Source organism: Thermobia domestica, chromosome 6 (assembly GCF_964235325.1).
Source record: "Thermobia domestica chromosome 6, izTheDome1.hap1.1, whole genome shotgun sequence".
Classification (NCBI taxonomy): domain Eukaryota; kingdom Metazoa; phylum Arthropoda; class Insecta; order Zygentoma; family Lepismatidae; genus Thermobia; species Thermobia domestica.
The window spans coordinates 297150761-297294939 of NC_137459.1; the positions used below are offsets into that span (position 1 = coordinate 297150761).

A 144179-nucleotide genomic window follows, 5' to 3' on the forward strand; every position below is an offset into this window, starting at 1 on the left:
TTCGGATATCGAAGCCAGCTCACTTTTGTTACTTGCGGACACGTTGAGAAAAGCAATTTAGTAACCCAAGCTTTCTGTCTAAAATCTTAGTTTTTTTTCGCATTGAGAATCAACTTCAACTCGTCACGCTCTCGAGTTTGTGCTCAATTCCAGGTGGAAAAGATTGAAGTTCCGACCACAGCGGCTCAAGAGATCGTGTGAATCTGAACATTTTGCTAGCAGAAGCGGCTTCGGTTTCGCGGACACTAAAACGTCGTGGAATGAATTTTCAGGAATGAAGTCTTTCATTTAGTTGGTCCTGTGATTTGTTGTATGGTGTGGCAGACAAGAAAGCTGTAAAATTTTCGAATTATGAATATTTTAATTGAGCCTTAAACTTACGTATAAGTGTGTAGTGTGCAGAGGAACGTCGAGTAATCATCTCCAGATATGTCAAAAAATATAGTCGCTTTTTTAAAAACTGCCAAGGACCACGTGAGTACACTACTTATCCTATGAACCATGTTTTAAAATCTTATGCCATCTTTTCGTAATTTACGTTGCTGTCTGTAATAGGCTATAAACTTAGATATTTCAACAGGGACAAACGCAGGGGGTGGAGTTTGGAGGTCCGACCCCCAAAATCCTGATTTTTCTGCAAATTTAGTCTAATTCTAAGAGCAAGTTTACAAATTTTAATATAATTTAGCCTCAAATTGAACTTGAACCCCCCCGAATACCTTTGACCCTTCCGAAATAAATAGGGGCGCGGTGTCTCAGTGGTAGAGCGCTCACCTCCGATGCTTGGGGTCCCTGGTTCGATCCCGCTAGCGCCGTGTAGAGTTTGTGATGGACAAACACCGCGCTCGTGGGTTTTCTCGGGATTCTCCCTTTTCCTTCCACTTTCTTCATTCCACCATTTCATTCGTCTCTCATTATCACCGTCTCCTTTAGGCTAACCAGCATAACGGGACGTAAAACTTAAAGATTTCATTTCATTTTTCCTTTCGAAAAAATTCCTGCGTACGTGTTTATATTTGAATTATCTTGTATGAAAATGCTGTTCTACTCAAAAGTGTAGGGTTTGAACTCTGAACATTAGGAGCTAATTGTGCTATATATTGTGTTCATTATTATTATTATTATTATTATTATTATTATTATTATTATTATTATTATTATTATTATTATTATTATTATTATTATTATTATTATTATTATTATTACCCTGAAAGGTATGCAACCAACTTCCAACTTTTTAACCATTGTGAAGGTGAGGTCCAGCGTACCGGCATCTTTATTATTTAAAAAACTATATATATATATATATATATATATATATATATATATATATACGTAGAGAGAGAGAGGGAGAGAGAGAGAAAGATAGATATAGATATATACATGATCGAAAATGGTAATCGAATCCATACTGTCCATCTGAGATGAACAGAAGATGCCGTTTAAATCCACAAATTCAGTCCCATTAGTACTCTTAGGAGGGGACGAGAACAGGTAAAGGTAATTGAAAATTACCTACATTAGTGTCAAATTCATAGTTTTGGGGCTCGATAAGTTCGACAGTTTTGGTGCCCATTATGTCCAAACTGAAACGTATTCTTCCCGTGCAAGCTATTAGGCTATCTGTAATAATAACGAACAGATGTTTCACATATTCAACCCTTTAATATATTTCTCGCTGCTCAAATGTACTCACTTGTGCGGTATATGTGTGTATGTGTAAATAAGATCATATCTCTTTTTGAGTTACTCGAAAAAGATACAAATAATAAAGAGGGAGGATTTGACCAGAAATCCGAAAACTAAAAAAGTAAAATTAAAACCTGTTAAGTATTTTTCCTGTTAGCAAAATACATTGTATAATGCTGCAAACATATTACAGCAAGTAAGATTACTAGCATCAGACGAAGAAATAGTTTTTAAATTATATTTTCCCGTTTTTGCTAATATTTCCCAACAAATTATTTTTTTATTAATGGCTTTAAAATTTTTGGAAATTTTACCGATCTCGATAACATTTTTAACATAGATGAGGTTCGGGATGGTTTTAATTATTTCACTTTGATGGTGCAAATTGACGGAAGGGGAGAAGGGAAAATGACAGATATTAGTGTCGAATCGGGGTCGCTGAGATGAACAGTGACACTTCCGGCTGTTTAAATCCAAATTCAGTCCCATTAGTACTCTAAGGGGGAATGGAGACATGTAAAGAAAATTGAAAATTACCGATATTAATGTCGAATTCATAGTTTTGGGGCTCCATAAGTTCATTGGTGACAGTTTTGGTGCCTTTTATATCCAAAATTAAGCGTATTCTCCCCGTGCGAAAAACGGGTATTCTGCTAGTCTGTAATAATAACGAACGGAAGTTTCACATACTCAACCCTTTAATATATTTCTCGCTGCTCAAATTTACTCACTTGTGCGGTATATGTGTATATATGTAAATAAGATCCTCTCTTTTTTTTTTTTTTTGAATTATTCGAAAAATATACAAAGAATAAAGAGGGATTTTACCAGAAATCAGAAAACTAAAATGTAGTATTAAAACTTGTTGCTTTAAGTATTTTTCCGTTAGCGAAATACATTGTATATACAGTAGGACGTCGATAATCCGAACGTCAAAAACCCGAACGCGTTCCCTAGAAGCTTTTTACATTTTGTCTTAATATAACGCTAGCGATAAACAAACAATAGTGTGTCCGTCGACGTTGTGTGAAACCAGTGTTTTTACAAAAGTTCATTCATACGTAATTGTTTGTCATACATATTTTGATTTTTTTTTATTTTCTCTTAGGCCTATAAGTTTTAAGTGTGACTTACAAGATCAGTGTGATTTAGTGTACGAGCAGGTTCTTCAGAAACATTAAATGTAAGTAGCCTTTCGTACGGTATTATAATTACTGTATGTACTGAATAACCACTGTATCGATAAAAGAACATACCGTATAGTATATTTAAGCCTAAATGACATTTTCTTGGTCATTTTCGAAAATCCGAACTACCTGTGGTTCCAATTAGTTCGGATTTTCGACTTCCTACTGTATATGCTGCAGACATGTTACAGCAAGAAAGATGACTATCATCAGGCCAAAAAATAGCTTTTAAACTATATTTTTCTGTTTTTTATATTATTTCCGGACAAATGATTTTTTCTAATGGATTCAAAATTTCCGGAAATTTTACATAGAACAAGGAAGACATCTCTATAAAATACATGTTTGATTTAACATATGAATTAAAATGATTCGGGCCCCTTTATTTTAACACTTCCCTGCCATCAAGGGGAAACTTCATAAGATTGCTCAAGATAATTTTAATGCGTCTATTCTAATTAAGCTAACTAGGATTATATTTTAGTTTCTTTTGTAGCCATAACTCCGTTCTATCACGGTGCTAACTTTGAAGTGTTTGGATGAGTTGTGAACAAAATTTCCCTATTCTAATACGAGAAACATAACTACTCAATTATCTTAACTCTAAACTAGTAAATACAAAATAGTTTTAATTTTGAAAGCATAATATAAAATATTCGAAAATTTCAATTTTACCCAAATTTTCCGTTTTTTTTTTCAAGTTCGGGAAAAAACACCACGATATCGGCAACTACGACTGAAATGAACACGTGACCATCGCCACTGGACCTTGGCATAGTGGCATAGCGTTGCACTGTCTGATAAATCCCGACAATTTCTTCATCATGACGATGGGAGGGTGCGAATCCGTCGTATTCCAAGGGAACAGCTCCTTGACACCTGTACTGCGGGACGGAGACAAGCTGGCTCCGGCTTAACTATTATCTGGGGAACATTCACATGAGCATCCATGTGTTTAGTGGAGCTCGAGCAAGGCACGATGACGGCCGAGGCGTATCGCACACTACTTGCAGACTACGCACACCGCACACCCCTTCATGACAACTACGTTTCCCAACGGTAATAGCATTTTCGATAAGATAATGCATAATGTCACAAAGGCAGGAGTGTGATGGAGTGGTTCGAGGAGCGAGTTGCAAGTGATGTGCTGGTCCCCCAACTCGCCGGATCTGAACCCAATCGAACACATCTGGGATGTGATTGAACATTACGTCAGAGCGCATTGCCCCCCTCCCCGGAATTTACGGGAATAAGGTGACGTGTTTGTGCATATGTGATGTTAACTCTCTCCAGCGACCTACCAAGGATCATTGCGTGCATGCCAAGACGTGTTGCCGTTGTTATCCGTGCCAAAGATCGACATACTGACAATTAGGTAGGTATTCATAATGGTCTGGCTGATGTGTGCGTATACTTTAACTCGTATATTTTGTCTCGACTCGAATTTCGAGACGTCTCGAGTCGAGTCGAGACAGAAACATATTTTCGAGTCGAGACAACATTTTCTCGAGACGAGTCGAAACAGGCTTTAATCTCGACTCGACTCGACTCGTGCGCATCCCTACCTGGTTGTGGAAGTTTAGTTACACCTTGAACTTCCGTAAGGACAGAATGAACGTGGGACCTTCACAGAGCGTCATAAGGGCGTGTATGATGTACTAGGACAAACTGGGCGAAGCGGAATATGTGCCAGGCCTTTGGAGAAGGTGTCGTGACTATGAAGACAGTGCAGCGGTACTTTAACAAGCATAAGGACGGTGACGAAACACTCGAAGACGCACCATCTACCGGAAGACCAACACGTGTACGAAATGAAGATCTTCAGACAACAATTAAAGCGAACAGTGGCTAGACATGTGAGGGACTGGGACTACAGTTCAATGAGAGTAGAGAGACCATTTGGTAGCACCTCCATCAACATGTGAACCACTACAAGTTGGGTCGATGGGTCCCACATGATTTTACTCCGAGCCTGGAGGCAACTCAAGCAGACACATGTGTTTCTTTGCTTTCTCGTCTCAAGAAGGAGCCATTTCTGGACAGGGTGTTGATATGTAATGAGAAGTGGGTCCTATACGAAATTCCACGGTGCCATCATCATTGTTTAACATTACATGAATCGGTTCTAAAACAGTCGAAACCAGCACTGAACCAGAAGAATGTCCTCCTGTGTGTTTGGTGGACTGCTCCCGGCATCGTGCATCGGGAACTGCCACCAGCTCATCAGAGCATCAATGCAACTGTGTACTGTCAAGCAGTTGAGCCGTGTTGAAGTAAAACTCAAAACTCTGGAGTCATCACTTCTGACTCACAAAGGTATCTTCCTGTTACAGGACAACGCTAAGCCCCACGTGCCTAGGATGAATTGGGACACCATCCTACGCCTTGGATGGCGAACACTATTGCATCCGCCATACTCCGCGGATATTGCACCGTCCGAATATCACCTGTTCCGTTCCTTCCTCAGTCACTTTAGAGAACGCCAGTTTAAATCCCAACACTTGAAATTATATGAACTCAGTAGCTTGAAGCCTTTGATGAACTTCCGCGTACGCTATTGATTGCGTTCCTCTTCTCATTGCTAACCATTTTCTGCTTTGAACAAAATTTGGAAGTACTCATTGAGAAAAAAGAAACGTATGTGGCGTACATAAAAATCGTAGGTTACATGTGTAAATCCTGTAGTTTAGGACTCAACGTACAGCAAACGTTTTATACATACTTCCAGTATACGTGTTCCGAATAAACGTAATTTCCGTACGAAGGAAAAAACTGTGTATCCGCTGTAAGGATCTCATATACAGATGGACGTTTGTAACATATATTGGACATATCTAACGTACGTGTATGTATGTAATATACGAAGACTTTAATGTCATTCATCCTGTAATGGCATGATGTAGCATGTAAGCATGAAAAGTATGTAGCGTATGGATAACGTATACTCCGTACTGATTTCCCTAGTAAACACAAGGATTCCGTATACTTATACAATATACCGCTGTCCGGATAACGGATTTATCTCTGTATAGGCAAGCGTTAAGGTAACCACCAACATTATTATCAACATATCTTTAATAATTTTCGATATTTGTTAAAAAAAACAACAACGAACAAAAAAATGAATGAATTTAGTTATGAATCGAAATTTGAAATTTGAAAGACCAGTGTGAAGTTCACTCACCCAATTTTATTTTGTAAATGACTTATTATTAAAAAAAAAACAATTTTCTCTTAAAATCAGTCTATAAGAAACGAAATACAAATAATTAGCTTGAAATTTGAATAGAAAATTAAAAGCAGAAGAAGCAGTGAAAAGTTGGCCACCAAATATATCCTCGCAATCTCTCTTTTTGTTTTTCCAAACAAGTGATTCCTCTTTCTTGAAAACAGTAAACAACATAGAAACAAATCCGTTCCATTAACATCATTTCGTAAATATATCCTTGTTTTTCGAAACAAACTAATTTTCTTCGAAATAATCAACGACATACCCATATCAAATGATCCAGTTTGGTCTTGAATCAAAATTTGTAAGTAAAAGAATCAGAGTGAATTTGTCCACATTAGACATTTGTTTTGTAAATCCCTCTTTATCTTCTTCGAAACAAACGATTTTCTCTTCAAAACAATCAACAACAAACGCATATCAGCCAGTTAATTTGGATTTACAATCAAAATTTGTAAGTGGAGGGACCATGGTAAATTTTGACATGTCCGAATGTTGTTTTATAACATTTCTTTAAGATAGAAAAAACGAAGACTTTTTATTCCAAAAGGATCAATAAAAACAACAACAACAACAAAAAAACAATCGATTGGTGTCGGTTTCGAATCGAAATCTGAAAGTGGGGGGTGATAGCGTGAAGTTGGCCCTCCAACTATAGTTTGTGAATATGTCCATACGTTTTTCGAAACAAACAATTTTTCTTTAAAACAACCAATAACAAATAAAAAATTAACGATTGGCCTCGGTTTCTAGTCGAAATTTCATACTAGAGAGCCGACCGGGAAATTGCCCAACCCTATTTTTTTTGTGAAAATATCCGTAATATTTCCAAAACAAATTATTTTTTCTTCAAAACAATCAATAACAAACGAAAAACAACGAGTGGCTTCGGTTTCGAGTCGAAATTTCATGAGAGCGCTACGGGAAATTGCCCACCCCAAATTTTATTTAGTGAAAATCTCCGGAACTCCTTCGAAACAAAGGATTTTTTATTCAAAACAATCAATAACAGACGAAAAACAAATGATTGGCTTCGGTTTCGAATCGAAATTTGAAAGTGGGGAGCTAGTGTGAAGTTGGCCCCCAACTTTATTTTTTGAATATTTCTGTACGTTTTTCGAAACAAACGACTATTTCTTCCAAACAATCAATAACAAACGAAAAACAAACGAGTGACTTCTGTTTCGAGTCGAAATTTCATATTTAGAACCCTACGGGAAATTGCCGACTCCCTAATTTTATATAATGAAAATCTCCGCAACTTTTTCGAAACAAACGATATTTTCTTGAAAACAATCAATAAAAAAACGAAAAACAAACGATTGGCGTTGGTTTCGAGTCGAAATTTGGAAGTGGGGAGCAGCGTGAAGTTGGCCCCCAACATTATTTTGCGAATATGTCCGTGCGTTTTTCGAAACAAACGATTTTTTTTCAAAACAATCAATAACAAACAAAAAAAAAACAAACAATTGGCTTCGTTTCGAATCGAAATTTGAAAGTGGGGGGAGGTGTGAAGTTGGCTCCCACAAGTTTATTTTTTTAAAATATTTCTGTACGTTTTTCGAAACAAACGATTTTTTCTTCAAAACAATCAATAACAGACGAAAAACAAATGATTAGCTTCGGTTTCTAGTCGAAATTTCATAGTAGGGGGCCCAACGAGAAATTTCCCTCCCTAATTTTATATAGTGAAAATCTCCAGAACTTTTTCGAAACAAACGATTTTTTCTCCAAAACAATCAATAACGAGAGAAAAACAAACAATTGGCTTCGGTTTCGAATCGAAATTTAAGAGTGGGGGCAGCGTGAAGTTGCCCGTCAACTTTATTTTTTGAATATTTCTGTACGTTTTTCGAAACGAACAATTTTTTCTTCAAAACAATCAATAACAAACGAAAAACAAATGATTGGCTTCGGTTTCGAATCGAAATTTAAAAGTGGGGGGCAGCGTAAAGTTGCACCCCAACGTTATTTTGCAAATATATCCGTACGTTTTTCGAAACAAACGATTTTTACTTGAAAACAATCAATAACAGACGAAAAACAAACGATTGGCTTCGGTTTCGAATCAAAATTTGAAAATGGGGGGCTAGTATGAAGTTGGCCCCGCCAAGTTTACTTTGCGAATATGTCCGAGTAGATAGCGAACCTCACTTCTGGGCCAAAACTCCAAGCTAACACATTTCGTATATATTTTTAGTCAACACAGAAGGACCCAAGAAACTAATACTAAGTTACACAGCCCAAAGTGAGATCGCATAGGCTTTTATGACATTTAAAATCATAAAAACTTACATCTAAAACTACAACTAAATTATTTTACGCATTTACAAATATAATCATATCCATAATCTTCACATCTACTACATCTTCCAAAGCTACAGAAGTCACTTGTACATTCTTTTTTAGTTTGCGTTGCAATTGATTTACATGTTGTGCAATAATATCGAAAGTAGTCTAATTTTATTATGTTTTGTTTAGGCATTTATTATATAAATGAATTGTATATATTTTATCTTTCTTCTATCTTATAATGCCCCCATGGTAGAGTATCTATCCCATTCTTTAAAACACATCTTTTATCATCTACACAACTTAAAGCTAACTTATTCACTTCTATACTGTACAAATCATGTTTATAACTTCTAATTAAATTCATCTTTTTATAATATTTTCTTTGGCTAATCAAACAGTCCTTATATTCGTTAAATGTAAGTTCTTTATACACAACACTCTTTTTAACACCTTTAGCTTTTTTACAACACTTTTCTTTATCGAACTTACCTTTAAAGTCTTTATCTGTTAAATCTATTTGAGGTGCTTTTATACTGTAAATCTTACTTCTTACACCCACAAACTCTTCTATGATTGTACCTTTAATCTCATCTTACCAAGTATTTTCTTATTAACCTGTGGTATCTTATATCTGTTATCTTTAGAGTAATCGCTCGTATCGAAGTAATCAATATAATTTTTCATGTCCTCGTATACATCTTCTGTTTGGATATGGTATATATAACTATCGGTATCTGTATAACATACTTCGATTTTGTCTTGATATTTTGGTTTCATCATATTATAATGCAAATCGTACATTAAATATTTTGACAAATCTAGAATTGACATACCAACATAAATCGGTTTGTTAAATTGCACTTTAATCTTGTTCATGTGAACTGCTACTAAATTTTCCGTAAAAACTGTAGTACTCTTATAATTAGGTTTTGCTACAAGTTTCTCGTATTTTTTCTCATCACTTACAAGTTTAATATTAACTCTCTTTCTAATATTTTCCATAGTCTTCTCAAATACTGAATTATTCATGAGCTTATAAAAGTCTTTTTCAAAATCATTTATTGCTTTCGTTCTCATTTGTGTGTTTAAATCAATATATTTATTTAACCAATCTGATTGATCGAACTCTATTACTCGATGTATCTTGTTAAGTTTTAATCCAAGTGAAATACGTTGTTTTAGGTTTCGATAGTGAATTACATATTTTTCTTTGTGATATAGGGTTGTTAATAGCTTCGATTGTTTTGAACCAGGCGGACATATATTTTGAGGAGCTAATGGGTAGTCTTTGTGATAGTCATGTAATTCTTTAGGATATTCAAGATCAATTTCTAATATATAACCAGTATCAGAATTATCAGTTATACTTGTAAAATCTATTTCTCTTATCTCATCTTCGCTTAACCATCTAAATCCCTTATACGGTAAATATTGACTCATTGCCCACCCATACAAGTTATTGGCATCTAGATACATTAAGTAAGAATCTTCTTTATTCTTATCGTAATCTTCCATATACTTATTGTTTGAATTACATATCTTTTTGAGCATTGACTAATCCCACCTCTCATACCTTTCTCTACCATTAATACCATATCATAATCCCACAACAATTCTAATTTTATATTTGTCATCTTTAACATTGCATCCCAAGCAAAACATGGTGCCGTCATATACCAAGCTGGATCAAGATCATAAGCTTTAAGACATGTTTCTCTAAAATTCTCAAACACATCTGCTAACAATAATACATCTGTTTTCAAATATAAATCATGGTATTGTCCGAGATTCTTAATGTCAAATGTTTCCCATACTTTCTTTGTATGTTCATGATCTTCATCACTTATATGTGTGTTCATAAGCTTGTTGAAGAATGCTTCCTTTAGTGGTAATTTTCTTTCTCTAAACCTATCCCAATTGTTAACATAATCATATGGGTAAACACCTTTTCTTATTACAAGTTGAAACTGTTCTTGATTAGGATAAAAGTGTTGGGTATGTATCATTTGCTCAGGTTTCAAGTTTGATGATAATTTGTCTAAAGTAGAAGCCATAAATCTAAATGAATCTACAAATTTCAATTTAATAGTTCCAACCTTTTTACTGAATGATATGTATCTTTCTTCATTATTGGGTATTAGATCTATTTCTTCTTTATTACATCCAAGCTCTTTTATAAACAAGTGTGAGTCATATCCTGTCAAGTTATGTATGATCACCGGTACAAACTTTGGTACTTTGACTTTTAAATTGCAGTTATTACATAGAGATGCTACAAATTTTCCTGTTATATGATCGTGATGCTTAACTTTATGATTTTCTTTAGTATACTCCTGCTTACAGTAATAACAACATTTAGATTCATTGAACTCTTTTCTCTGACTTTTTGTTAATGGTAATTCATTATTTTGTTTGTATATGTTCGATATGTGTTTAGCTTCTTTTGTTAACAGTCTTATAAATTTCTTAGCAGCGTTTTTACCTCTATGCAAAACAGGATTAGTTTTACTTCCATCGCTCTTTACTACATAATAACAAAATCCAGATGGCTTATGTTGTTGATATTTTTTGTATATGATTCATTATCTGGATAACATTCTTCACAACCCATAACTTCATGTAACAAACATTCAAAATCAGCATAAATCACAAATAGCATTTTCATTGTGTATTGGTAGTTTTTAAATTCAACATATTTACCTTCTTCAGGCATTATTATTTTTACTGGCTCATTTAATGAACAATCTTGCTCATGTTTATTTAAAGCGTTTTGAGAGTAAAAGTATAACAAACATCTGTCACATAAATATTTTCGAGCTCTCCATTTAGTTAACTGTGCACATACTAGTCTGCTTAAATCCTTAATCCAACAATAGTGTGTTTTAACTTGATCTTCATTTTGTTCTTTTATATATAATAAATTGACATGATTTTCTTGCTTGTTTTGTGTGTGATGTAGTATATAGATTGAATAGTCTTTATCATATGCATAAACATTTATAGAAAAATCAAGTAAATTTTCAGCTTTTGGAATATCGCTTAGTTTTACAGGAAAATGAATATTTTTTTAAAAATTTATATTCTAAGTTTAACAAAAGTTCATTATTTTTTGGTACTCGCTCAGGATGTGAATTTGTAGGATATAAGGCTCTGTATAATGAATATAAGAAACATTTTTCATCTTCATTCTTTACATTAATTACTGCCTTTTTGTTTTGAATTTGTTTAGGTAATTCTATGTATGTTGATCCTCTATATGGTGTATATTTGACGATTGCTAGTTGTAAAAAGTTAATGTTTATAAGAGCCCAGCCAGAACCTCTAGCTTGGAACTCATCCATTCTTGTTCTTAATCTTTGTTTCATCTTAGTTATTTCTTCTTTTAAATTACTTGATTGATATATTTCTTGGTTTTCAGTGTTAAAATAGAAGTTTTGAGTTTCTCCACCTTTTTTATATGTTCAACTTATATAAAGATTAGCTTTCAATGAACTATGTTTACTTAAGCTAATTTGTAATCTGTTTAATATGGCTTTAGATGTTGTAGTAATATATTGTTCAAGTGGATCTTGTGACTTATTACTGTTGTAAATCTCCATGTTTCTAATCTTGATTTTAATGCAATGTTCTGACGTTTTACATCGATTGGTATTGATTCAACTTTGATTCTTGTTTCTTCAATTACTTCTTGTTTAAATGGGAATATATGTCTAATCTGTTCATCATCATATTGTTTAAGAAGGTCTATCAGTTCTGCTTTTCTTAATCGGGAATATCTTTTGATTCCCTTTTCTTTACATAAGTTTTTTAATTCAACAACAGTATGTTTCATTAAACTCATAATTACTCTATCGTTTTATATAGAAAATCTTACTATTACTCAATTTTTTTATTTTCGCCGGATTATTTCTAGTCATTTTTGTACTATTTTTACTTCCATATATCCTAATACAACACTTAACATTGTACACTCCTGCCATTGTCTACATATTACGCGTTGTATTAGAACACGACACCTCTATCAAAGTTACATATACATATATTAAAATTAAATCATTTTTGTAAACTTATTCATCATCGTCATAATCATCACTACCATATTTATATTCATCATCACTATCCAAATCAGATGTTTTTTGTTGTATTATTAATAAGTCTTTTTCCTTTAACAGTATTTGCTTCTCTAGTAGTGCTGTTATGAGTTTAAGATCATGATGAATTAGTTTAAGTCTATCATGTAATAAATCAAAATGTGTCTTCATATTTATTATATAGAAAATTAGCAAAAATGATCATTATTTTTTTAAAATTTATATATAAAACGATAGAGTAATTATGAGTTTAATTAAACCTACTGTTCCTGAATTAAAAAAACTTATGTAAAGAAAAGGGAATACGAGGTTATTCAAAGCTTACAAAAGCAGAACTGATAACCTTAATCAACAAGCACAGAACAACTACCACAAGTTCACAACAACTTATAAACTGAACTTATAAAAGACATGGCTCAAAAATTAAATCCTGAAGATATCGTAAACTACTTTGAAAATCCACTTTGTAAAAATATAGTTATAGATGTACTTAATAATCGAAATGTCGAAGAATGGAGACAAATTTCAGAAATAAAGAATTTATCCGATAACTTTCTACATACTTTCAAAAACAAGATAAATTGGTATTCAGTTACATCAACGCATAATCTATCACTTTCTTTTATTGAAAATCACAAAGAACACATTGATTGGGTTAGATTATCAAGAAGAAAAGATCTGACTCAACACGATAGCATTATTAATAAGTATGGCGATATGATTTTCTGGGATAAATTGTATGAGCCAAAGTATGGTTCAAGGTATGGGCGATATTCTCATCTAAAACCAGAATTCGTATTAAAACATAAACAACATACAAGACGACATATAAAATGGTATTACTACACTGATGAATATGCTCGACAAATGACGGAAGATTTTCTTAATGAGTTTAAAGAAGTGATTGATTGGCTTGCATTCACTGAAAAAATAACTGGAGAAAGTATACAGAGAAACAAGCTATTAATTTTTGCACACAATTCAGAGAATACTTATATTGGGGTATAATCTCTTATCTTACAAATTTTCTTACACTTGAATTCCTAAGAACCTTTAAAGATAAACTCTATTGGGATATAGTTTCTATAAAGTGTCATATTGAAAGAAAAGAACAAACAACTTTCTTGAGCGAATTTAATTCTCTTATCGATTGGCGAGCTATTACACCGAAACTAGATGAAACACATGTAAGAAAATACCAAAATAAAGTTTATTGGCCAAATGTTAGCTTAGATGATAAAAGCAAAAAATTTATTCTCGAGTTTGAAAGCAAAGGTTTAAATTTAAGTGGGATAGTATATACTTGCTGGAATAGGTTTTCTGAAAGCTTTCTAATGCGAATCAAAGACAAGATCAATATAGTTGAATTCTTAAGATTTAATAGACATGTTAGCGATAGCCTTAGAAACAAACTAATGTTACTTTCATCAGGTTTACGCTTAATAAAAAACTCAGAAGAATGTCCAATTTGCAAAGAAACAAAAACTCAATTGTGTAATACAGCATGCGAACATGTGTTCTGTGTTGAGTGTATGGTTACCTGGTTAGGAAATAATAACATTTGTCCTTTGTGTAGAACGGTTATACATAATAATAACAATTGAAAACCCGGTTTATTCTAGATATTGATAGCACGTTTTTATGAAGAATTAGGTTAGTGTAGATTAATGTTAAACTTTTATGATCAATAATCATAAAAGTTATATTTACATAACCCTTACCTTTATAAATATCTCATCATCTTCTTCTCCATCCACATGACAATCATACTTTTCTTTTACTTTATTTAGAAGGTTGATTGAGTTTGGGTGCTCCCTTACAACTAAAACAATCAACATTCATCTTAGCTTAAACACAAGTAGAATGATTCGCTATTCATACTAACCTTTTATGTAATAATAACCATAAAAGACATTATATATTTACACTACAATATTACTTTTATCTATCCAACTCTTATGTGATTCATCAAATCCTAACCATTTAACGTATACTTTATCACCTTTCTTTCTCAGCACTTTCTCCACCAAGTATTCACCTTTGTGTTTCGTCTTTAATAGTTCTGGTTCGTAAAATCTACCTTGTACATCCTCTTCTTTTAAATCTTTAATGCTATAGGTAGGTGGATTAGATGGAATAACTTCACTAATAACAAATACTTCTGTTGACCAATTAGGTGTATATCCTTTCTCAAATAACCCTTTCGATTTACTTATACGAACATGATCGCCTAATTTGTATTTGAGCTTAACACGCTATTATTCTTTTTGATACACTTTCTTTAATATTGTTTGTTCATTCTTTTTATTAACTTCTACTGGCTTTAAACCAATTGTTCTATGAATTTGATTATTATACTCTTTAACTAGTGTTGGTAATGTATCTATCCATTTATAATTTCCTTGTGTTGTGAACTTCTTCCACACGTTCTGTTTAAGTGTTCTATTGAATCTTTCAACAACAGAAGCTTTCTTACCACTATAGATTGAGTAATGATTAATCTTATTTACCTCCATCAACTTTTTAAATTCTTTATTGTAAAACTCTTTACCTTGATCTGTTTGTAAGTTATTAGGTTTTCTAATTTTTAATATTGACTCAAACGCTTCTGTAACATTCATACCACTCTTATCTTTAACGGGAACAGCAAATGCATATTTCGAAAATACATCTATAATCATTAACAAATACTTATAGCCTTTATTTAACTTAGATATTCCTTTTAACACACCACTATCCATTTCTACAAGATCAGCTTGCCATAAGTCATTTATACCTTTAACAATAACACTTAACCTGGGATAGTTTTTCCTTGCTGGTTTATGAATTTCTTCTATAATGTCTTCTCTAATACCTTGACCTTCTTCTAGTCAATCGGGCTTTTTAATGAATTGAGATTTATTAGCACCACATACAACACATATACCTTTCTTAATATATCTTCCATTCTTTGTTTGTGCTATTCTAATGTTATCTATTTTTGTATCTGTTGATTTCTTACACTTAACACAATACATCATACTATTTATTATATGGAAAATTATTAACCTCAATCTATAATTCAAACACTATATCAACTAACAACATCATTCTAAAGATCGGCCTAATTCAAACTATAATTCAACTAACAACATCATTCTAAAGATCGGCCTAATTCAAACACTATATCAAGTAACAACACCATTCTAAAGATCGGCCTAATTCAAACTATAATTCAAGCATATGTTTGTTTGATGCTGTTGTCGATATTTGATGATTAATACTATAATTAACGGGTGTCGATATTTTATAATTAATACTATAATTAATGCTGTTGTTGGCATTTGTTGATTAATACTATAATTAATGCCGTTGTTGATTAATACTATAATTAATGCTGTTGTTGATTAATACTATAATTAATGCTGTTGTTGGTATTTGTTGATTAATACTATAATTGATCACGAACTTCAATCTATAATTCAATCTATAATCAATCTATAATCAATCTATACAATAACTTCTACAATTCAAACACTGTTCATTTCTATAATTTAATCAATATAACATTCTATAACTTAGTCTATAATTCAAACAATAATTCAATCTATATAACAATTTATAATTCATCTGTATAATTTAATCTAGAATGTTGTTATATAAATTGAATTAGAATGTTGTTATATAGATTGAATATAGCAAATGGTTTTAAGAACGCTCTCTTTTTATGTACATTATAACAATCAATAATTGCCCTTCTTCCATAGCTGAATTCTTATTTGCTTGAAACGTAATTATATCACCCTTTTTAATGTTTACAGGTGAATTTTTAATCAAAGTATCACCCTTTTTAATGTTTACAGGTAAATTTTCAATCAAAGTATTACCCAAATATACCTCTAGAAAGTATTCATCCAAACTTAATTCCATGTGCATTATTTTTCCATTATAGAGAAATTTGTAACCATTAGAGAGATTAAATATTCTAAAGATTGGATCTGGAACATATCTAGTTCTCAATCGGCATAATAAATTTATAGTTTCTTTTTGCATAATCAATTTAGTAGTATCCATTCTATCCTTTTGAAAATCTTTTTTCTTTATATATGTGTCTTGTAATGTTTTTAATACATCTTCAAATTTGTTTCTATCACCTTCCAATTGACTATTAACATTACTATTTATTGAATCTAGCTGTTGTAAAGTTACTACATCATGTTGGTCAATTGCATCACCTACATTAACAAGTCTTTTGTTTTTGAAATCAACCCATGTTATATTATTTGATGTAAAAACTTCACTTACATGATTCAGGTTTGTAGTCCTCCTTTTAGTATTACCAAAGATATCCATATTTATTTAATACAAAATTTATTTATATCTCTTTAACAGCGAGAAGAAAAGTTATACGTGCTCCACCAAAATCAAATCACCATTCTCATCTCGAATTGAAACTTTTATATTATTAAATTTGGTGTGACGTATTGGGAAAAATATCTTCTCTTTAGGTTCATATATAATTGGTTCTCTAAACTCTGCATTTGTTCTAAACGTTGCTATTAAATTTGTTTCGTTATGTGTTGTTTCATTATGTTTTAAAATCATACCTTCTGCTAAATCACAGTGAATATTTATAGTATCAAATGGAAGAAATTTGGTAGCTTATCTCCAACATGTTCTAAGTTTGTAGCTAACTTCTTCTCACTAAAACCTAATACAGTGTTAATAGTATCTAAGGTAATATCACACAAACTGCTAAGTATTTTAACTCTATTGGTCTTTCTGTCCTCGGTGAATTTAATACTTTTATAAGATACGAATTCGTTTGGGAGAATTGATTTAATATATTCTTCTAATTCCTTTAAACTATATTGACCAGGTTGAATTATCACTTCCTCTGAAAGCACAGGGCTATTACTACAAAATGTTAACTTATTATTTTTTTCTGTGATGTTTGGAGTTAAGTATGTTGTGTAAAACCCTGCAAGAGCTACTTCTAAATCGTTTTCAAATGGGTAATGCAAAGACATGTTTAATACAGATGAATAACCATTTAAATTAAATACCTTCATTTATTATATAATAAATAACTAATATGGATAATTGGGAAATTAAAGTAAGGTTAACAGAACAAACTACAAAGAAGAAGAGGAATGGTGTGTTGTTACCTGATGATATAAGATGTTTAATAGTTGGACCTAGTGGGTGTGGTAAGACAACGCTAATGATTGATAATTTCTTGTTAGCGCCTGATTGGTTAAAATATGCAAATGTTTATATCTATTCTAAAAGTCTAAATCAACCTAAATATCAACAACTAATACAACTTTTTCAAAATATAGAGAAGGATATTAAAGATACAGTAGCAATAGTAAAAGGAAACAATGAAGAGATTATTCCGTTAAATGAATGCCAGAATGATTCTGTGGTAGTATTTGATGACTTCATTTAAGAAGAACAAAACAATGTACGAGAATATTTTACTCGAGGTCGTCACAAAGGTTTAAGCTGTTTCTATCTTGGACAAACCTATTCTAAAGTACCAAAACAATTAATTAGAGATAACCTAAACTTTCTTTGCATCTTTAGACAGGATAATATAAATTTAAAACATATACATGATGAATTTGTTGGAACTGATATGTCGTTTGAAAAATTACAATCGTTATGTAATAAGTGTTGGAGTGAAGTGCATGGTTTCTTAACAATAGATATGACTAGGAAAACGAATAATGGTAAATATAGAAATAAGATTAAAGATTTTCTAAAAGTGTAAGTTAAATACAGATGAAGCGTAAATGAACATAGATGAACATAGATGAACGTTGTGTTCTGTTGTGTACGTTCTGTTGTGTTTTTTTTTTATTTTCTTTTTATGCTAATAAAGCTAAGAAGTATATTAAGTTAAAAGAAGAACTTGTTAAAAGATTTAAGGAAATTAAACAGGCTAATCAAAGGAAGTATGAGAAATTTAAAGAACAAGATCAACCTGTTATTGATGCAATTAAAGATTTAGGGCAAGATATATCAAAAGTAGCAGAAGAAAAAAATCTAATTCGAGAGTTAGTTCCAGTTGTACATAAAAGTGCAAGAGTTGATTCAAGCCTATTACTAACACCACCTATGCATGGCAGTCCTATAAATGAAAGTGATACGCCTATAACAGAAGAAATAAAACTTATGAAAAAGCAAATTAAAGATAAAGCAGAAGGAATAGAATCTTTAACAACAACTCATTTCGGTAAGATTGCCTCAAGATATTATGCAACTAGAGATGATAAATGTTTTGGAATACAACCATATGATGAAGATGGGAAAATCATACAAATGATAGGAGATGCAGAAGTTAAAATTCATGGTGATGATTTAGTTATTAATAATTGATACTATACAGGAACAGAAAGTTTATGGGAATTACTAACAAAACATAATTCAAAAAACTATAATGATGATGATCTAGAAAAATATAAACAAATAGTTATTGATTCTAATGTAGTATTTCACTACAATGATCCAAGTACAAGAAAACAACGATCTAGTAGAAGTGAAAAATATAAAGATATTATTAAACCTATTTGGGATAGATATATAAAACCAACCTTAGCTCCAACACCAACAAAAAAGAAAACACCAAAATCTGGAAAGGGAATAAAGGTTTACAATGAATTATCAAAAGAATATATATGGATGGATGATGTGAGGAAGTTAATTGATCGTTTAATTGTAATCGATGGAAAAGAAAAAGCTGGAAATAAGAATTTTTATAATGAGAAAGTAGGTATTATGGATATGATTAATTCTAAACTCTCACAATTTATTCCTAATGATCCAAAGGGTATAGGTTATTTGATAAAGATATTGAATACGTTACCACCAAAATTTTGGAATAGTGAGAAGTATGGAAAATGATTAATGAATAGGATTTTAAACATGAAAGGAATTCCAGAGTTACATATAGCAGGTTATGAATTTTGCGTACCTTTTACTAAGTTACAAGAAAGATTAGAAAGAGGTGATAAAGGTATAAATGCATTAGACGAAGCTTGTAAAGAATATGATATTTACTATAGAGATAATAAAGATACAGCTTCTAGACATATTGCAGACAAAGAATCAGAAAATAAAGCCTGGGAAAGAGTTTCTGCTAAAGATGCTAATTTAATAACAGAAAAATTACCTGCTCTTGGAATTGCTTTAGTGATGAATACAAAAGTAAGATTTGGTTTAGGTTTATAAGTGTTTTTAGATTTAAGTTTATATGTACATTTTATGAAAATTTTTTCATAAAAAGTTTAATTATAAAATAAATATGCAATTAAAAGGTTTTACATTTACAATTCCTAATGAGGAACTTAAACAATTAAATATAGATCACATTTTAAGCAAGAAACAACTCAAACAAAAGGAAGAAACTCTAAGTAAAGGACGATGTATGTCTCTATCTCTTTCTATACCACAAATTAGGAAGATAAACAAAGAAACGAAGACAAATGATAATAAGATTCATTATGGAGGTTTTATATTTACAATTCCAACCATTTTAGCTTTAATAGGTGCTCTTGGTTCTGTTGCTGGAGGTGTTGCTACTATAGTCAAAACAGTAGATGATGTGAAAAAGAATAAAGAGGAATTAGAAGAACAAAAGAGGCATAACTTGATAATGGAAGAAAAACAAGGTGGTAAGCTTTCAAAAAACGTAAAATCCAAAACAGTAAAGAAAAACAAAAAATTAAACCTTTAAATAATTTGTATCTAATACATCTTGTTAAACAGCTTAAGATAAAAAACTTTAGAGGTGTATTTATGAGTGATGAATTACCTAAAAAGTCAAAGAAGAATGAGTGTGGTATTGTTAATTTTGATACGTCTAAAATATAGGAACATATTGGATTTGTTATTGGAAAGAAGGAAATAGAAAGTATGTTTGATTCATTTGGAGGTAATCCACCAAAAACACTCATAAGATATCTTGATCATAATAATATAGAATACAGTAGTAATCGTATACATTTTAACGATGTAATCTGTGGACATTTATGTATTACAGTGTTAAAAATGTTTACAGATGGATATAGCTTTCCAGAAATTATTAGTCGGATGAATAGGAATAAGGATATATGGAGGAAGTTTATTGTTGTTTTATGAGTTTAATTTATAAAACGTATATGATTTTTTCTTTATAATAAATAATGGATAAGATAGAGTCATATGAATTACAATCCTTTAAACCTAATCAAAAGACAATCGAAAATTTAAATAAACCAAACAGATCTATTGAATTTGATATTAATGTAGGTGATGGTTTTATACATCCTTATTATGCTGATATTTATGCAACTTTTGAAATTAGAGGTAGAGATGCTGATGGAGAATATACTACTGGTCAAAATATTAGACTTATTAATAATTTCTTCTCACATTTGTTTTCTCAAATTCAAGTTAGTAAACATGGACAGATATTGGATATTATAGATTATCCTGGTTTAACTTCAACAGCTGTAAACACATGTACGATTTCAAAACCAGAAGCAAATCATTATGATGAATGTGGATGGGAAGGAATTACGTGGGCAAGAACAGATGAAGAAATAATGTTTTTGCTAAGACTTTTGCCAGGATTTTGTTCAGATTTTAAAGATATTATGTGGAAAGGAGGGTTGAAATATACATTTAAAAGAAGTGGTTCTGATGATAACGCATTTGCTATTTGGAAAACAAAGAAACAAGATGGAACATATGAGGACAATCAACCACATCCAGGTAAAGTTAAGATTACAAATATGGAGTTGAGAATGCCTATTGTTAATTATGAACCTGACTATGCTACCTTATTAAAATCTAACATGTTAAAAGAAGGTAAGATTCCTATTTCATTCAACACATACCAATGTTTGCAGAAGATAGTTGGTGGAAAGTACTTAGAATTCGATTTAACCACACAATTTAACTCAAGTGAATTTGATATGCCTAATTTCGTAATTGCCTTTTTCCAAACAAATAGGAATGATAATCAAGAAAGAAATTCAAGCTATTTTGATCATTGTAAAGTTCAGAATATCCATTTTCGTAATTCTAGAAATGAATCATTCCCATTAGAGTCTTTGAACTTGGATTTTGAAAAACATAAGTATTTGAAAGCTTACGAAATGTACACGATATATAAGCGGGTTACAATTGGAAACACTGAGATGTATTATTACCCGAAGGTGTTTTTAAAAAATAGGCCAATGTTCGTAATTAATACAAGCAAACGCAAATCAGTAATTGTAAATGATAGAACTAATTTGAAATTAACTGTTAATTTTGAAAGCGATGTACCAGATAAAACGATTTGTTATGTTGTTTTGATTGGTAAGAAGAATTTAGAATACGATGTACAGAAAGAAAAAATAATTGAGAAGATATAAATCAATTATATGTTTATTAGATCTGTTTAGTTTGTAAGTGTTTTTATGACAATATTATAAAACTTATTTAATAAATGAATATTCCAGATAACATACCACGTGAGAATTTAATTGTGTTAATTGAAGATACTATATTAAATCTTGAGAAGTTATTAATGAAAAACAAAAGGAAGTTTAAAAGAATAAAATGTGTTTATACTACTCTTATTACGTTATCAATTCTACTATCAGCTTCTACAGGGTTCATCAATATGTTTATTCCTGTTACAGTATATTCAATTATTACAACTGCATTTGCTTCGGCTTCTGCTGTTATCACTGGTCTATCAACACGGTTTAATATAGCTTCGAAGAACGAATATTATAAAAAAATGGTGAATCAAATTGAATTGTTTAAAGATGAGCTTAATGTAATTAAGTTAATGAAAGGTGAATTAACAGATGAAAATGTAAAGGTTATTGTTAATAGAATCAATGATATACTTAATGAAATTCGAGACAATTAAAAACAAAAAAAGAAGCTCGAATACAAAATTAGAACACATGTTGACGAAGAAGATAAAATTATCTATATACAACAAGGGGTCTCGTTTCAAGACCCCTTTCAAACTCACAACCACACACAGTCTTTATTAATGAGTCAGGATTGTATTCTCTTATCGATTTTTCCTATATAATAAAAGATGGCTCAACACATTGATTTTTTAAATAGGCTTGGTAGTCTTGAACAAAAACAGGTTATTGGATTAAGAGAATTAGAATTAAGTACAGAATATAAGATTGTGAAAATGGAAAAGATTAAAACTAAGTTTGGAAAGAGCATTTTAGTTGAATGTGAAGAGTTTAAAGTATTTCTTCCACCTAGATTTTCAAAACACTTCACAGATAAAATGATTGATGGGATCGTTAAAGAAGGAATAAAAATTAAATACACTGGTTTAAAAGATAATTATCCAACTGTTGAGTTCTGTATGTAAAATTCAAATGAGGATCGGTTTTGTGAATCCAAAAAATAATAATAATGACTAGAATATGTCGTCAGAAGTAAAAAAAATGGAGTGGATAGAATGGATCCTCAAAAGAAATTTATACTTACTAATAATTTCAATGTAATTGTGAAAAAGGTGCAAACCGAAGTTGAAATAGTTTTTGATATTAACGGCTGTCTATTCAGCTTGAATTATGATCAGTGGACAGAGTTTAAGAAGTCATTGTTTCCTATTGAGAGCGAGGTTACCAGAAGATTCCATTATCAGTATCCGAACTTGTAATTTTAAGTATGTTTTAAGTGTATAAGTGTTTTTATGATTTCATTATCAATATCCGAACTTGTAATTTTAAGTGTATAAGTGTTTTTATAGTTTCAAGATTATAAAAACTAAGACCTTTGGATATATAGAACATAATATCATTTGAATTTTAAAGATATATGTATAAATAAGGGATTTATTTGAGTTTTTTATAATTATATCCTTAGAGTTATGCAATTTATAAGACATTCAATAGATAGTCAATTTATTTCTCTATTGATTGCGGTTTGAATTTTGAAAATCGGTTAATAAACAACGGATCTATAGTGATTTAAAAGATTCAGGAATTTTTTGCGGGTTTATTTTTTAGTTTTCGGGAAAATGTTATTCTTTAAAAAAGTCTTAGATTTTTGTGGCAATTATGCTAGTATTTTTTATTTTTCAAAAGTAACAATAATTAGTGAAATTGTTAAAAATTATAATCGTATCAAAGGTAGGCAACCAGTTATACATAAAAATAGTACTTTTAAGTTTCTATCGATTGTCGTTTGAATATTGAAAATCGGTTAATATTCGGTGAAGTTACAGCAAATTTTAGCAAAAATTCAAAATTTTCGGGAATATTTTGACGCTTTATTTTTGAGTTTTCGAGAAAATGTTATTCTTTAAAAAAGTCTTAAAATTTTGTGAAGATTATGCTATTTATAGTATTTTTTTTTTATTTTTCAAATATCTGAATTTTTATTTTTTGCAGTGTATGCCAACTCAAATTTTTTTTTCTGAAATTTGCCAATTTTTTTTATTTGATGAGTTAGCACATTATAACTATGGAGGGGTAAAACTACCCTCTTAAAAATATTTTGGGTAAACACTATAATATTTGGTAAGTGGGTTGGCAACACTGACATTTTTTTCTTTTTTGAACATTGATGTTTTAGCTATATTTGCTAGCTAGGTGGGCATTTTAAGAAGTTACTCACTTACTCAGTAGATAGTGCTGCATATCGTGTAGTTTATCAATTTGCTAATAGATGGCCGTACTTGTAGAAGTATTTGTTGATATATAAGGACCGATTTTCACTTGATTTCTTTGAGTACATGTTAGCCGAGTGTGCTCGCTCATGGTCTGGCCAGCTGTGAGTAGTTATCGGCGTGGTCGTCGCAGGTTCGAGTCGCCTCCAAGCCAGAAGAAGGATTTTCACTCTCTCATCTATAAGCCAACTAAATCAAATTGAGTTGACGTGAATGGAGACTAGCGCTAGTCGGGAAAAGAAAACGGAGGCACAAGAGAAGCAGCAACAGAAAGAAAACGGAGGCACAAGAGAAGCAGCAACAGAAAGAGAAACAAACAGAAAAAGGAGCCTGAGAGGCAGCCAAAAGCAAACCAAACAAACAAATAAGAGAAAGGGGTAAGTCCTTTCAGGTCCACCTCTGCACAGGTTTTGCTGCTTTTTACTTTGAAAATTTATTTATGTTATAGAGTTCTTATGATTTTAAATGTCATAAAAGCCTATGCGGCATACTAAACTTTATCTTCTTATAATTCAGCTATTTCTGAACCGATTTGGACCAAACAAAAACTATTTTTCAATCAAAGACAGCGCTATAAGTTATAAGTTTTTAGATGTAAGTTTTTATGATTTTAAATGTCATAAAAGCCTATGCGATCTCACTTTGGGCTATGTAACTTAGTATTAGTTTCTTGGGTCCTTCTGTGTTGACTAAAAATATATACGAAATGTGTTAGCTTGGAGTTTTGGCCCAGAAGTGAGGTTCGCTATCTAATTGTCCGTACGTTTTTCGAAACAAACGATTTTCAAAACAATCAATAACAAACGAAAAACAAACGATTGCTTGGGTTTCGAGTCGAAATTTCATACTAGAGACCCCTACGGGAAATTGCCCACCCCCAAATTTTATTTAGTGAAAATCTCCGCAACTTTTTTGAAACAAACGATGTTTTCTTCAAAACAATCAATAACAAACGAAAAAGAAACGATTGGCGTTGGTTTCGGGTCGAAATTTAAAAGTGGGGAACTAGTGTGAAGTTGGCCCAGCCAAGTTTATTTTGTGAATATGTCGGTACGTTTTTGATACAAACGATTTTTTTTTTCAAAACAATCAATAACAGACGAAAAACAAACGATTGGCTTCGGTTTCGAATCGAAATTTGAAAGTGGGGGGCTAGTGTGATGTTGGCCCAGCCAAGTTTATTTTTTGAATATTTCTGTACATTTTTCGAAACAAACGATTTTTTCTTCAAAACAATCAATAATAGATGAAAAACAAACGATTTGCTTCGTTTTCGAATCGAAATTTGAAAGTGGGGGCTAGTGTGAAGTTGGCCCCCCAACTTTATTGTTTTGAATACTTTTGTACGTTTTTCGAAACAAACGACTATTTCTTCCAAACAATTAATAACAAACGAAAAACAAACGAGTGGCTTCGGTTTAGAGTCGACGGGAAATTGCCGATCCCCTAATTTTATAAAGTGAAAATCTCTGCAACTTTTTCGAAACAAATGATTTTTTTCTTCAAAACAATCAATAACAAACGAAAAACAAACGATTGGAGTTGGTTTCGAGTCGAAATTTGGAAGTGGGGGGCAGCGTGAAGTTGCCCCTCAACTTTATTTTTTTAATATTTCTGTACGTTTTTCGAAACGAACGATTTTTCTTCAAAACAATCAATAACAAACAAAAGACAAACGATTGGCTTCGGTTCCGAATCAAAATTTGAAAGTGGGGTCTAGTGTGAAGTTGGCTCTCCCGAGATTATTTTTTTTTGAATATTTCTGTACGTTTTTCGAAACCAACGATTTTTTCTTCAAACAATCAATAACGAACGAAAAACAAACGATTGGCTTCGGTTTCGATTCGAAATTTGAAAGTGGGGGGACAACTTCACATGTGTGCATTAAGCTTCGAAAGTGATCTCTCAGGTACGACTAACACTGAAAACTGATTGTTCTAGCCACACCTCGAACGAGGCTTAAATTTCATCGAAAAAGAGTTGAAGGTAAAACTCCAAAGCTCAATTCTATTGTGAGAAGGCATTAACCAGTGATGCCAACCTGTGGGAAAAATCCCATATTGTGGGAGTTTTTGACCTTATTTTCTTGGAAAGGGATAGAAAGCAGCATATATTGGATTTTTCGAGAAGATCGAGATTCACAGCTTAATCATTTAGATATTGTAAAAAGTGACTAACACAGAGAAATTTAATTTTTAATAATATAGCATACTTTTAATTAGTATAACTTGGGAAATTAATACGTAAAATGGGATTTTTTGCCTCTCGACATGAGATTTCATAATGTTTCAGGTTGGCATCACTGGCATTAACATCGTAAGCAGCAGTAAGCAGCAACTGCATAGATACAATGTATGCTATATATATATAAAATGAAATAATGTTCTGAACTTTGTTCACGCAAACGCGGAAAAATAACGGTGTAGATTCGGAATGCAGTTCTTTTTTTTAAATTTTCGGATAAAGTCTGTTAACTCGCAAAAAGAAATAAGGAAAATATGTAGGTAGAAAACGTGTGAGGCTGTAGCTTTACAATCCTACTAGAAATAAATTTCATATACATTGTACCCTTTTTTTTTTTTTTTTTTTTTTTACAAAATCAACCCATAATATTTTCTAAACAATTGTCCAGTAAAGGTCAAGGGCGCCCCAAGAAAATATTCTTGGGAGGGGCCCATCTCCATGGCTGCTATATTACGTCTGGTATTTCTGGTGTTTAATATACATGGTTTGCTACATTACGTATACATTTTCGTAAACCAAAGGGGGGCTCGGACCCCACCCGTCCTCCCTTTCTGGCGCCCACGGTAAAGATTAACCTTAGGAGGGCATAAAAGTAATGCGTATAAATACAGTCCGCCTTATGCAGAGTCATTTCGACGTATGATTAGCATCATACTAAAACACTGACTACTACTAGGAGACTTACGTTAGTCGAGTTCTTTAGTATAGCATTAATGGCGCTTCAAAACGATTCTGCATAAGGCCCAGTATTATTTGGGAAAATTCCATGCAAATAGCGTAAAACTTATTATCTACTTATTCCTAGAGTATTATCAACCAATTGCGTACAAATGTATAAGACACATACATACTTAGGTAGTACATATAGTGAAAGCCACATGCCTCAAAACCACGCATCAAACTTTGCAAGCTGCTCATTACAAGCAATTTTTTGCATCTATTACGGCTTATACCAAGGTGAAGCTGGAGGCCTATAGTCGAGGTGCGTCTGTAGGGAACGGGCGAATTTGCGATGGTAGTTATACATGTAAGCGAACTAGGGGTTCACTCGAGCAGACGGTGCTACGAAATAGAAAATTTATAGGTAAAATATGATGTGAAGTCCTGCATTTTTCGTGAAGAAATGAGACTGTGAATATAATTAATTACCATCAATGACAACATATTGAAATGAATTTTAAGTGATAATGAAAGTATGGTATGTGTAAGTGTGCTGTTCCACTATCCTCGTATATACGTATACCCCCATCGCTGACGCGCCTGCTCCCTATGGATGCACCCGCTCGCTATCACTCGGCTCACTGATGCGCTCCTACCCTAACTCAGTTAGATAGCATCCGTGCTTTCGGCCACATAGCACAAGTTGATTAGTGTCTTATGTACTGTAGTTTTTATGCCATACGCCCACACTATTTATACTGAGCCCTCTGAAGTCAATCTGCAAGTAGTAATTGAGCTCTTCATTTAGTGCATGCTCTACAAAAAGAAATACAAAGCTCTAACCTAACCTGAAAATGTAAGAAATGTGTCAAAATTTGGTAGAACTGTTTGCTAGAATAATGCTCTAATTAGTACAAAATATATGCATCAATCTGTAGTAAATGGTCACTAGATACTAGTTTTGCATTATAAATGCATAATTATGAACCATACTTCTTAACACTGTTTTCATAATCACAAGTACATGTGAACTGATGCGTACTTTGAACAATTACAGCGCAAAATAGGAGGTTGATGTTTTCTACACTTTTTTTTTTTTTTTTTTCATATGCACACACCACCATCGCTTGTGCCTGCTTCCGCGGATAAAATCACGCGCTATCCCTCAAATTCTGCCCAGCTTGGAATCGAAAAAAAAATGCAAACTTAGTTTGTGTTGGGCGCTTAGCACAAATTCGTGCATGGCTTTCGCACTTATTTATTTACAATATGTAAGTTTGCAAGCATATTATAAATGTGTACGCAGCAGATGGACAGGTAAAAAAAAAACAAAAATGAAGAAGGCGTTAAATCGTAAGTGGAAAAAGTGGATGTTAGCGTCCCTCAACTTTACCTATACTAACTGGGAAATGTAGACAAACACCAACAGGGAAAAGGATGTAAAGGACATCAGAATAACATTTTCACGGTGAAATATGTATAACTGTTGAATCAATTTTCCTCATCAGTGATGATCCCAGAATGTTTTTTTTTTTTTTTTTTCTGGTGGTGGCGAATTTCAATATACTAATGATGAAATGTATTGGTAACGAAAATACTGGGAATCCACATTAAGCACGATAGGTTATGTGGTCCCGAGGGAATGTTATGGTTATCGGGGAGAAATGCCCCTCGGCTGATCCCTGAAATCATCACTTGTTCCCTGAAATCAATTCTTAAACTAATCCACAGTCTAATCTAAAATCTACTACCAATATTGTAACGCGAAGTATCACTCGCTCATTTTATTTCAGGTAGAATTTATTAGTCCACTCTTTAATCTTGTGTTCAATATTTGTACAAGCGGAAGCAAAATAGCCTGCAATCTTCTTTCAGGAATTGGTATGTACAGGGTGGTAGGTAACTCCACCGACAAACTTTAGGAGGCGATTCCTTATACGAAATGAAAGAAAAAAGTTCTAATAAACATGAGCCTAAAAATACCTCCTTTCAGAGTTATGATCCATTGAAAATTCGAAAAATCATTTATCAAAACTCCCTAACTTAGAAACTATAGGGCCTATCCCAAGCGGTTTAAGGAATTACACAGGAACTGGTACATGCTCTGTCTAAATATCGATGTTTCAGAATTCACCGGTACCAGTGAAACGAACGCACCACTAGTACTTAAAGGAGTATTCCTATACTTCAACTTCCTTTTTACAGTTCCTTTCATCGATAACGGAGGATGGTAAAACATGGATATTTAGATAGAGAACATACTAGTTCCTGTGTAATTCCTTAAACCGCTTGGGATAGGCCCTATAGTTACCAAGTTAGGGAGTTTTGAAAAATGATTTTTCGAATTTTCAATGGATCATAACTCTAAAAGGAGGCATTTTTCGGCCCATGTTTATTAGAACTTTTTTCTTTCATTTCGTATAAGGAATCGCCTCCCAAAGTTTATCGGTGGAGTTACCTATCACCTTGTATATATATTTCTAAATTGATTACCATCAAAATATGTCATTTATTATCGCTTAATCAGCTCAACGAATTCGGTAAACTCATTAACATACTCAAATATTTTGTCAGCACGGAGCATATGCATTTTATACAACAGAAACTTACGGGCTAGCAAAGGGTGCGTTGAAGCACCCCTAGCCATCCCCTTGACTTACGGGGAGGTTGCGGGCTTGTTTGACCCTGCGGGAGAACTCTGCAATGCAAATTATCACGTGTCCCGTACGTAGCCCCTAAGTAGCCCGCAGAATAACTGTGCATACGGCCCTTAGGCAGGGGCGTCATTTAGGGAGGACAGAAGAGGGCAATTGCCCCCCAAGAGTTTGAGGAATAAATATACTTTAATCGATTGTCTACTAATATAGGCCTACTAGTACAAAACGTGAAACTCTTATGTCGGTGGTGCTCTTGCCCCCCCTCAAGCAAAGTCTGAAATGACGCCCCTGCCCTTAGGCTCTGCATTTCACACTTTTTCTTTGTGATTGACTCATTGAAATTGGACATAAGAGCCACTGAACGTTCAACAGCATCGTTGACAACCTTAAGGTGATCTGGTACCCCTAGCAACCTTGAAAGTTAGCCCATTTAAAAAGCATAACAAAGTTTTTCGCTATTTTCTTCTTTATTATTAAAATTACAAACGTCAAAATTTGAACAAACCTAGAGGAGACACATATCTATGCCCTGCCTGTTTTAGATTTTTTAAAAAATCAGTAGAAAACTTCCATGTTTGACTTTAAAAACTTGGCAACGCAGCTGCAACCCTCCCACTCAAATTTTGAGCTGGTGCGTGCTTTTGTTGAAATGTTTATTGACTCCTTTGTGAATCTCTCTGTCCGCGTCTAGCAGTCGTTTTTCTGTCTGTCCTTCGAATTGTGTTTGCGTGAAATGCGAATGTCGACGGATAATCACTTTATGAGTGACAGCAGGATATATAGCAGTACAAATATGTGTGCCGTAAAAAGTCAACGGAAAGCAAAATATTCCTGCCGACCCGCGACCGAGGAAAAATATCGAACCGACTTTCGACTCCAAAAATATAAGAAAAGAGAAGAAAGAAGCGCTATTCTGTTTCATATTTCCGTGGTTATTTCTTGTGTTTCTATGTAGCTTTATTTCTATGCAGTATTTGAATGTTGAATGAAAGATGGTAAATTGAACGGTTGTTAGATAGGTAGACATATAGATGTAATATATATATATATATAGGCATATAAATGCAGAAAGAAATTCCAAAAATGATTACAAACTTAAAAATATAAATAACTAGAAAAGATATATAGGACCTAACACATCAAACTGAAGTTCTTGAAAAGTATGTACATTAGTAAAGAAATACCTTCAAACAGTGGCGTACTTCAAGAGGTGTTGGTGCAAGTTGTAATCCCTCCCATTGAGTCTTTCATATAACTTACTATTGAAATGAGAAGATTTTAGCTTTCATCTTGGATCAACAACAACCTTCCTGTGTGGAGAAGGGACTTACATATACATACGACGATACATCACAATGTTTAAAAAATGTAAATGGGCAGAGAATATACACATCCAGGCAGAGGTCCCCATTTTCCCCTCACGGTTACCATTCTTCCCATTTATTGTTCTCTCTCCAAATTTACCATTCTTTATTATGACAATTAATTACTTATTTTAAAATGTTATTCATGCTAAGTTCTTCTTTATACTTAGTGTTTATAAAAGCATCATTGTGGTATAATTAAAATTCGATTGTTCAACTTTCAATGACAAATTATGCCCTCTCCTAAAAAAATAAATAAAATAAAGGCGCAACTTGTGCCCCAAAACCTGACATCCAGTTAAAATCTCTCCCAACCCCGTAAAACACCCCCTAACATCAACCAAATTTTCTTTGCACACATCCCTGGGCGTAACAAAATATATTGTTACCTTTGCGTTTGGGTAAAAATATGTATACTATTCTAAATGCTCCTCCTCTTGTGTTTTGAACACCTTACAAAATAAAAATTCCCAGCGTACTTACCGATTAAACGGGAGACTGAGGTGAGATCCCCGATTGCAATACATACATTTTCAGGGTTTCCCAGAAGGAAGTATTGCATCGCACACCAGAGTTGGCGTGGGTCAATGAAAACTTGACCCACGACCCACTGACCCACCACCCATCTTGACCCATGACCCACCATCCACTGTGACCCACCATCAACCACTCTCATCCACTGTGACCTACTCTGACTGACCCAAATCTCGTCATCAACTTTTACACATGATCCACGGCCTCTTCTACTGACTAAAGAGTTTACACTTGTAATAAAACAATACTGTGAAATTGTCACTAATCGGAGTTTGAATTTCTACGGTCAATCGCTCAAGCACCACTCTGTTACAAGAAAGGTGAATCTGACCTTTACGATATAAAATGGTAAAGTGTTTGTCAGTGAGGAAATTGAAGTACTTCGAAGTGGGGGGGGGGGAAATTAGTGTGTGCCTAAAATATACTTCTACTAAGAGAGTATTCTTGCGAGTGTTAATTTCTGAACGCATTCCAAAAGAAACTTATATTCGCAGGAAAATACTTCTGTACAATATGGAAAAGGTTATGATTTCTCAGTTCACAGTATTTTTCTCCAAAAGACTTGAAAAATCAATTTTCCATAGCGTATAAAGGTGATCGGGTACTGTCTGTAAGAGCATCTCCATAAAGTATGCTCATAATTGTAATTTGTGTAATCACTAAAACACCACGTTAAATTTAAGTTACAAATATGCATAATTGCAATTATTATGAGTATTTATTCAAAGTAGATTACCTTCTACTTTATAAAAAGGAAAAAAGAGACTTATTAAAAATTAGGTACAAAGTTGAATAACACAAATAAGCCATTAGTAATACAAGTATACATTTACCATAACTCGTAATTTGGCACCTTAAAACAAATCTGAAATCGGGTTTATTTCCTGTAGGCTTCCAGGACTTTTTCGTGGTAAATCATCCGCGGCGGAATGAAGTGCATCCTTCAGCCAAGAAATAACTAGCTCGTCTACTTTGAGCTTGTCTAGTGGTGGGCCATTAACATTGATGAACAACAAGTTGAACAATGTTTGTGCACTTAGTCTATTTCTAATGTCAGTCATCTGTAAATTCATAAGGAGAAATCCCCGTTCGCACTCAGTTGTGGAAATTGGTAATACTCGACAATCTGGTTGTTAGACTTAAGTCTGATTACGATTTTTCTCGGTCAGTTTTGAAATACTCAGCAAGAAGTATCACCTCTCTATCACCATACAACATCTTTTCCATATCGACCATGTCAGTTGGCAATGTCGACTCATGGAGAACAGAAACTTCACTACCACACCTTCGATAGAGAATCTTGTGCATAAATTATCAATTAAAGCCTGATAAACTGATGATTTCTTATTTATTTATAAATTTAATATTTGTAATTACACATGAAGGTTTGATGTAATTACCAAGTTCCCTCCCCCCTAGAAGGTAAAAGGGAACGAGGTTCCAGAGAAGTGTTCAGAGGTGTCTGGGAATTTCCCCCTTCTTCCCCTCCAATTACCACACTCCTGTTTGTTACGGGCCAAATTACGATGAATTTCAATTAAATTATCATAGTATAATTATTTCCTTGTTGAATTATAGATACTTTTCAGTGGAAAAAGGAATGAAATTTGAAAGTCCTAAAACAAGGTAAGTAGACCAACGTAGAGAAAAAAAAACAGTGTAAAATTTTCCATACAATTATGCATACAATCCAAACTAAAATTTCCGTGTACTTAAGCTTATAGTACAAATTTTATGTCTATTTTCCTCACAACTTTATGGATTGATTATCCTGTGCTGTAAGCGCTCCATATAATAAACATAAGCTTCCCAATTATTATAGTACAAAACAATGGATATATGAAGCGAAGCACTGTATTTTTTGTTTCTGAATTTTTTTCTTAACTAATGTCGATAGTTTTTGATTATTTTTACAAACCAACTCATTTCCAATTTTCCAAATATAGAAAGTCCCCCCCCCCCATAACGGACATCTAAAAAAATGCTAGGACAGATTCTGTTTATTTTTAATACAGAATTAATACACTGAACTTCACTGAGCTTCGACATATTTAACGGCTTGCGAGATACTCATTTTTTTTCCCGCAAAAATTCGGATCCTCACTACCTCTTTAGGATGTGTATTATAATGAAAGCAATATAACATCCCAATTTGGATTAAGGCCTAACTATATACCAAAAGTCATTTCATTTGACTTTGCAATTTGGCCTTTATGATCAGGCGCACACAGTTACATTCAATTTTTTATATAATAATGTGTATATTACAGTGATTCAAAAATTTATTTTTCCAGTAGTTAGCTTCTTTGAAAACTGACAGGCCTCGAAAGCTGAGTAGTAGTATAAGTCCTATTGCTATTATTACAATTATAAATATCAAATCCAAAAGTGCCTGAAGTTCTTTTTTCACTTAGATATACCCTACTCACCTCAGGTAAGTAGACAGAAACAAATGGAAAAGGAAAGGAAATGAAGGTCTTGAAAGTAAAACAAAGACAAATTTACCAGTCTTGAGAAGATACTGTCTACAATGCAGTAAGCAGAGTGAGTCGGTAGGTCAGACTGAGTCGGTGGGTCGCAGTGGGTCATGGTGGGTGGTGGGTTGCAGTGGGTCACGATGGGTAGTGGGTCGCGGTGGGTGGTAGGTCACAGTGGGTCACGGTGGATGGTGGGTCGCAGTGGGTGGTGGGTCACATGCGGTTGACCCACTGACCCACCCAGAAAACTTGACCCACTCCATCTCTGTCGCACACTATACCACACATCTTTTAGGTGAGTACTGTTAGTTTTATGCAAAGATGGAAGACTATAAACAAATGCAACTCAGTGAAATTAAAACAGAGACGGACCACCGAGACAGATTTGCAATCTAAAGATGTGGGGGGACATGTTTATACGGAGACGGACAGTGTCAGAGGAATAAGTCTACATCTGTTCTACGAAACACAATACAAAGGGGATATTATTATTATTATTATTATTATTATATTTAAACCCGACCAACGAATATTTATGGCTACGCCTATGCCTTCAAACATAAGTGGAAAACATTCTTGTGTATCTAATTTCATCCTATAGGGATGGTATGGAGACTTGTAGGCGGACCCTGAGGGAAGGGTCGCTCGCCACCTCCAATGGCCCAAGCACCAGTGCTGCCAAATTTCAAGTCTGTACATAAGAAAACTAAAGTAACCCTATGTAGCAGTGTTACAACTCACCGCTATCCCATCCCTCGGGAAGCCGTCCTGGATCCGTCCCTGATCGAGACTTACACTATCGTCTCGAGTCGAAAATATGTCATGTGGAAAGAAAAGATATGAAAAATGTTATCTTACAGTCTTTCGCGTCGATTTCCTTATAACTTGGGGGAGGCCCGTCCTAGTGTGCTAATTGACGAGGGGATGAAAGGGATTTCTCCTCTGAGAAATCTTTATCCCCCTGCAAGAGAAAAGTTTCATCCCAGACAAAGATAACTTCCCTTCTCTTACGTGTGTGATGGCTGGGTGCGTTAATGAGTGAAATTCATCCGCCCTGGGAAAAATATTCAATTCGCACACTGACCCGTCCAGTTATCCAATTTTTATATTACGTAGTGAAGATTTTTTTGTGTGAAATAGTGGTGTTTATTTTTCGAAATAAAGTACTGAGGAATCTATTTACATAGTCGTCAACAGGCCCGCAGCTACGGCGGCTTGATCCCTTCCTAATTTTTTTAGCCCCTCAAACCACAATGCATCCGTATGATATTGATACAAAGAGACCTAGAATTGTTATGATTGCCCACCTAGCATATTTATGCTCCCCAAACTTCAGTGGCTGGTTGTGGGTCTGGTCAACAAGGTTTTCACAGATATTACGAAATTTGTATAATGCAAAATAAATTTACTACTAAATCATGCTCAATTTTAAAATAAGCCAACATCATTTAGTTACAAGAACATAAAATGTTGCGTGACCCGTTACCCAGCTTTATCAAACTTAGTTCTCTTCTGTTCGAACTCGCAGTGAAAGTTTGGGCAAAATATTTCACACGAATTTGATCGAGGGCGTACTTATGCACATAATACAATCCCACAGCGTTCAGGCGCCTTGCGAAATAATTCATTTATTAGGGAAAAAAATCTAAAATTAGGAAATGCTAGTGTGAACATTACATGGATCTATTTTTTTTTTTCCTTTTGCACTTCCAGGAAAAGGGAGATGCAGACATTACACATGAGTGTACGGTAATTTTTAAATTTTGTATTGTCACCGGACATATGTGTATGAAAAATTAAAAAAAAAAAAGTTCTAGATCTAGATAGTATAGAAGTGGCCATGTGGACAGGCAACAAAGAACGAAAGTGATTTTTTAAAAAGCAGGGCTCAGGAATTTTGTCCACATGCCATTTCACTTCATCATATTTCCCTCAAAAATTATTCATGTAAGTATCTTTCAATTATTTCTGAAGAGAGGGTTTTGACCTCGCTTTCAAAGGGTAATTTTGTCCTAGATTGATTCCAACAATATTTTTTCTATAACCTTTCCCAAAGATCACAAACTGACATCTGTACTATGTTATTTTGCGGAAATGGAAAGCTGACAAGTGACAACTACCCTTCCAGGAATTCACAGAATGAAAAGAAGGAAAAAAGGAGAGGGAAAGAGATGAGAAAAGGTTTTATGAACAGGTCTTCTCGGGCTAGCAGCCAGGTAAATACTGTTACATCTTGCGACGTTTCGTGAAAAATGGTACAGAATGTACTGGTTAGTAGATCAAGTTCGTAAAAAATATTTCCCCCTATCTCTATTCACAGAAACTTCCACCCCTTTTCTTTAAAATCACTTGCCTGCGTCTGCTCTCCTCGAAGCCTAGACTCAATCTGCATACAATGACGTCAATACCACTGTTCTAGGACTCTTTATTCAGCATAGTTTTCCTTTGTATTTGTTTCATTGTTGTTAGAGCGATTAAATTTGTTAAAACACTAAGAAATTATAGATAATTAACTATGTGTTTTAAGTTTTAAGACAACACGTTAATATTAAGGATTGACCTATTCCTTGGTTTGCGTAGTGCTTGTAAAATTCCTTCAACAAGATTTAAAGTGGCGTTTCTAAAAAACTAGGGTTGTAGGCGTAAAAATAAGACATCTAAGTCCACGACAGCAAGAAAAATCTAGTTTTATTTATAACAGGTATCGTTCAAAATTACGCATAAACTTAATTTTCATTTTATATTCTCCAAAATTGTGGGAGTTGCATATTTAATTAGGTGAAATTTACTCGTATTTTAGACGATACCAATCATAAATATAACTCAGTTTCTTTTCCAGTCGTGGACTTATGTCTCTTATATTTATGACTACACTAGCAACGCCATTTCAGGCACGTTGCCAAGGGGTGGTGGTATTGACCCCCTTCGAAACCAAAAAGTGGAAAAATTAAGGAAGCATAAAACAAAAAGAAACGAGAAAAAGAAGAATTAGCGTTAAAAATAAAAAAAAGCTACAGCAAGCGTTTGGTTACTCTTTCTTATGAACAGCTGTGTGTGGAAGAAACGGGGACTGTAAGTTAAAAATGGATATTGTTGTAACGGGGTTATTTCATGTCACGCGCCCCCTCTCTCCCTATTACGAAATACTGGCTACGTGCCTGGCCACTTTAAATATTGTTTCTGGATGAAATTCACAAGCATTGTACAAAACAATGAAAAGGTCCATCACCGTTTAAATGCGAATACGTTCAATATTTCAAATAACAGGTATGGAGCATAGTTCAAGGCTTTGAGCGACCTCTAATTTTTTTTTACTGCGATGAAATTTTTCATTCAGTATATTTAGACCACATGGATCAAAATTGGCAACTATGCGTTTAGATCAGAGATCTTTTTTTCTTTTTTCCATTCTATGCTGGACCACCCTAATATATATATATATATATATATATATATATATATATAAAGATTATTAATGGCATAACCTGATGGAAATAGCAACAATAACCTTCTTCCAGCGTGTAACGTGATTAGTTAGTTCTATTTTGTGTTTGTTTTTAAATACTTTATTTTTTTTAATTATCCAAATATATTTAGTGAAAAAATATCGGCATAATATGGTAAGTTAAAAAGAAAAAAATTAAGATAAATAATTCTCTGAAACAAATACTAATGAATCTAAGAACATTAGAAATCTCTGAAGCGGAGATAAACAAGCAAGACTATTTTCTTTCATATTGGAAGTTACAACTTAATTGTTCTCTTAACTCTCTAACGGTAAAAATGTTAAAAATATCATTAAAAAAAATTCTAATTACTGTCAATAATTTTAATTACAACCTACAAATAGAGAACAGTATACACTGCAAATGCATTTTTATTGCGAAATAAGTTACATCCCATAAAAATCTGAAAGCTTGAACATCAACAAAAATACTTCAAAAACTATTTTTCTCAATTGTGGCGTTGAGAAATAAATGTTGCCCCACTCCCTCCTAAACTGGCGGGAGTTCTAAGATAACTGCAATATCGATTATTTGACTAATTATCTAGAATTTGAGCCTCTAACTAGGCTTGGATACCTCTTTGAAGACTTTCTCTTACAGCGGAAAAAGGCGAGTTTGAAAATTACAAATCCTTCCTCCCTCTCCCCTTTTGGGGCATTCGAAGGGATCAAATGTATACCAGATGTTAGCTAGTTTCTTCATAAAAAATAATTTAATCATCCTGATATCATAACTAGATGGATAGTTATATCGTTCGAAATGTATGCTTTAAATATGGAATATTTGCGCGCCGTATCTCGACGGTTTTTGACTAAGATCAAGTTATAGAATCTTGTACAAAGTTTCATGCTGGTATCCAAATATGAACTATCGAAGGACTAACAGAATGCACTATTATAGCACTGTGATGCTATGTTTAGAAATATGTCGATTGTTGTTTTTAAGGGAAGTAGCATTAAAAGTATCTTACATCGTTAAGATTCAACAATCGTTACATTGGTACACGAAGCATAATTACAATTATCCAAACTATGAAAACTTAAAAAGTACAGTAGTGAAGAATATATTTTATTCGCGAGCAACTCGAAGTACGTAAGCAAAAGCTAATTTTCTATCAAACAATATACACCTAAGGAAACAACCAATTAACGTGGTAATTACCGAAATAAATTTTACCAATACAATTTTCATTAAAAAGAATCAAATTTTAATGAGAGTACAAGTATTTAAAATTACTGGGTATGAACACAATTAAATTTTAGCATTTTCTTTATTGCACGAATTCCCAACTACATCAATAAAGTTACCAACTAATAAATGCACTGTCACCTTGTACTATATTTAAATTACAAACTATATGCAAAGCCAGGGCGCATATTCATGCAAACCAAAATTAGATATTGTTTTCACATTACTATATATTTATATTTTATTTATATTCATATCAGATCTACATACGGAGAATTGATTACGAAACGACCTGTTAATTTCTCCTTCAAATGAGTGGAAGAGGCAGCAATTTAACTGCATTGAAATTCCAAATTTTCAACCGACTGTAGTATAGAAGCAGTAATTTTAAAAATTGTGTACACTACATTTGGTATACGGTAAATTCTGTATTCCTTTTAAAAACTATTATGCTCACCAAATATAACGTATTGTAAGGGAAAACGTAGTAAAGTATCATGACATTTTTTCAGTAACAGTGTACTTGGGAAAACTGGAGGAGGAGCCATCTGTTTTACCCAATTCTATCATAAATCACAACATTCTCTTAGTCCAAAATTTACATTTTGAAACAAAAATATTAGATATAATGTACAGTCACCAATAAAAATTAGTATATACAAATATAAAATGAGTTCTTTTCTCAATAATTTTCGAATTAATTGACCACTTGCAATATAGTTTTCAGTATTGTACAGAGAATTACATTTTCTCTTCGTCAAAGAAAACTTATTTAAAGTTCTTTGACGTAAAAACCTCATATACTTAGAAATCTACATTTTTTTCCATTGTATACAAAATGCTACAAAACTTTAAAAGTATAACAGTGTAAGACAAAATTTGTGCACGACTGAACTTTAGTTAAAGAAGTATTACTATCAACATTTTGGTAAATACTGTTAGTCATCTTTGTTCCAGGAAGAGTTATTCATTTTACACACACACACTATTACAATGAACATTTGTGAAAGCTTTCTGGTTCAACAAGATGAGGTAACATTACTCAAGTAGCCAAATTAGAGTGATTCAATTGAAAAGACATACTCACAACAGTAGCGTCATTTCAGGTTTCACCGGGGAGGCAGGGCAAAATGGTCTACCGACAAAAGTTTCAAGTTTTTTTTATTAGTATACGTTTAAAAAAACTATGCAATTCTCAAACCAATTAGCTCCCTGCCCTCCCCAAGTGACTCACTCCTGACTCAGAAAATTTCTTTTATTCATTTTTGGGAAGATTTATATTCTTTTCCAGAACGGAATTATATCAAAAGCGTTTCGTCTTTGGCTACCAGAAATTTCTTTATTGCAAGCTAAAGTAAGAAAAATATTCCATTTAATAGTGTGACTAAAAAAGAAGAAAAAGTCTTGAAGCCAAGCTGTAATTTGATATGTATACTCCAATTAAATACACAAGCACGTGACACAGATGGCTAACTTTACATGTTTTTACTGAGGTATGTCAGGTCAAGTTCTTTTTAAAACTATTTTCAAACTTCTGCAAATATACTCTGACTTATTACAGTATAATACAAATTATTGATAAAGTAATCGGTGTTTCTTCAGTTTTATTTTCACACACAACTCTAGTTTCCTCTCAGACATCATACTAAACAAAACCAATTTATCAAAAATACTTCGAAAACATTAAGCCATTCTAAGTAGTAGAACTTCGTTGAAAACAAAGGTTGTCATTAATTCTTTGTATTATAGTATTTTGAAAACTATAAAATGTATCAGCTCAGACATTAAGCGTATCATTAATAGAGGCGTATACTGTTCTATTAGATTGTTTAAACAATATATATATATATATATATATATATATATATATATATATATAGAGAGAGAGAGAGAGAGAGAGAGAGACTATTTTGTACTGTTCCAACAAAATGATGGTGAAGTAAATACATGTTAATCTGCAACATTTACTCCACAATACGTTAGTTTATATTATACTGAAAATGAATTTAGATATTCCATTTAATACAACTTTTGTTTGACTTTAGAATAAAACTTAGAAAAGTGTGTTTAGTATAATACTATGTTATAAATTTCAACAATCGTATCAACAAACAAGTTTTCCAACCTATATTTTCTTTCTACTTTGAATTTAATTTCCTATTATTGTTGTTATTGTTGTGATGTTCACTGTAATCATGTTCGCTTTTCGTTAAGATGATTGGAGACGATACTTCGTTTTCAATTTCAAAAATACTAAGAAAATACGTAGTACCCAACCAAAACTCAGTTATCCTATGATCCTACCCAACGAACTGCAAAAAGGAACCTGAATGTCAGTATGAGACTTAATTCTGGCACTTTCCTTTCTCTTGTGAAGTTCCTCTGCTGGAAGACAATATTTCGGATACAAGCCCGAATAAGTGATTCGCACTCCGATTTTAATATTAGATCTCGTCCTTCATAATCTTGTCGGTAAGAACAAAACAGACTTATGAGATGCCGGGTAGCACCAAATTTCCCGTCGAAATACAATACATGTAGATAATGGCATGCTATGGAATGGTCTGTCCAGCTAAGTTTTCCTACTCTCTGTTTCCTCTTATTCTAAACGGTAACAAACAAAATATATTGTATTCATCCATCATTCTAACTTCCAAATGGTAAATGCATCCCTTACAATCTTAAAGGAGAAGCAAATTCAAAATTTCTTCATGGAACTATGGTTAAGGCATGAAATACATTTAGCGCAAGCTGCTTTCCATCAACAGATAAATGTCGGTGTTTCACCACAGCACACACCGACTCAAGATTCAGGCAAGCCACTTCCAGACTTTAAAAGCAGAATACATACATTGACAGAGTTCGATTAGCGCCAAAAGGGAGCCATGACATGTCACTACTATTAAGTGTCTCATCTTATTTATCTTTGTCTTAGCTTGATATGATTGTACTATAGTAAAAATATTTGTAGTGGTGAAGAGACGCAATGGTGTAGTCGGTAAGGCATCTACTTATCTACCGGAAGGAACTCGATCCCTGGAGGCAAGATTTATTTCCCATTCTACCCTCAATCCAAAGCTGCTCAGAGGGTTCACTCAACATTTGTAAACTATCTAGAAATACTTTGGTGTACAGACGGCCGGAACGTGATGCTGAATACGTCGTCATGTTTTAGTTTTACATCCCACGTATATGGCGGCCAGGTTAAAGAAGATGGTGATGATTATAAATGAATGGAATGGTGGAATGAATAAAGTGAGAGGAAACGGGAGAACCCCGAGAAAACCCATCCACATCGTGTTTGTCCACCACAAAGTCCACTTGGCGCTAGATGCCACCTTCTGTATGTCGAAATCAAAGTATAGAACCTGATCTCTATATCACCTGTGGCCTGTCCTAAATGGAGAAGCTCCCCTTTTTATCTAATCTTTATTTTCTAACAGTGAACTATTTTATGTAAGAATTTGCAGTGTTGGTAGGTAAAATGAAATTCTATGTAGTAACACAAAGCTTTATTCAGAATCGTTTAGAAGGAAATCAGAACAGAGAGCAGTGTTTCCTCCAGGGGCTCTGAGATTACATGTCATTCTTGTACAGGACACGTCACTTAGAAGTGTCCCAATGCAGCTCCCTAGCAGTTAGTATTTGGCCCCACTTCTCGCCCGAACAAAATTTTATGGAAGAATACCTGGCAGAGTGTGACCATGATCTATTAGCAAAATAATATGAATTTAAACCAAAAGGACCTTTATATAACTTATCCTTAAGCTTTCTATTATTACTGTGATTATTATTAGTACTGACTGATGCGTTGCACTAGTTATCCAATTGTCTGTCAAGTATAATATGAAAAGTGTCGACTGAATTTGAGGCATACATTAGAAATACAAATTAAACAAATATACGGAAGATGATATATTTCCGCACTTCAAAACAAAGTATAAAACTTTATTTCCTCCATTAATCTTTTCGAAGAGTTTATTTCACATTAATGAAAATATTCTTTGTGTATTACGCAACTTTGATACGAATATTATAGTATAGTAATATAGACTATTACCCGACATTAACTTTTTCACTGGTATTATAATATTTTTCAATATTCAATAACAATTTTACATTATGCACAACCTTAAAAACAAGCAGAACATCACTGTAAAGAGGTCGTTCCTTAGGGGAAAAATATATGCGCACCTGACTAAACCCCACACCAGATTCTCATCAAAAACAATAGAACTAAGATCCAGACGACTTCCTGTTTCATTAATATGCTTCAACTACCTGAGGACAATTTGGTATGTCACACATTTGACTGCTGTAGCACTTGGAGGAATACGTACGAGCTTCAAGTCGGTCAAAGAGCAACGGCTTCTTACAATATGTACATTCCTGAAATATACAGAAATAGATTTAATGTAACACCATTCAAATGTAAGGATTAACAGAACTTAAAGCTTCTATACTGCTTGTAAGACAATCCTTTCCTTATAATAACTATTTCTGCAATATATCCTACATATCGTTTTGTACTGAAGTATTCAATGTTGTGTGAGGTGCCCTAATATACGTTTACGAAACATGAAGTATTCTTGGATAAAAACTGAAGTACCCGGGTTCGATTTCCGGCGGGAACTCATTGGTTTAGATTCCACGTTCATCTGTAGGTCCACGTCTTATATAGCCTCGCTGCTGAACGGGACGTTAAACTCAAAAACTCAAGTAGCCCGTCGCAGAAATGCACATCAGTGTCATGAGCTGCAGAAAGCGTGCAACAACGAGGAACTACCGTATCAACGATAGCACGATAGGTCCAGCTATTTTGTCCTGGCCGGCAGAAGTCAGCAGATTGGGCCCATAGCGATTGTCCGTCCCTTATGGAGAAGCACGTGGAGTTGATGTAAGTTATCATTGAAATTAATGTTATTGTACTGTTAGGAAAATACCCGCTAAGTTGGGCTTAATCTTCCAACTGTGGCGCATCCTGAAGGGGAAACTGTAATGAGAAAATCGCACCACGCTGGTTTTCCATCACTTTACGAAATGGCACAAATGGCCCGGCATGCAGTAGGTTGTCTCCATCTGCACATATACCGCATCGAAGAGGATAAATTCCTGTGAAGTACTGCGAATGATAAGACCTGGGCGGGAGTATGCAATCCCGAATAAAAGCGTCTATTCAATGAATGGCGCCACCAAGGATCGCCGCAACAAAAACGCACGAACCCAGCACGATGATGATGATAGCAACGCACAACATAGAGAGTATCACTATTATATTGTCAATTCAGCACAGTACCAATGTTTCCTCGAGCATCACTTGCATTCGGTTATGCATTACAAATGTCTCTAATTCCTGACAGACCTATCGCTTTGCATCAAGAGGCTCGATGTCACCAGCAGGAACAGTGACCCAATTGTCGGCCACGTTATAATCGGAGGTCTTGAAACATTTATCATACTCGCCACACCTGACCCCGTCTAATTTGCTGTGTCTATGGTTAAAAGAGCCCCTCGAGACACCAGGTTTCCAGATATTCCGCCCGTGTTACGGACTCTTAGCGAGATCAAAACCCTTAGCGACCTTGCCAACGGCATATGATGGCTATTGCAGATTTGGAAAAAATGCAGGGCAGCGCAGGAGATTATATTGAAGGTCTGTACTGTGATTATGAATGTACGTTCTGTACTGCTATGCTAACATACCTGTAACAAATATATACATGCTATATAGAAATAACTCACAAATTCTTTAATTTTTTTTTAAAATTAAAAGTAACAAAGTCATCAGTTGGAAGAATGGAATACAATAAAAAAAATCAGAATGGAATACAATGAAGTTCAGAACACCGTTTTACATTCTGAAAGTAGAGGGGTTGTTGGCAGGAAGGGTCACGAAAGAATGTACATGCATATGTAGCATTGAGTTAATGGTAGACAGTCGGTGGTTGCTAAGAAAAGCAAGATGTAATGAAGATAGAATATATGTCGTAAGGACGAAGAATAAAAATATTATTATATAATTGTATGAATTCGTAAGATTCAAATGATACTATTATTAAGAAGATTTAAAAGCACAGGTACGATTAATGGAAGAATCCAGAATCCTGATTTATGTAAGAGTGAACGCATGAGTTTTGATTACTGTTGCAGTACAATTTCAGATTGTTTAAGATGATTATTATTTTAAAGTACCAACACCAGCTAAATACTCTTCTAGTAAGTAACATTATTTCATTTTATAACATAACAGGGGTCATTCACTGAACTATGACTTACAAATAAATATACAGTAGCAAAGACAGATCTATTTCTTCCAAAATGCTACTATTCTTGTATGTAGATACATATGACTGTATCGAAAACTCTGTCTCACACAAGTCGTTACTGTAAGTTTTCACATCGATGTTTTCAGTTACTACCACGATCAGAGGGACCTTGAATGTTCTGTGCCATGACTAAAAACATGAAGCTGCTATTTTGTATAACTTATCGAAAATGTTTCGCCAGTTTACAACAAATCACACTTGATATTTTTAGTGAAACTTACACGATTTTCGTTGTAAGTTACTGACGCGGGCGTAAGTGACCTTTTATCATTCGATTCAATTGGCATTCGTGTGTCTGTCAGTCCCTCTCTTCCACGATAACTCCTGTAAAATTTACCTAATTTTAATGTAACTTAGTAGTATGTACACTCATGTCCAAAATTATTGTCGCATGTCTGTAAATATGTTGTTGTGGGAATATAATTTGATAACGAATTCGCCCGGTATTTTTTATAATGTTAGTATGTGTATAATCAGCAAAGACATGTATGTGGCAAGTTTCGTGTCAAAAGAGCACTAAATAAGAACAATAAAACGAAAATAAAACTTTCTTGTCCATTTAGCAACATTTTGTTTTACTCATTCTAATTTTCGTATTTATAATTCTTTTCCTCTAAAATTTATCACAAATACACATTTCCCGATTATACACATAGTATCAGTATTAAAAGTACCCTGCAACATCATTATCAAATTATATTCTTAGAAGAAGACAGTTATAGATATGCAACAATCATTTTGGACATGATCATTAGACATACCTTCAGAGCTGCAGCTAGATTTCGACGCCCGGGGCGAAGTAGAATTCGGCGCTCCTACATTCACCTAAACAAGCTTTTCCTTCCCTTTTTATATACATATAAGTGAAGGAGATTTTGTTATGCTACGCTGAATTTTTATCAAGTTGTTTGACAGACCACTGGAACAGCCAACAGCTATGTATTCTTTTAGAATAAGAGCTGCTTTCAAGAGGCTTATTTTGGACTTTTTGTTAAACTTGACAAAACTACCTTTGGTTGATATACAGATCCACTTGAAGAACGGTAATGGATATTTATAATGTTTCACATTATCGATAAGAAATTAAATTTCAATACAGTAGAAACTGTGTGTTTTTAAAATGTTCGAAATGGGTGACAGCATTAATTTCCACGCCGAAAACATATTTCAGACTCTGACCGTTTCTGCTTGAAATGGTCCTGGCTACACTATCACATCGTAGTTAGCAAATCATATATAATCATTTTCTTTAAGTAATAAGTAAACACTTGTTGTGACTTATTGAAACGTTTGGGTTGCGAGAGGAGCGAGCAAAAAAGTTTTTAATAAATCTACTTCTTTGCAAACCGACAATAATATTGATTTAATAGGGTGCCACTACTTTTACGGGGCGCCGCACATAAGGCCGAAAAACGAAATTACGGCGCCAAAAATAAAATTTAAAAAAATATTGTGATGAAACTATTCAGAAGTGCCTTCAAAACAGTCCCTATATATCAGTCCATGGTGTACCGTAAGAATTTGTTTTGTTAACGCAACACAGTAGCCAGCGTATGCGCGCAAAGTTGGAGTTTACTTCGAACGGCCAAGAGCAGTTAGTTGTACCTGAGTTGCTGACGGAGAAACAGCTCATGCTAAATTTCCCCAAAGTGACAGTAACAAGGTTTCAATACGAATATTGAAGAGTTAGATATATAGTGTACATCAGAAATGACTGTGAATCTAACAAGTGAGTCTAGTGTAAATATAGTACAGGTGGTATGAAGGACTAGTTCGGTGTCGAAACAAGGAAGAAATATTTACTATACATAGAGTTATAATAAAAGTTCCAAAGAGTACCGCGACTATTCTTGGACACTTCGACAATATATCTTATATCGGACATAGAACAGGAAAAACACGCGTCCCCCCTTTTCCCCCTTTCCTGATTGGAGCGTATTGTTTACACGCAGCTGTGGCAACGTACTGTGAAGAACATGAAAACTAAGAGAAGAGAAAACTCTTAATAGTGTTATTTAAAGAGCATTTTTACAATAGGTCTTCATTAAAATGTAATGAACAATTACTACAGTATACATTAAACAAGTGTGGTGTCAGTGAACTTGCTGAACAACGTGGAAATAAACTGAAAACTGTAGTGAAAGTATTTGTGTCAAAGCTTTTGGCAAAATGGTGGGCATGTAATTACATGTACGAGGGGGGAATAAGCATATGGAGTGACTTGATCAAGACGTAACACTTCCGGTGTTAAAACCATCACAGCGTCCCTCAGCAACATCACGGCTTTCGAAGCAAATGGGAAGAGGAAGACCAAGAAAAGTGTTCGAAGAGAGTTCGCAACGAAGTAAGAAAAGATATGTGAAGGAAATTGTAAAGAATACCAGTTCCGAAAAGCTGTGCTTGGATGCAGAATCAAGTTTGGTGAAATCTGGCAAGAGTACTGCAGCCGAAGTTGTGAAATTAGGGATCCAGTCTTCGCCTAAGAGACTGAAAAAAATGTGAAAGCGATCCATGACACATAATACGTCCGTACAGCCCTGACGAAGCTTTAGGCCTTCTAGTGGATCTTAGCTTGACAAAGTAAGATTATAAAAGGATGAGACTTGGAGCAAAAGAAAGAGCAGCAGATATTTATCCCTCATATCATGTGCTAGCAGAGACGAAGAAGAAGTGTTATTCTGCAAATATTACGATAACTGAAAACGAGGCTGTGGTGCCACTGAAAGATCTGCTCAACCATACTACACAGCGTTTAGTACACGTACAGAGTGATGTAATACTGCACAACATTTCGGAGGACTGTGATACTATCGACATTTATTATAAATGGGGCCTAGATGGTAGCGGTGGCCACAGCATGTATAAACAAACTTTTGTGAATAATTCCCAATATACTTTTATATTCCAACATACTTTTATGTACCATTGTGCCATTGCACGTGTGTGAATCTAATTGTAAGAACAATATTTTGGAAGAACATGCCTCCACCATCGACAAGGTAGTGCCGACCAGCTGCCTTTAAGATAAAAAGAAAACGGTTCACAATGTGAAATCAGAGTATGAAGAAGTACAAACACAAATATTGCAATTGCAGCCAACAATAATCGTTCTCGGCAATAAGACAATAAAATTTAATCATATTTCCCATATAGGCATACAGGCGTAGTCATCTCACGAGGATTTCTGAGCAGGATATCCAATAAAATCAACTTTTTTATTTTTGGCACCGTAACTCGATACTTTGGCCCTATGTGCGCCGAGTCGTTTACTCTTTTCCATCACTTTTATTTCTTCTTGCTCGTTCGGCGCCCTCTTGCTATCAGCGCCCGAGGCAACGGCCCCGCTCCCTCTCCTTCGTAGCTACGGCTCTGTGTACCTTTCTTCCACTTGGAGAAATAAGCCTATTGTTAGGGTTGTAATCGACCAAGAATAAGGGGGTAAAATCCTCTCCTGGTATAAGTTTGCACATATAGGCACTGTTAAATTGATAGCTTGGCAAAGGTTTGTACCACGAAAATTTAATCTTTTGAAGATATGACGTTTGATATGTGAGTTTATTTAGGGAAAGGAAACAAAATAGTATCCGGACAAGTTAGAGAGATTTTGAACTAATCATTAACTAATTACCTTTTTAGTTTTTACTTTCTAAATTTCTATATTAAGTGATTCTTTACAATGTGTAGTTAAAATGTTATACAGTAGCGCTATTGACATTTATTACGAGCAATTAAGATAATTTAATCTATTGGTTTTAACAGGCAAGGTTATGTCTGTACAGTCTTAGTTGCTCGCATGCTGTAACAATTTTGTCTATCATTCTAATTTATAACAAACTCAGTGATAAAGAGGACTTGGTAAGTTGCTGGTTCAATACAAAATTATAACCTATAATGGCTTATTACGATGGAAGTTCGATCGATGGGAGCAGGAAGTACTGTACCATCCACCCTACTCCCCGGACTCTCCCTACTTAAGCTCTTGTGACTTTGACTTGATCCTTAAAGATAAAGGAACCTCTTCGTGGCATTCCTTTCAAAACTCAAGAGAATTTTCAGGCAGTAGACAGGTCCATTAAATTAATCAACACAATAGTTAATGCTTCCGGTATCCAAAGACTTGAATATCGCTGGCAATTATATAAAACGCTGGTGACTACCCCCTTATTTATATTATATATCTGAAACCCCTTAACTTGGATGTATTTTTTCGGAACTAGAAAAACTCCTTTAGACTTCTACTTATTGGAATTCTTGTATCCGGACACCCCTTATCTTGCATCTTGGATACACACATTCGGAACAAAGTTAGATACCTAAGAGGCACCAGGAATTTAAAGGACAAGGCACTAGCCGTTAGCAGTGAGTTATGATCTGATCTGATCATTCGCGAGGTAAGATTACTGGAATTCCGAGAAGAGGTGGTGGGTGAGGGAGTAAAACACATTCTCTATTTTTACGAGAAAACAATGATCAATTTCCGAGAACACGTGGAAGGGGTCAGAAGAGTGACCAGCATTATTTGATGTAAGAATTGGTTAAAAATGTTTGGATGAAGAACAAGTTACGGAAGAGGAATCAAGCCCTTGTAACATACTTCTTCACGAAAACTGAAGTTCTTGAAAAACAGTCATAGATTGAAAAGCGAAAATTTTCCTCTGAATAATGTTTTCATATATATATTAGTGTGCTACTGTTCAAGTGTTAAGTCTTCAATGAACTGCTAAGGTATGTATGTACACTCATGTCCAAAATGATTGTCGCATATCTATAACTCTCTCCTTGTAAGAATAAAATTTGATAATGATTTTGTAGGGTAGCTTTAATACTGGTACTATATGTATAATCGGGAAATGTATATTTGTGGTAAATTTCATAGGAAAAGAATTATAAATACGAAAATTAGAATGAGTAAAACAAAATGTTGCTAAATGGACAAGAAAGTTTTATTTTCGTTTTATTGTTCTTATTTGCTGCTCTTTTGACATGAAATTTTCCACATACATGTCTTTGCTGATTATACACATACTAACATTATAAAAAATACCGGGCGAATTCGTTATCAAATTATATTCCCACAACAACATATTTACAGACATGCGACAATAATTTTGGACATGAGTGTACATTTAAACTGCATTGTACAATCTGTACCCTTGTATTGTTTTGCACAGTTCAATTCAAGATATGTTTCTACATGAAGATACTGTACAAGTATTCAAAAACAACAACATGGCATATAAGTACTGTTTTGCACACAATATAGTGTATTGACATATATATTAGTGTAGGATTGTTTATTACGTAACATGGCTATGATACAATCCTCTACCCCTTTACCTTGGGCAGTTTTCAAAGAAACTGCAGGTGTTGAACTTAGATGAGTTTCGTTGTGTATATATGTAATATTTTGATCGCACATGAATGTGCCGATGCGGTGTGAATATATTTACTATCTTTATAAATATTCTTGTGACTTACGTGTAGTTTCCCTATAAATGTATCCATTTTATATATAAACCTCCTTTCAGTTCTATAGCCCTATCCATACATAGTATTGAAATTAGCCTAACACATTGTTCGCAACATTCTTGCAAGCCTAGGAATTAAAACAAGTTCACGGCTACTAAAAGCAAAAATGTCAAATTATTTCGAGCAATTATGGAAGACGTCGTATCACAATCTTCAAGTTTTCAAATTAGAAAGCGTTAGTACAGGGTGTCCAATATACAATGCACCCGGAGTTTGGGATAGTAGAAGTTTTGAACCTGAAGTGATACACGAATAATGGTTATACCAAAATGAAGCCTTGTTCATGCATATATTTTTAAACTAGGAAGCAACGATTGAAGTACACTAGGAACCATACAGTGTTGCCAGATGTAACCGAAGATGTAAATCAACTTTTTTGGAAAACATGTACATTGTCTCGTAACTCATACGTATGGATGTTCTGTCATTAATTTTCAGTTTGCTTAGTTGGAGTAGAATATGGAGCAGAAAAAAGAATTTTTCATTTCCACCGAAAACTAATCGGATGAGGCCTCTGTAAAATCATAAATTAACACTCTGAATTGGCAACCCTGCTGTTTCAGTGCATCAAAAGGTATGTTAAGGATCTGTCTACATATGCAATTCCTGAAAACAATGAAAAACAAACTGAAATTATCATGATTAAATTTTTATTTACATGCACCCGGCAACACTGCTATTCATTTCTATGGGGCTATTTAAAGCAAGAGGAATACAAGAACATGAGACATGCTTGAGTATATTCTTGCGCGAGTTGGTATGGAGTAACTAATACCTATACCTGCATCAACTAATGCTATTCTAAATCTGTTCACAGTACGCAATCTTCTTGCGCTACTGGTTCATTATTATCAACTATACATTAAGTTGTGAGTTCTTGCTTTGATATTCTTGGTAACCATTTTGACAAATACACCCAATGTTGTCCATCTGAAATTATGGGTACTTCGGATTTATACATTTTTCATGGCCCAAAATAATTGGGAGCAAAGTGATGCTGTCAAAAGCCTTCTGTGTTGGTCATTCTTCAGCTCCAACATTTCCGTTAGCATACAGTGGCATAAAGTTGAGTCCTTAAGATTTTTTTGAAATCTAAGGAAAGAAAGAAAAAAAATCCTACGTTCTTACAAAACGTTCCAAGGCTTACTATTACAAAAACTCTATAAAACAATTTGTAGCTCTGCAAAACTTACCTCTGAACACGCTTTTTGTCCAAGAGGAACGTTTAATGCCTTCCAAGTGTCCACCATATCTTTCACTAGTTGATCCATCATCTGAGGGGTATGATGAGGTGTAGGAGCAAGTCTTAATTTTTCCTCTCCTCTGGGAACCGTCGGATAATTAATGGCTTGAACATACTGGCCTTTGTTGCGCAAAAGATAATCAGATATGGTGCTACATAATAATGGATCCCCAATCTGAAAATAATAACATAGTATGAAAAACACTTCAACAGAACAAAGAAAGAAATAAGTGTAGATGTGCCCAACAAAAATAGAACATAACCTAGTTAAAAAATGCAAAAAATTAGCAAAATTGCCGCTTCTTTGCACGGGAAGAAAGAAGACTAATGTAAAATATTTTAAAGACATACAAACTTCTACCTCCTGGACACTCATTAACCCAATTTCGAATTCACACTGGATTTGCGTACACTCCTTACAAAATCGTCCTAAGTGACTTTTCCCAACAAAGAAACTTAGCTATATCGCTTTCTCGCACCTGGAAATGAAAGATTCACCCCATTTTTACGCATACAATTATCCTCTACCTCGAAATAGAATTTCCCCAAAGTAGACATTAAATCACTACTCCCAAAGTCGAAACCCAGTTAAATTGCTTTCTCACATCGAAAAATGCAACATTTTAGTCCTATCAGCCAAATATTTTTTTCCAATCACCCTACAGTAACTATTATCCAACTCGAAACTTTCGACTATTGCTTTCTCGCTCTCAAAACCGGAAGATTCCCCCATTTTATACAAACTGTTGGGGGCAATTTATTCTCAAATTTCTGAATGCCCTTTCCCGGACATAGCATGTATGTGAAAATGGTAGATTGACGCTGTAACGTGAAAACCGTTAGTCAGATTCGACTAGCTCGTATTTCACTATGAGCAATATTCCTGTTGCTCCTCCGTCACCCGTATTGAATACATACTCTGAAACAGAGAGATTCCGAGATACTAAATTTAATATCATTAAGTTTGCGATTCAAAGTTTATTATTATTATTATTATTATTATTATTATTATTATTATTATTATTATTATTATTATTTTTATTTTTAATCCTCTTTCTTCTGACTGGTCAAACTCATTTTGAATGCTTTAGAATATCTCAACGAGCAACTGCAAATAAATAGAAACTCTGAGAAATTTTACATAATTTGGTTACCAGTTCCAATAACAGAGTGAGCAGGTAGTAATATTTAGCTTTAATAGCTGTGTCAGTATTTTTCGCTCCTTATTGCCCATGACTGACTCATATTTTACAGAGCAAAACTATATACGACATTTCGTGCTTACTCCCCCTTCCTCCAAACCTTCTGGGTGGAATTTCCGAAGCTTGCGTACGTAAATGAGTTATTCATTTTGTGTATAAATATACCGAATGCCATATCTGTAAGTCCCAAATTTCAACAGAAACATGTAGTAATACTGAAAAACTTAGTATTACTCGTATACCCCTTCGGGGTAAAATTTCCGAAAAATCCGATTTTACTCATAGTATGATTCCAAGTATTGTTCACATAATTTTTCAGAGTAATGCAGAAAACAATTTATTTTAATGTTTTAAACATAACTTTTAAACACAAACACGTGGGTTGTAGTGTCCAGTTCTTCCTAATTTTTAAGGCTTGTAAACGTTAAATTCAAGAAATACACTACAACCCATTATACAACTGTATTTTTAAACTTGTGTAAATGAAGAGATCGGAGTTGCTTTCTTTTAGGAATATCTAAGTAATCTACTACGGATCAATAGTAGAAGAACTGAATGACTATACTAAAGTTCTGCCAATTTTCCAAAATAACAATACTGCACACTGGTATACCTCAGATAGTAATCACATTTATAACGCAAAGATATAAAAAGAGTAAAATTATCATATATTATGGATTACACATACACACACAAATATACATAAATAATTAGAACTGTGTACGAACAGAAATTTCCTGCGGTGTCCTATCTGATGTGGTTGTGTTCAAAGTAAATGGCAGTGTTTCCTTTCTTCACAGATAAAACTAGGTCCTGTTTTTGAATCATAATCAACAGAACTTAATCGATCAATGGATGGCACCTCATGTGTAAATTACTTGCATCAGTGTTATGTTCGTTTGTAATGAGAAACAAAGGAAGAAAAAAAAATCTTTTCCAGCAGTGTTGGTTTTTGAAAGACTAATTATTTTCACATTCTGGATCATATGGTTGGAGCTTGTTAAGTGACTTGAAAGTACTGATATGGATGAAATTCCTTTGGCGTTATGAATTTTCTTAAACTTGGTGTATATGCTGAGCTTTTGTAATTTCTACATCTCAGAAATCATCTCGCACAATTTAAGAGTTCAACAACGGATCTATGAGAGATCTTCCATAAGCTAACTTTACACTTGTAGTAACATTTTTTCCCACCATTTTCATCTTATAACCAATACTGAAACCTACCTTAAAAAAAATTCCAATCCCTCCCTCAAATTATCCTTATTAGCACAAATTTTGTGGATTTTTTTTTTTTTTCAAATGTTGATTTTTGCATTATCTGAACGTTAATAAAGCATGAAAGCTGGGGTTATATAAAGTCATTCTCCAATTGTTTTAATATGAAAGATTTTATTTTTCCGGTAAACGGTGAAATCCAAAGAAATTAATGTGGTTTTAGGTACTTTCTTGATTGTCACTTTCATCGTGGGATGTTTCGAACTACACTTGTGCTGTGAAATTTCGAATTCTCTGTTATTTTAAATAAGATTCGTATCATCGACGTAGTATCAATAATGGTTAACCTCAAAATTTATGGTTCATGATAACGAACACATTACTGGTTACCAAAGGTGAAAATTCGTTATCACCTTCTTAGGTTTTCTTTATTATCTCAGCTTATTTCTTTTCACCTATTTATTTTATCACAGTCTACTTACTTTTATGTTTCTATTATTTTCAACAGCTTAGGCAAGATAAATATTTTATGTGCAAAGGAATTTTTATACCTCACAACATAGGCTAAAATTACACAAAAAATGTATTTGTTCCTGTATGAAGACTACATGATTTGACATTCAAGTTTTTTTCAAAGGAAAGAAAGAAAAAAATACCTTAATTGGAATGATATGCGAAGGAGTGTGTTCCACTGGAAGACCTGCTTTCAGAAGTTTCTCACGGAGATATCGAACATTGGATTGATGAGCCTCTCGCAGGCACTGACCTTCTTTCGAGCGTAAAATTTGTACTGACTTCAGTGAACCGGCAAGAACCGTCGGAGGAAGTGAGGTAGTAAAAATAAATCCAGCTGCATAGCTTCGAATCATGTCCACAAGGTGCTTAGAAGCTGCTATGTAACCACCAACATTGCCAAAGGCTTTCCCTGAAAATAGGCAACTATTATTTAGTGTCATGACTATTTCTAATTTCTGATGGAAACTGGTTAGCTTACTAAAGGAAACAAACTTCTCATGCTAATTCAAGGGATTATAATAATGAAGATACTCAATACTATTCTGCCACCAGAAATTTAAGATCAATCCATTTTTTGTGAATATACTACTTTACATAGCTGATTCATCATCGTCAATACAATCCTAAAATAGGTTTTCCTTGGGAGAGCTAATATTGTTTTATATATATATATAGACTGGAATATTATATTTTGCATATATAGTCCTCCAAGGTGCGCCAAAAACAAAACATGCTTTATTCATATGTCTATGCAATAGCTAAAAATTAAAAAGTGAAAGCAAATACGGATTTACCACAGAATTTTGAAATTTCACTGACTTTTTGATCTTAATAATAATATAATCATCTCAGACACAGCAATTATCCCTGAAAGTACTATGACGCAACTGGAACAGAAAAGCGCTAAACATCTAACAAACCTACAAAAATCAGTAATACTAGACACCTGTCATATGGTCAAGAAGTTCTTTGGAGAAGAACTCTTCAAATAATCTGCACTTGCCAAAGACGACTGTCAGATTATTAAGCTGAAACCAGTTTTAACCGAGACACAGCAATAACAATAATAATAGACAAATTATACTTTTTATGTATTAGGAGATTTAAAATAAAATCATTTATAAAGATGTCTTTGGTAACCAATTTTTTGTTAAAATTATTTATACTTTTACTCAGAAAAATACACATCAATTCTAACAGCAAATATAACATTCTTTGACGATAATGACTGTAATTATTTCCTCAAAGTTGTTGTTCTCCGCTTGGTTCAGATAACTTGCTCTTCACCTGGCAACTTATAAATAGTACGACATCAACACTATAAGGACAGAAACATAATCTACTTTTGGTTTATTAGACATCCATCTGTATTTTAACGAATAATTACCACTTACTTTTGAGAACAAATTTAACATAATTCGTGGTTTGCCACTATTTTTTAATTAGGTAAGTAAAGGAATCCCCTCTCTTTTCTCCTTTTGGGGCAGGCCAATGACAATGTGGACCGCACTTTCATGACCTCGGTATCTTGGAAGAGGTGATTTAATCAGCACCAAGATTTGGCCGCGTTTACCCTCAATTTCCCCAGGTACTGATTTCATAGAGGCTGTGTGAACCCATGAGCCGCAATCTGACGAGATTAGGCCGGAGGAGAAATCCTACCCCTACCGTGGATTGGACACAGGGCGTCTGACTGGTAGGGTTCCTACCTTCTATTACGTCATCATAGCTCTAGGTACGTAGGTATCTAATATTACAAAACATTTTCATTACTTAATTTGAACATACACGTTTCTTTCTGCCTTGTATGCTGACGGATACTACGATCCAGCAGGGGCCGACCCCGGGACCACACACTTGAGTCCACAGAGCTCAAGGATAATTATTTGCTTACCAAGGGAAATAGATATTTACAAAATGAGGGTTTGCAAAACTAATTACCCAAGATTCTGAAACTGAGATTTACTATACAGAACATTCAAGAATGTATCAACCATATACACTTCGACAAATTTTGTGTCCAGCTCATTCTTAATAGTTTATAAAAATCACTAGTAGATCGCTTTTTTCTTTCAATTCTCTCAAAAGAGTGGAGCATAACTCACATTGTTTTAACAAATTTTAAATGGAAGAATATTTGTATCAAGTCACAAGAATCACGTAAATCGCAAAACGGTTAACTGGGAATTTAACGTACCTTTCCAGCCTGAGCTACAGACCGAACTTACTGCTTAAAATGGGATCCGGGAAAAACACGAAAACAATGCTACACATCCAATTTCGTCTGGGCTTAATTTGAACCTGCACCCCTTCACACCAGAAATAAATGTTCTACAACTGCATCATTCTCTCGCCAAAACTGTATGATCTGAGTTCTAGACACTACTTCGTATGAAGCATCTGGTTTATGTCTCATGGCTTAATTGAGTTTAATCTAAAGGAAAAGGTAAGTCTCGGCTAATCCACTCTTAAATTTCACTAATTTCTTAGATTCAGAGAAGTTCTTTTAACTTTTCTCCCAATTCTTGTTACTATGGAAACCCTAAAATACCAAGAATATACAATTATCTATAGTTTAGTTAAATTTACACGAAGTAGTATGAAAAATATATTGAAGATATATTTGTTTTATATTTCAGCTAGTAAATAAGATTCAAGACTATTTTTGGCACTTTATTAATAAATGAAAAATATACCTAAAGTTCCAGATATTATATCCATGTTAGGCAGTTGCCCATCGCGTTCCCCTATTCCAGCTCCTTGTTCACCATACAAGCCTACAGCATGCACCTCGTCAATAAATGTTAAAGCTCCAGCTCTGTGAGCCACGTCTAATATTTCTTCTAATGGACACACAGCTCCAGACATGGAATGAACAGTTTCAAATGCTACGATCTTTGGAACACATTTATCCACTTTGGATAACATCTCACTTAAATGTTCAACATCGTTATGACGATATATATGCTTAGGAGCTCTACTGTTGCGTATCCCTTGGATCATGGAAGCATGGTTGCCAGCATCAGAAAATATATGGCATCCTAAAACAAAATATAAAATGAGTTTTACTTTTAACTTATTTATATATTAGCAGTTACTTATTCATAAGTGTTGTTCCCAATTGTTTAAATGTAATCAAGAACACAATCAATAGGTTTGCAAATCGTTTTCATGTAGAGGAATAGCGTAAATGATTCATTGAGTTAAAAACACAAAAATTGATGATACATGAAAAGATACATACGCTCACGAAGTTTCAGGTACACATTACAGATGTTCAATGTGAGTGCGTATGTCAGTAAGTCACACGGCACATGTTTAAACGGCACAAGGTACACTGTAATCCAGTTCATTTCAAACGTTCAACAGCATGTTCTCTCGTCAATGTTTGTCACATCAACAGTGGTGCGTTTCTTCTGTCTTTTCAGTTTTATAAACATTGAGGAAAGATAAACTATCATTCACATACTCCTACAAAAGGAGATTATATCACGTGAGATGTGGAGATCTCCATTCATACAGTGTTTTGTAGCCCAATGAATCGTGTTAACACTGTAACAATAATAATCTTATATATTGTATGTGTGTGTGTTTTCACCATAACCCTGGAATGCCTGGAGCAATTTTAACCAAACTTGATAACTATATTAATTACAGCCTAGAAAACAGTACTGTGGGGGTAAGATCCTCTACCACACTTAAAGAGATAGCGGAAAGGAATGACATAACTGAAACGACCGATATTAGTGTAGAATCCATAGTTTTTGGGATCAGAGATGAATAGTTACATTCCAGATGCTGTTTAAGTGCAAGTTTAACCCCATTGTCATCTCTGACTGGGGGGAGGATCAGGGACATGTAAAAATAATTGAAAACGACCAATATTAGTCTCAAATTCACAGTTTACGGGGTCCCTAAGTTGATTGGTGATAGTTTTGAAGTCCTTTAACTCCAACTTCATCTCTGAGGATAAGACCCTTATTACACCTGGGGAGAGTATCTTACCCTCACACACACACACACACACACACACACACACATACACTATATTTTACCATATACACTCTTACACATATTACTTACAATTTGGAAAAAAAGAATACTGTTAAGTGTAAGACTCCTTCTAGCGCACCTAGGGAGGAGAAGGGGTTGATATAAAATGATCGAAAACAACTGATATTAGTGTCGAAACCATAGTTTTCGAGATCACTGAGATGAACAGTAATTCAGTTAAAGTCCAAATTTAGCCGGGTATAAACGGGTGAAACATAAAATGTATAAGATGACGGAGATTAGTGTCGAATCTTACTTTTCGGGGCCACTAAGCTGTTAGGAGCCAATCTGATGACATTTAAGCCCAAGTTTAGGCAAGAACGGGCATGTCAACATTAGAGGGGCAACGACGAAAACGTTACTCTTATATTTTGTCGGATATGTGTACGAATGTATGTTCCAGCGTAAGTTTGGAACGCCTAGAGCAATTTCAACCAATCTTGGTAAGCATATGGCTTACAATCTGAAGAAGAAAAAAAAACTGTGAGGTAAGATCCCCGAGCACCCTTAAGAAGGAGTGCGAAGAATTGGCATGTAAAAATGATCGAGAACGATCGGTGTTAGTATTGAATCCATAGTAGTTGGGGACACTGAGATGAATAGCGACACTCCAAATGTTGTCTCAGTTCGTTAATGCAATCACTCCATTAACATACTCAAAGGTAACGGTGACACACAGGATAGAAACATGTGCTTCCATCCATTTCTGAGGAGGCAATAAGAGTTTAAGTAGAAGATTTTCAAGATGCAGAAACGGTAAGTTCCGTTAAAAGCTGAGCTGTGTCTAAGTTTGGGTAAGGGTAGACGAGGAATGTAGGTACTGCATATCTAATGTATTTTATGAGTTCTGGAATGTTCAAAAGTAACGCTGGTGTCGAACGCAGAACATTATTTTGATCCATGCTTTAGACATTGATTCGGATCGAGAAGTTTCAAATTTCCACGAAAGGTGTTCAGTAAGTTTAGCAAAGATGGTTATAAAATGTTTACAGTTGCAATAAGGTGATGAAATTTTAGGCGAACATACTTTGATCCTTTGGCTTCAAAATTGTAATACTTCTTTCGTATGAAAATGAAATGAAATCTTTTGAGTTTTACGTCCCACGGTTATGCCGGTTAGGCTAAAGGAGACGGTGATGATGAGTAATGAATAAATGGTGGAATGAAGAAAGTGGGAGGAAACGGGAGAACCCCGGGAAAACCCACGCACACGGTGTTTGTCCACCACAAAGTTCACTTGGCGGGGGCTGGGATCGAACTCGGGACCCCAAGCACCAGAGGTGAACGCTCTACCACTGAGCCACCGCGGACCCCCACTTCTTTTCTATCGTTCACAGGTAAACCACAAGGGACACTGAAGTAAACATCAGGACCCGACAACGGTCCCGTTCAAAACTGGTAATAAAGCCACATCAATTGATAGGAAGTCGCTCCCGGATAATGGGGATCACAACATTGGACCGCGCCAATATCCAACGTTGGCTGCATCGATTTAAAAAGCCTAGATTTTCCAGATCAGGCCAGAAAATTATGGTCTCCTTTTTCTGGGATCAGCGCGGTGTCTTTTTCATAGACTTCTTGGAACATAGCTTCACAACGTGCTCTCGAGACCAAGAGACCGGAGCTGCAAGGGAAGGTAATCAAATTCCTCCATGACAATGCCAAACCTCATACAATCATGATGACATACCAGAAAGTCGTGAAAATGGGATGGGAAGTCTTCTCAGCCTCCCTACAGTCTGGACTTAGTTCGTTCGGATTTCTTCCTGTTTGTTATCTGAAGGCCTACCTGCGAGGGAAAACATTTGGCAGAGACAAGGCATCATTTCTTGTGTTAAACAATGGTATAAAATCTGCCACCTGAATGTTACTAAATGCATACAAGCCATGGAAGGAAAGAACGTTGGACGAGATGTGTCAGTAGATGGAGGCTACACTGAGTGACATGGTCTTTGTGGCCAAAGGATCGAAGCATGTTCGCCTGAAATTTAATCATCATAATGCAACTAATAACCATCTGTGCAAAACTTATTGAACGCCCCTTGTAGTTCTCGTACATAGAATAAGAAGGTTGGGCAGTCTGCAGTAGACGAGTTTAGGCTCTGTTGATAAGTTAAGTGCAGAGAAAATACGGTTCATGTGTTTCTAAGAAAAAAAAGAAGTCAGTTTTTTAAAAATGATCATTATTATTATTATTATTATTATTATTATTATTTAGTTTAGTTTAACATTTCACGATTATGTACCAAGGCTAAGGAAGACGGTGATGATAAATGAAATGATGGAATGAAGAAAGTAAGAGAAAACCGGAAAACCCCGAGAAAAAACACACACACATTGTGTTTGGTGTTTTTCCACCACAAAGAGCACTTGTCGCGAGCTGGGATCCAACGCATCAGAAGTAAACGCTCTAACACGGTAGCTTTTTGCACGGTCTAATCTCTGGGTATAAGGCGAGGAGATACGCAGTGGCGTCTCTGACATGTAAAATTTGGGAGGGACATCAAAGAAAGTTATTTAAATGGTACTACCTAGCCCAACCTGTTTATTATCTTCGATTCCATTTGTTACCTTTCTGCTTACCTTCACGGACACTCCGAGGTATATCAAGAACTCTGTTATAATCGTTTCACAGCCTGAATATTATATTCCAAATTATGAATATTATATTCCGATTTATTTATCATTCTATCGTTAGTAAATAAATTAGAGTAAAATATTGAATATTTCGTACTTCAAAATATTAGGGGAGACGCGTCCACCCTAGAGACGCCCGTAGAGATATGCACGATTCGTGAGAACTGACAGTAATTTTTTAAAGACAGTGTAGAGTGGAGTATATGCATATTTCAGGAGTGGCAATATGTAAGTTAAGGAATGATTTATGTTACAACAGTATGTTGTATATTTTACTTGTTATTTCACTTGTAAATTATTATTTACTTGTAATTTTGGGCCATGATGCATTTTAAATATGTACTAGGCTGATTCTATTATTAGAAGAAGAGAAAGAAAAAGAAATAATATGGTTATAATGTTAATATAAAAAGATATTTAAATGTTGTTATGTAATCTAATCTGGAGGTCGTCGTCATGACAACATATAATAAATAGAATTATTCAGTTAAAAAGACAGACATCTTGAAAAGGTGTGTTGTAAGTAATCTGTACGCATCTCCATTATAATTATTAAATCAAGTGTATAAAAGGTAATTGGTGTGTTTTAATGGCTCAATAATTGCTAAATGAACCGTTATAATGTGGTACGGGTGGGATCTTTTAAAGTGAAAATACTGTTGGTAGATTTGATGTTTATGCAGGACTGGGGGTGTTCATCCTTGATTCAATGTGAACGTCACTCTTAATTTTAGAATTAACAATTATATTTCTGGGCATTTAGCTTCTACGACCTTTAAGCTCATCACGTATGAGGTATGATGTCTCTCGGCGATCACACAATCCGGAGAAGTAGGGAAGGAAGTAAGTAGCCTGGGATATTTATATTAGGTTCTATCCCGGTATTTGCCTGGTGTTGAATGAGGAAAACCCAAGAAAACCTCACTCGGAAACGGCTTTTACACCTTACTCTCTTCGAGACTGATGCCTAGATCATACCACCAACAGCATGGAATATATTCACTTCTAAAGAGCCAAGCAGATCCACATAAATCGCTTCTTGTCTATTTGTGGAACAGACATATGCTCCTGTTTTTACCATCCCTAAAAAATAGCTAAAGATTCTAATATCAGCACTCATCCCAATGGATATCTTTCCAATCTTATCCACAGATAACTGGACCACGAAAATACTTTAAAAATTAACTAAACTCAGAATTATCTCAGAATAGTACTTTAGCCTTCCAAATTTGAGGCAAATACTCTTCTCCCTAATTAGAACTTATACATACTTTTTCCTACAACAGTTTTGTTATCATTCCCAAAATATTATTAAAAGCATTTACGTACCTGGTAAAGATTGTGCAAGGGTAAATAGAGTTGAGTCGTTAGCAACAAAGCATGAGGTAAACAGTAACGCAGCTTCCTTCTTGTGAAGAGCTGCTAACTCATTCTCCAAAGATTCATGGTATAAAGAATTTCCAGATATGTTGCGAGTTCCGCCGGCTCCAGTACCATGGGCTTCCAAGGCTTCCCTGAGAAATAGAATTAATCATAATGAACTATATATATTCAGTTATTTAAGCATTCCTGCCTCAAGAATTTCAATCTATCTAATCTATGAAACATAATGTTCTTCAGTGAAAGTACCTTTCGTCTGAAGTATGGCGAATGAATAATTGTTAAGAGATTAAATTTAAAATTAATGAATGTCAATGAAATTTATATAAAATGTGAATAACCAACATCGTTAGAATTTAGCTTAAAAACATCCTGATGAAGGGTGTTCGACATTTAGGCCAGAAATATTGATAAAAAATTTAGAAGATATTATTCATCATTGCTGGAACACATAAGGCTAGTATTTCCCTTCCTTTGTGATGAAGTATTTAGCGAAAGAGCTTATAGTGGACCGCTTTTTTTCATGTCATGTGATGATGTCTTCACTATTTTTTTGGTAACTAATTAGTTTAATACACTAAGAAATACAAGAAAATTAACACGTAAAAGTTATAATAAAATGAAGTTACGAAGAAAAATTAAAATGATGATAAAAATGAAATAGGTGTATGAGAACCTGAGTAAGTGTATCGTGGGGTGAGCTCGTTACAAATGATTTAACACCAGAATGGCAGTTTGCAGACAGGGTAGAAGTTTGTCTTTCCATTTATTTTGATGGGACGTGGAGAATGGATTCATAGGATACTTACGCTGAAATTGCGGTCAATTTTACTGTTGTGATGAATGAAATGTCTAGTTTAACGTCCCACGTTTATGTCCCTCAAGTTAAAGACGACGGATCAATGGAAGTGAATGGTTATGAAATAACTGGTGGAATAAGAATGCGGGGCGATAACCCCTGGAAACCCACGGGCACGATGTTGTTCACTACAAACTCACGTGGCCGGGATCGAATCAGAGACCCATTGCACCAGAGATGAATGTTCTGTTACTGAGTCAGCGTGCTCCTCTACTCCTGTAATGGGTTAAGTGTACTAGGTAGATGGGGAATTCGCGTCGCAGAAATATCACTGAGTGTTAACGCGATTAAAAATGTAGTCAGAATTTCAACACAGTAAACTAGATAGTGAACGCATTTAAGAATGTAAAAGGTTCGAAGAACAACGACAAGAATTGCTCTTGTGGTAAAATGTTGAAAGTCAAGACTGTTGTCTAGTATACGACAATTGCTATAGTAAAATAGGAGTTATTGAAATATAGTATTCAATACTGTTGTTACGTTAGATATGTACCATCATTCTTAAGACGTCTTTTTTTTTTTTTTTTTTTTTAATCTGATACCTACATCAGATTAACATCTACATCTGATACCTACATAAGAAGATAACGGTCTGGCTGGAGGACAGATAAATTAATTTGGACATTATTAAGAACTGGGAGAACTGGAGGAACAATTTCACTACTACTGGTTGGACATATTTTTTTATAATTTATACATATATGACACTCAGAAGACACTATCATCAATATTATAGAAGAAAAAAAGAAAACAATGTCCTGTCAAGAGTAGTGGTCGGCCATGTTAAGGTTTCTTAACAGCCTTGGAAGCCAGGGTTGTTTTGTTTAAAACAAAATATTTAAAACAAATGATTAAAACTTATTTTAAACAATTGATTTTGTTTAAAACAAATTTTGTTTACGTTTTAAACATTTTGTTTTAAACACGTGTATTGTGAAGATTTGTCTTAAACATATGTTTATTTGCATTTTATTTTACTTTTGTGAAAAAAAAAAAAAATAACTTCCAGAGCAAGAGAACTGTTCAAAAGTGCTCCCCAATCAGAAGACTATTTTCTTCCCATGTGAATGTTTTGATTTCTCGTGGCTACACCAGGTCAATGTGGTGATCTACAATTTATTTTGTCTCTTTTCCCCCTTATTTTTAACGTATATTTTATTGTTTAAATGCTTCTCAGTTAACTTGCGAGAAAGTGTCGTAGTAAAAGGTTGGACTACTTGTAGAACTGATATTAAAAAATAAATAAAATAATTATCACGGAAACAAATTTTTGTGTTGTATTCAGAAAACAAACAACAGATTATTTCCTAAGTTGAGGTTCTGAAATTAAAATATCGCAGGCATTCGTTTGTACAGTACATGTTGGTTCTCAGTCTCCGTACAACATGGAATCGTTTAACATGAGTTATATGGGAAGAAAAAAATGACATGATTTGGTGCAAATTTATTAGAGTAACTCAAACTCCATCAGATAAGTAAACGATCATACGAGCTTGTTGCAAAACGTGTGAGAAAAAAAATGGGTGGTAGTTTAGTTCAAAGAACGAAAATCATTATGAAAAATGTTGATCCGAAAATTGCTTCTGATGAATCTAACGTCAGTGGTGTGGCTGAGATGTAACTGGAAACTTCAGGTAACAATTTTGTATCAACAACATCTTTTTCATTATATTATGAAAATTTTATTTCGTACCTCTTTCCCACCACAGTTCTAAATTTTCTTTGAAACTTCACAACTTGGTATAGCTTGTGTGAAGAGACCAGGCGAGAAACGCAAGGTATGGCAGTCGCTCGTGTAACTAACCATTAAAGCGTGATACTTATTATAACGTTAGTGCTGAACGTCAAGGTCTGGGACAATTTGATCTCAATTTGTTCGTCTGTATGTATGTACCACGCTACAAGGTGGAATATTCAGTCTTTTAACATTAAATTTTGAGGATAGAGACACGAGACGTCGGAATTTGCTGTATAGATTTTGACTGCGATCCCACGTAAAATTTCAAAATTAGTGGTTCGGATCCCACTTTAAACAAAAAACCGTGTCTCATATAGTCTTGCTACTCATGCAAGATGTAATCAATCAAACTAAACAAACTCATTTTATGTGTTTCGAACAAACTTGGGTTGCAGGATAAATTTGGCTCCAACAACATTTAGAGCACAAGGGATCCAGGTCCATTTTCAGAAAGGTTCACTTTTGCTCAGCAAACGTAATATCTTCGTAGCATAGGGTATGAAATAAATGAAACAAAAACCATGTGAAAGCGTGTGGACTAGTTTCATAGGACAACCGCTAGACAAGGGCGTTGGCGGAATGGGGAGGAGGGCTAATTTTCCCCCTCCTTACTCATAAATTTAAGATATTAACATTATACTTATATTGTGTATGCTGCAGCGTGGGAATGATTAACAAGTCAAGCTCCGAATGTCATAGTCAATGATGCATAATTACGTTAAATAAATGCAGAATGTGTCCAAAAGAATACACCGACGTAAAATGTCATATTTTCACAACCACGAATCCGAGATGAAAGAAAAACTACATGGAAAAAAGGAATCTACAATTTTGTATGATTGCCGCTAGACAGGGGCGTTCGTTTAGAAGTCATCTGTCTTCCACCTGAATTTCAGATTTGTGGGGCAATAATCCAGATTTAGAAACCTTTTGCTTAGCAAAGTTCAACATTTAAAAATTGAATTCCTTACAACGAATAAATACGGACTTTGATCAGTTATAATTTATTTCTATTGGCTGTAAAGAGCTATAAGCCTATATTGCTTTTTTTTTTTTTTTATTACCCAAGGATTTCAAAGGTGGCTCTACTTTCGAGTTTCAGGCCTGCTTAAAATTCAGGAAATTGGACCTAAGCAACTTCCAAGTTTTAATCATCTGTATGTTCTTCGTATTTATTTGGTGTAAGGACCTCAAGCTTATTCTGTTTGACTTTGTTTATCAAAAGATTTCTAAAACTGTCTTACTGGCAAAATCTGAAATGCAGGGTGCGGATGAGGGCGGTTGCCCTCCTGTTCCACTGACGCCCCTACTTGCGGCTGTCATATGAAACTATCCCACGCCTTTTCGCATGGATTTAGTTACATTTGTTTTGGATTCTTGACTGCAAAGTATTACGTTTTGAAATAGAATTCATTCGCTGAGGAAAACAAATTTATTGAAAATGGATTTGGATCTATTGTGCTCTGAACGCCCCAATTATTACCTTTCGTCAATAAATTCTTGACTCAAAAAATAACCAATTACATAGACTTGCAGAAAATATAAAGTTTGCACAACTTGAAATGTGCATCAAACATTACTTTTCGAAAACGTAGCCCTATTATTATAAAATAATTTTATTAGCATCAGTGTTACGAAATAGTAATAAAATTTTGCAACAAAAATCTCACCCGCCTCCACGAAACGCTAGCTTAGCCCCTAAAGGCATAACTACAAAACTTTCAGAAGCGGTAACTCGAAATGATCTTCTTTAGGGTTAAAATAATCGCACAACAGCATTTCTGGTAAAATTCTAGCCTTCATGTAACATGACACCATTTGTATTTGAAATTTCGAATACTAAGCAAAGATGTTCGCCATGATGCTTGATAGCACCATTTGATGTGTCAGACCACTTCCAAGTTTCATCATTCTCTCTCAACCCGTTCTCAACGCACAAGGATGGTGGGGACTTTTGTTTTGCCATATATATTGATAGATTGTGTGAAACCTCTATAGTAGGTAAATTTTAAAATCTACCTTAAAAGCTTACTATATCCAAGAAAATACTTATGAGAGTCACTGGCAAGAGGGTGTAATAAAAGGGGTAGTTATATGAAATAAGTTGAGAATTACTAATCTATACTGAAAAATTCTGCACCCAACACAGTGTAGTCTTAAAGAGAATAAAATAAATGAAAAGATCGGTTGCAAGAGCAAAAAAGTCTTAATAAATAAGTGATTACACGATTTTGAAACATGTTTAAAATCATGTTTTAAACTGTTCAAAATGTTTAAAACATGTATTTTTTCCTATGTGTTTTAAAACATCTTTAAAACATTTTAAACACCTTTATCATGTTTTAAACACGTGTTTTGTTCTTAAAAAAAAAAAAAAAAAAAAAAAAAAAAAAAAAAAAAAAAAAAAAAAAAAAAAAACTGTATTTTTTCCAACCCTGTTGGAAGCCTGAGAGTGTGTTTACAATCTCTTATGAGTTTTGCGTCTGTGTGTATGTGTGTGTGTGTGTCTCCCGTCTGTATACTATTTTCTAGTAAGCAATTGTCTTCTATCCCTTATCGAAATTTTTTTGTTCCAACCTTAAATTATTTCAATGAATATACACAAAAACAGTTTACAGAGTTTTGGAAAACAGTGTTTCAGATATCCAGCATAATCCTTCTGAATAACTTAAATCTTTATTTAAAAGAAAGAAAAAAACTAACTAGCAAACGTTGGGTGATTCTTATTTTTCGACTTCCGAGTTTTCTTTGAAAGTCACTCCCTAAAATGGTTCCATATCAGACCGAAGTAACATATGAAGAAAAAAATAAAGAACCCCCAATTGAATAATATTAAACCAAGGACCTTAAATTTTGAAATGTATTTGATAGAATACAACATGAGGTAAAAGTACCTTGTAAGTTTCGAAAGTCGACTGTAGGTTAATAAACATATATTGTGAAAATAATAACTATTAACTTATTAGAGACAAAATTGAAATATTATGAGATATATTTTTGTGGTGAAGAGGAAGTCCTAAAATAAGATATATTCCTCCTCCTTATTAAAAATTTTGAATATGTGTCTAAGATGGCGAACTTCAAGATAGCCGCAATGAGGTGGTATACCGTAGTAGATGCGGTTCTACCTCCATTACCCTTATCCAAGATATAGTGTCATTCTCTCTAACCATTCCAAACTTACAAGGTAACATTGCCTTATATTATACATGGCCAATGCATGCAAAACTTGAGGTCGCTTGAGACACCATTTAATATTATTCGTTGAGCTCATTTTTCTCATGGGCTACTTCGGTCTGATATGGAAGCATTTTAGGAGGCGAGACTAAGAAACTCAGAAGTCGAAACATAAGAACCATCCTAAGCAAACATGCACTGTGTAGATTATACTTACACGCCACTTCTACCAGTTTCACGATAGGTACTGCTTGACTATATAATAAACGATAGAATACTGACTGTGTATTTTTAAGCAATTTACCCAAGTGCCTTTATAATAAAAAGAAACAAAGCAAACGCAATATTACAATTGTTACACGGAAAATAAATACAAACACACAACACTACTGCAAAATGTTTTACTCTCCACAATAAACAAAAAAGGTACGAATTAGTAGAATAATATTAATTATGTACAGAATAATATTAATATCACAAACATGAATTGAAATTGACTAGAAATTTACTTATTATCAACAAACCATCGTAAAACAGATTGAAACTTAATTTAATTATGTACTAAGTAATAACAAACACTGATATATGATGTACATGGATTATTTCCTTACACTTATTCAATTTAAAACAGCGTTTCTGGGTCACTGTAAAATTTAAAATCAGATCTTTACAAGACAACATATTCAACTCGACTGCCTGTGCTATTTTTTAATTACAACGCAGGCAATTTCTTAACGATCTAAACAGGAGAATAGGTGATAATATAAAATTCTCTTAGCAGGTGATTAACTTACCTTACGGCTTCCTTAACTTTTGGGTGGCAAGACATCCCCAGATAATCATTGGAACACCAAACATTAATGGGGCGTGCTCCCCAGCTATATTCGTAAGCCGAAGGAAAATTCCCAGCCAAACGATTAACTTTCTTGAAAATACGATAGGAATGATCCTTCTTCTTTTTCAAGATTTGCTTCCGAAAAAAATCTTCATATGGGAATGGCGAATCTGTAATTAAGAATACACTTTTTAATCAATGAAGTTATGCACGAAAGTTGGCACAAAGTTTAACATACTCATGAAGTTATACATTACCAACTAATAATTCATAATACTTGTAGGATGCAGATAAAACTCATTTACAGGCTACCAAGAAATTCACGTGCTGTGTATTATGGTGATAGCACGAAGTTTACTTTTATAATATTCTTTTTCTAAGGTTAAGAAAATATTTACTGAGTAGCAGAATACATACACTGTGATAAGTATCTTAATGGTCCTTCGCGAGTATTGGTTTTATGAAATGAAGTGAAATTTCTAGTTTTACTTCCCACGATTATGCCCTTTAGGACAGAGACGGAAGATTGATGATGGTGAATGATAACACTAGTCAACAAGATTTTGGCACATAAATAAAAATACCTGATTCTAATAGAACTTTTCACGTAGAATTCGAATCTGCAATCAGTTTTTCTCCATCACCCTCAGTTTCCCCGTGACAGAGGGATTTTCTGGATTTTTTTTTTTTTTTACCATTTTTGTATTTGTAGCTCGGGTACCCTTAGGTATATAAAGACACAAATTGTATTGTATGTTAGCTTGATTTATACTTAGTAAGCCCTCTAAGTTTCATAAGAATCGCATTATTCTTTCTAGAGTAATAAACATATTTATATAAAAATATGCTATGTGTACTGTTCATTTTACCATATTCATTAGTGCAGATAAAATCTCATATAACTTCCACGAAAATTAAAATATAAGCACGGTTTATACTTCATTGGATTTGAAATAAAACATATTTTCAATGATGTATACACCGTGTCACCATTTTTTGTATGAGGGAATTTCTAGAGGGATTTTGTGGGAAACTCCCTCCAAAAAGTAGTTTATAAGATTTTTTTTCTCAACTTGCTATTTGTATATAGTGATACAGAAACAGGACCTGCACTAAAACATAGTTTTCTGTCTACTTAATAAATAATGTTAATTTCATGTGAATCGCATTATTATGTCTAAAGATATAAACTGTGTCTATTTATAGGTAATAAAGGATATACTATGCAAGACTTTTACCAAACACAAAAACCTAACGTTGACGTATTATTGTCGGCACATAGATGGATACTCAAATACAAGCACAAATACACGCATGCTTTCTGTGGAAAATAAGTCACTTTTTAATATTTTGATCTGGCAACAATGCATAAAGAAATTGATGACTCACGTAGCCTGATGACTGTTAGTAGCGTTGAGTGACGGTCCAAGCTGGACGTGTTTTAGATGTGGCCGCGTGTAAGTTGAAGTGTTTGTGCATTGTGGAGTTCGAATAGATTGTGTTGTGTGGTGATGCACTGAGTTAGATTACGTTTGTGCTGCTTCATGATTGCTGGAGTGTAGATTCGTGTATGTATGTGTGTGATACCTTACAGGATACAATATGCCGAGGAAGTGTGTAAATCACCCGGACAATTTCTGTTATATATGTGAGGAAGTGTTATCACTTCACTTGTGAGGAAGTGTTATCAGTTATATTTTGGTTGCTGTGTAGGAGACCAAGATAAGAATTGGGCTCCTCATTACATTTGTTGTACTTGCGTGAAACGTCTGACTGGGAGGGCAAATGGTGAACGAAACGAACTTCGCACCGATGATCTGGGGGGAACCAAAAGATCATTCTTCAGACTGCTACTTTTGTATAACATAGATAAAAGGAATAACCAGTAAATCTAAGCACACAGTACAGTACCCTAATTTGCCATCAGCAATTAGGCCAGTTCCATACAGTGCAGAATTACCTGTACCAGTACCTCCTGCTCATCTTACGGTAAATGAGGATTACGTACTTGAGGCAACTACTGAAGTTCCAAATGAAGATGATACTACTTATGTAGGTCTCACATCTACATTGGATCCCATCTGATAACTCAGGGTGAACTAAATGACCTCGTACGGGATTTAAAACTCTCCAAGATACAGACAGAACTTTTTGCTTCTAGACTTAAAGGCTGGAATCTGCTGCATCATGACACTAAAGTGTGTAATTTTCGAAACCGTCATACAGAGTTTCAAAACTACTATTCTCAAGAAAATGATTTATTTTTTTGTAATAATGTCTGTGCTGTGATGGATACACTCGGACATGCACATAGAAGTACAGAGTGGAGATCGTTTATTGACTCTTCCAAAACTAGTTTGAAGGTTGTCCTTTTGCACAATGGCAACAAATTTCCTTCAGTGCCTTTGGCTTATGCAACTAATATGAAGGAAACCTATGAAAACATCAAAATAGTGTTAGAAAGAATTCAGTATGAGAAATACAAGTGGACCGTTTGCTGTGATTTAAAAGTTATTTCTTTGTTAATGGGTTTGCAGCTTGGTTATACGAAATATTGTTGTTTCCTCTGCGAATGGGACAGCAGGAACAAAGCGGAACATTACATCAAGAAGGAATGGCCAACACATGTATTAACTCCTGGACAGAAGAATGCTGTTTATTCCTCACTGGTGAGCCCTGATAAGATAATTCTACCTCCTCTTCACATAAAGTTGGGGCTCTTCAAAAACTTTGTTAAGGCAATGGACAAAAGTAATGCAGGGTTTTGTTACCTCAAGGAAAAATTTCCTCGGGTTACTGACGCTAAAATCAAGGAAGGGAATTTTGTAGGCCCCCAAATAAGATGTTTGATTCGTGACCAAAAATTTGAGAATCTCCTAACTCCGGTTGAGAAAGCAGCTTGGTATTCACTTAAATGTTTAACAAAGAATTTTTTAGGAAACCAGAATGCCCCAAATTACCGTGAAATTGTGAGTGATTTCCTGCAATCATTCAAAGAAATGGGTTGGAACATGTCTCTTAAAGTTCACTTTCTAGACTCCCACCTGGATTTCTTTCCTGAAAACCTTCGTGCTGTTAGTGATGAGCATGGGGAACGTTTTCATCAGGACATTACCTCCATGGAGAAGAGATACCAGGGACAGTGGAGCTCACAAGTGCTAGCTGATTACTGTTGGACACTCAAAAGATGTTCCAGAACCCAACCACAGAAGAAAGTCGACAACTAAAACATTTTATTTAAGGTAAGTAAGTGTTCATTTATTAAGAAGATACCACCCACTTCAATTGTATTATTTATTAAGTAGACATAAAATTATGTTTTAGTGCAGTTTCTGTTTCTGTATCACTATATACAAGTAGCAGGTTAAGACAAAAAATCTTATAAACTACTTTTGGAGGGAATTTCCCACAAAATCCCTCTAGAAATTCCCTCATACAAAAATGGTGACACGGTGTATACATCATTGAAAATATGTTTTATTTCAAATCCAATGAGGTATAAACCGTGCTTATATTGTAATTTTCGTGGAAGTTATATGTGATTTTATCTGCACTAATGAATATGGTAAAATGAACAGTACACATAGCATATTTTTATATAAATATGTTTATTACTCTAGAAAGAATAATGCGATTCTTATGAAACTTAGAGGGCTTATTAAGTATAAATCAAGCTAACATACAATACAATTTGTGTGTTTATATACCTAAGGGGTACCCGAGCTACAAATACAAAAATGGTTAAAAAAAAAAAAAAAAAATCCAGGAAATCCCTCTGTCACGGGGAAACTGAGGGTGATGGAGAAAAACTGATTGCAGATTCGAATTCTCCGTGAAAAGTTCTATTAGAATCAGGTATTTTTTTTTCCGTGTGCCAGAAAAAAAGAATTTTTTGTCGACTAGTGTAATTAAATCATTAGTGGAATAAGAATGTGGGAGAAAATTGGAGAACCCCGACAAAACCCAAGGACACGATGTTGTTCACTACAAACTCACTTAAGTTGGGATCGAACATGGGTCCCTTAGTACTAGAGATGAGTGCTCTATTACTGACCAACCTACCCCCTGTCTTGGTTTTATGGTGCTAAACTTTCCAAAGCTGTATTTTACTGCATAGAAATGTGGGAAAATTGTTCCTGATAGGTATTCGCGGTTCTCGGAATTGAAAACAAGTGAAACATTAAGATACACAAGCAAATGAAAGAAAGAAAGAAAGAAAAAAGCAATGATTCATAGAAAGAGTAAATTAACATAATTTTCATGATCTCTCCTCAACCAAAGCCTGATTCTAATATGGAACGATTAAGTTTTCTACTTATTCTGTGTTATACTCTATTTATATCCAATTAAACTGATTCTGTGGACTGCTAGTTATAAGTAATCTCTGGTCTGTTTGAAGAACACTGTGTATGCTGTTATTTTGTGAACGAAAGTGGACATAGCATTCTATCTGCATGCATTCTATTTTAAATGGCATTGATTTTCACATTTCGAAAGCTTCAAATCATTCCGTTTCTAACTAAAATGAAAATGACTGCAAATATAAGAAGTCATCGTATTTATATAAATCAAAGTATACGCGTAAAATAGCGTCATAGTACTGACATTCCTACCAAAAACCCTACATTCATACAATATTCAATTAATAAAAATTAAGAACGCAATTGTTAAATAGAATTACTATAAAACACTATTCTATTTGCATTGTTTTCAGTTTCGAGTTGCTATTGCAAGACAGTATAATTTGAGCTTCCGTCCATATTAGTTATCAGTTGAATGAATCTTGCGAAACAATAAACACAATATTTTTGATACTTTAATACTAAGTAATTTTAGTCATACTGGGAAAGGCCAAAGCAGCAAGAAATTGTGATGTGTATATTGGTTAGGGAAAAGAAATTAGGAGATCGAGCCATCACTCCTTGTCGACAGCATTCGCTGGTAATATGATATACTTTATTCATCCAGCACAGAAGATATACTGTACTTCGAAACTCAGAAGAAAGAGAGATACCAAATAGGTTCCATCATAATGCAGAAATTGTTTTCGAACAGTGTGAAGAAGGTGTTTTTTTTTTTTTTGTTTTTTTCTGAATCCTACAACTTTTCAGAATAACAAGTAAGTGGATGTTCAACAGAAAAATTGGACAAAATCGCTTTGAGTTTCACGTCCTTCTTAGCACCAAGGCTACATGACACAGAGCCTATTATTTAAAGTGGGATCCCAACCACTCCTTAGGTTTGTACTCGGGGCAAATACATCCACAGGAAATCGAACCTTGGACCACGTACATTAGTCACTCGATCACGAATAGAAAAAATGTAGCTAAGAGGAAAGTACGAAACAAGAAATTGGATACTGGAAAGTTGAAAGATGAAAATAAACAAATAAGTATATAAAATACGTACATAAATTATATTCGAGAAATCCGAAGAAAATTAGAAGAAACGTACACAGGAACTAAGAGATGGTGAGAACATTTATAGAAGAGCAAAACCAAGAAACCATGGATTACTGCAGAAAATATTGAAGAAAATAGAGGAAATGATAATATAGAAGTAGAATTGTACTAATATATTCAAAAGCATTCTATGACAGGAAACATGAGGGCACACAATAATTACAAAGACAGGATTTTTTTATGTATAAGAAAACTGACAGAAATGATACAAAACTACGGACAATGCTATTTTAGGCAGATGAAAGGAATATATTGAAGTATTGGACAAAACTAGAAATCGAATATATATAGTTTGACTGAAGATTAAATAGTAACGAAAGGTCAATATAATATTGAAAGAAACTAATTAGAAAACATCTCAGATCCGTAATATAAGGGATGGAAAGTAACTTACGTAGATAACACAAATTCGGATAATTAAGTTTACTCATGTTAATTTTGTGACTGTGATTCAAGTTCTACTAACATGAGGAAAGAAAGAAATTAGGCTTTGCAATCACAGATACGAAGGGAAAAATGGCCGAGAAATATGAGAGAAAGTATAGCTGGGAATGCCAGTAGTGTTGCACCTCAGTCTCTTCTACTTAAAACTTACGTTATTTCAGCCGCAGCTGGAAGAATGTAATACTGCTTTTGCAAATGACACACTCATGTTTCGGAAAATGAATCGAAAATTAATATGATACATATGAGACTCAAGAATCTGTGAAGAATATAGAAAGATTATACAGTATATGATTAAAAAGGAAAAGCAATGGGAGATAGAAGATATAGCGTCAACCAAAAGTTAAGAGGGGAAAAAAGTATGACATAATTACAATATATCATTCTAACTCTGCAACATCGTGTCCGTGGGTTTTCTCGGGGTATTCCAGTTTCCTCCCACATGCTCATTCCACCAATTCTTCAATTCATATACTTGCCTTAATTATACGTCTCCCTTAGCGTAACACGCATAACCGTGGAACTTTAAACTGAAAGATTTCATTTCATTTTCATTCTGACTCTGCAATGAAAACTAGGTAACTATTCGCATTATCTCTAAGCAATTGAAATTAAACAATGAAATAATTTGAAGGAAATTAACATTAGACAAATCCTATTCACAAGTGGCAAACGTCTCAGTGCGCCACGCTTATTCTTAATACTAAACAGTCATGCTAATAAGTGTTGCTCTCTACGCTATCGCTTACCTGCCTGACGCCAATAGATGCCGCTAGCGTACAAACCCCAATTTGTCGAATTCATACTATTGTGACGATTTAATTGCATTTTAGACTGTACTGTTTCAATTTAATTATTTGAAAATGTCTAGCGATGATACTGATCATGAACATGTTTTGATATTCATTACTGGAAGACGAGCCGAAGCCATATTTAGATTTCAGTATTTGCATAACAGCGTGTTAGTAGGTGGGCACACTCATAATAAGTAAATCAATAAATTTGTTAAAAAAGAACAATTAGAGCTTTTAATTATGCACGATTTTAACCTTCAATGTACAGTGGGCCGAAGGCTCTGGCAGAACAACAGTAATAATACAATAAAATGTAAATCAACGTTACATTACAATAAAATGTAAATGTTAAGAGGAGTTGACAACAGGCTTTCATGACACCTAAATTTAGACTTCGGCATGGTCTTACCTAAATGTGACAGGCCATCTCGACCAAATCGATCAAACCAGTCCTCAAAATTAAAGTTTACGAACAAAATTTTCACAGATACAACTGCTGTGAAAGCCTGAGGTACATAACACTAACATAATTTATGTGGGCGGAGCTAGAGTAATAATAATAATAATAATAATAATAATAATAATAATAATAATAATAATATAATGAAACTGTATCTACTATTTTCTACTCTACTTCTTCAACAAAAGCAAGAAAGCAAAACCAAGCCATACAAATGTGTTTAAAAATCAAAATTTTTAAAAAAATCTAATAAAAATCTATCCTCCAGTAACACCTGTTGGTCCTTCTTGTATGGACACATGAAAATCTATTTACACCATTGTTCTTAAAAGGCTTATGTAGAATTCATCAAATCGACATGAACTATGGTTCGATCAAATTGAAAATGTTCTATATTATATCTGAATTTCCTCTAATTTCGACACACAGATAAATATATACATAAAACTATATATCAATCGTTGTAATATAACACTTGTGTAGTTACTTCAGAATCTACTTGCTCATAAACACACAACAACGCACTAAATCGTAGACAGACTGCAATAAACGATCAAAGAAATCTCAATTATCCAATCAGGAACACAGTCAATATAATACGTCACAATAAAATAAATTTTGCATTTCATTATGCTTACCTGACCAGAAAAATAACGTAATAAAAAGAAGTTTCCACGTATTTTGTCGTAGCCTTAATAGGAAATAACATCACTGATTGTGACCGTGCCTTTGACTTGCAAGGAAGTTAAAAATGTGCATTTGTTAGATGTCTCTAGTAGTGACATTAACCCATTTACCACTCATTTCATCAATCAACATCGGACCAGTTCAATACCAAGGAAATGCACCACAATACGTCTATTTCATGTGTTAACTCCCTAACACGCAGCTTAGAATAGAAAACGATTTTCCATGCGAAAAAATAGATAAAAAGAAAAATGCAGTTTCCCAACGTTGGGCTATTTCTCTCTCTCTCTCTCTCTCCAGAAAAATATTATTGACAGTTTTTCTTTTTGTTGTTTGTTAGAATAATACGTTGGCAGAAAACATTATTCTACGTCGCTTAGTTATGTAGTGTATTGAGTTTTCAGCGGAATAACTACAAAACAAACGCTGCTTTTTTTTTCTTAAAAAAATAAAAAAAAAAATCACGAGTACATTCACACGTCAACTGCAAAATTAAATTTCAGTCTTCCACGAGTGAGATGACTCCTTGATTAGATTTCCGAGATCTACAACTAATGTTCAACCTGATTTAAAACTGCACGTGTCAGCAGCCGTAACGTGTGTGTCAAGAATGTGTTCTCTCTTTCATTAGAAATGAGAGCACACTTAAACTCAACTTTTGTCTTTAAGCGTTACTTATTGAAATTTTCATTTATTCCACAAGACTCCGAAAAATACGTGTTGGCAATATATGAATAACATATGACGCAATTTGCATCGGCCCGAATCTTGTACAGCACTCAAATACGTACCATACATGTCCTGTAACATCACCGTCTTTCGAGACTTCATTGAAGCAACTTTCAAAACACGATCTCGGCTATTGAAACTAAAAATTCTTCCAGAATTACTATCTCATAACAAAAATTGCTTTCCAAAAGTTGCTAATAATGTTTACTGAATCATCACAATGAACACTTTTTGTTAAGAATTCTCTTAACAAATAAATTTTAATGTCTTTCTTGCGTACCGAAGCTACACGATACTCGGACTTACAGCTTGATGTAGAATCCAAACACCATGCACTCCACCGGAAACAAACCCGAATCAATTATATAGTCATTTGGTTTGCTTATCTCTGTTGCTGTTTAAATACAGATTATGTGAAAGCAAGTGTCTGAAGAAACTATTTGCATTATGTTGTGTTTTATCCTTCGAGACAGTTATCAATCAGGCTATACTTTTAAAATAAATAAAATTGAATATTTTTCTTGAGTTTTTGTGTTCTGCGTCCTTATGCAACGCCGTGGTTGTGAAATGTGTGCTTGAATCTGGTGCGGTAGGGGATGCACATATCATGCAAGATCAACCCTTACAGTACGTTTTTTTTTTTTTTTTTTTTTTTTTTTTTTTTTTTTTTTTTTTTTTTTACCACAGTATATCACCACCATGGCAGCTGAATTACAGGAGGCCACCGGATTCCGTTAATATTTCTCTTGTTAGTGAACATGACTGTATAAAGAACAACAATACAAACAATATTCATCATGCACAAGCACTTATAGCCCAACACTTCTACAGCTTTACTATCACACTACTTCCAACTAACTACTATGGTCAAGCAAACAATACAATTGAAACTAGCAATCAGGGGTGTTCGAAACATGTTATCCTTCCAAATAATTATGTTGCTACTTCTTTCTGCTGACCCTCAAAAGTTTTTATCACAGTCTTGTCGATCGGAATTATGACTGAAAATTCAGGTTCAATATAAAACGATATTTCCGCATTTCAACGTTATGTACAGAACAAAGAGACTGAATGAAACTATTCCATTCAAGTTCCTTCTTCAGTTGTCAAAAAAAGTAACTTTTTCAATGGAACTACAAAGGAACAAATTACTTAACATGTCAGAAAACTAAGAATATATGAACCATGTTTTCGTAAGTAAAATGTACCTACAGTTCTGAACTCTGAAGTGTTAGAAATTGCACAAAGTACTTCGACCGACTAGACATGGATGTATCGTTAGGTCGAAAATAATAGAGGATATTCAGGATTTTCGTAAGTACTTCTTTTTGAATCTGCATCGAAATTTAAAAACCTTTCAGGATGAAAAGCTCAATTTAAACAAATATATATATATATATATATATATATATATATATATATATATATATATATATATATACGTAGGTATTAAAAAAGAAGATTCTCGTATTCACCAAGAATCTGTTATTCTACCATTCCCATTGGCTACAAAGGCAGATTTGGGTTGAATAATTAATTTTATAAATACACAAACAAAGAAATGGCTAAGAAAAAGGTGCCCATAATGCGTACCGTTGAAAAAAGTATGTATATATGTATGTGTCAGTATTACTAAACTCATGAAGAGATTTGCTCAACTATATGCTGGAAGTTGCGAAAACGAAACTACCTAATACATATGTATGTTAAGTGCGAACACCCCTATTCATTAAGAACACAAACTATATTCAAAATAAGTAACAAGCAATAAAACAGCACTCATGCATTAAACACACATGATTAGGTCATGTACCAGAATTAAACTCTGTATCTCCATCTGCCACCAGATCTTCTTCTGATACTTTTTTAACCACCACCACGTCAGCATTCTCAGCATCCTTATGAGCCACTTTACTCACTGTTGAATAAAATTACAAGTTGAGTAGAAGAAATTTCCGATACACTCTTATTGCAAGTTATTTTAGCTTTACAACTATCTTTTGTCGCATTGTAACTTGCAAATCCATGCAAATATCCACACTGATTGTAAATGCGTACTGCCAACATTTTACCCATTTTCACCCATCTTATGAATTTTCACTCCAAAGAAAAGCATCTTATATTTTTGTTGAAGCCTTTAATTTCCCTTGTGTAATTACTTATATCCAAAATTGCACTTGAATTTAAAAATAATATATATTTTAATAACCAAGTAGTTCATCGAAAAAATTTTACTAAAAGCGAAAATTACAAGTTTATTGATAATTCTCACATTGTATTTTACGTAAAGTGCAACCATCTCATTACCGTGAGTTGTATAAAACACTCAAGTTTTGTTTAAATAAAGACATAACGAAATAGAGAAGTCAATGACTGATGCTACAGTATGAAATAAAATTAGCATATCGCACCTTCTCGAGAAAAGTGACAAGTCAAAAAACCTTAAGGTCGAACTTCGTATCCCTCGCGAGAAAAATGACATAACTCGTAACTTGTTTTAACATTATTTTGTAATCACAATTTTTTTTCTTTTATGTGCAAAAGTGTTGTAAATATAGCTTTAAAATTATCCCAAAATCAGAGTGTATTAGAACAAAAATGACAAATTTCGTGTTATGTCACTTTTCTTGAGAAGGTGCGATATACTAAAAGGGAAACACAGTATGTAGTTTATAACTCAAACCAACTTAGTAAATTGCTTAACTATATTTTTGTAGTTCTAGTATTCACTTATACAACATTAACCTCCAAAGACAAATAATTCGTTTCCATTTTTACAAGTTATGTATCTACTTATGTAATTAATATAGCCTAAACAGTATATTTTAGTGGCATGATTATTATACCAACTTCGTCAGGAAAAAGGACGTCTGACACTGAATGTGTTATCTCAAAAATCTATCTATTATCATCTCTCTCACTTCAGAGTCTGATTCCTGAATAATCCTTGCACTTTTCGGAAATGGAAGGATTATTCAGGGATCAGAATCTGAAGTGAATGAGATGATTGTTAATATTCTTAAGCGTGTTTAGCATACCGTCTCAATATGTATAATTCACAAGAGCTAATAAAGAGTAGTCAGCGAATCTTGTGTGTAAATAGTAACAATCGAAACCGTGGGAACTTCTTCACGAGTGAACACTTCATGCAAAAGAGAGCCAAATGATGTTTAAATGCTCAGTCCGACTCCTAACTAAAATACAGTTCCGCTCATATTTTCCCGTCAAAACAAGTTTTCACGTTTCTATTCACTTTTTTTTTTTTTTTTTAATTTTCTAGGCACTATGCTAAACAATGGCAGTATCTCTCTATCTATATGGGAGTAATGATGTTTGTCCCCCATCTTCTCTTACACCGCTTGACCGATTTTTGATGACTTTTCGCACCAGACCTGAACTTTGTATCGCTTCGGATTTTATCATATTACTTTGATTAAAATGCATTTCTTGGGCGGGGGTGGAGTGGGGGGCGAGAAGTTAAAAATTTACGGAAAAATTTAGTATCTCACGATCTTCTCAACTTACGAAGATTAATCTTGGTACACAAATTCTTCATTTAAAATAATAGAACCGTCCCAGCGTTTTCTTAACATTTCCGTTTTAAGGAATGGCAAAGGGGACGGACATCTTCTACGTATGTAAAAATCTGTTCGTAATCTCCTTCTAGTAGCGCCGATCTTGATTATTTCTGGTACATGAGTGAACCTTGACCTATTTTATGCTCTTACCACATTTCCGGTAAACGAGTGAAAAGTAAGGGGTATGACACGTAAAAATATATTTCATGACTAACTCCCCCTAGACCGCTGTACTGACTTTCATGATTATTGGTACGTGAGTGGACCCTGGCTTACCTTACGTTTTAGTACATTTTTACTAAGGAAAGGAGAAGGCGTGGGGGAACATCATGTAAAAATAATCGAAATCGACCGATATTAGTGTCCAATCCCTAGTTTTTGGAGTTGATGAGATTATCATTAACACTCCCCACGTCGTTGAACTCCAAGTTTAGCCCCATCGATAAGGGCTAGTGTATTAAGAGGGTGACATGTAAAATAATAGAAAACATTCGGCATTAGTGTCCAATGCATGAGATGAATAGTGACACTGCAGACGCAATTTAAGCCGAAATTCACTCCTTACGCGTATCCTAAGGGAAGAATGGGGTTCAAGAAATTTACATAAACATATTCCATTCGTGCGAAGAACTGGCATTTCAGCTAGTATAAATGTAAACCAAATCTACGACTTTGTTCACACAAAGGAATGTGTAAAAATCTTAGCAATATGATAGTCATGGTTAATGCAACTACATGGCACTCGGACTAGATAAAGTTTGGTTAACTGATATTTAGCCACATACGTTCATTTAAAGACTTCCTACTTATAACATTGAGTACATTACTTTTAGGTGTCTACTAAGAGTTTGAAATTGATAAAAATATACAATGTATGATGGCCAGCAGTTTCAAAATACATACTGTCTATATATACAAGTGATTCATATTTCTCCAAATTTCACGCTTCAAAACACAAACATATTGCCTAACACAATTTTTAACCCAACAAAGCTTGAACACGACATTATATTTATTCATTGAGTAAATGCAAAAGGATTTCATTTGATTTCTAAACAGTTCGAAAAAGCTTTTCATATTTCCAGCAATCCATTGCACCATTTTTTACCCGAAATATTATGATTACTATTGGATGCATGAATTAATTCCCGCTGTTTTTTATACCAATGATAAATTGTCATTCCATAAGAATAGAATAATATCTTCTACTGAAAGTACTGTCCCTCGGCAGCTAAAACCTTTTCGCACTTTTCGGGTAATAAATGTATTCCGCTAATGTTGTTTTTTAGGCACAAAGCTTGCCATGTTCAAGACACTGAAAACAAATGTTCCTTTCACTTCACTCGAAAATCAAATAGTGCTCTGAAACCCAAGGATAGCACTTCCAAATAGATATCCTATCACAGTCCGCTGTGCTGCAATAAGACAAGTACTGCCCAATGTTCATCAACAGCGAAAATTAATTCAAGCACCTAATATGTATATTATATAGTACAGCGGATCCTAAAAATAAACTACTTCCAACATTTTGTTTACAATAATCTTGAAACTGCGTCTCTTACGAATATTATTATTTCATCTACGTAATAATAACACTGGTCAATATTATTAGACCTGTCTTCATTTCTCAGAAAAGCATTTTGGAAACAGTGGAATACCCAAGCTTATATAATTTTATATAAGAATATTTCTTTTCAACTTTTTTGGAATACTTCTACGATGCAAACCTGAGAAAATTCAAAGATTCAAGGCATCATCAAATTACCTCGATTTTTTATTTCTGCTTTATAATGTCATTCATTTGAATAATTAGTATTTTTCTGACTAGAGTATGTACTTCTTTGTTAAAATTAAAATAATTCGTAACAGTTTCAATAATGTAACGTTTATCTTCCTCAGACGTTAATTGGCAGAGTCAAGATGGATGGAGTTAAATGTCATTCAATTTAATTTTGGTGCAATTTATATACATTTATATTTAATTGATGTTCTGTTCAACTATGTGATTCATTTCAGAAATATAGAAGCTACGGTATTGAAGATCGAACTAAAGCCTTCAAGAAAATTATTAACACACTGTAGGAAATGCAATATATATTTAAAAGGTCAGCTAATCTGCAGACGTGATATATTTTTTTCGTCAAATAACAGCATCTTATCTCCAGTAATACTTGTGGTTCTCGAAATCTCACCGTATGAGTGACTAGCAAGTCGTATCTATAGTTAAACTAGAGCTGAACAATTTTATCGTATCACAGGAAGAATATGCAACAAATGTTTACTTTAAATGCTCTATCTTGTGTATATAAATGTGCCTATGGATAAGCATTTCAACTATTTTAAAGTGGTCACTATAAATATCATAAACAGTAAAGTTGTATTTATTTACTTTTTTAATGAATGGGGATAAGAGAAAAGTCTTAGTTGAAATCCTAGCTTTCTTCAATGAGAATAAACATATGAGAATACATATGACAATGAGAATTGTGTGATCAGAATGTTAATAACGAAAATCATTACGCTCTTTAAATAATAATAATAATAATAATAATAATAATAATAATAATAATAATAATAATAATAATAATAATAATAATAATAATAATAATAATAATAATAATAATCATAATCATAATAATAATAATAATAATAATAATAAAAACCAAGGGTCAGACCTAAATCCGTATCTCGGAGCCGAAAACAATAAGTTCACCCCGATCACATGAAAATCGATAGACTATTTTTGAAAGATAAAATTCCTGCACAACCAAAAGGTGCTAGCTTGAGAACATATAATTAATATGATACGAATACAGAATGGTCTTTCACTTAACTCTTATTCAGATGGCAGTGCAGACTGAAATCTTTAACAGAGCTACGTTTTTTGTTTCTTTTTCAAAAGCAACGATAAAAATATCAATGATATGAAACCAGCTTCAGACACGGAAGCTTCTCTGCATTTAATTTTACTGCACCACGACTGATAATAAATTAGATGGAAGAACGCTCCACACATCTAATATAATGTTTTATTTCATCTAAGACGGTCCTCTTATTCCCATCTATCATCTTTTCTACTGATACAGTATTACGTCTTTTTGCTTACGCTAACCGCAGGTTAAAGAAAATTTGACAATTCGTTACATTTATATACAAAAGAAAGCATTTAAGGTAAATGAGAATATACTTGTGCCATCTGATCAGCGAGCAGTCTTCTCTGCCAACTACAGATAGAGTATGACTGCTCAAGAAATCTCATGAAGAGGAGTAAAACCGAAACATAACAGGCGATGGTCTCGGTTGTACTTTTCCTCGCCTTTGTACTAGTTTTCCCTTCCTCATACCAATATGTGTTGGGGCATATTCAGATGTTTGAAAACGCAACGTTATACTTAATTGATGTAGGTCTATGGCTTGACATCTCCTAATATAATTCGAGAATATTCAGAAAAGCAATTTACGAAATTTAATAAGGGACATTGGCCAAGAATTTAATGCCAGATTCGATTGGTTGCAGGACCGAGTTTAGATTGTTCACACCGAAGGAAGCTAGAAACGCTAACCATTTCTCATAAGGGGACTCACGCACCCTCTCCTGGTCTAGTGGTTAGCGCGCACGCTTTTAATGCAGAATCCTGGGTTCGACTCACGGTGGGAGAGTCTTGAAAAATTTGAAATCATTACGTAACCAACAAAACAACGAGGGAGTCCATGTATACAATAGTGCTTATAAGTATTGACTAGAAAGGCCTAAGGTTCACGTTTAATATGAATCATTATAACTGCATCATGCTGCATTCATCGTTACGGAAGAACCTCCACAACAGCATTTCATGAAAACACATATCTGAAAAGTAGTAAGATTAAAAATAATTCTATTATAAAGTGAGGAGGGTACCGCTTTGGTTGTCTTATATGACTAGTGTCTGTCTTGGCAAAATTCGACACGCAAAACATGAAACCATATCCGGCGCTTTTTGTTAATTTAGATATTTAATATTCATGTAACCTTGCAGATCTTCTTTAGATGTTTCAAAGCTCTTATTTCAAGCTAAATAAATTGTGCTGCACATTAGTTCGGCACTGTGGGATTACTGTTAAATCTGTTTTAGCCACAGGTATGTTCTTCAGAAAGCAGTGTTATATCGTGCTTATAGCACGAACATACATTTTTGGTTTGTTTGCACGCGTAGTTTTCTTTGTATCTCCCATCAATTCCCAATATTGCACTTTTTAAATATTTGCGAGACCTGTTGTATATCCGCCAAAAATTCGTAGGAATAATTAAAGAAAGAAAAAAATGAAATTAAATTAGAAATGTGCCAGCAAAACTTACATCAATTAAGGACTTTACATAGCCATAATTTACTTTACAATTTTAAATTGTTACTATTAAGATACTATACACTGTTCCAACCTGTAACACATCAATATTTGTAAATTTGAGTACACTTGTAAACTTAGCGTGAAATATCTCCCAAACGTGTACCAATTGAAAAGAATGGGAAAATATTTACCAAATAAAATAAAGTAACACTCACCAGCCAGATCTGTTACTCTCCACCACTCACTGTTTACTCTGCTATGTATTTTCTTGAACATAATAGTCAGACAATTAAGCTTGAACTGGAAACTTGTTGTTATTGATATTGAATACTTCGGACAAACGAGTGATCAATATTGCTTTTTCGTTTGGTAAATATAACAACTATCCGTGCACAATTAAGTGCACATGGGAAAAATATACTAAAAAAATGGCATATGAATACAAGATCGTGACATACTAATTCGAGAATTTAAAGGAAAGGACAATATCACACTTGTGTTTATCAGAACACAAACCATAGAAGATAAGTAAATTCCATTACTGACAGGTAAGCAAAGTAACCAGGAAAAAAATGAAAATATTTCGAATGATATTCATTTGATATTTCCTTATGAAACAGAAAAAGATTAGAAATATCTAATTGATGTAATCCATAGTTTCTGTATTATTTAATGATAGCATATTATCATCTTTACCTTGTTGCACCTGAGGAAGTTCAATCACATCATCCTGCATTTCCTGGCTGGCTTCTTTCACAAGGGATGATTTGGACACCTCGGCTAGGAAGGGGCATTTATTTGTAACATCCGTATCTATAAGAGAAAATAAATGGCTCCTGAAATTACAAGCTAACAAGTATTTAAATTCCATAAACACTCCATCCAATGCCTTGCATTATACTGCATACTACGATATGTGTTGCACATGGAACATTGGAATGTTGTCCGCTGCCCAGTTCTTTATCTCACAGTCTTGCTAAAAACTAAACTTACACGCTAAGACGTAAAAAATAAATATGAAAAAGGCAAGTTAATAGAACTCTGCTTTACACAATCTTATAATAATAATAATAATAATTCATATCGCTAATACGATACTAAGATAAGAACTGACATGTATTTAAAAGCTTGCTTATTCAGTTAATATACGTAAAATGCATTGCTGAAAAACGGGCTAATGTTACAATATCAATCGATGAACTGTAGATCAAATTCGAAGTTTAAACTGCATTCAATTTCTACGTAGTTTTCGGAAAGACGAAGTCTAAATTGATACAACTGAAAATACTTTTTACCTACACATGTTTAGCGTCCTAGAAATGGTATGATGAATAAAATAAATGTGGGAAAAACATAGAGGTCAATAAAATCGGTTATCAATCGAAGTACGCGAATTTGAATGAATTTGCAGTGTTAGGAATTTGAGTCAAGTAGGGAACGCTATTATGGAAAGAAAAGTTGGGTCCGAAGAAATATGCATACCATACATCAACCAGAGAACTACAATATGTCGTTTCGTAATACTGACACAATCCCAGACTTACAAACAAGCAGCATGACAGATTATTAAATCCCAGAATCAGTGGCAAAATGCCGTAAATTCCATATTTTGCAATTTAGTTATACTTTCCGGAAGAATGCAATTTCTGAAATTAGATTTTTGTTGTTGTTGTTGTTTTTTCTGTTCGCCTAGTAAGCTTTATTCGTGCTCAAGTAACAGGATACGAAATAAGAATTGACTGTCTCCTACCTGTGAACTGATGAGTGATTCCATCGTCTGATAATATTGATAAACGATCCTTTACAGTCAGTTGCCACTGAAATGTGGAAAGTGCAAGGTAAACGTGATGTATCTTTACTTGTTGGAATTTTGAATAATAAAGTAAAATGTAGATGTTTAATATGGAAGATACAGCCAGGTATTGAGAGTCTTTAGGATGAGTAATACATGGTTGCTGTTGGTGGATTGCAGTGTTTCAAGATGCCAAAAGTAGGCCTTTCTATGAAAGAAAAAGTGGAAAAATTTGTGAATGAATTTGGGTGTAGTGTGTTTTCAATGGATGGTGTAGTACTATTTGTAAAATGTGTGACAATAATTTCCACGAAGAGAGAGAGAGAGATAGAGAAAAGGTAATTTTGTCACCCATCACATAAGCACTGTAAAGAATAAATCTGCAGGGACACGAAAATCCGTGCAACGGTTCAGAACCTTCTTCAAGCATTCACAAATCCCGCATCGCATAGTAAGTTCTGCGAATGATTTCTGTGAAATTCATGAAATCACCTACAGTTTGTCGGTATAGTTCCTTATGTCGACATTTCTTCACGAAAGTTATTATATATACATACAGGGTGTTAATGAACTATACCGATAAACTGTAGGTGATTCCTCACATCAAAATAAGAGAAAGTTCATACGGACCTATGGCGAAAAGTGCAAACAGAGCTAGGGCTGTCCAAATCACGGAAAAGCTAAATTTCAATAGGCCCTATTTCGAATTCCAGAAACTGTGGATGGTAGCTCTTATCAGAGGGAAGGAAGCCACGCATACACAATCCAAAAGTGCTTATTTAATCAATTGTCAATAGGTGTAGAGGGTATTCCGTACAGGGTGTAATTCTCCGATATGCTTTCAATAGAGTTTTCAGATATATCCTGATTTCAATAAGGGTCCAAAGTAGGCATGACGTAAGCCTTGACAACAATGAACATCCAGTGCTTTGCAGGAAAGGCGGAAGTGTTAGGAACCGGCAACTCCATGTTTTTTTTTTTTTTTTTTTTGTGTGTGTGTGTGTGTGTGTGTGTGTTCGGAATAACGTGTGATGATATGTATTTCCTCACGGTATATTTCACGTTTTCTTCACTTACACGCGTGAAAGAAAACATCGCAGCATACGTTTTCCTCAGTACGAGAGACCGTGCTGCTGACGATCCTTAACACTTCCGACATCGCGCCAAAGGATTCTATGTTCATGCCTACTTTGGACCAATCATAAAGTCAGAGCATATCTCAAAATTTGGTTGATGGCATGTCTTGAAATTTCACCCAGCAAGGAATACTCTGTACACCCATTGAACATTAATGAAATATGCATTTTTGGATTGCGTATGCGTGACTTCCTTTACGCTGATAAGGGCCACCATCCACAGTCTCTTGAATTCGAAATAGGACCTCCTGAAATTTGGCTTTTTCGTGGTTTTGGACAGAACAAGCTCTGAAACTAAGCACTTATCGCCATAGGTCCATATGAACTTTTTCTCTTATTTTTATGTGAGGAATCACCTCCTACAGTTTGTCGGTATAGCTCATCAACACCCTGTATATATATATATAAACCAAGAAGTACGAAGGAAATCGTCTTTGAGAAAGACAAATACTTATGTCGATAATGTAACAGAACTGGTAACCAAATCCGTGAAAATATTGGTGAGACACTATATGAATTTCAATTTATAAAACATACGACGTTCTATGCTGTTTCGTTCCTTATGTTGTAGCTGGAACTTTCAAAGTGTCGAAACACACTGTACTTGATTTCATCAAGAGTTCTCGAAAATGTAAATGGTACAGCTCTTTACGAAATTTCTTACTGCTTTGTGGCCAGATAAATTTAACACATGAAAAGAAACCATATCACAGATGAAGCCGCACACGTCAAAAAGTGCAGCAAAAGCCCTTAAGGTTCTATTTCCAAATATGCTTTATGTCAACCAGATACGCTACATAAAATTGCAGAGAAAATGTGTTCTTATTTTTCAGACGTAGACTTTCTCGTGTCGAATCTCAAACAAGGATTTGGAAGCACTATCGGGAACCAATGTCTTTCGTAAGATGACACCTAAACCTCCGCCTCCAATCTTGCCAGCCTTAACGATAGGGTGCAACGACTACAGCTGCTTTCTATTATGCTAACAGCTTTCAATTAGCTAAAAGAATCATTGATACTTTCGATGAAGATGATACATCTGCAATTACAATTGTGCAGAGTTTAATTAAGAATAATTCCTTCAAAAAGGATTTAGGTTTCATTGCTACACACTTTGGTAAGCTGCCACACGCTATTACTAACTTTGCGAAAAAGAATGAAACTGACTACTTCCTGTATCTTCGCTGTCAAAGAGAAGAGTGTTGTACCTAGCGATAAGGGTGCACACATTCGGCTAAAATGTGTTCGTGTTAAAAGTGCTAATTCAGAGTTGAAAAAATTGAAGAGCATTACTTGTGGTACGGAAGGTGGTGGTGCTGTTGACGCTGATAGGAATTCATTGCAAATTGTTTGATTACTGATTTTGAATACTGACGTCTGCAGATGCGAAAAAAAGATCATTTTCACATTCAAAGCATATTGTTTTTGATAGAATCTTTCGTTTGAAAATAAGATTAAGTTGTTGGTCATTATATATATATATATATATATATATATATATATATATATATATATATATATATATATATACAAAAAAATTAACGGACTTCCTTCAAATGTTAGTTCGCATGAACAAAGTGTGCTAGTGTGCATGCGTTTCATTGAAGAGTAGTGAGTAATAATAATATGAATTCACTTCATTACATGTCTCTTTTTAAGCGTTCCGCAATTCACAAATTTCCAGCTATTTTAAGTGGTAAGTGCCACAAACTGAATTATATTTTATTTTATACTGTCCAAATTGGTAAATCGACTATGTTTTTGTTTTTTTGTTCTTTTAATACTATTTTATTGATGGTCACAAAGCTTTTTTCTTATCTTCTTTATCGCAGTTTTATCAGCTATTTTTTGCTCTTTGGCATTAATGTCGGACTTAAGTGATTAATTTAATTGAACAATTAAACATAGCGAGTTCCGAAAGAATTTAATGTTGATTCATTATGCAGTATGGACCATTTATCTTGAAACATTCATAACTTTCAAGTTAGATAATAAAAGGTACGGGACACCGCAATAAACTTCATCGTTGCCATTCTTTTCTTACACTAAATCACGTTAATTGAAGCATTTACTTGTGAAATACGGATAAAGGTGCAGGATGGGTTTGGACAACTTCAACTGAAAAAGTAAAACCATCCTTTTAGGATATTTATATTAGAAGTTACTTATGCCATATATGAAGGTTATGCAATATTTGTTTATGAAATATCAACAAAATTACATGAGTCTTGTTTGAGGAAACTGCAAGAAAAAACCCACAGGCTCAAGAATAAACTATCCATTGTAGATATTTTTATAACAAATGATTTACACAATATTATAGGGTTATTAAAGAAATATTTATTTATGTAATATAACCAAAACTGCGTGAGTCGTTTTTGAGAAAGTAGTCCACAAGAAAAGTGAACTACTTCCTGTAGATTTTTTTTTCAGGATAAAGTATTCCAATGGGTGATATGCATAATGATGACTAAGTACTAGTGAGTATAATCTCACCTCTTGAACGAGATTAATCTACAAGTGAGTTCTTAGTCGTAATTCGTATGCATAAAAAGAATGATTAGGAATGAGATTGTTCTCTCTGTGACAGGCAGTTCCGTTTCATGTAAACTTGGCTTTTATGACGTTTCATACAGAAATGACGTAATGAATGCGATGTTTATTTCCTTCCTTTTACTAAATTAGGAATTCACAGGTATGTATCAAGTAAAAGCATGCCAGTAAAATGAAAATCAGTAGCGTTATTTATCCAGCACAAAAGCACGACTTTTTCTTCTGTTGGAGATTTATTATAGTACGGCTACTTTCGTTTGGATATTCCAGCATATAAAACCGTGACGACCAAGTTTTTTTCACTATACGGCCTCAACTCTTGTTTCAATTTTGAGGAACCAATTTGGGAAGACTTTTGCATTTTTGAGAGGGAAACAAAACGGAAGTGCTAGCTCATGCAACACTAAAAGAAATTACAGATTAACGTCTCACTATTATACCATTTAGCCTAAGGGGACGATGGTTGAAACAAATGAATTATTATGGAAGAATTAGTGGAATGAGAAAGTTTAAGGAAATGTGAATATCCCGAAAAAATCCACGTCCACCAAGGACCCCACACACTAGATGTTAGCGCTCTACCACTTTTTTAAAAGTTATCTGATTCACCGGACAAGTAGCAGTAACTTAATTTCCTTATTTTACTATATTTTCACTGCCCTGTACAGTCTACAGTTTTTCCAGTAACTTCCTTAACGACAGAGAGACGAACACAGAAACATGGAGGGCAGTTAAAATTTCAAAAGCTCTCTCGCTGGTAATCGAACCCGGGACCCCGTACACCGAAGATGCACGTGCTAGCCACTACAGCAGCGGGGAGGGCACAACTGAGGAACCGTGCCCCTATCTCGTGCAACGGTGTTTGGAGTTTCCGCGGATTTAGAAAAAGAAATGGCAAACTTGGTTTCCTGAAAACTTCTATGAGATATTAGAGAACGGGAATCAAAGTTTTAAAATAAGTAGAAAAAATTTGATTAGCTCAGAAATTATAACAAGTAGAAAAAAAAATGATCAAGTGCAATCTTGTTCCTCATAAAAGAAAAATAAAATGAAATGAAATCTTTGAGTTTTACGTCCCACGTCTATGGCAGTTAGGCTAAAGGAGACGGCTCCTCATAAAAGGTTACATGTTATCACACATAGCGAGTATTAGAGCGAACATATTGAAATCGGTAGTCGACGGGGCACCAGTGACCCTAAAATGGAGTCCACTATGAAGTACTAAAGAACAAGAAGTGGTTCTTCCGTACATCACCATATTTATTTCTTATATTTATATTTTAACATTTAGGATTTAGGATTTTAGATTTTTGAGCTTTCGGCATCGAGGACCATTTATCCCGTCACGTACATGAGGGATGACGTCCCTCGGCGAGCACACTATCCAGGGAAAGGGAAGGAAGAAAGGATTGGGGAAGGAAGGAAGCGGCCTGGGACCTAGAAATTAGGCATTTTCTTGGTGTAAATTAGGAAAACCCAGGAAAACTTCATTCAGAATGGCTGGCCTGAGAAAGCTTTTCCACTTTTTCCACTGAGTGCCTCTACCGGAAATCAAACCCGGGACCGCTCGCACCGAAGGCGAGAGCTTTAGCGGCTACTCTAAGCGGAGCCACTATTTTTATTAACATTTTTTTATTTATTGTATTTTTTATCATTGAGACTGCAACGTGAGAGGAAAACTCTTCTTCTTATTATTATTCAGAGCTCCAGCTCTGGTTTCCAGTAAATTCCCAAGCAAACGCTCTGCCATCCATTGTACATTGTTTTTAAAATCTATTTAGACTTCTCTATAGTCATGCACATCAGTCTCTTCGACGTTTGTACTTACGCATCCGTAAATTCAGTCATTTCGACCCACTCTAACAGACTGTGAGACAGTGAACTAGGTACTCAGGTGGTTCACAAAATTTGGAGATTAATCTCAGCTAGCTGAGATTATACTCAACTTTATGGATACGAGAAGTGAGAAATCACAGTTTGATTCATCAGTTTTGAGCATTTAGTCAGGCACTTGAGATTAAACTCAAATGACATCACGTTATCTTGCTTTTTATGCATACAACCTTGAGACTAATCTCAAAATCTTGAGCAAAGAGTAAGATCTCACTTTTATGCATATTGCCCATTGTCTGCTAAATATCTGGGTAGTATTATTAATGATATGAAGTGTGAACGTGAAATAAAAACAAAGATAGGAATGGCGAAAGAAGTCTTTAGGAGAAAGGAAGGACTATTTTGTGGTATCTTGAATAAAGAGTTGAGAAAAACACTTATAAAATGCTTCGTGTGGAGTATCGTGCTGTATGGGCCAGAAACATGGACATTACACAAAAAGGATGAAAAATGACTGGAAGCTTTTGAAATGCGAGTGTGGAGGAGAATGGAAAGAATTAGCTGGGTCGACCCGGGAACCAATGAGAGGGTGTTAGAAATGGTGGGGGACAAAATAACAATTCTAGACATTGTTAAGAAGAGGAAGAGAAACTGGTAGGGACATTGAAAAATGAAATCTTTAAGTTTAACGTCCCACGGTTATGCCGGTTAGGCTAAAGGAGACGGTGATAATGAGAAATGAGTGAAATGGTGGAATGAAGAAAGTGGGAGGAAACGGGAGAACCCCGAGAAAACTCACGAGCACGGCGTTTGTCCACCACAAAGTCCACACGGCGCGAGCTGGGATCGAACCAGGGACCCCAAGCACCGGAGGTGAACGCTCTACCACTGAGCCACCGCGACCCCCAAGTAGGGACATAGAATAAAAAGAAACTGTATCTTGAGAGCGTTGGAGAACATGGTGGCAGGAAAAGAGGGAGCGGGGGAAGGGGACTACAATTAATGGAAGATATAAAAGCAGAGAAATCGTACGTGAAGACGAAAAGTTAGCGGAAGACCGTGGAGCATGGAAGCTTCTCAGTTGCAGCAAGTGACTTACCAATAATGACAGAATACCTATGATGATCGTGATGATCATATTGTCTGATTACTAAAACATTTATTCTGAAATATAAACAAAATAGTCTTGAGTCATTTATGTAAACATAAACAAAATAGTCTTGGATCGTCCAAAAAGCTCATCCCCGAGAGCAGCCGCGGATCCAAGATATGATCAAGGGAAGGGTTAAAGCATAGTTTGCCGCTTTATCCACTATGAAGAAAGTAGGATTGATGCCTATTTTATCCAGTGTATACCTGAGCGTCAACGGGAGGGGGGGGAGGAAGGAAGCTATAGTCTCTATAGCCCTTCTCTTGGATCCGTGCCTGCCCGGGAGTAAACCACCCCTTCTGGAATTTTGCATCAGGAACAACTTATCTTATTGTAAATTATTAAATAAATCCTTTATTAATGAAATATAAACAAAATGGCCTTAGTCAGTTTGGAGAAAATAATGTGAAAAAGTTTACCCTCAAGAGTCAAGTACCTCTTGTGATTTTTTAAAACAGCAAATGAGTTATGTCATATTACTAGATTAATGAAACATTTATTTATGAAATATGAACAAAATCGGTTGAGTCGTTTTTGAGAAAATTGTCCCACAATACTCACTCCAAAGAGTAACCTATTCCTTCATTTTTTTTCTCTTCACGAAAATGGTTTATAACACACTATAGAGTTCTTAATGAGAGCTTGATTTATGAAATATCAAAAATTTAAAGCTGTTTTGAGAAAATCGCAAATTTTCCTCTTTCATCTTTCAGTGAACTAGGTCTACCCTTATTTTTGGGATAGGAAGAAAATGCGAAAGTTAGTTGATTTTGAGTTTAACGTCCCTTTCAGCAGCGTGGTTATATGAGACGTGGACTTACTGATTAATGTGGAATCCGAACCACATGAGTTCCCGCCGGGAATTGAACTCGGTTAATGAATATCCAAAGTAATTTAAGTCTCAAATACTATGAAAATTTAATACGACATATTTTGAAAAATAGGAAAGAAGTAAAAGGGATTCAAAATTTGATTATGTTTCAAAAGTATTTATATCGAAAAACTACGTAAGTAAGTATCGTATCCAATCATTTCAATCGCTTTCAATAAACGTAAAGATCATAATGCCATTTACAGCGATATGATCTCTTAAACCACTAAGACTTGGATGTTTGTATACTGTAGCGTTCTTAGTTTGTAACACTGAATAATAAATGTGGCATTGTAAATTTTTGTTTAACATGTCAATTTTTAAATATGTAAATTCTGATCTAATGCTATTTGAAAATAATGTAACTTGAGTTGGCAACACTGTTAATTTGGTGATAATTTAGCATCTAAAATTTATTTTCTCTTGTCGATATTTGCATTACACAAAACTTGAACTATTTTTATGTACTAGTTTAAAAGTTACAAGGATATTCCAAGATAAATGGTCCACCCTGTATAAAGGAAAATGGCACCATAACTTCACAAAACAAACTCTTACTATATTTATAAATGAAGGAAACGACCGAGTTTTGCACACCAGTTCCTGTACATGTGTGACTTTAATAATACCCAATATGATTGATATATGATGTTTCAAAAATGCAGATTAGACCTAGTGTATCATTGGATTCGCATCTATAGAGAATTGGTGTCAAAAATTGGTTACTTCCTCTATTGTTCATTATAATTTATAATACAACAGTCAGAGGTGTTCTGAATCTGGACACTGGATTGTCTAAGTACAAAAGGAGTTATGGTACAAATCATGTGGTCTGAGTGAAAGAGCACAGATTCTGCAAAGAGAGAGTGCATGGCTGTTCACGGAGCAGACAGTAGTGCAGTAGTTAAAGCATCAGCTCGGTATGTCGAAGATCCCTGGTTCGAATCTCAGTCCACTCGTACATTTTTCACTCTGTGTATCATTAAACTCTTACTAAGAAATTCTGGACTCATCTCTGTACTGCGATTTTTTTTCTTGTCCACACACTAAGTAACACAATATTTCAATTCTCAGGGGATCTTCTTGGGGATCAATTTTAACAGTGATTATTATTATTATTATTTTAATACTGGGGTGTGTCAATTTTCTTTGCAGGACAACAAAATAAGTAAGCTCAAAGAATGTGAGTTAATAGTTTTCCAATAAAACAGAGTGAATTGATCCGAAGATGATTCCCACGAGGATTGAAATATTATGTTACTTGGTGTATAGACAACAAAAATAGCGCGGTGCAAAGGTGAATCCAGTAATTATTCTGTTTATATGAAGACGGCAAACCATGATACGTATATTTTTACAGGGCAGCAAATAAAGAGAGTTTGAATTAAATTTAAAATACTTTCAGTTGACTCGTGGAATTTCTAATTAAGCCATTATAAACTTTTGCCAGCACATAAATCTTAGTATGACCAAATACTGGAGCAAAAATAAACAAGGGAGTTCTGTTTCACAGTGTGAAGCTGCGGCAGACTTCCAAACTATACGAATTCAATACTCAAATCAAGTAGTGCACTATAACTACTGGCCGCAATAGAGTAATAAGATCAAAGATAGAGCCTGTTCTTCGGGTGCTGAATCTATATCAAGAAACCATTACTACCCCTTACTGTTTTTGTTCTATAGGGTGGCCCAAAAGTAGATATACACCCATGCATTGATCAAGTATAACATTCTAGTGTATGGGTTTATTTGATTCGGTTCTTCCGAGCTTAAGATGTAAGTAAACACATACTAAGAACAAATAATAAAGAAACTAAGTCTACCTGATGGATAACAATAAGAAATGATATAAAATGCAGTACGGTACTGTATACCTACTTTTGGGCCACCCTGTATACTGATACAAGCTGAAACCAAAATCACTAATTTGAACCAATTTATGTTTGGAAAAGGGGTAATGAAGGAGATAAAACCGATTCTCGCGCGACCCTCTCTTGAGATGTTGAATCGGTTGAAAAAACCCGCTTCTCGATATTTTCTACACTTTTTGCTATTTGAGAGTCAGTATTGAAACCAGAAGTACTAGTTGTACACTTCCGGTTTCCATAGAGTGCCGCGGGTTGTAATCATATATATACTTCTTGAGACGTTGTATGAGAAAAGAGAGAGAGAGAGAGAGAGAGAGAGAGAGAGAGAAACACTGTCACTATCTTTATTGATTCTGTTCTTTGATAATAAATGTTGAATAGAAGGTGAACGGAAAAGTTGGAATCTTTTCTTGGGAAGCTTAATTAAGAAAAAAAAAAAAAAAAAAAATCGGTATCTCGTACCGTTTTTGCTCTATGGAAATCAGAACTGAAACCGGACATGGTAGAAAATTTCAACCACTTTCGGTTTTGGTAGTGTTACGGGTTGTGATGATATATTCTCTTAAGACCGTAAATCGGTTGCAGAAAACCTTTGATCGCTATCTATTATCATTTCTGTTCTATGGCGATAATGCTGAAAGTGGAAATGGTTAATTTGAACCATTTCCGATTTGAATAGGGGTTAAAGAAGGAGACGGAATCTATTTCTGGGAAGCTGAATCGACTTAAAGAAACCGCATCTCGATATCTATTACTTTTTTTCTCTATGAAAATCAACGCTGAAACCGGAAGTAATAGTGAATTTGAACCACTTCTAATCTTGATAGTGATGCAGATAGTCATGATAATAATAATAATAATTTTATTGTCCTTGAACCAATTATGGCAGTAGACAACGTCAAAATATGCAACAAAATATTACAATATGTTAACTATCACGTTTAATTTGCATAAAGTATTTATCTAATGAATAAAACGGCCTTTCTAATAGCCAATTTTATAATTTATGATACCTTGAGACACTGAATCGTTTGCATAAAACCGCTTCCCTGTATCAGTATCTGTTAACGTTTTTTGTTCTGTGGCGATAGATGTTAAAATTGGAAATTGTTAATATAAACCACGCTCAGTTTCAAAAGAGATTTAACGGAGGAGATGGAACCTGTTCTTGGGACGCTGAACCAATTGCAAAAAATCGCTTCTTGATATCTTTAACCGTTTTTGCTCTACGAAAATCAGTATTGAAACCGAAAGTAATAGTAAATTTCAACCGGTTTCGGTAGAAAATGGTGAATATTTATTATTGTATCGTATTGAGGCGTTGAATTGTTTGCATAAAACCGCTTCTCGCTATCTGTTAAAGTTTTCGTTCTAGTGTTGAAAACGGAAATAGCTAATTTGAAGCACTTCCCATTCGCATAGGGAGTTAACGGAGGAGAGGGAAGTTCTTCTTGGAACGCTGAATTGACTGCAGAGGATCGCATTCAATATATCTTACCGTTTTTGCTCTGATACCTGTTCACAGACGGAAGAACGGACGGATAAAGCCGTTTAAATAAGGCTTGCGACATTTATGCATAGCACAGTTTGGGAGTCTAAAAAAAATGGTCAAAAATGTGTCACCACGTTTTGCTATCTCGCATAGATATAACATGTGTCCTACACCTTCCATTAGTAATCTTTCTAATTTACTTCATTTATTTACTAATTACGTACATATAAAAATCAGATATATATTTGGTCTACTACCTAACTTACAACACACCAACATCGGCCCAGAAAAATTGAAGGAATAGGTTCTTAATATCCTTTGTTTAGAAAACTAGAAACGTACTTCTTTACCCATATAACTAATTCCAACCGAAAATCTTCGTTGAATTATTACTAAAAGATGAAAACTTATCAATAATACCTTCTGTCTTGAGCTTTAAAAACTGTCCCTGAACTTTTACTTACTTGGATAAATTGATCCCAATTTATTAGTTGTATATCAAGAAAATATGCTCTATACTAACCTTCGTTATCAGACTTCTCCGGGGACAGAGTACTGGAAAGTCTAGACATCACTGGGCACTGATCGGCATACAGTTTCAATAAAGACGAGGAATAGTTTCTAATATAGTTCTTAGAGAGACGAGTCAAAAATGGGCAAGGCATTTTTATACTTGGTCAGCCTAAAGTTTTGTTTTGAAAAGGTCTGAAACTAAAGAAAAACATACATCACAAACTATTTCACATTAACTTCTATGATTCTTTTAATATATATGTACATTTACACACATAAATGCATCAAATTCTGTAGTAACCACAAAAAGCTAAATTCTCACAAGGTTAACAAATAAAACAGGCAATAAATATCAATATTCTATACACACAAAATCTACACTATTATACATCACTTTATAACGGCAAAGAATTATCATTTTTTACATTTTTAATAATAGCAGCCTCGCGTTACAGCATTATAAGTTTCTGATAATTACTGTCAAGCATTAGTTACTCCCGAAAGAAAGGAAATACATGAATCAGTATTTCTACTTATGCAATTCAAGTTTCTTCGATCTTCATTTTTTTTTCTTTTTTAAGCTCACAGTGTAAGCATACGGTAGCTTAGAATTTCATTCAAGATATATATTATGTGTGTGGTACTTTATTTCTCGGTTACCAGCCGGATTTGTACAAAATTTAGTGGAGAAGTAACCCATCATCTAAGGAATAAAGACAACTATATTTGGTGGTCAAGTTCAGTCAGGGACAGGCTCAGCTTGTATGTAGTAGGCCTACTTTATTTCTCGGCAACCACTGGCCAGATCTAAATCAAGTTTGCTGGGTAGAAGTCCATCGTGTAAAGAATAAAAATCGCTATATTTGGTGGCCTAGCTTGGTCCACCGACTGTCCCAACTACTTAGTTTTCTTTTACATTGTTATAGTAAACCTAACTTTAATCGCACGGTACCACCATTTATTTCACTTTTTTTTTTTTTTTTTTTTTTAATACAGATACAATGATGACATTTAGAAGCTCATAAAAATCATAATTTTACTATGTTCACTGTTGATTTTCATTAAAACGTAAGTATCACTATATGCGTTTGTGCATACTTGAGTGCAAGGAAAAACTCGATTCCCTATTTACAAGGACATGTTCCTGACCAGAAGCTTCAACTGTTCGACAAATTTTGGTTCCTTGATAAGAAAAGCCCCTCAAGTTATGCAACAAAAGTTTACTATTAGCTGTAATGAAGTTAAATTGTAACTGCTTTCTTTCGCAAATTGCTTGCGTACTAGTGCAAAATATGTTTACGTCACCCGTACTTTTAAAAATATAAAAAGTAGCATACTCCATGTTTGATCACAACTATGGATATTATTCTTCTATGTCATTACAATTGTAAATAGTTTGTTTCACTTAGCATTCATATTTAAAGGGTAGGAGTGCACTTTGTGCAGTACATTCATAGGAACCGACACAGTAAATAGCAATACGAGCAATTACACTCCATCAATTTTAACAAAATGGGTCGAAACTTCCCTACCCATAAGCTAACCCAACCTTATCCTCCTACTTATTCCTATCTTGCCATTTAGAGTTTGACCAGAAACTTATTTAATTAATCTTCATTAGTGCTAAAATGAAATGAAAACAGTTTTACGTCCCACGTTTATGCTGTGTAGGCTAAAGGAGACAGTGATGATGAGAAATGAATGAAATGGTGGAGTGAAGAAAGTGGGAGGACCTCGAAAAAAAAAAACCACTAGCACAGTGTTTCTCCATCACAAAGCTCACTTGGTGCGAGCTGTGATCGAACCAAGGACTACACACATCAGAGATGAGCGTTCACATCTGAGCCATCGCAGCCCTTTCAATTAGTGCTGTGCTTTAATCCATCTCATTACAATATTAAATGTCAGTTTATCATTTGTAAACATACTTCATAAATAACACTCGTAAACAATATGAGGAGTGTGATCAATATGAATTCATCCGTTACATATGATACGAAGAAATAAGTAGTGTATGTCTACTCGCTCCTAAGTGAAAGCTGTAAGTTACGCACTCCAACAGAATATCCAGACCAGCAGTAATTGAAGGGCGTAACTAATTCGAGTAGCGCACGGCGAAACAAAAACCCGCGAAACAGTTATTTACAAATAAAATTCGAATTTTTTAATCTGTTCTAAAAAATGTTTATGACTATGTTCTGAACATCATTTTATTTTTCTAAACCTACACGAAGCAATTCAGTCAATAGTCTTATGTGTGTCAATTCTTTAAGCGGATGCATTGATTTTGACATACCGAACCAAGACGATACATTAAAATGAATCTATTACCACTGCCATCTCTATTCACAAACCTGGTCAATGACATTTTACCAAAATCAATATTACTATTTGTTATGTGTATTTCCTTAAAGTATCCGTTTTGCGGTGGTATTATTGCTAAATAGTATAAATGTGAAGGGCATATATAACTTTACAATATGTTCCATAAATACAGCGAGAGAGTTCAAATTGACAGTACTATGTGAAACCGTATGATATATGTTTGTCATAAAGAAGAGAAAATAATAGAATGATGTACTTACATATGGTAAATTTAAAGAAGTAGTTAGGAGTTTGAAGAGCAACCTGTGATCACTTCACGACCGACAGATCAGCTGAATCACGTGATTCACTATGTATGAAGAGAACTGGCAGCAGAAGCTTTCATTTTCCCATGAAGCAAAGAATGACGTAAGAAGGAGGGAGAAACTTGAGTGAGCTACGAATGAGTGTTGGTTCCGTGTCATGATTTCTTCTATCCTGTCATGTACGAAGTTAATATGGCTCAAGGACATGAATGTAAAATCATTTAAAATGTAACTTAAGTAGTTTCTACGTACTAAGTAGCGATGCAGTATAGTAGTTTCAGTATTAAGCGCTGTAAAGATAAATAGTGCTAAAAGAACCTAAACTCATACTCTCGCTTGTGAGACGGAGATAAATCAAATTTAATATTCTGGACCATATGGTTAAAACAACAATACTGCTATTATTTCCCAACAAAACAGGAAATATTATTTGTATTTCCTGTTACGTAACTAAAGAGACGATTCAGGTATCAAAATTTTGTAATCTAAGAAACCAGTTACGAGTTACAGCCAAATCTAACCTATACGGTAAGCTCTAAACTTTAAAAAGATTTTCTAATTAATTATTATATTTTTTATAGTTATACGCTCATGATTATGCTCCGAGTCTTAAGAGAGACGGTGATGATAAAATGATGCAATGAAGGAAGTGAGAGATAACGGGAGAACCACTCACATGGTGTTTGTCCACACATCATCATCATAGGTACTCTGCCTTTATTAGCAGGTCACTTGCTGCAGCTGAGAAGCTTCCATGCTCCACGGTCCTCCGCTAACCTTTTCGTCTTCGCGTATGATCTTTCTGTTTTAATATCATCCATTAATTGTAGTCTCTTTCACCCCTCCCTCTTTTTCCCGCCACCATACCCTCTAGGACGTCCCTCATGATACAATCTCTTCTTAGGCAATGTCCCAACCAGTTTCTCTTCCTCTTCCTAATAATATCTAAAAGTGTTCTTTTCTCACCCACCATTTCTAACACTCTCTCATTCGTTTTCCGCTCGACCCAACTAATTCTTTCCATTCTTCTCCACACCCACATTTTGAAGGCTTCCAGTCGATTTTCGTCACCTTTACGTAATGTCCACGTTTCCGCCCCATACAGTACAACACTCCACACGAAGCATTTTATGAGTCTTTTTCTCAACTCTTTGTTCAAGGTCCCACAAAACAGACTTTTCTTTCTTTTAAAGGCTTCTTTCGCCATTCCTATCCTTGCTTTTATTTCACGTTCGCATTTCATGTCATTACTAAGAACACTACCCAGGTATCGAAAACTATTCACTTGTTCTATTTTCTCCCCTCCTACTTTTATATTTGACACAGACCCCTTCGTTCCAATCACCATGGCTTTTGTCTTTCTAACATTTATTTTCATCCCATATTCCTCAAAGCCCTTTCTCATATTTTTTCTAACATTTTATTGATTTTCTTTTCAGATTCTGCAACAAGCGCCATATCGTCTGCAAATCTTATACATCTAATCATTCTACCTCCTACCGAAATGCCATCATCATAATGTAGGCTCTTTTTCACTATTTCTTCTAGATAGACATTAAATAGTGTTGGCGAGAGGCAGCATCCTTGTCGAACTCCCCTTCCAATTGCACTCTCTTCCGTCAGTTCTTCCCCTATCCTAACACTTACTTGTTGGTTCATGTATAAGTTTCTTATGAGTCTTCTATCTTTCCATTCCAACCCTATCTTTGTTAGAACTCCCAACAACAATTCCCAATTCACGCGGTCAAAAGCCTTTTCTAGATCAATAAATACAACATACACCTCTTTCCCTTTTTCTATAAACCTTTCACCGATCACCCTTAATAATCCAATAGCATCTCTTGTGCCCTTGCCTCTTCTGAACCCGAACTGCTCTTCCTCAACATCTTTATTTGTTCTTCCATATAACCTTCTGTTCAGTATTCGGAGCAGAATTTTAGCTGCATGAGATATGAGACTAATAGTTCTATAATCCTCACATCTCTTTGGGTTCGATTTCTTAGCCATCGGTATCATGATCGTTTTCAGAAAGCCTCTTGGCCATTCTCCTGTTTCATATATTTCATTGCATAGTCGCCACAATTCTTTCTTTCCCTTGTCTCCTATATTTTTAATGAATTCAATTGGTATGTTATCTATTCCTGTTGCCTTTCTATTCCTAATCTCGGATATAGCCTTTTCAAACTCATCCCGAAGAATACTAAATCCTTTATCATTCTCGCCTACTTCATTTTCCACTTCAACATTTAGGCTACACGGTATATCCCTACTCTCATATAAGTCTTCAACGTATTCTTTCCACCTTCCTATGACCTCATTTCTCTCGCTGACTACCTTCCCATTCTTATTTTCTACTGCCATCATAATACTCCCTTGTTTCCTCCGAAAGTCCATAGATTTCACTTCCTTGTACATTTCCTCATATTTCCCAACTCTTTCTAATTCTTCTATGTCCTCGCATTTTCTTTTGTAAAACTCTTCCCTCGCTTTGTCTGTTTCTCTTCGTAATTCATTATTTAACTTTCTGTACATCTTTCTGCCCTCTTCTGTATCAACCTGTTTCCACATCTTCCTCTCCCTCATTTTCTGCAACATCTGCTCCGTAACCCATGGTTTCTTAGCAGTTTTGTGTTCGCGGCCCACTTAAACAGAAGTAAGCGATCTATCATTGAGCCATTGCTGCCCTTAAATTTAAAAGTTGTTAATCAACCCTATCATCGCTTTCTCACTATTTTTCGTAAAATATTGCATTGTGTCCGTGGGTTTCTCAGGGCTTTCCCGTTCCCTCCCACATTCTTATTCCACCAATTATTATATAATTCTTCGCTTTTATTTGTCATTCGCCTCCGTTATTCTACAGAGCATAATCGTGGAACGTAAAACTAGATGCATTTCATTACAACTGTTAAAACACTGTCTAGTAAATTAACCAATTCTTTTGAGAGGTCTTCATTCCTGTTGATTCGACTGCAAGGAAAATCTTTCCACGAAGTGACCATAGTAACAATTGCACTTCACTGAAGCAAAAAGTACTCAGCCGAAATTTAGTACACAGAAGGATACTGAGAAGTGTCAGATCTCAAAGGAGGCTACTGCATATAGCTTACGGTGGTGGTTAATAAATCGTAAAAGAATTTATGGATTAACTTCCGCAGAGTAGGTCCAGGAATATTGAACTTATCGAAACGAAACTAACCCAACCTAACCTAAACTAACCTGAATTAAACTATCCTAACCTAAATTAACCTACCCTACCCTAAGCTAACCGAAGCCTTAAAACACTGAACCTACTCTATGGCACAAAGGCCAAAACACACACACACACACACACACACACACACACATATATATATATATATATATATATATATATATATATATATATATATATAAACTTTTTTATTTTGTGATATTAAAAACTAAAGTTTTTTTTTTTAATTTTTGGGGGAAACCAAACAATAAACAAGTAAAAGTAAAATATTTTAAATAAAGCATTGAAAAACATCCTGGTAAAAATAGTAAAAGTTAAAAATAAATATTATAAATACGGAAAACTTTCACAAGGGAAAATAAACAATTTTATTTTTTTTTTAAATTTGAAATAGAAAATGAAAGTATAAAAAATAAATGTATACCGCCTTATGCAGAGTCGTTTTGAGGTATGATTAGCGTCATACTAAAAGCCTGACTACTGCAGGAAGCATATGTTAGTCGAACTCTTTAGTATGGCACTAATAACTTGTCAGAGCGGCTCTGCATAAGGCCCATATATTCAAAAAATTTTACAAAAATCATTATATTACAATTACAACTTAACCTTAACGCATTTGCACAATATTGTTTATAGTGGTATTTTACAATCTTAGCGTTAGTGGTGTGCAGACTTAGCTGTTAATTAACTGTGCCTAATTATGAACTTTAGCCAAGTATAAGTACGCTACCATAAACTTTGTTTATTACTATAATGAAATATGCATATGGCAGTCTTAACATAAAAACAAAAATATGTAACCACGTATAAATTAAAATATTATTTATTATCTTCTCCATACTCTTATTTACTTTAAATGTTATTCATTTTTCTTAACATTTTGGTGACAATCATACATTATGTACGTATATGCAATGAAATCATATTTTGTATATATATATTTAAATCTGTTTGTCTCCTTTTAACCTTCTTACGACCCTCGGGTCCATTTTGACCCAAAGCGATTTTTCAACTTGATTATCTCGGACCCTATGTGAGCTGTGATCATCATGCTTCGTGACTTTTAGTTATTTTACCAAATATGTGTTTTGTAAAAATTTCGATTCAAATCTCCATCCTGTTACGTCACAGTAGAAAAACTAACACATAAGTTCCTCGGGTCCATTTAGACCCATTAGTTCAATGAATATTTAAGTGACTGAAAAATCATTATTGAATGGATTTCTGATGATAATACATCCATAAAACAATGCAATAATAATAATAATAATAATAATAATAATAATAATAATAATAATAATAATAATTATTATTATTATTATTATTAGTTATTGCACTGTCCGAAAATAATTTAGTTTCTTCCAGTATACTGTACTGGCAAAGTTGTTGAGTTTCTTTCAGATACCTTGTGCTGTAATTACAGACCATTTTGGTGTCCAAAATGACTGCTTTGACACCAGAAGAATTCAAAACGTTCTTACTTTTTCTGACAATGAACTGACATCTGAAACGGAGGATAAATTATCAGTGCAGGATTTTTTGTCTTCGTCTTCCCTGTCTGATGGAAATTCGAGCTCCTCCGTGGCTAAGCGGTTAGCGTACGCGCCTTTGGCGCGGGAGACCCGGGTTCGATTCCCGGCGGGAGCTCATGTGGTACGGATTCCACGTTAATCAGTAGGTCTACGTCTCATATAGCCTCACTGCTGAAAAGGGACGTTAAACTCAAAATCAACTCAACTCTGATGAAAATTCTTCGGAAAGCTCTGATTGAAAACTGCATCAAGACCTCGTGGCTAAGCGGTTGCGCCTTTGGTGTGATACACCCGGGTTCGATTCCTGGCGGGAGCTCATGTGGTTCGGATTCAACGCTAATCAGTAGGTCCACATCTCATATAGTCTCGCTGCTCAAAGGGACGCTAAACTAAAATCAACTCAACTGAATACTACACAAAACAAACAAAAATGTGCTAAGAAAAGTGCAGCCCAAGAAATCGTACGATCGCTCCGTGGAGAGACACAGGAGGAGTGTGTTCATCAAACGACGAGTAGCCCTGATGTTCTGAGGAAAAGAGGTATTGCCACACGTGAAAGGGAACAGACGACAAAAATACGATCAAATACAAATTGTGAAACAAATTTATCTGTAAAAGACATCCCAGTCAGATTTGTGAGCAATGTCAAAAACAGTAAAATGGGTGTTCACATGTTTCAAGTAGCATAAAAGAAAACAACCACTTAGGTGGATTTTGTTCTCAGAGGTTTTCAATAAAAGTTAACAGGAATGCATGACTTAACCTAACCAAAAGTAACCTAAATAAAACCTGCTTGCAACAGAAGTCAAAAGTATTATATATATATGTGTGTGTGTGTGTGAGTGTGTGTGATGTTTTAGTGTTATAGATGCAAGGGCATCTGTGGCATGTTAAATTTCGGTGATTAATAAAACAATTGTACAATTATTTCTAAATATTTGAGGACGACCGGAAAATATATCATGTATTTTAAAAAATATAGGGGGCCAAGGACATCCCCCCCCCCAAACAGTGACGCTTGTCTAGATTTGACCCATCTTTTGTTATATTTGACACAAACCATCACAACGCAATTGCATGTACAAATGTAGTGTAAACTACAAATTGAAACATAAAAAAATGAATGGGTCTATTTTGACCCAGAGGAACTTATGTGTATGCAAAAATCGGGGGACGTACAAGGGTTAAGCACTATACTACCTGCCCTATGGCAATCAATCATTTTTTTTTTTTTACGTCTTATGGTTCCCTCCGAGGAATTTAAACTCTCGTTGTTAAGACTGTCTTGTGTACATTTCATGTACTTGTAAGGCAAGTCTTTTATTTTCATATTTCATTTTATTGTTATAATACAGTATGCCTATAACTCGTAGACAAGCATCTTTCATACCATTCACCATCCCCTCTCCCTTCCACTTCCTTTCCCACCGCCACCAACCAGGACTATCATACCCTTCCCTTACAATTTAAGGGTAATTCTCCCTATATACGAGGCACATACGCAAACAAAGACTTACTTTTTTGCCTAGATAGTGGTGCAGACGTGGGATTATTTCCATTTAAATTATTGGAACCAGATACGCATACTTTCCATCTCCCCCCCCCTTCTCCACGGCTTTTCAGATAAACCTGTACAATTAAATCCAGCTACTATTCTCAAAATTAACTTTAATGGTCGCAATTACTCAATTCTTTTTCGATTAGTTTCTTTCAAAAATTTTCCACCCCTTCTTTCGTCGCGTTTTTTGCAACATCATCAATCCATTTTGAATTACTCAAAAGGCACTTTGTCCTTGAAACATTTTGAAAGAATGCCACATAGTGTAAAAGATAAAAATCCAGTTAGTATTAACATCTCGCATTTGTTTCAAAAACACTCCAAACCTCAGGTTGTATTTTTTTGCGCGGCACACTACTGTTATTCCCCCTCATTCCGTTAGATCCGTACCATTTGCTACTAATGGTTATTTCCCTGATGCATAGATTCGCCTACATACAGCAATTTCTCGAAATTTAAGTAAATGTTATATGGCACATGCTGTAGTTTTCACACAAAACCTTGTTCTACCGTTAGCTAATCTAACGAGCAAAAAGCAAACGATTCAGGCTCATAATCCAGTAGTTATAGGTTCTCTCTTTTCCCAACAAGAAAATGACCACAATATCCTAACTGTTAGACAAACATATTTTCCTACAGACGAAGATGCGACACGCAACAACAACAACAACAAAAAGTCTTAAAAAAAATTGGTCACCTTATAGATATTAGTAAATTTCAGCTGTCTCCAGACATAAATGAGGAGCAACAAGCGCAAATGCGGGAATTACTTTCCGAATATGCCTTTTTATTTCAATGGGCAAGTGACCATTTTATCAAAATAGATTCTTTTGTGGCAACATTAGATTTAGAAGACAAAACTTCATTTCAGTGTAACTCTTTTCTAATTCCGCACAAGTTAAGGCCCAAAGCAAGAGAGTTAGTTATTCAGCTTTTGAATCAAGGAATATTTAAAAAATCAGACTCTCCCTATTAAAACAGCATTCTCTTAGTTTTAAAATCAAATTCTGAAACTCTTAGAGCCGTATTTGATTTGAGGGTTCTCAACAGTAAATGCCGTACTTTGGCTTCTCCATTAGAGGACATACAGGACGTAATAGACTCGCTTAGTAATTCCACGTGGTTTACGAGTTTTAACCTTCATTCTTCGTTTTATCAATTATCCCTTCATCCTAATAATCGCCCTACAACAGCCTTTAGTTTAAAGAGCCTCTCTTTGCCCTTCAATCATATGCAACTCACTTCTGTCCCACAGGGTTTCAAAAATTCATCTATCTTATTACAACAGGTACTGCAAACTATTTTTCGGGATTTATAAACGAATAATATTACATCGTTCGTAGACAACATGTATATCCATGCTAATTCTTTTGACCACATGATAACAGTTTTACGCGCATTTTTTCATACAGCTGAAAACCATTCCTTGCTGTTTAATAGCAAAAAATCAATATTTGGTACTAGACGGATTAAATGCTTAGGTCATATTGTGGAAAATCATACAGTCAAACCTGATCCTAACAAAACCGCTGCCCTCGCCAATGCACCAAAACCGACCACCGTAAGAGGGTTAAAGAGTTGGTTAGCTGCGGCTAATTACTTTTGGAAGTTCCTCCACCACATCTCTCTCATATTAGCCCCACTTTATAAAGCTATTTCAAACGAAAATCACAAGTTGATTTGGACACCTGAACGGGACCGTGCCTTCAACCAAATAAAGCACCTCCTCACTTCCCCACCAGTTCTTGCTTTGTACTCAACGAAGAACACAAAACATATTTTAATGTGCGATTCCTCAGCCCTAGGCGTTGGCGCCGTATTATTACAAAAAAAAAAAAAAAAAAAAAAAAAAAAAAACCTTAGCTCTAATGTCATACAACCTGTCTGTTATGTTTCTTCCAGGCATCCAAAAACTGCCAACCCACTCCCGATTTTTCATCAAAAATCATATGCAATTTTCTTTTCGCTTAAGAAATTAAAAAAATACCTTTTAAAAAACATTTTACCTTAATCACTGACATTTCTCTCCTCGCTATTAGAAAAACTGTTGTCCCTAACGCAAAAATTCTCCGGTGGATCACTTATATCAACACTTTCACTTTTACAAACACGTAAAAACCCAGTCCAATTCTATAACCAACATGCTTAGCCGTTTTCCTCTAGACGTCTCACCAAACGCTATTACCTTAGAGCAAGATAACACTCCTAATGCCGTCCTCTTTACCAATAATACCAATAATAACCAGACCCATCTACCCTTGGAATCCATTCCTACTGTTTTTACTACAATAGATAACAATACTGACCTACCAAATCTTCAACTTCAGGACCGTTTTTTGGCAAAATTATTACAACTTTAAACACTAAAAATGAATCATATCCGGCCTTTCAACGTCTCACAAAAAATACGTTCTTAAGAACAACATCTTATATAGGAAAATGTATCTGCCTTGCAAACTCGTTTGCTCGTCTGTATTCCGTACGCACTAAAACCTGCTTTATTTCAAAAGTATCACGGTAAACTTACTCATGTAGGCTTTAACAAACTCTATTGGATGATACGCTATAAATATTACGTTCCACGTCTAAAACCTTGGCTAGCGAGTGAACTCAAATCTTGCAAATAGTGTGCGATTTTCAAACACAATTATTTGCCCAACAACCCCAACATACAACGCTTTACCCTAACTCCCCTATTTTCGGTTTATAGCTTAGACTTAGCAGGGAAATTCATAACCAGTAACCCAGAGAAATACCAATATTACTATGCCGCAACTAAAAATTAAAGTATCTTCTTAATTTTGGGGGGAAACCAAACAATAAACAAGTAAAATAAAATATTTTAAGTAAAGTATTGAAAAACATTTTGGGGAAAATGGTAAAAGTTAAAAACAAATATAATAAACACGAAAAAAATTTCACAAGGGAAAATAAACAATTTTATGTTTTAAATTTGAAATAGAAAATGAAAGTATAAAAAAATAAATATATATATTCTAAAAATTTTACAAAAATCATTACATTACAATCACAACTCAACCTCAACGCATTTGCACAACATTGCTTACAGTGGTATTCTACAATTTTAGCGTTAGTGGTGTGCAGACTCAGCTGTCAATTAATTGTGCCTAATCATGAATTTCAGCCAAATATAAGTACGCTACCATAAACTCTGTCCATTATTATAATAAAATATGCATATGGCAGTCTTAACATAAAAACAAAAATATGTAACCCCGTATAAATCAAAATATTATTTATTATCTTCTCCATACTCTCATTTACTCGTACTTTAAATGTTATTCATTTCTCTCTTAACATTTTGGTGACAATCATACATTATGTACGTATATGCAATAAAATCACGTTTTGTATTATTCTTCTGTTTGTGTCCTTTCAAGCACTATACTACCTGACCTATGGCAATCAATCATGATTTTTTACGTCTTAATATTTATCAGCCATTACTTTAACCAGTACTCAGCCATACTATAGAATTGACTTTTTTAATGGAATTTAAGAGACCAATTCTCCAGTTAGCAAATTAAGGGATAAATACATTGCACTCAGAGTTCTTACAGAGAAATACTATGTGGAAAATATATTGCGATACGGGAAAAAAGATTCCTTGTACTTACCATAAACTAAGAAAAATGTGCCTCGGCTTAGACTGGCCTATTTAATACTAATATAGCCTATAGGTCTTTTTATACTTACATTGATATTTATACTTAGCTATGACATTAACCCTTTAATATGAAGTTCATAAAGCACATTTAGGACACACAAACACTTGTTTAGGAGCTTCCTCGTACGATAATTCACTGAGGCACGTGCATTTTAAGTGGTACCAGTGATCACAAAAATCACACCCAATATATATTTGTGTGTCGTTCTCAATATCACTTATCAATTCTTCTTCATAGGACTTACATGGTTTTCAACAACTTCTTGTATCTCGTCTTCCCAACTACTAGTGCTACTTGCCTTGACAGTCTTTTTCTTTTCATTTGACTTTTGCAAATTTTTCTTTCTTTTTATTCTCTCTTTTTCGTTTTAGACGTCCCTCTTCTAGTTTTCTTTTTATTTCATTCTTTACCATCTGATAATTTATCTATTCTCCTGAGGTCATTGCACTTGGAACGTCTCTGGGCACATGTTTGGTAGTTTTGTTTTTGATTGGAGCTGGCCAGAAAAGATGCTGATCACAGGCAGATGATATGGAAGTATTTGACGAAGGTTCTCTTTGAATTTCTTCTGAGATCATATGAAGTTATTTCTGGCACTATCGATTGTAGAAACCAAAGCAGACTTTTCACCTTGCGTCGCTTCAGCACAAGATGCCATAACGGATGCGTTCTTTTCCTGGTTTGAGTCAGACGTAACGTCTATTTCTGATATTGCAGATATATTTGTAGGCTCTAGAAGGCCAATTGCGGAAATCTAGACTAAGATGTTCCAGGACTAAGATTATTGAATATCTCACTAGCAAGTACTGATGTAGCAGATCGATCCTCTTCGGACAGAAATTAGCCCTACCTATGTTCATTAGTGTAGAACAAGAAGACTCTTTGGATACAGTATCCTCAACGCACCTGGTTGCGAAAACATCTGACACTGAGTCTATTCCAGTAGAATATATCTTTGGACTGGTTAAAACAAACGCTGAATCACACGTTCTTAAACTGTTAGACATATTTTTCTCACGGTCAGCAGTCCTTTTAATTTCTTGAAGAAGACATTCAACATTGTTTGCTTTTTCATGTAGATTCGATTTCAAGTATCAAGATAACTTCACAGCTGCCAAGTAGTCCTGTTTGGTTGGAAAGCTTGAAATTGACTCTCTATGACACTCTGGTTTCCGTTGTCTCTCTTCAAGATAGGCTAATACGCATCTGTGCGTGAATTTATTTATAAAAAGATAAACCGCGTTTTTAATTAGGTTTTGATAGAAAGCAAGTAGGTTACTATGAGAAAGTGTAGCTAGGCTATGAGGTTTTGAATGAGAAGCACGAGTTAGAATGTAAATATTTATGATTATTCTGTATTATTTTGGCAATCAGGCAACTCTAGGAACGGAACAGATAATAATAATAATAATAATAATAATAATAATAATAATAATAATAATAATAATAATAATAATAATAATAATAAAAGGGCAGTTGCAACCTTGGAATTAAAAAGTGCAGAAACGTGACATTGTGCGGAGTAATTTAAATCATCAAATCAATTAGATATTTATATCCCTGATTTCCTCATAGTTACCTTAGATTAAAAGACTAACCTATGATTAGGGTAAAAAAATACTCATTACCTTTCCTTTAAATTTTAGAGAAATAATTCAGACCAGCCATAAATTCTTAATCTTTTTCCCCTCAGTTCCATGAAAATAAAGAATTGAAATGGTTATAATACCAGGCTGGTATTATAACTGTATTATGCTTGCATGATGCAATTAGTGACTTCATAACAGTTACTTTTTTCATTAAATTGTTAGAAACGTCTTCTACGTATTAGTTATGTCTTAGTTGTAGAAATGTATATTTAAATTGAATGAATGATAGGTGGCTGACTACTGGAGTATGTGTATCCAGTAGTCATCCGTTGAAAGTAATGGGAGGTTGACCACTGGAAAATGAAGTCAAGGGTCATTTCCAGTAGTCAGCCCCTAATGGCTGACTACCGGGAAACGTTATCAAAAATGCAACCTGTAGTCAGCCCCCTTATTTCTACGCAATATCTTGTTTTGTATCAAAAACCACGAATTTTTAACAAACTACATACATTCATGCATCGAAGAAAGCAATAACTCGTACTATTTTACAATAATATAGTTTTAACTTAACTTTGAAGTAAAGCTTCTTCCTTATTTTTTTACTAACAAAATGCGCATTTTGCTCACTTGCATCAGGAGACCTCAAATGATATTTTATCTTTTCTGCCACGAGAAGTCACACCAGGCCAGAAGTAATGAGATTGACTACTGGAGCTCTGATTTAAGTTTTAGTTGACTATTTGTTTGATAACAGGCTACTGTGTGCTTATTTGATATGCTTTTTACTGAAAAATGGCTGACTACTGGAGACGGCTGACTTTAGTCATACTCACCCTATATATACGGTGAGTGGCGTATTTAAGATCTTGTTTCGGATGGAGCTTTGCTAACTTTATTCCTGGAAATGTGAAAATTCTGAAAGATATTCAATTTACTTTAAAATAATAAAGAAAATTTCAGGCGCTTAAGTACGTAAGTCCCCTCAAATACGCCACTGCATATATATATATATATATATATATATATATATATATATATATATATATATATATATATATATATATATATATATATATAGACAGATATATAGATATAGATATAGATAGATAGATAGATAAATATGTCGCTCCCACGAATAATCTCAAAGGGAAATAGACCTTCGTGGCCGACTGATAGGATTTTCAGCAGTGTTGGGTAAGTTACTCCTAAAAATGTAACGCGTTACAAGTTACTTTACTTTCTCTTAAAATGTAACGCGTTACTAACGCGTTACTTGCCTCAAAAAAGTAACTGTTACTTTACTTCGAAAGTAACGCGTTAGTAATGCGTTACTTTTAGGTCCAAAACTTTGAATATGTGAAAAAAATCTTATTACTTCAGTTTTCCGTACTACTATTACTACCGCTATTATTATTATTATTATTATTATTATTATTATTATTATTATTATTATTATTATTATTATTATTATTATATTGCACGTTCTGGATCAATTTATGTAAATGCAAGGACAAATTTTTACTTGACAGCTACATGAACATTTTAATGTAATGTAACATTGACTAAAATGCCATACTACATTACTCGTAGAGATGGGCACGAGTGAGTTCGAGCAAGTTTTCTTTGACACTCGATTCGACTAGAAACAAACATCTTTGAGTTCGACCCGAGAACTCAGCTTGAAAAATTTCCTCCAACTTGACTCGAATTCGGGTCGAGTTGAGCCGAAATCTGGTGTATAGTTTCGAGTACTCTCTTCAAGTATCTTACATAGGCAATATAATTATTGTCAATGGTACTACTACTACTACAACTTATTATTATTATTATTATTATTATTATTATTATTATTATTATTATTATTATTATTATTATTATTATTATTATTATTATTATTATTATTATTATTATAACACTGTGTATAAACATGAAAGATAGGCGGTTTATATCTGAATACTAAAAAAGTAGTTGATTGTCAACCTCGGTAGTAGTGAAGTCTAGAAGTCAAGGATATGTTAACGAGCTTCTGAATTTGGATTGAGAGTCTAGGTTAAGTATTCGGGCTCGAGCCAAACATTGTTAAAAGTTATAGGGTACTAGCCAAATATCTTCAAAACTGTTCGGCCCGGGTTTAGAATTGTCGAGCAGCTCGGCTCACAACTCATTCACTATCGAACCAAACCGAGAAGTGAGCCGAGCCAACAGCTTACCCAACCGAGTCAGCTAGAGCCCTTCGCTCAGTTAGTCGAACCCTAAGCAGATGGCTCATCCCAACCAAGCCAGCTCGAGCCGATGGTTCACCCCAGGCGAGCCGGCTTCAGCCATCGGCTCAGTTAAGCCGAGCCGAGCTAAGCTTGTTATAAAAATCTCTTATAGTCTCGCTATCGAGACGCGACGAGATGCGAGCAGTGTCCCCTCTCGTGAGCAACACTAAAAGTATTCCATATTACTGCTTACCTTACATTTCTCATGGTTTTCACTTTCCAGTGTAATCAGGCCATGATTTCAAAACGAGTTAAAACGAGCGAGCCATTTATCAAACTCGACTCGACTCAAAACTCGACGCGAAAAACATGAAATCCGCTCGGAACTCGACTCGAGAATATTACTTTTGACTCGACTTGAAACTCGACTTGGATTCGAGTCGAGTTTTAGCTTGGCTCGTGCTCATCCCTATGCATTAGAAAAATGGTTGCTTATTATTATTCTGCTAAACTAATTATATAATAATAACAATGTTGCTACGTAAAATTAAAAAGACAGAATATAGAGAAACATTACACAACTGACAAAATGAGAACACATGAACTTGGAGGTGAATCAAAACTTGCCATAAACTCTAAAATCGATACAAGCTTTTTAAAAATAGTTGTTCCAAACTCTATAATCAACGGGACTTTAGGATATGCAAACTGATGTAAAAGAACTCTAATATTACATACCATCAACATTACATCAATAAAATAGGCCTGCTTATCAGAACACAGTTTATTCATATTAACCTCTTACTGTATGTCGTTAATTATGGCACCCTAGTTGTTGATAAATATTTCTCGCCGGGGCACCACTTTACTTTTAAATTCTGTTCACCACCATCTTCAGCTTTTAAGAAAAAGCATTCTTTCAAATGTTCGAACGATAAAATATCTTCGTTCTTCATCTTTATAAATTCAACACCAATCAAAGTAAAATAGACTACAAGCAGGGGCGGATCCAGGACCGACTTCTGGGGGGGCGGTGGGTTGCTATACTGCTACTTTTAAGGGCTCCAAACTTTGGTAGGGGGCTACAAGTACCATTGCACTCGTAGTTCAGTCATTGAATGTATTGATTTGGAGCTGTCAAAATCTAAGACAAAATCTTTCAGGTGCTTGCAATCAGTACACGTGATTTCCCTGAGGCTGTCCTCATCTTCCAAAAACAGCAAGTGGCACTATATTTTGTTATAGAAATAAACAAATCAAATTGTATCTACGAATGTATTTGCAAGCCTACCAACATAAAGTTCGTAAGGCGAAAGGGGAAAATGCACATCGAGATTTCCCATTCAGCCTTACATTAAGATGAAAAGTGATAACAGGTTTTACATGCAAATTTCATTGCTAGAGGTCATAAGGCGAAACGAAAAAGGGCGAACAGTTCAGGAATCGTCGGTCACTGACATCGTTCATGCTCCATTGTTCCATTCTGAGAAATTCACTTACAGGAAAGAAACATTTGTTTCCGAAAAAAAATACTTATATTGTAGTTACTCATCCGAAATGTAACGCGAAAAAAGTAACGCAAACTAGGTACGTTACTTAAAAATTTGTAACGCGTTACCGTTACAGTTACTTTGGAAAAAATGTAACGCGTTATTAGGAAACGTTACTTAAAAAGTAACGCGTTACAAGTAACGCGTTACTTGCGTTACGTTACTTCCCAACACTGATTTTCAGTGATTTGAACTTGTGAGAACACTGCTTCTATCACTTGCATACAGAAAATAATGAATAGTTGGCTCACTCTCCCAAGTCAGCTTTTGTAGTATCCACAAATATTAATTCGAACAGACACAAGCGCTTAACAAATTTATAGGCGTACTAACGTGGTGTTTAAGACACCGACGGAGAACGATAGCAAAACAACAGTAAAGTGTTTATATACTGCCAAAACCACATTTGAATGTCATAAATCACATCAGGGCCCATCGGGCATAATAGCACGAGAATAAGCAGTCTTGGAGACAGTGTTGGGCAAATTTCAATTGAATTAACAATTAACAATTAATCTGTAAATTTAATTGTTAATTGCAATTAACAATTGAAATAAGTAATGGTTAATTGTTAATCGCAGTTGGCCATTAAAAAAGGAGAATCAATTGCAATTGATCAATTGATTGAAAGTAATTGCAGTGGAAAGTAATTGCAATTGAATTCTGTAATTCAATTGCAATTGAAATTAATTGGCAATTGATTCAATTGCAATTGATTTCCACAGCAATTACTTTTAATTGATTGATCAATTGCAATTGATTTTCACTGATTAATTTTCAACACTGTAGTTCAGAGAGGGCGTGGGGCAATGAAAACTTTAGCCACGACCAATTGACTCACCACCCGTCGTGACCCACGACCCACCGTGACCCACTCTGACCCACCACCCACCATAAACCACTTACCCACTGTGACCCACAGACCCACCAAAACCCATTGTCATCAACTCTGATCCATGATTCACGCCCTCTTCTCTACTGACTAAAGAGTTTAAACTTGTAATAAAACAAGCCTATAAAATTATCACTCATCGGAGTTTGAATTTCTAAGATCAATAGCTCAAGCACCGCACTAATACAATAACGGCGGATCTGAACTTTCTAATATAAATAAAATAGAGTTTGTTCGTGTGTCTGTCTGTCTATCTTTGTGAGGCCTGTGGACGAGACGAGTGGACCGAAACTTTTCAAAATTTGGTCACGGGTAGCTTGGTCTAGGCCCCAGACCAAGACGAAGAGTTTTTTTTTTAATTCCTTACTAGGGGGTCTTCAGGGAACGTTTACCGGGACCGACCTGGGGACCAGACAAGTCGACCGAGAGTTACCAAATTTTGGTCAAAGATACCTTGGTCCAGGTCCCACACCAAGGCAAAGCTTTTTCGAAAAAATTCGAACCAGGGGGTCTCAGGGGGGCGTTTACCGGGACATGTAAAAGTAGTAGAAAATGGCCGATATCAGTGTCGATTTCATAGTTTTCGCGGTCGCTGCGATCAATGGTGAAACTCTGATCGCATTAACTTTCAAATTCACCGTATTCTGCTACGGGCCGTGGGTTAAGGGGGGGGGGAGGGGATACCGAAACGTACAAGTAATCCAAAATGACCGATATTAGTGTCAAATCCATAGTTTTCGCGGTTGCTGATATCAATGGTGACACTACAATTAGCGATGACTTTCAAATTAATCCACCGTTGTATGCGGGCCTTGGGTCACCAGAAGGGGGAATTCCGAGACATGTAAAAAAATAATCGAAAATGACCGATATTAATGTCAAATTCATAGTTTTCGGGGTAGCTGACCTCATTGGTGAAACTCAAGACCGCGTTTACTTTCACATTTAGCCCTCATCAGATAAGAAACGGGGGCATTATAAAGGGGATCACGAGACATGTAAAAATAATCCACAATGACCGATGTCAAATCCGTAGTTTTCGCGGTGGCTGCGATCAATGGTGATACTTTCATTAGCGATGATTTTCAAATTTAGCCACCATTGTATGCTGGCCGGGAGTCACCGGGGGTGGGGAATTGCGAGACATATAAAAATAATGGAAAGTGACCGATATTAGTGTCAAATCCATAGTTTTCGCTGTTGCTGAGATGAATGGTGATACTTCCACAGGCGTTGACTTCAAAATACAGCCCCCATCGGCTGCGGGCCAGAGGCATTGTTTTTTTCCAAATTGGAACCAGAGGATCATAGGGACTGTTACCGGCATATGTAAAAAGTAGTAGAAAATGGCAGATGTTAGTGTCACATTCATAGTTTTCGCGGTATTAGTTGGGGGTTGGTGGGGGCCAGAGGAGATTTTTTTCACAATACGAACCAAGGGGGTCTGAGGGGGCGTTCACCGGGACATGTAAAAGTAGTAAAATTTGTGTCGAATCCATATTTATCGGGGTTGCTCAGACGTATAGTGACACCCCCGATAGTGTTTACGTTCAAATTCAGCCCCCATCGGCCTTCCCAATGAAAACACATGTACTTTGTTGGATATATATTCACACGTTGTTCAGTTTGTTTACATCGATATTTTATCTGATCCGTGCGAAGAACGGGCATAACAGCTAGTACGAAATGGTAAAGTGTTTGTTATGGACCAAATTACAATGAATTCAATTATATAGATAATAATTATAATTATAACTAATAATTATTTCCTTGTTGAATTATAGAGCTCCTCCGTGGCTAAGCGGTTAGCGTACGCGCCTTTGGCGTGGGAGACCCGGGTTCGATTCCCGGCGGGAGCTCATGTGGTTCGGATTCCACGTTAATCAGTAGGTCCATGTCTCATATAGCCTCGCTGCTGACCGGGACGTCAACTTGTTGAATTATACATACTTTTCAGTGGAAAATGAACAAAATTTAAAAGTCCCAAATCAACGTAAAGTAGACCAACGTAAAAGAAAAATGTATAAAATTTTCCATATAATTAAGCTTACAAACTTAAAATTTCCATGTAATTAAGCATTTCCATTTTTGCGTCGTTTTGTGCGCCTATTTCCTCGTTTTCTGCGTCACCGGAAATGGGTCAATGTTATCCTACAAATGTGGCGGAACAAGTTAATGCTGTTCCGTCAGGAACGATTTCGAGGCCGTTTCCTTCACATCGTCTTGTGCGTGTTTTTTTTTTTTTTTTTTTAGCGTTTTGTAAGCCTATTTCCACGTTTTGTGAATCAATGGTAGTGGGTCAAAATGGGCATTCAATGTGGGAAGAAAACTGATCCACTCTCCCACCAGTATCGAATTTCAAGGTCACTTTTTTCGCATTGTTTAGTGCATATTTATACCGTTTCTGCGCATACTTTCACGTTTTGTAGGCCAACGAAAGTGGGTCAAAGGCGACCTACAAATATGGCAGAGAAAGACATATCCATTCCACTTTCAAGGTCCATTTTGACCCTCTTCCACTGATGCACAAAGCGACACAAATCATGTATAAAATATGTAAAGGAAACGACCTCATTTGATGGTGACGGAACAGCATTAAGTTATTCCGCTATATTCGTAGGCCATTTTGACCCATTTTTGTTGTCGCACTAAAGTGGAAATAGAAGCACTAAAGTGGAAATAGGAGCACAAATCGGTACAAAACAGGCACTATACGATGCGAAAGAAACGACCCCCCCAAATTCGATAGTGGCGGAACAATGGCTCTATTTTCTCACACATTGATGGACCATTTTGACGCATTTCTGGTGATGCTCAAAACGTGGAAGTAGGCGAACAGAACGGTACAAAATTCACACTAAACGATGCGAAAGAACGAACCCCGAAATTCGATAGTGGCGGAATAGTGAGCCATTTAACTCCCACTTTAAAGGCCCGTTTAACTCACTTCCGGTGACGCACAAGACCGGCACAAAAATAATCACTAAACGATGCGAAAGAAACGACCTAGAAATTCGATAGTGTCGGGACAATGGGTCATTTTGGTCACACTTTGGAGGTCCATTTTCGCACATTCTGGTGACGCGCAAAACGTGAAAATAATGGCACGAAACATTCACTAGTCGACGCGAAAGGAAGCACCACGAAATTCGGTAGGTATAGTGGCGGAGCAGTGGGTCATTTTCGTCCTACCTTCGAGGCCCATTTTGACCGTCTTCCAGTGACGCACAAAACGTCGAAATACGCGCACAAAAGGGAATGCAATGTGAAATTAACGACCTCGAAATTCAATAGTAGCGGAACTCTTGGTCATTTTCGTCCCATCTTGGAAGCCCATTTTGACCCACTTCCGGTGACGCACAAAACGTGGAAATAAGGGCACGAAACGGCACGAAAAGCCACTAGTCGATGCAAAACGAAGGATATCGAAATTCAGTAGTGGCGGAACTCTTGGTCATTTTCATCCCACCTTCGAGGCCCATTTTGACCGTCTTCCAGTGACGCACAAAACGTCGAAATAGACGCACAAAAGGGTACGCGATGTGAAATTAACGACCTTGAAATTCGATAGTGGCGGAACAGTGGGTCATTTTCGTCCTATCTTGGAAGCCCATTTTGACCCACTTCTGGTGACGCACGAAACGTGAAAACGGGGGCACCGAACAGTACGAAAATTCAGTAGTCGATGCGAAAGGAAGGACCTCGAAATTCGGTAGTGGCGGAGCAGTGGGTCATTTTCGTCCCACCTTCGAGGCCCATTTTGACCATCTTCCAGTGACGCACAAAACGTCGAAATAGGCGCACAAAAGGGTACGCGATGTGAAATTAACGACCTCGAAATTCGATAGTGGCGGAACAGTGGGTCATTTTCGTCCCACCTTCGAGGCCCATTTTGACCATCTTCCAGTGACGCACAAAACGTCGAAGTAGACGTACAAAAGGGTACGCGATGTGAAATTAACGACCTTGAGATTTAATAGTGGCGGAACTCTTGATCGTTTTCGTCTCACCTTGGGCACTCATTTTAACCTACTTCCCACGACGTACAAAACGGAAGTAGACGCACAAAACGGCACAAAACGATGTGAAGGAAACGATCTCGAAATTCATTTGTGGCGGAAGAGCAATAACTTGTTCCGCCATATTTGTAGGCCCATTTTGACCCACTTCCGGTGATGCACAAAATGTGGGAATAGGCGCATAAAGCGACACAAAACACGCACAAAAGATGCAAAACAAAGTACCTTGAAATTCGTTGGTGACGGAACAAGTTAATGACGCCGTGAGCACCAATATAAGTATATACCGTAGTTCTTACCAGTTGGCGCGGTGGGTCAGTGGTAGAGCGTTCGCCTCCGGTGCTTGAGGTCCCTGGTTCGATCCCAGCTCGCGCAGTTTGTACTTTGTGGTGGACAAACACCGTGCTCGTGGATTTTCTCGGGGTTCTCCCGTTTCCTCCCACTTTCTTCATTTCATTCATTTCCTATCATCACCGTCTCCTTTAGCCTAACCGGCATAAGCGTGGGACGTAAAACTAAAGATTTCATATCATTTTTTGTAGTTCTTACCATCAAGGCTGAGAACTGCACGGTCCAATTTTTTTAGCCAAAGTAGAAGCCCAACCGGAATAGTGATGTCAACCGACTCGGCTTGGTTCAACTGAGCGTACAGCTTGAGCTGGCTTGGTTGGGATTACCCATCGACTGGGCTCAATTGAGCCAATGGCTTGAACCGGCTCGGTAAAGACGAGTCATCGACTCGGCTCGATTGGAGCCAATGGCTCGAACCAGCTCCGTTGAAACGAGTACATAGGCTGGGTTCGAGTCAGCTTAACTGAGCCGATGGCTCGAACCGGCTCGGTTGGGGTAAGCAATCAGCTCGGTTCGGCTCGGCTCGTGTGAGCCATGGGCTCGAGCTGGCTCGGTTGGATGAGCTGTTGGCTCGGCTCACTTCTCGGTTCGGCTCGATAAATGAATAAGCTGTGAGCGAACCGCTTGAGCTGTTGACAACCCTAAACCCGGGTCGAGCAGTTTTGAACATATTTGGCTGGAGTCTCATAACTTTTAATAATTTTTGGCTCGAGCCCGAATACTTGCTTCTCCTGAACTCAAACCAAGAACCTCGTGACCGATGTCCTTGCCTCCTGTAGATTTCTTGACGACCGAGATCGACAGTCAACTAATTTTTAGTATTCCGATACAAACCGCCTATATTCCATGTTTATACAGGTACACGGTGTTATAATGATAATTAATTATAGTAGTAGTAGTAGTATCATTGATAATTATATTGTCTATGTAGGATACTTGAAGATAGTAGTACTTGGAACTACGCAAAGGATTTAGCTCGAATTGGCTCGACTCGACTGGAAACTCGATCCGAATTCGAGTCGAGTTGGGGGAAATTTTTCGAGCCGAGATCTCAAGTCGAGCTCAAAGATGTCTGCTTCGAGTCGAGTCGAGTTTTAAAGAAAACTCGCTCGAACTCGCTGGTGCCCATTCCTATTGTATGCATGACAGGCATATAGAGTTCTTTCGAGGTTATAGAACCATAAACATAATATATTTTAAAAAATACTTAGTTTCCCGGCTTTCTTCCCAGGGGGGGGAAGGATGGTAGGTATCCAGCATTTCTTGTAAGTACCTTATTTGAAATATGTAAAACAGTAACAAGTGGACAACACAATACACACACATTTTCTTATCTTCAGTTTTAGTTGCTGATTTCAATTGCAATTAACAATTACAATTAACAATTACAAGTTTCAATTGTCAATTGCAATTAACAATTAAATGTTTCAATTGCACCCTTTGCAATTGACAATTAACAATTAAAAGTTTCAATTGCCTGGTGACCAATTAACAATTAACAATTGACGAAAATTCAATTGCAAATTTTATGATTGAATTCAATTGCAATTGAAATTAATTGTCAATTACAAATTGAAATCAATTGCAATTGAAATCAATTGCAATTGATTTTCAGAGCAATTACTTTCAATTGATTGATCAATTGCAATTGATTTCAATTGATTTTGCCCAACACTGCTTGGAGACACTGTCAATCAGCAGGACTTGTAATAAGTCCACACGCATTAAAATAACAATATCAAAGAATAAGTAGTAGCCTTGAAAAAGGCTGTTTATATAGGGACTTAAAATTAGTCCGTATCTAAGGCGAGCTATGCGGCTCGGGTGGTAGATGATTTATTATCACAATTACAATATCAAATAATTCAAGGCGCAAAAGGTGCAGATGGCCATCTCAAGTAATAAGGCTATGGAGTAACCACTTGTCAAGGGGGACAGAGTTCGGGACCCAAAGCTATACAAATAACTAGAATGTGGCGGTCTCGTTAGAGATCGGACAAGCGGTATTAGTACGCAAAACAATGAGATATTAATATTAATTAACGTTTACAGAATATACCAAAATATATCTCACAGCACTGTTAATATTAGGGTAGAGGCTTCAGCGAGTTGGAATACCACTGCTATCAGCCAGTTTAGATTACTGAACAATTATCGTATCAAAAATGCATCATACTCTTATCATTAAACAAAAGATATTACCGATCGTTAATTAATGAGATCATTCAAAATCAAACATAAATAACAATTGACCAATAGAGAGGAGCGCTTGGAATTTGTCCTATCAACATTCACGTAAGGTATACCAAAAAAGTAAAAGGGTTTCAAAGTAATTTTGAAACTACTTGGGAGGTGATCTCTTTTACAGTTAAGCGTCTTGATGGAAAAGGAAATGCAAGCGATAAGTACATTGAAATACTAAAGAAACTGTTGTAACCCACCTGAGGTCCATGGTCCTACCACCAGGCACTCTAAAGTCGAGATGGTGAAAAACTCCTGGGCTACCACCGGCGTTGCTATAGACATTTTGTACACATCAGATAGCGTATTTCACTTAACACACTAAATCACGACTGATGTTACAATTATTGACTTGTATTTCGAGCGGCTGAAACACAAGATCAACGCAGAAGGACGATTACCAGGACTTCGTACAAGATGATGTCGTCAATGGACTTCATACAGGATTAGAATTCTTCTGAGTGTTGGAATTTCGCACAGACTAGTCTTCTCCTGGTCCGAACGTTTTGGAATAGAGGTGAGACGAATGGAAGAATACAGCACCCCATAGAATGGCATCCGACGGGACTTCACTCCACAGCTTATCTGCTTCCCCAGTAGACTATAGCACTCGCACGCCGAACAATGAGGCGTTACTAGATGTTTCGAGAAAACGATGAGAAATTCAGATAAGGAAGTATTGTGAGAATTGAAAATTACGTAAGCGGCACAAGTAGTTCGAGGTAGAAAGAGTTATTTTGTTTGGCTCGAGTAAGTCCGCAGACTTTATACAACAACAGGATACGCCCTACACGAGGTCTCGAAAAAACATGTAACTCAGTCTTAGCTCAAGCAAACTGTAAATGTGAGTTAGGAAGCGTTTAGGAGCCAAAGCAGTTTAGAGTTAGTGATGGATCGTAATGGATACGCAAATAGCACAGTTCTCAGAGATTGAGAGAAATTCTTAATAGGAGCGAATAATTTCTAGGTTGAGCTGCATGCTCACAAATAGTACTGCACAGCTGAGGGTTAACACTGATAAATGAAATAACGATAACACACGCACTGTTCGTAATAAAGTTAAGAGATGGAATTCTTAACTTAGGCGATCTTGGTACTAAAGCACTCGTCAATCAGTTCATACGCCGTAAGATGTTATTAAGAGTCAGTACCGACAAAACAGAGCAGCACTAGTCGGTAATAGACGTGACGGGAGATGAACTATCTCTTTCGAGATGGAGTTCGAAGAACTCCCTGATTGCGTTTCGGTACTGCGACGGATAGTAAGTCTGCGTCGGCAACTTGGTAGTTTTCCCCCTAAGGAGTAACAGACGTAAAGTCACCGTCCCCGCGTAAGTTCCCCCGGGAACGGGAGAGCAACGAGCACAGGGCTTGTGCCTCGGCGAAAACACAGTAGTTCCCCATTAACGGGAGTGCAGCGAGCACGGGGCTCGTGCCTCGGCGTTAACGCAGTAATTTTCCCTCAAGAGCGAGGGTGCAATAGGTATCTGTTAAAATCTTATCGATTGCACCAGGCACTACTGCAGTATCGGGTATATAAGTGGGTAAGCTCTAATCTTACGGGATTCGAGTTTGATTATCTGAAAAACGAAATTTGGATTCTGAGTTTGCGCAGGACAACGAATAGACGTTTCCTAAATGCTTCCTGTACATTAGGTAATTTTTGGTACAGGACTCTGATAATTTTAAGAGGTTAGCTATTTGACCTAATGTGTACAAAGAATCACATGTGGTTACAGAAACTGAGAATTTAGGATGATAATTTTAATTACTTCACTGCTAGCTAAGCACATTATGTACCAAATAAAACTTAGAAAGTTTAAAGGATCAAACTTCATACACACACTGTGGAAGTAGTAACTTACAGTCTATGACAAGTTGTATGCCGAAAACTGTCAGTGTGAATAATAAAAATTTATAATCGAACATTTGTGAGTCTGTTGCAAGGAAATTAGATTTTGCGTTAATCATACTGAATATATTACTGACAAGTAAAAACCTTTTCACCTCTGAACAAAATAGAACATAATTTGGAATATTCTTGTCTTCTCTTTATTTAAAAATACGATAACCAAAATGAGTGTCTGTTAATTTTCTTAAAATAGAAAATATTTTCTTCCCCAGACGTAAGGGATGATAGATTATCTATTCTCACAAGACGAAGTCAGTTTTCGAAGGGATAGTGGAACAGACGCAATACAACAAATTGGGTATGGTAGCCTATGTCTACAGTATGTACATCTATCAGTATTGGGGGCCATCTCGTTTCCATTTATGGGTTAAAATTGCCAAAACTTCAAATTTCGGAGGACTTTAACCTAATTTATCCCCTTTGATGACGTCTTATTACCTTATATAGATATATGGGTGTATACAGTCGTCCATTCCCCTTCATAACAGATGGGTACATTGGTGCACCCCTTTAAAAATTTGGGAAGAATACATTGGCTCACTCCTTAAATTTTGGAAATTGGTCAGTTTAAGCATTTGGTATTATAGTACAGAAGCCTAGTATGTATTAATATAAATTTGGGTGCTGTATTTCGTTTCTTTCGTGGGTAAATTATTGCCGAAATTTAGTACGACCACGTGTTCCGTTTTTGACCAATTTTATTCCTTTGATGAAGTCTTATTTTCCTATATGGTTATGTGGACGTCTACAGGGGTTTATTCCCTAGTGCACCCTTCTTAAAATTTGAGAGGGGCACCTTGGCCCACCCCTCAAATTTTGGAAATTGCCAAATTTAAATATTTGGTATAATAGTACAGGACCTCAATATGTACCACTAAATTTGGGTGGTCCACCTCGTTCCCTTTCATGGATAAAAATGCCGAAAATTAGTACGACCACGTGTTCGCTTATTAACCCATTTTATTCCTTTGATGAGGTCTTATTACTCTATATGATTATGTGGACGTATACAAGGGTCTATTTTATTTTTAAGACGTATGTACATTGAAAATTTGGAAAGGGTACAGTGGCCCACCCTTAAAGTTTAGAAATTTGCCAATTTGGTAAAAGAGTACAGGACCCTAACATATATTATTATAAATTTCGTTCCCTTTCATGGGAAAAAATTGTCACAAACGTAAATTTTGTTATTAATTGAACCCATTTAATAAGGATTCAACACGTTATATGGATGTGTGCAGGGATTTATTTTCTTTGTACTCTGATGTTCCCTTTTAAATTTTGTTGAGGTATATAGGAATTACTAAATAAAATTCGGTATACGTTTTCTAGGACCCATTGTAAATTTTGGTGTCTATTTTGTTCACTCTTATTTCCAAATATTCAAATTTCGAAGGTTATTGACCTATTTTATCTTCTTTGATACGGCTTTATTATTGAATGAGTATAAGTTTCATTCCTTTTCGTGAGACGCAGTTATATTTGAGCACCAATCTTAAATTTTAGGAGGGGTACATTTCTTGTTGTAAATCAATAATTGGTAATTGTCCTTAAAATTGGGTGGTATCCCATTCTTTGGGAAAGTCATTGTCAAATATTAGTATGGTCACGTGGTCAGTTATTGGCCTATGATTGGATTATCGGTCCAGGACGTTGGTACATTGATACTTTCCACTTAAACTTTGTAGGGTGAAATTGTCATTGGACTTAATTACTCTCGCCTATGGGTCAAAATATAAACGTAAGCAATACGATGTACCACATGAAAGGTGTTATTGACCTTGATGAGGTAGTGTACAGGGATTCATTACCTTTTCAAAATTCGTTTAAGTTATCAAATAACACACTTGTAGACAACAGTTGGTTCTGCTTATTTCTTTCTAAGGTAAACAATTGACGGAGGTTATTGACCTCATTGAGGCGAACTACAACATATAATTATATGGTTAATTCTAATACTTAGGTTGGGAGACCCGGGTTCGATTCCCGGCGGGAGCTCATGTGGTTCGGATTCCACGTTAATCAGTAGGTCCACGTCTCATATAGCCTCGCTGCTGAAAGGGACGCTAAACTAAAATCAACTCAACTCAACTCTAATACTTAGGTATATCGAAAGAGGTACGTATGGCCATTCTTTTAAATTTGGGAATTGTGATAAACAAAAATTTAGTATGAGGCGCGAAGTTTGAAGGTTCAATAATCGATCGACATGAAACAATACTTTGAACATTTGTCACATCTCATAGCCTAAGATCATTGGTGGTGGTTGAGTTTTACTTGAGCTTTCAGAAATCTGATACGTAATCCTATTGAATCTTATGACTCATAGTCTAAAGGCAATACATGCTACATCACTTTGAAATTTAGTCACAACTCACTGTCTAAGGTGACGTAATCTGATTGGTTAATCACTAGCAAAGTTATTGTTGATGCAATTTGATTGGCTGATCACTATCTTTCATGCAATCTGATTGGCTGATGACTTTCAAATCTTTGCGACTTATTTATTTATTTATAATAGGTTTCAGATACAGCACTAGGCCATTTTACACTGAAACATTTTAATAATTATGTAACATAACAATAGAATAACAATTTGAAATCAAGATAGTACAGTACAGTGGCACCATTACAAAGATAGTTTATTTATAGATGATCTGAAGGTATGTTCATTTGAAAAAAAAACGTCTACAGTTTCTGATAACTTATTATACGTGCTAACAATTCGGTTTAGAAGGGACCTTTGGACAATATTAACTCTCGCAGCTCGAGTGTAAAAGAGATCACTGGATCGTGTTGTTCTAGCGGGTACGCGAACATTGATCTGACTTAATAACTGTTCACATGATATATGGCCACTTACAATTTTATGCAAAAATATTAGGTCAGAAATTTTGTTTCGCACTAGGGGAGGTTTGATATTAAGAAATGTTAAAACATCATTTTTTGGAAGTGTTCGAAGGTGAGGTACTCGGTAGGATACAATGGCTAAAAAGAAATTAATTACAGAATTTATTTTTTTCAGATGAGTAGGGCAGGCCATAGACCAGATAGGAGAACAGTACTCAATAGCGGGAGCAACATATGACTTATAGAACTTAAGGAACTAGAATTTTTTATGTCAGTGAAGCGATAAAGGAGTCCTAGTTTTCTCATAGCAGTACAATATACAGAAGGTTGATTAATTCGTGTGTCAATTTCATTTGTTCACTGTGCAAAAGTGGTTGGAGGTAAAGCCGTACAGTTTCATGTAACTTTAGACGAAGGACATAAGTTTTGTTTCGTCATAGAAGCATGTCACTTATACTAAAGATTAAAGAGATATAGGGTCAAAGGTCAAATTTCGATTTTTTCCTTATGGGACTGCAATGGTAAATTCCGAAAGAGCATGAAAAAAATGTAAATCGAAGTGATAACAAGGAAATAGCTGCATGGTATGATTATACGTCGTAAACCGATAAAATATGCGTCAATCAAGTGCCAAGGTCAAAGGTCACGGTCAGATCAAGGTCACAGGTCACCTTCAAAACCCATTTGAATACACTGAAAAAAAAGGCAATGTCCTATCAAAACATGTTAGACATCAAAATGAAGCAGCGGAACAGGCAAGAAACATTCAATGGTAGTATGAGGTCAAAGGCCACAGGCAAATACAAGGTCAAAGGTCAACCACAAAAATCAAATAGTCGCTGGGAAAGCAGTAGTTGTTATAACAAAAGGACATGTTGAAGAAGGAAAGAAAACAGTTGAACAATCAAGGAACAATCCATACTACGCTGAGGTCAAAGGTAACGGGCAAATACAAGGTCAAAGGTCAACCATAAAAATCAAATAGTCGCTGGGAAAACAGCAGTTGTTATCATAAAAGGGCATGTTGAAGACCGAAAGAAAACAGTTGAACAATCAAGTCCAGCACCTCCGTTTGGCGTACAATAAAGTTGCAAGTGTGATGAACGAGCGAGCTATGGCACCACGGGGGACCTTGACAATAGTAGGCGTGGCTGCCTCAGCCGCTGATAGAGCACACAATTTGTGCATAGTCTTAGAGACGCCACTCGTGTTAATATTAAGCAGTCAAGTGCAGTTGAAGTCGAACAAGGACAAAACACGAGAGAGATATTTTGTGTCTACACTCCAAGTGTATCGATTTATTAGTTAGTTTGGTCGCAACTCTGACAAGGTACGTATTCTCAATGAATTCTTTATCGGCAGAACAACGAGCAGATTTAGTGGAGTGGTACATTCAGTGTGATAAATCTGCTTCAGCTACACGACGAAGAGCTCACGCTGAGTGGAACGTTGTCATAAGAAACACCCAGATATATCGTCTCTATAAACAGTTTCGCAGTAACTGTTTCCATACAAAACACCTAATGACGAGGAAAACGGCCGGTAGACCCGCAACAGTAACGACTCCAAGGAAGAAAAGGGAAGTAGCTATATCTATTCTTCAATCCCCTCAAAAGTCTCTGACCCGTCGTAGTTTTGCAGTTGGTCTTAATAAGTCAACCTTAAGTAAACTGTTAAAAAGAATGGAATTAAAACCGTACAAAATCATTGAAGTCCAGGAACTGCGAGAGTAAGACTACGGTGAGCGTGTGTGTTCTTTTGTAATTGGTTCATTGATAAGTTGAACGAAAACTCCATGTTCTTATTCCAATTACTTGTGACAGATGAAGCAAAATTTTTTGTTAATGGTTCCGTTTCGTTTTCTCATGCTCGATATTGGGCTCATTCTCAACCACGTGTTCGCAGTGAACGTTCCATTGATCAAACTGGTGTAATGGTGTGGATGGGTATCACAGCAACGCAAATCATTGGTCCCTTCTTCTTCGATGCAAATGTGATACAAGAATCTTATCAGATTATGTTACGTGAGTTTCTTTTCACGGAGTTGGATCGTCTGAACATGAATGAGAATGATGAAATTTGGTATCAGCAAGATGGTGCTCCTGCGCATCGTACGAATGCAACTATGGCTGTTCTGTTCCGGTTTGGACAACGTGTGATCTCTATAGGAAATGAAGTGCAATGGCCACCAAGAAGTCCCGACTTGTCGCCGTGTGACTTTTTCTTTGGGGGTTTCTGAAACAATTGGTGTATAGAAACAAACTCACATCTGTTGAGCAACTAAGGCAAGAAATCGAACGTAGTGTTGAGTACATCACTCCTACCATGCTTGAAAAAGTGTTCACTAAGCAGTTGATTCACAGAATCAATCTGTGCTTAGCCCACGGTGGCGGACATGTAGAATAAGTTAAATACTGTTTAGCCAAGTGAAACTAAATCCTCAAGAAGGATTATTGACGCTCGTGTTAGATAAACCTAGTGCATTTCTGAGACACAAACAACGCAACGTTAAACACACCCATATTGTGTTCACGTTTCGTTTAGAAATAAATTTGATTTTTGTGGTTGATTTTTGACCTTGTATTTGCCCGTTACCTTTGACCTCAGCGTAGTATGGATTGTTCCTTGATTGTTCAACTGGTTTCTTTCCTCCTTCAACATGTCCTTTTGTTATAACAACTGCTGCTTTCCCAGCGACTATTCGATTTTTGTGGTTGACCTTTGACCTTGTATTTACCTGTGACCTTTGACCTCACACTACTATTGAATGTTCCTTGCCTGTTCCGCTGCTTCATTTTTATGTTTAACATGTTTCGATAGGACATTGCTTTTTATCAGTGTATTCAAATGGGTTTTGAAGGTGACCTGTGACCTTGATTTGACCGTGACCTTTGACCTTGACACTTGATTGACGCATATTTTATCGGTTTACGACGTATAATCATACCATGCAGCTATTTCTTTGTTATCACTTCGATTTACATTTTTTCATGCTCTTTCGGAATTTACCATTGCAGTCCCACAAGGAAAAAATCGAAATTTGACCTTTGACCCTATATCTCTTTAATCTTTAGTATAAGTGACATGCTTCTATGACGAAACAAAACTTATGTCCTTCGTCTAAAGTTACATGAAACTGTACAGCTTTACCTCCAACCACTTTTGCACAGTGAACAAATGAAATTGACACACGAATTAATAAACACTGTATTGTACTTATATGATCCACAAAAGTAAGCTTACTGTCAATGATAACACTAAGATCTCTGAAAGAGGTGACAGGATTTATGTTCTTTTGAAGAATTTTGTAGATGTGGTTTTTAGGTTCTTTTTTAGAGAAATCGTAAGAGAAGCACATTTTTCGATGTTTAAGTTAAGTTTCCAAGAGTTACACCAGTTGAGAAGAATAGAAGCATCATGCTGAAGAGCAAGAGCATCGTATTCTGATTTAACTTGTCTGTAGAGTTTGCAATCATCAGCAAATAGAAGAATTTTAGTAGAGTTTTTGTGAACAACGAAGACAAATCGTCCATATATATAAAAAATAGAAGTGGACCCAGAACACTGCCTTGAGGAACTCCAGAAGTTACGGGAATAAAGTCAGAAAAGTAAGCTGAAACTGAAACTCGTTGTGTCCTATTACTGAGATATCTTTCTAGAAGACTAAGTAATTTACCATGTATATTGAATCTAGATCTGAGTTTGTATAGAAGAAGATGGTGTGGAAGAGAATCGAAAGCCTTAGACAGGTCCAAATACAAAATGTCGAGTTGAGAATTTTCTGAGATGCTGTCCACAGCATCGGACAGAAGAACTGATAAATTAGTAAGACAAGATTTTCCTGGCAAAAAGCCGTGTTGTGAGGAGTTTATATATGAAGCAACAAATTGAAAAAGCATGTTTCTGATTATCTTTTCACAAACAAGTGACAGAGGAGATGATAAGGAAATAGGTCGATAGGATGACACATAATTTTTATTTTTATCAGGCTTATGAACATGGCTGATATTAGCTCTCTTCCAACTGGTGGGAAAGACACCTGCGAAAAAGCGATTTACTAAAACCGAAAGGGGCTGAGAAAAAGAATTGGCAACACTGCGTAGGAAGCAAGTATGGATATTAGCTGGCCCTAAGGCGCGCTTTTGGGGCAATGACAAGAGAAGAGAGAGTACTTCAGTCGGTGTGGTACTGATAAAAGACAAAGACTCAGAACAAACAGGTTGAAGAGGGTAAGGAAAGGAAGAAGAGGTGGGAGGGGATGAAGCAAAGCTGCTAGCAAAATATTCATTAAATGCCATTGCCCTGTCTTCTTCATTGACACAAGCATTTTTGTAGGTCAGTTCTGTCGGTATGCGAGAACTATTTCTTCGATTGTCTATATTAGGGTCCAGAAACGCTTAGGGTTTTTACGTGTATCAATTGTGGTGTGTTCAATGTACTCCTCATACTTTCTTTTCGTAAGATATTTACTATGTCTTCTAATATCTGTAAAGTTCTTGTAAGTATACTCACTGGGAAAATCCTTCCATAGCTTTCATGCACATTTTTTGTTGGGAAGTATGCACTTTAGTTCCTCATCAAACCACGGGGGAAACTTTGAAGGTTTTTTTTCTGAAACGCACAAAGTCTTTAACTACAGTCTGAATGACGTCAGCAAATAAGTCAGCTGCATCATCAACTGAGCCTGAGGCAAGTAAGTACCATGGGAAAATATGAAGATCTTGACGTATTTTATCCCAAGGGGTCTTTTTCCACTGGGGTAAAGAATTCACTGATTTTTGACGTTGAGATATTTTATGTTTGATGTGAGGGAAAACACACTGAGAGAGTCGTGATCTGATGTTAAAAAGTTTAACTTTGAGACCACAACCATTGATTTGTGAGTTGACACAATATAGTCCAGGTTACTATTGCCTCTAGTAGGGTGCATATTATGCCGTGTTAATCCAAGACCATGTATAAAATTGTCTAAAAACCAAGAGTCATTATTATAGTTTTTAGAATCTGGGACACCATATGTGGGGGAAAGCCAGTCAATGGAGAAATTGAAATCTCCAAGAAGAGTTGCATTGCAGTTTGCTACGGCGGCAATCATGGAATCACGACGAGCTTCCAATATGTACAACGGAGAGTTTTTGTGTGGTCGATAAAAGCAACCTATGAGTTGTTTTGGAACGTTTGGAACGTTAATTTCAACCCATAAGATTTCACAGTTCTTACTGTATAAGTCTTTACGTTCCTTACTTTTTAGTTTAGAGTTCACGCATATCGTTACACCACCGGCACGTGAACCCCTGTCCCGTATGTATATAGTAAAGCTGTCGGAGAATGGCAGTTTACAATCAAGAATATCATCAGTCATCCAAGTTTCAGTAAAAAATAAACAGTCATATTCTAAAAGTTCAGTTAAATTTATTTCGCAGACAGTTTGTTTTTAACGGAGCGAACGTTTTGATAATAGATAGAGAGGGCATTGCCCTCACTGGGTCCGGGATTGAGGTGGACATCGCCACTGAGCATAACGATGATCAGTAGGTGGTGCCATCTATTGACAGATTTCTTACCTGAGTCAACCTCCTCGGAAGAAGAAGGTTTCGTAATGGCAGTCCAAAGTTTCAGATAAGGATGATACCGGAAAAGAAAACATCCTTTCAAAGCAAGACAGATCACAAACACAGCACTGAGAAACACAGTGATTATCAATATCACACCATCGTGCAGTTACAGATAACCAAAACGCACTAACACACAGGTAAACCAGACAAAACTAAAAAATATCAGAGCACAACAAAACACCGACAAACCACTAGACGCCATCTTTGTTACTCACTATCTTTCGTGCAATCAGATTGGCTGATGATTTTCAAATCTTTGCTGCATTCAGTTTTAAGTTTTGTTTAACATTTATCGATTACTGTTTAAAAATCTTGGATTGAATATTTCTCGTTCAATATTTTGCACTCACTGATAAATATTATCAAAACCATTTATTTGTTAATCGAATACTCAAAAACCGGATGAAGTTTGACGGTTTAATGTGAAACGTGAAATTATTTTTCTGAAATTTTTGGTTTGAAAAATTTTTTCGTTTCAATTTTTTTTCAAATATTTTTTGAAATTTTTGTTTGAAAACTCTTTTTTTTGTTTGAAAATTTTTGTTCGATTTCATTAATTCAAAATTATGTTTGAAATTTTGTTTAATTTTTTTTCAAAATTTTTGTATTTTTTTCAATTTTTTGAAATTTTTTTGAAATTTTTGAAAATTTTTGTTTCGTTTCTAGATTGTAAAATTTCTATTTCCAATTTAAAAAAAATGATTCAAAATTTTGAACTTGTTTCAAAATTGTTTGAAATTTTTTTCAGAATTTTTTTGTATTTTTTTAAAAGTTTGTTTAAATTAGTTCATTTTTTGAAATTTTTGTATTTTTTTTGGAAATTTCGTTTGAAAAATCGATCGAAATTTTTCGTTTAAAATTTTCATATTTGCTTAAAAACTTGTCGAAAAGTTTTTGCAATTAAAAAAAATTAAAGTGTGGATTGAAATTTTTTGCTTGAAAAATTTTCTTGAAAATTTTTATTTTGTAATTTTTTTCTTTGAAAAATTTTGGTTTGACTTTTTTTTAAAAAATTTGCACTCATTGGTGAAGAACCGGAACTGTTTAGAACAAAAAAATCTGGCAACACTATTTATCATGATCCAATAGACCTTAAAAGACCAATTGGAACTAAAATTATACAAACTAGTAAAAGACAAACTAGTGCAAGAAGTACAAAATACGTTATATCGACAATATCCAGATCATTTATCTGGTATGGATGTGTGATTAACCAGTGCAATGTAAAAAAACAATCAATTTCAATGATTTGTGTTTTTCAAGTAAAACTCCATGTTCTGACTTGTAATATTGCATCATGATACACGGTGTTGCCAGATGTTTTTGTTCTAAACAGTTCCTGTTTTTTTTTTTTACCAAGGAGTGCACAAATAAAAAAAATTCAAACCAAAATTTCCAACCAAAAGATTTTCAAACCTTTTCAAAACAAAATATTTCAAAGAAAAACATTTTCAAAACATTTTGAAACGAAAAAATTTTCAAAAAATCAAAAAATTTTGAACATTTTTTAAAATTTCAAACAAAAAATTTTGAAACAAAAACTTTCAAAATTTTGAAACGAAAAAAAATCAAACAAAATTTTGAAAAAATAATCTTAAAACAAAATTAAAAAAAATATCAAAAATTTTGAAAAAAATTCAAAAAATTTTGAAACAAAAATTTCTCACTGAAGATTACAAAAAATCAAAAAAAAATCAAACAAAATTTCAGATTTCTATCAGATTTCTGAAAGCTCAATTAAAAATCAACCACCACCAATAATCTTAGGCTATGAGATGTGACAAATGTTCAAAGTATTGTTTCATGTCGATCGATTATTGAACCTTCAAACTTCGCGCCTCATACTAAATTTTTATTTATAACAATTCCCAAATGTAAAAGAATGGCTATACACACCTCTTTCGATATACCTAAGTATTAGAATTAACCATATAATTATATGTTGTAGTTCTCCTCAATGAGGTCAATAACCTCCGTCAATTGTTTACCTTAGAAAGAAATAAGCAGAACCAACTGTTGTCTACAAGTGTGTTATTTGATAACTTAAACGAATTTTGAAAAGGTAATGAATCCCTGTACACTACCTCATCAAGGTCAATAACACCTTTCATGTGGTACATCGTATTGCTTACGTTTATATTTTGACCCATAGGCGAGAGTAATTAAGTCCAATGACAATTTCACCCTACAAAGTTTAAGTGGAAAGTATCAATGTACCAACGTCCTGGACCCATAATCCAATCATAGGCCAATAACTGACCACGTGACCATACTAATATTTGACAATGACTTTCCCAACGAATGGGATACCACCCAATTTTAAGGACAATTACCAATTATTGATTTACAACAAGAAATGTACCCCTCCTAAAATTTAAGATTGGTGCTCAAATATAACTGCGTCTCACGAAAAGAAATGAAACTTATACTCATTCAATAATAAAGCCGTATCAAAGAAGATAAAATAGGTCAATAACCTTCGAAATTTGAATATTTGGAAATAAGAGTGAACAAAATAGACACCAAAATTTACAAAGGGTCCTAGAAAACGTATACCGAATTTTATTTAGTAATTCCTATATACCTCAACAAAATTTAAAAGGGAACATCAGAGCCCTTTTGAAGGGAACAAAATACAATTACCAATTATTGATTTACAATAAGAAATGTACCCCTCCCAAAATTTAAGATTGGTGTACAAATACACCTGTGTCTTACAAAAAGGAATGAACGTTATACTCATTCAATTATAAAGCCGTATCAAATAGGGATGCGCACGAGTCGAGACATGTCTCGAATCTCGCCTTGACTCGACTCGAATTCGAGTCGAGATTCGAGTCGAGACACACTTTGTTAAATTCAAGACGAGTCGAGTCAAACGTATTTCTCGACTTGAATTTTCGAGTCGAGACTCGAGTCGAGTCGAGACAGCTGTTAAAAATGTCGACTCGACTCGAAGTCTCGAAAATTTTTCTATAATTTTTAATATTATTTTGAAGAAAGTACTCGCTCAGAAACACTCGGCACGAGAATTTCGGAAACTGCAGGACTTGTCAGGTGTTCGAGGAGTGCTGTGGTGAGTGTCTTCAACAAGTGGCGAAACCAAGGGGGAAAGGCGTCCAAATGTCGAGGGGTTGGGCGCCCCCATCTCATTACAGATGTCGAACGTCGTAGGCTGGGCAGACTGGTAAAACAGAACAGGCAGCGAACTGCGTCGGAACTAAGATCAGAGTTTAATGCTGGGCAAAGTACAAATGTGTCTGAACTAGTGTTGTCAAATTCCCGGAAATTTTGAACCTGTTTTTTTAAAAAAAACGTTTTTTCGATTTTCCGGAAATATTGAAAAAAATAAAAATATTTGTATTAGGTTAATTTTACTAGTAATGATATCTCTTTTTTTTCAAACAAGCGAAAAATGTAAGTTCAAAAATTTCAATATTGCGAATATTAAAAAATAGCACTCGAAAATAAGACTATTCCAATTATTATCTATATATTAAAATACTAGATTTACGCGTATATGTTTCTCCTCACAGAAAAGTTTATATGTTTGTCTCCAATCCTTTCAACAATGAGATCTCGAACCCACAAGTGTTAGAAACGTGCCGTTTTCATTTGTCGATTCCAAATTTTGTGTAAATTGTGCAGTTCTAATTGAATATTTTTATTTAAAAAAAAACATGGCCATTAGTTCTTTATTACATTTATAGGGGTACACTAGAAGTACTGTGGGGGCGCGGTGGCTCAGTGGTAGGGCGTTCACCTCCGGTTCTTGGGGCCCTGGTTCGATCTCAGATCGCGCCGTGTGGACTTTGTGGTGGACAAACACCATGCTCGTGGGTTTTCTCGTAGTTCTCTCGTTTCCTCCCACTTTCTTCATTCCACCATTTCATTCATTTCTCATCATCACCGTCTCCTTTAGCCTAACCGGCATAACCGTGGGACGTAAATTTCAGGATTTCATTTCACTAGAAGTACTGAAATTTTTGAAAAAGTAAAGCATCATACTCTACGAGTTATATATTCCAATATTGCATAGTTGTATACAGGGGTTGTATATCTTTCAGGCATTTGTTTCATGTCCAAATGGTAATGAAAACGAAGGATAACCATTTCACCAGTCTAAGATTAATCTTCATTGTTTGTAGAGTGTTTTTTTTTCAATAAACACCGTTTATCACTGACATAATCAATTATGTGTGTACTTTATCTACTTATTAAATAATGCATGCAAATGCATGCATACACGATATGGGCATTCAGTAAATGGATACTTGAAAATTGGAATTCAATTATCTATACAAGCCGGCTACGAGTCTTTTGTTAGCCGGCTACGGGTGCAATCCAAACTACTCTTTGGATTGAGCTTCTTACCGGATGTGTAGCCTACCGAAGGACCACACAGATGTTATCGAAACTATTGTGCTATTGTTTTTTTTTTGTATTCTTTGGCAGAAACTTCTGTAGATATCGAAGCCCGCCAGTGAAGCCATATCTAGCATTTTGTTGCTAAACCTAGCATAATTCACTCCCATTTAGCATCTAGCATCTTGACTTTAGCATCTTGGCAAACTCTCATTCTTTCCTCTAGAGAACAGAAAAAGAACGAAAATTTAGATGGCTCACTGACCGTTGGAAATTACCCCTTAGTTGAGGCGATGGTTGGAGTAATAAAACCAGTTAGTATTTCCGCTGTTGTATTGTTGAATTCACAGAAATGTTCAAAAATAAGCAAAACGTGACTCTGCACAAGATGTTTACTTACCCATAGTTTTATTATTGTCAACTGAACCCTGAGTGTCTGGGATGTTTCTGTCCCTTCTCACTTATGATCGTCAGAGTACACCGCTAAAAGAAATGCTTCAGTGCTGCGTCGGAAGCGACATGTTTTGTATATATTTCTTAAAATGTTATCCATTCATAAAGTATAAATTCCCCCTTCCTCCCCTGATTCTCTTTCCAATACAGAGAACCTACTCTTTAAATGAAGAAAGAACCCTGAACCCTCCCGAAAATACAAAAATGAATGATGCGTACAAATAACAAATCTGTGGATGAATCAAATAATGCAGATACATGAGAAGATGATGACGAAGATAACAGTGCTTGATGCAGCGCAGTCCACCACATGCAAATAGATTTGTAGTGTTCATATTTATGTATGACTACGTGTGTATGTGCTTGTTTCTGAGTATTTATATGCGCGTGTGTCTTGTAATTGTTATATTAATATCCACTGGATTAAGTGAAAGTATGAAATGGATTTGATGACTGCCAATTTGACGTCACCTTGGTAAGTCATTATTTTTTTAATATTTAGTAATATTAAATTAGATTATAGTTTAGCGTCGTTTTCTGGAGCAAAGCTCTAGAAGACGTGAGCGTACAGTTTAACGTAGGATTTGGAACACATGAGCTCCTAACATGAATCAAACCTCGTTCGAGAAATGCGCATACGCTAACCACAGAGGAACGTGGAGCTCAACATTTAGTAATATGTATATTAAGTTGTAAAATTGTATTCGTTTTATTTTCACTAATATAATCTTCACAATGTAAAGCATTCGCTAGGCACGTTATCTTGTTTAAAAGCAAAAAGCGTATCTCTTATGTTTCCGTCTCGGGGTTGGACTGCGGGATGATATAAATCCGAAAAAGATGTTTTTATTATATTTTGTACAGTAGATCTGCTCCTTCATAATCTCCGTGTTTGATAAGAATGAACCTCCCTGGCTCACGAAAATGTATACGTAATATCACAAACCATGCACATTAAATGCCAGACTAATATAGCAAACATTGAAGATGCCCCCCTAGAAAATTTTCTTCGATCGCCCATGTCTGGAGGTACACAATTTCGCAACTCAGTGGATACGATGTGGATGTATTCAAAGCCCACTGATTTACCCATCATATTTAAATTTTATAAAAATATTCTCACTGAATACTAACCTGAGGAGAACTATTTTTTTAATTCGATCGCAAAAGGTTTTTCTTTTTTGTTCACCAGGTCTCGGTAATCGTCCGGCACGAAAACAAGTTTCTACAAGTGTTTCCCTAGCAAATTTTTTGAGAAAGGGGTCCTCCAGTAGTGTTATTTAGGGGGTAATTCCTGCGTTTGTTATGTACATATATATAGCTATAAATATAGATATACTGTGTATATATATAAAGATAAGTAGGAGCGGGTCTTTAAAATTAGTTCGGAAAGATAATATGAAAATCTGACATAATTTGCAAGAATCTAGTCTAATATAAAACATAAATAGTTTGTTTGTGTTTATCTGTCTGTATGCGGCCTGGGGACCAAACGAGTGGACCGAGAGTTACCAAATTTTGGTCAGAGGTACCTTGGCCCAGGCCCCAGATCAAGACGAATCTTTTTTTTTAATTCGAACCAGGGGTCTCAGGGGGCGCTTACAGGGACATGTAAAAGTGGTACAAAATGGCCGATATTATTGTCGAATTCATAGTTTTCGTGGTCGCTGAAATCAATGGTGACAATTCCATTAGCGATGATTTGCAAATTCAGCTACAATTGCATGCGGGCCGGGAGTCAGCGGGAGGGGGGGATACCGATACATGTAAAAGTAATCCAAAATGACCGATATTAGTGTCAAATCCATAGTTTTCGCGGTCGCTAATATCGATGGTGACACTTTCATTTGCGATGATTTGCAAATTCAGCTATAATTCTATGTGGGCCGGGAGTCAGCAGGGGGATACTGAGACATGTAAAAATAATCCAAAATGACCGATATTAGTGTCAATTCCATAGTTTTCGAGGTCGCTGAGATCAATGGTGACACTTTCATTAGTGAGGACTTGCAAATTTATCTACAATTGTATGTGGACCGGGAGTTAGCGGGGTCTTAGAGGGACGGTCTCCGCCCCCCGGTGACCCCTGGCCAGAATAGGATGAATTTGGAAGTTAATGCGATTAGAGTTTCACCATTGATTTCAGCGACCGCAAAAACTATGAATTCTACAGTAATATCGGCAATTTCCTACCACTTTTACATGTCCCTGTAAACGCCCTCCTAAGACTCCCTGGTTGGATTCCGAGACATGTAAAAGTAATCCAAAATGATCGATATTAGTGTCAGATTCATAGTTTTTGCGGTCGCAGAAATGAATGGTAATACTTCAATAGGCGTTGTCTTCCAAATACTGCCCCCATGCGAAGAATGGGTATATTCAGCTGTCTGTAATATAAATAAAACAAAAGAGTTTGTTTGTGTGTTTGCCTGTTTGTGCGCGGCCTGGGGACCAGACGAGTGGACTGTGAGTTACCAAATTTTGGTCAGGGGTACCTTGGCTTAGGCCCAAGATTAAGACGAAAAGTTGTTTTCAAATTTTGAACGAGGGGAGTCTCAGGGGGGCTGTTTACCGGAACCGGCTTGGGAACCAGACAAATTGACCGAGAGTTACCAAAGTTTAGTCACGAATACCTTGGTCCAGACTCCAGACCAGAGTTAAACGATTTTGTCAAAATTCGAACCAGGGGAGTCTCAGGGGTCGTTTACCGGGACTTGTAAAAGTAGTAGAAAATAACCGATATTAGTGTTGAATTCATAGTTTTCGCGGTCGCTGAAATCAATGGTGAAACTCCGATAGCATTAACTTCCAAATTCATGCTATTCTGCACCGGGCCGGGGGTCACTGGGGAGGGGGGAGTTGAGATATCGAGACATATAAAAGTAATCCAAAATGACCGATATTAGTGTCAAATCCATAGTTTTCGCGGTCGCTGATATCAATAGTGACACTTCCATTAGCGATGGTTTGCAAATTCAGCTACAATGTATGTGGATCGGGAGTCAGCGGGGGGGGGGGGGGTACCGAGATAAGTAAAAGTAATCCAAAATGACCGATATTAGTGTCAAATCCATAGTTTTCGCGGTTGCTGAGATCAATGGTGACACTTTCATTAGTGATCACTCGCAAATTCAGCTACCATTGTATGCAAGCCGGGAGTCAGCGGGAAGGGGGGGGGGGGCGGAGGATACCGAGACATCTAAAAGTAATCCAAAATGATCGATTTAGTCTCAGATCCATAGTTTTCGCAGTCGCGGAAATGAGGGTAATACTTCAACAGGCCTTGACTTCTATACGAAGAATGGGTGTATTTAGCTAATATATATATATATATATATATATATATATATATATATATACATATATATATATATATATATATATATATATATATATATATATATATATATATATATATATATATATATATATACTGATCAAAATATTAGGGAATCAGATGAAAATACATGTAAAACTTCTTACGAATAATGTGAGAACACTGTATCTTGTCCAGTTCAGATTAAAATCATGAAGGCCCAACGTGCAAACGAACCGTTTGGAACATCTGTGCACGTGATCAGTGACGTTGCGCTACCAGATATCATTTTGTAGTGTGGCGCTGCCAACACATTTCAGCTCCAGGATACCTTTGTTCTCATTGTGTTTAGTGCGTCACAAATCTACGTAGTGAAATTGCGCAACAATGTGATTTGCCAGAATCGTTGGCATGGAGAGCTGTCGGCAGGTTGGAAGCTGGTCAGTCACGGCGGGAGGTGGCACATGCCATAAGAGTGGCACAAAGTGTGATTTCCCGATTGTGGAATCGATTTCAAACAACTGGAAGTGTTCGAAGAAGACAAGGACAGGGCCTTCCACTAGCAACCAAAGCCAGAGACGACCGTTATCTCTTGTTAACAGCCCGTCGAAACCGGCGTCAGAATACAACTCTGCTCCCGCAAGCCTTCCGAACAATAACAGGACGCACAACATCCACTCAAACGGTCCGCAATCGCCTTCAAGAAGGTGGTCTCTACGCACGTAGGCCTATGGTGTGTGTCCCATTAACTGCACAACACCGTGTTGATCGAAGAGCGTAGGCGGAGAAACATCGTGGGTGGGGCAATGTTTTGTTCTCTGACGAGTCTCGATTCAGTGTAGAGCCTGATAATCGACGTGTTTTCATCTGGAGAGAGTGTGGAACACGACACAATCCCATGTTTGTGCGAGAAAGATCCCAGTATCATGGTGGTGGACTGATGGTGTGGGCAGGAATCAGCATTGGTGGGTGTACTGAGCTCCACATCATCCGAAATGGCTCTTTGACGGCT

The 144179-nt window shown here is 35.2% G+C and overlaps 1 protein-coding gene across 2 annotated transcripts; it reads right to left on the minus strand.

The window, feature by feature from the left end:
* Positions 1-38852: 38852 nt before the first annotated feature.
* Positions 38853-101936, minus strand: LOC145688527 (5-aminolevulinate synthase, erythroid-specific, mitochondrial-like). 2 transcript variants are annotated; one of them, XM_081762896.1, is made up of 10 exons: positions 101776-101936; positions 99201-99388; positions 86679-86795; positions 79892-79996; positions 69462-69672; positions 62843-63027; positions 57520-57864; positions 54964-55232; positions 51838-52062; positions 38853-43178 (listed from the first exon to the last, which is right to left on the minus strand). In XM_081762896.1, exons 2-10 carry the CDS (start codon positions 99340-99342, stop codon positions 43053-43055), a joined length of 1725 nt encoding a protein of 574 aa, XP_081619022.1. In that variant the 5' UTR covers positions 99343-99388; positions 101776-101936; the 3' UTR covers positions 38853-43052. The 2 variants fall into 2 exon arrangements, with proteins under 2 accessions (XP_081619022.1, XP_081619023.1); XM_081762897.1 differs by lacking the exon at positions 79892-79996.
* Between the last annotated feature and the right edge of the window lie 42243 nt (positions 101937-144179).

Bases quoted from the DNA above. Each gene is read 5' to 3' on its own strand.
- LOC145688527 (XM_081762896.1), bottom strand. From the start codon at position 99,342: ATGCCTTGCCCATTTTTGACTCGTCTCTCTAAGAACTATATTAGAAAC. The intron at 57,865-62,842 runs GTACGTAAATGC...ATTTTGTTTTAG, and splicing joins CCTTGCACAATCTTTACCAG to GATGCCATATATTTTCTGAT. The intron at 43,179-51,837 runs GTAAGTTTTGCA...TGTATATTTCAG, and splicing joins GACAAAAAGCGTGTTCAGAG to GAATGTACATATTGTAAGAA.